The sequence below is a fragment of the Anolis sagrei genome, chromosome 3 (assembly GCF_037176765.1).
Source record: "Anolis sagrei isolate rAnoSag1 chromosome 3, rAnoSag1.mat, whole genome shotgun sequence".
NCBI classification, from domain to species: Eukaryota; Metazoa; Chordata; class Lepidosauria; order Squamata; family Dactyloidae; genus Anolis; species Anolis sagrei.
In genome coordinates this window covers 104,944,292-105,088,470 of record NC_090023.1, presented here as the reverse complement: position 1 = coordinate 105,088,470, position 144,179 = coordinate 104,944,292, and the positions used below count along the sequence as shown (strand labels likewise).

Genomic DNA, 144,179 nt, shown 5'->3' with positions numbered 1-144,179 from the left:
ATGACAGTATGAATACATTGTCAATATTTGCTTGAGATAGTGCTTGCAGTTCTGGACGGACTCTTAATTTTTTGCGTCTCATAGACTTAGCATGGGGATTTGGTTAACCAGTTAAAATTCATGAGTAAACCAGTTTTTTTTAACCTGAAAAATTTCAGGGGGGGGGGTTTGAACCCCTAACCCCCCACCCCCCACCCCTGCTACAGGCCTGACTGGCACCCACCACACTTTAAAGAATATTAAGCTTCTGGTTTGGCAAGAGGCTTTAAGCAAGCTGTGTTGTGCTGGATTCGCACTCAGGGCTTTGAACTCTGAGGTAGATAACACTGAGATTCCTTTAAATAAACGCTGCCACCATTTTTTAAAACTCTTCTTCACTAATCAGTTAGGGAACTATATCACATAGAGGCACTCTATGAGACTCTAGAGACAGTTGTGCTTTAACAAAGAATAAAGTTGTTTATTTGAGAGAACTTTGATAAAACAGGCACTTAATCTTAACAGTTGCAGTAGTGAGTAAAAGCGTGTAGTTACTTCAAAGAACAGTTCAGTCCTTAGTTTCAACAATAACTCTCCACTCCCTCAGAAGCTAGCAGTGTTTCCTCTGACTAGACTTCCTTAAACTCCAGACAGTCCTTTCCTATGGATCAGTCTATTCTCTAGACTAGCTATTCTCCCTAATAGCTATCTATCTATACTAACTGACCAACTCCTGGCTTCACTAACTCTTCTTCTCCTAACACTCCCAAAACCTAACTCTTCAGACACCAGTTCCTGACTGAGCTGGCAGATTTTTAAACGTGCCTACTTCAAGGTTTTTTTCTCTTCCCTCCAGCTAAGCTCCGTCCACTCTCTCCCAGCCAATTACACAACTTCCACATTCCCTCTAGGCTGCTCCTAAGCTCCACCCCCTCTAGGAACTGGGTGCTCTAAGATGGCTGCCTCCTTGCACCATCTCCTTAAAATGGCCGCGGAACTTCCTGGGCCTTCTTCCTGGGCTTTCCCTGGCCTAGAAAGGTAGGGAATTCATCACAGCCCTCAGGCCCCTTCCACACAGCTGAATAAAATCATCTACATGAAGAGAGTGAAGATCAGTTCCCCTTAAGCTGGTGGTTCTCAACCTGTGGGTCTCCAGGCATTTTGGCCTACAACTCCCAGATATCCCAGCCAGTTTACCATCTGTTAGGATTTCTGGGAGTTGAAGGCCAAAACATCTGGGGACCCACAGGTTGAGAACCACTGCCTTAAGCAATCTGAAAAAGCCGAAAACATTATTGGTCATGTTTCATCCTTCTTATGCACAGGGAAGAGTCCTATGTGAGAATTAAACTGTCCCATGGGATCAGGGATCCAAATTGCAAGCGGAATCTATATAGGTAGAGAATGGTCCTTTCTGTAACTTTCCAACTCAACAAGTACAAGCAGATTGTCACTGAGGGGACCGTGCTAAGGCACTCATCCCTTTTCTTCTTTGTGAAATCCTCATTGCAGGGAGGATTTAAACACCAGAACAAGGCTATGGTCTCATTAGATTGTGTCATTTTGTTTATAAAAACAAAAAGGCACAGTTTTGTTTGAAGGAAACAGTACCTTTAAAGCATGATTGCTGGCAACAACAAAAATGACATAGTATCTAGTAGACACAATTCTCCAGCTCTTTTAATTATCTTTTTCAATGCCCCCTTTCACCTGAGAGTTTCTCATTACTGAGGAACATATGGATGTATATGTTTCTTCAGCAATCAGGTCTGAACAAAATAATTATTCACTCATTTTCCAATTACTCCTCAGAATCAAATGAAACAGGGCTATTTGCTAAGACAATTTCTCATAATAAATCCCATGGAACCATATTTAATGTTTCCTCCATTCAAGCAATTTAACTCTAAGATCACAGCATAGGAAGAAAAAGGAAGTGAGTGTGTTTGTACATTTTATATACCAACGATAAAGTGCCTCATGAGTAGGATTAGAGATTAAGTGAACAGCAGATTAAGAAATAAAAATATATATAAAGAATATTAACAACAGGATAAATGATATCCCTTTACACACTTCTCTATGCTGCCTTCCCCATCTCCAAAATGGTAAAAAAAAAAACCCCCAAAAAACAAACAAAAAACAGACATAGCTCAAACAATGCTGAAAGCCTAAGATTGATGGAACAGGAGTGGGGTTGTTGTTGGCTAACAACCCCATTCTTTATCATAGGCTGTGCTGACAGAGTCTAGTTGGAGTTGAAGTTTATCAATGTCTACAACAGTGGTTCTCAACCTGTGGGTCCCCAAATGTTTTGGCCTTCAACTCCCAGAAATCCTAACAGCTGGTAAACTGACTGGGATTTCTGGGAATTGTAGGCCAAAACATCATGGGACCCACAGGTTGAGAACAACTGGTCTAGAAGATTGCATGATTCTCTGAGAGTTGTCTTGCTCCCCTTACCAGAATCACTGACATTGGGCCATGAAAACATGTTGGGAAAGTAAGATATCCACATTGCATTAAACTCCTCCATTTCATCCACTTCTGCTTCTTCTCCTCATAGTTATTCATTTATTGGTTATTTTCTCTCCCCCCACCCCCACTCACAGTTATTTAGCTAGTTGGCTATTATTTAACATCCCACTTGTCTACTTGTATGGGATCCATGTTGCATTACTCATTAGTAATGCATTGCAAATGCTATACTTTTACATATCATTGTTTAAAAACATTTGGAAAATGCAAAGATTGCTCCAAATGGTCAGCTTGACCCTCCATAACATTTTGAAGCTGCTACAAGTAAACATTCCCAAGTTAAATGAGAAAAAATGAGGAAGGATTACTGAAGGAAGTTAAAGAGAATACTAAAAAGGTAAATGGAATATTTGTCCAGTGCTCATTTTGGAAGTTGAGCAACAACACACATTTTCACATTACTGTAAAGGAGGAAGAATAAACTCTTCTGTGTTTCACTTTCTTCCCATTCATTTTTTAAATCCTAGGGTTTTTTTTTTTGTTGAATGGAGAAATTAAAAAAACGAACTATCCAAATTTAGTAGGTATATCCAATCCTAGAACAAAAAAAGGAACATTACATGCATGTCTGATACATTAAAAAGTGCCGAGTTAGTCAGGAAAAAAGAGTGACAGCAATCTTGGTTTAGTGCCATAAATATGGGGTTGCATAAAGATTCAAATATTCTAAGATGTTGAAGGGTTAAGAAACTAAAACTTTCAGTCTGGTAGTCAGTTTCACATTCTCCTATATGTGATTTTTCTTTTGTTTATTTATTTTTAAAAGCAAGTAATTTTCTATTTCTTATTCACCTTTGAGAGCAAATGTATTTGCGATATTAATAGAAACAAAGGTGAATTGAAGCTAGGATAAATGTTTCATGCTTTATTGACAGGTTACATATCTCTTTAGGCTGTTAGATAGTATAAAGTCAACAATTCTTTAAAAACGCAGATATAGATTGTTGATCTTCCAACAAAAGCATTCAATTTTTCACTAAATTGCCCTCTTTACAAAAGGACTAGATGGCAGCTGGCAAACAGCAATTGTACAAAAGGAATCTAGGAAATTGCATGGCAGAATTAACCAGTTTCCAGTCCAGATAAATTATTATAAGAAATCATTGAAGGTATAGTTGAAAACATTTTTTTACAATATCTGCACTGGAAAGCATCAAAATAGAAAGAGAAGCCTTCGATTACCAATCTTAGAACAAACCCAGGGCTAACATCGTAGGCATAGATGTAGCCAGACACAGTTTTTATGGTGTTTGACCCTTCAGTTTGCTCATACCTTAGCTTTCCAAGGCAAAAGAAAGACCAAGGTGCTTTTTTGAGGCCTCCAGCACCAGCAATTCTAATTTTAAATAGGCTGCAGTACATCCTTGTAGTGCTTAAAATTGCCATAAATGGAGTAACATGCCACAATTAACATGGATAATTTACAGTACAAAGTAAGAAGCAACAGTGAGAAGTCAGGGAAACAAACCAAACAGTGAAACACTCTTGAGAAGAGTAAACATCATTAAAAAAAACTCTTGTTCTGCAGTCATTTCAGAAGGGTAAATATGGATAGATTTCAATTTTTCTAAGCTAGAAGTGATGTTTTGGCCACTGCAAGGGGTTTGGGAGGCAGGTTGGGGGGGACAGTTGTGGACATCCATGCAGTCTCTGAAATAAAGGTGGCAAGCAATAGTGTAGAAGGAAAAAATGCAACACAGGAAATGATCATGAAACTTCACATAGACCTGTTCAAAATAGAGTCCATAGTAATAGGAGTCTTTTTATAGTGTCTGTATGTGACAGAAGAAGGTAAAGATTTGGGGCCTTATCCCACCATGTTTTTATACTGTTATGGAAATGCATTAGACCCACTTTTGCCTGAGCACAATGTCATTGCTGTCCAGGTATTGTTGCATTACAAGATAATTGAAAATGTGTTTTTTTTTCCCCACACAGGAATTTTCCTGTTAATGACCTGCTTTTCCTGCAAGCATTCAGTATCCAGTTTAGGTGAAGATGTCTCATAACACTTTCTACTGTGAACAATCAATTACTGAGTAGATGGGGATAGATGGGGAGACTTGGGTGGGTACCCTGCCATGAATTTCATTGGCCAGTCAGTTTTTGAGCTTATCCTCTTAAATAAAGGGATTGCAGCACAGAACAGATCTGTTTCCATTCTAAAAGCTTACAACACTGCCAATTATGCTTCAAAGGATGTCATCATTTTTGTAGCTAAAAAGGGTATCTGAAATGTACACTTTTACCATTTCAGCTGCACTATATATCACTGGCAATCATGGGCTAAGAGAACAAATCCTTCTACCCACTGATCATTGGATAAAAAGAAAGCTGGAATAAGTAGCTTTCTTAATGTAAAAAAGTAGGGAGAGTTCCTTCTCTATTTTGCAATCACTGCCATGTAACTTTCATAAACACTTATGAGCAACCATTTTTTTCCAGGATGCTGAAAAATCAGGCAAAAGGAAAAGAACTCCAGAAGTCTATTTCAAAATTTAATTGCTTGGCAACTAAAATAAAATATGATGTTCAGATGAATTATATGGCTGGAATGGGAAGGAAGAAACACTTGCTCCAAATTTATTAAAACAGGGAACCAAAAAGAAACAACAGCAACACACATCTGCATGCACACGCGCACACACAACCCCATTCTTAACTTATCTATAAATAGGGATGGAGGTAAAAAGAGACCTAATCTGTTTCAAAGAAGATTAAATGTGAGCAGAGAAGGAAGGAGGGAAGGAGATATATAAGAACTGATTTTAAAATAGTTTGTGGAGGAAGAAGAAAGATTTTCATTTCAAACTGGTCTTAAAATAGTATGTGCAGGAAAGGGAAGAAACCCCATTCTAAAATACATTTAAAATGGGGAGAAAAGAGAGAGGAGGGGGAATAGGAATGGAAGGTGAAAAATCTTGATTGAAATGGTATGGACACCTTTTAAAGAGGAGAGGGAGAACCCATTTGAAATAGGTTTATAATAAGATTTTGGGAAACCCTTTGAAATAGGCTAGAAAGAGATTAGATCATGGTCATCAAAGGGTGACTATTGACTTCATCATATGGGCTGACAGAATCACCACACATCATGGAAAATCCAGCAGTGCCCGGTGGTGGGAACCCATCACCTCATGAACTGGATCACCCGGCTTTCCCCCTACCTCATCTCATGCAGGGAGGGAAATATCCACCACCACCCAGCTTCCCCCATTGATTCCAGTTGAACATGGGAGGCTCCTGTGTTGCTGCTATGGTGGCATATGCTAGTTCCTCTATGGTTTTGTGATGGAGCCCCACCAGAAGTAGTTCTATGTTGTGGGATGGGAGCCGGCAGCTGCATTGCAAAACTATAGAGAAACTGGCATATGCCAGCAAAAAGTACCTCGTCTGATGAGGTAGTAAGTGTCGATCATCATGGCCAAATGAGATTTATCTTGATCCAACATCTCAGGCCTAGTTAAACATGTTAACCCTGAATTTGACTTCTTTTTCATGTTGATTTTCTATTAATTGTTTTCTTAATAAACACATGGCTACATATACATTAAATAATTAGCCCAAGTGATTTAATGCAGGACTGAAGCCATGCTGAAGGGTTTGAATATAAAGGTCTGTTCCATAACACTATAGAAAAAGAAAAGGGTAATTATTTTGGCTTCTTTAGTTTGGAAGAGAATATTCTAAAACATAGGCACTTTAGACGTTTATGGAAAATACAATGGCCTAGTTCTAATTTTTAATCCCGATTAGAGTAAACTTATTCAACCAACAATAATTTTCTTAATCAACATTTATGGAAGTTTTTCCTAACTTATGTTGTATTGTTTCAATAGTTTACTGTATTTGAGATTAACAATTTTGATTTAGGTAGAGCCCATTGTTTGTATGCAGAATGACCCAAATTCCATCCAGAGATTCTGTGTAGAAGTCTCCAGATAGAATGTGACCTGGGGTGCATCTATGCTGTAAAATTACTACAGTACAACACCATTTTAACTGCCATTGCTTAATTATGTGGAATCTTGTGAAATGTGGTTTAGTGGGGCACCAGCACTCTTTGGCAGAGAAGGCAAAAGACCTTGCAAAATTGCAACTCCTGCAATTCTACAGTAATGAACCATGCTAGTTAAAGTGGTGTCAAACTACATTAAATCTACAGTGCAGATGCACCCATAGCTACCAGTGAAAACAGGAAATGGGACTTCAGCTTGACTCAAGACGGTATCTTTTTATGTTCCTTTTTTCCCCTTTTACTATAGTGTCCTTGCATCACTGAGATAACGTCACAAGACCCTCATAGATTACTTTTAAAAGGGAGCAATATTTGATTAGAAAAAAATTACATGTTCCACAGGAAAAATTAAATTGTATAATTTTATTTATGTTTAAAAATTCAGGAATGATCAAATTTTAAAATTACTCAAGTAGGAAGATGCTTTTTCATGCAGAATAAGTCTTCAAGAGTATCATCTACTTGGGATGCTTCTTCTCAGCATTTCATGATCACTCAATTTGTGAATATTTTCAATATACTTTCCTGCTCTGGCCAATATCGGCTGTGGATGAACACTGTTTACTCCTCAAACTTCTAGAGCAGCAGTTCTCAAAGTATGCTCCGCAGAGCCCTTTGGGCTCAACAAAGCATACTAAGGGGCAATGCAGTTTCCTCCTCGTTCCTCCTCTTCCTCCCACTCTAAGCGTTCCCTCTTCTTTCCTGCTCACCCCCTCCCTCACCTCCTTGCTGCCAAAAGCCTTTCCCCTTCAGTCCCCAGATCCTTTCCCACTTTCTTTCTTTGCTCCCCAAACTCTATTTCCCTCCCACCGCTCTGGGGGTTGCTTTGATTGTGCTTTTTCTGCATGGCAGAAGGGGGTTGAACTGGATGGCATTTAGGGTCTTCCAGTGAAATCTAAATTTATATTGGTTAAAAATTGTTATTCATTTTAAATATTGTATTGTTCTCTTTTTCCTTTGCACTACAAATGAAATATGTGCACTGTGCATAGGAATTTGTTCATGTTTTTTTCCCCAACTAGTTCACACAAACACTCTCCATCCATCTGCCACTTGCCTGGCCTGTCTGTCAAATTTTAAAATGCAATGTGTCAAAAAGTTTGCCCATGCCTGATATACATACATAAACATAATACATGCACATTTCTTAGGGCTCCATGGCAAACTTTTGCTTCAAAAAGGGCTTTACGGCTGAAAAAGTTTGAAAACCCCTCCTCTAGAGGGTGCCATATTATGGATAGCTATAGGGATGCCTCTGTACATTATTCCATTGTCCAACTTGATAAAGCATACTGGGAGAAATGGGATTTGTATTTCTGGTTAAGAGTGTTACGTTAATAGGTTGGTTTGCTCCAATTTCGATCTTGTCTCCTTGCCTCAAATAGAGAAAATATGTTCTGTGTCCCTAATCTGGCAGGGATGGACAATGGTAGAGGATTGATAATGCTAGCTTTAGCTGGATGGGCTGGCACAAGCAAGGCCACAACAAAATATCTGAATTTTAGTACATTTATGCTCCTTACTGCAGTAAAAACAGCACCTCCAGATGTAGGGTTACTATGGTAATCAAGTAAAAATAATTAAATAATTGATCATTATGGGATGTTCCTATGTGGCCTGCCAAATATGTATGTTCCAAGGAATGTGTTCTACTAATTGGTGATGTAGCTGGGATGTATTAGGGATAACAATTTGGCATTGGCTTCATCTTCAATCTACTTCACATGTGTTCAGAAACGTGTACATTTTTGTTTTTTAAACATTCCCAAACTCATTTGAAAGTGATTTCTGTATTCTAAAACAAGGATGGAAATCAAGGAGCACCTCAGATGTTGGTGGATTGCAACTACCAGCATGTCAGACAAACATGGCCACAGTGACAAATGTTGGAATCTGCCATCTAACAACATCTGGAAGGTTGCATAACTCAAATTTATTTATTTATTGTGTCAGGAGCAATTATTACATTTTTAACAAAACAAACAAACAAACAGACAAAACACAAAGTTTGCAAGCTTGGTAGTTGATTAAATGTCCTTTGACCAGTAGCTGGCCACTTGGAGTGCCTCTGGTGTTGCTGCAAGAAGGTCCTCCATTAACTCAAATTAAAACCTGGTTTAAGATTCAAGTTGGCCACAAAAAGTACACTGTCAACTGAACTGTGGAGTGCATTACAGGTCAGACAGTGCTTCAAAAATGTCACTGGAAAGTTCAGCCAAAAGAAAAATGCACCGCAGCTGATTCCTATGTATTCTAGATCCAGGGCAAAATAGGTTGCACAAAATATGAAACACATTGTAGACACCAGCCCCTGACAGAGCACAGTAAAGAATCTTTAATGGCTGCTGCTGAAAAAATTCTTAAGGTCTATAGAAAGCACCAGGAGGCTAATTGACCACTTGGGAAGGGTAATTAATTACTCTTCTAACTGTCACTGTCCCTTTTTTGTTTTTACCACTTATGCCTCTGGTGCACTGATGCATATCTCTCCTGGAAATGGGAAAAAACCCTACAAAGCAGTTTGAGGCCAAGTTCCATGTTCAATGTAATCACTCACCTATCCTCAAAACAGTTTCAGATCTATCAATTTAATCACCCTACAACAAAACTGGTTCCTTTTGAACTGGTTCAAAACCAGATTATAGCACCAGTGTAGAAGCATCCTTAGCTGAGATTTCTTTGTATTTCAAATTACGAAGTAGAACTTTTGTTCCCCTAATACTGTACAAAATGCTTATACACACAAATCTCCCCCCCACCCCACCCCTAAAACCCAAACTCTTCTTGCTGCATCTGAACCCTGCTGGTTTGAAATATCTTGGTGTTAATAACATTTTGTGGTCTATGGTTTGTAAAACCCTTATGATAGTCACTCCTGGGTGTGAAGGAGGTTTGTTAAAAAAACAAACAGTCATGATGACAGCTGTCAACCCATGACTGAATCGCTTCGAAGAACAGCCTTCCACTTTGGTCCTTGAACTGAGGATCTGGATGCTTTGACAACAGGCTACACTTCTGTGTCTGTAATTTTCTGTCTCCTGGCTCCCAATCAGTGGCTGGCTTTTTCGTGGCATTCAAGCCCAAGGAATTCTTAGACAAAATCAGTAGGAGCAAATCACCCGCACAAAGACCACTCACTTTCTGTATCTCATTTTATTCTCAAGCAATAGCAAAATAATAATTTTGCCGTATACTTTAGAAGTATTTCACACACTTTATTACAGTGTTGTCTGCTGCAGCACAGCCTCCACCATCATTTTTGTGACAAATAAATAACCAGCCTTTAAAAATCCATTCAAGGATGAAACCTTGCATATATATATATTGCCTCAGGATAAAAACTATTTATTTTCAGCTTAAAAAGAATACCTAACAAGTTTGTTTAACACTATTGAACTTTTTTCAAAAACTATAAAAAATTACATTTTAAAATTCGAAACATAGGTATATGTTTTAGTACTCCAAGAAAGGTGCCCCCTCCCCAACAGAGATAAAATTACATCTAACATTACTTGGCTTAGTTGGTATTATTTTGAATGCACAAATTTGCAAAATGATAGAATTTTTTGTGGAGAATAGGGGAATGTTCTGCACGTCTGTTAAGAAATAAGTCCCAGTAAAGTGGGACTTATTCCCTGGTGATTGTGTATATACAATTGCAACTTTATTTATTTATTGGAAAAATTCTAAATAGAAGCCTATAGAACATAAATAAATACATTATGTACTTTGGTTTCAAATATACGTAAGTAATCAAATCTTATGTTTTAATGTTTCAGGAGTTTATGTAACACTAACGTATGTGTCTGTTCTGCTCCAAGTTATGAAGATGTCATGCAAAAATTCTTTATAAACAGTTATGAACACACTATACATTCAGCAGGTCTTACTTCCACATTGATGGGTATAATCATAGGGCTATATCTTAGCCCAACGTCTTTTTATTAGGCCCAAATAGAGTAAGAGTTATTGAAACAATGGAAACTGCATGAAAATATTTACCAAGCTCTCATTTGTTTAATGGGACTATGTCAGTTAGGTCTAGGACTTTGGTCTTAATCTTTTGGTACCATTTGAAACATTTTGTGCATATCAAATTTGCAGATATGAAAACAGTACATGTAAAAGGGATTTAGGAGTAGATCACAAGCTGAACAGTATGATGAGACAACAGTATGATGTGACAGCTAAGAAAGCCAATCAATTTTAGGCTGCAGTATAGTGTCTTGGTAAGGCATGGACAAACTTCGGTCCTCCAGGTGTTATGGACTTCAACTCCCATAATTACTGACGGCTGGTAAGTGTTTTGGAACTCCACTTTCCTAATGCTCCTATGCATGGTGGAACAGCAGAAAGTGACGGTTTCTTTCTGTGCTACCTAACAAAGCGGGGCAAGATGTCCCAGATGCTCTTGATGCTCCATCCCTTCCTGCAGGCAACAGAGGCCATGAGTGCTTCTACAGCCCTGCTGAGTTTGCTGGTTCCTCTTGTGGTGGGGCTGAAAGAGAACTTGAAAGGGCTGGGGGATCGTGCTTTAAAGTCTGAGAGTAGCGGGGCACTTGACACCCCAGGTGTGGGATGTGATGACTCGCTTGACTCGCAGATGCCTTGACCCCTTCTTCTCCAGTACGGAGCATATGTTGGCCGCAATGCGCAATCTGCATCTGAAGAGTGGATTCTGCTCCACAGATGATACAGAGGGGTGGAAGGCTAAGCTGTTGTCAGCTCTGAGGGAAGCTAAATAACAGCAAACCAAAGGGAGGTGCACAACCATCTCATTATCCCTTTCTCTAGCGGGGACCCTGAGCACAAGAGGCAGTAGTACAAGCAGGAAGGCAGGCACTAGTGGCAGTCTTCTGAGAGAAGGCTTCTTTGCCAGCGTGGTTGCCAAAAAGGTTGGGGCAGAGGTGACAACCACTCAGCCACACAGGACAGACATGATTTGTGAAGGCTTTAGCTCATCAGTACCAGGATGAGCCTTTGGCAGATCTGTCCTGTGACCCATTGGCCTACTAGGCTTCTGGGAGCCAGAGATGGCCAGATCTGGTAATGGTGGCCAGAAAATACCTCAGCAGGCCACCTACCAGTGTGGTAAATGAGAGGGTCTTCAGCATGGCTGGAGATGTTGTCAGCCCTCACTACAGCTTGCTGATGATTAGCTTCAGTCCTTATGAGGTGCCTTGCTGATGGCAATTGGTTTTGGGGAGTAGGCCATAGTTGGTTGGGGAATGGAGTCCCAGGGCTTGTCCGATGAGGTTTCCACCTCCTGCAACCTTGCAGTTTTGGGTTCATAGTCTTGAGGAGATCACACAAAGAAGTTGCACAATAATGCTGTTCACAACTCCTGGGAATTTAGCAGCGGGTTAAAATGACTTCAATTTCAATGGAAAACATGAGTTCGGTGGTTTTCCAAGCAAGAGCTTTTGGTTTCTCAGTGGGGGAGTCTTAGGGAATTGTCCATCACTCTAGCAATTGCTCCCAAAAGGAAGTCGTGGGAAGTCATGGGAAAAAAGGCACTTGAAGTCTGGAAGGAACCAGTGACATAGTGCTGCTGCTGCTGCCATGCAGATTGACAGAGAAAAAGAATTAGGCATTATGGCCATATTTCTTTTAGTGGACCAGGAGATTGCTCTCTAGGAAGACAAATGTATTTCTCTACTGTAACAGGGGTTGTGTGCCTTCCAATCCCCACAAACTACAGGCCTTCATACACTCACTGACTGGGTTGGTTCTGACTTTCCATTCCACAGTCCACACACACACACACACACACACACACACTTAACATTTTGAAATGGAAGAGGAAGGTGCCTTTTGACTGACACAGTGTCACCGTTTTCATGGTTTTGAGGTAGAGGTTTAGATGTAACCTCACCTGATTCTCTGGCCACCTTTCCCTTGTTTGGGGAACTGGTTAGCTTAAGGTGTGGGCAAGCGTACTCAAGAAAATCGGGCACCTGGCCCACAGTGACTGGCTACTCTTCCCTTGTTTGGGGAGCTGGTCAATTTCAGATGTGGGTGGGTTGGCTAAAATTAGATTATAGTACAACTACTAGTACTTCATATTTATTTTATCTTTGTATTGTCGAAGGCTTTCATGGCCGGAATCGCTGGGTTGTTGTAGGTTTTTCTGGGCTATATGGCCATGTTCTGGAGGCAATTTTTCTCCTGACGTTTCGCCTGCATCTATGGCAAGCATCCTCAGAGATAGTAAGGTCTGTTGGAAGTAGGAAAAATGGGTTTATATATCTGTGGAATGACCAGGGTGAGACAAAGGACTTTTGTCTGCTGGGGCTGGCGGTGAATGTTTCCGCTGATCACCTTGATTAGCATTCAATGGCTTGGGAGTGCCCGGGGGGAATCTTTTGTTGAGAGTGATTTTATGTGCCTGTTTGTTTCCCCTCTGTTGTTTTGCTGTTGTAATTTTTGAGATTTTTAATACTGGTAGCCAGAATTTGTTCATTTTCATGGTTTCTTCCTTTCTGTTGAAATTGTCCACATGCTTGTGGATTTCAATGGCTTCTCTGTGTAGTCTGACATGGTGGTTGTGAGAGTGGTCCAGCACTTCTGTGTTCTCAAATAATATGCTGTGTCCAGGTTGGTTCATCAGGTGTTCTGCTATGGCTGATTTTATCTTTGTTCCCTCCGAGCTTCTCCTCTCCATCCAGCCTTCTTCCAGAGAGACCTGTCCTAAGCTTCACACAAGGTTTCTGGGGGCCTTTCCTCCTCTGTTGCAGACAGATTACATAATCTGCACAGTGTCCAGTATACCTATTACCCTTCCCTTGTTTTGGGAACTGGTTAACTTAAGGTGTGGGCCAGCGGGCTTAAATTAGATATATGTGTGTATTACTACTAGTACATTAATTTTATCTTTCTTCTCTCCCATGCTTCTTCTCTCCATGCAGCAATCATCCACCATCCATTCCAGTCTGACCCATAGCTGACAGGTGACAGCTCACAGCAAGCCTTTTGGACTTGCAAGCAGCCAGCAGCCAGCTACAGACAGCAGCCCCAGTCCCCATCTTCTCCAGCTGCCAGCCCACCTGCGAGCCAAAACATTGTTGCCGGAAGTCATCCTCCCACTGTCCTTGAACCTATACATGACACGGTGACGTCCCCTCATTACTCTATATGAGGGTGCAACCACCTTGTCTTCTGAACCAGTGAAGCAGACTACCTGCTCTGATGGAACAGAACTGCTCTCTCCCACTGGAAATTTAGAGGCTTAAAAAATAATATTACATATCCAAAAACATTGGATTGCAAACATGGCTGAATTTCCCATCTACAATAATTTTTTAAAAATTGGTTTTCAGTTAGTTAATCATACTATAGTGTTTTTCTTATAAGGGACATGCTGCTTGTGTCTGCCAAATCAGGGAAGCTCCCAAAAATGGATCGGGGGGTGGGGGGGGGGCACCAAATTTGGGACACTGAAAACAAAACAGGGTTTAACCGAATTGCACACCCCTACAACTCACTTCTTAATTGAGGAAACACTGCAAAATTGTTTGTGATTTGATAAGAAGGTATGCTGTTTTAAAAGAGTCAAAATCTCACCAGGCATGTCCTGGTGTTTCTGAAGTAGCTTTCTGGTTCCTGGCCAAAGTCTGATGTAGGTTATTTCTTCATTGGTTCCCAGTGATTAAGATGAACTGAGATCCAAAATTTAGTCATTTACATAATTTGCACATCCACCATTTACATTCTTAGAAGTGTATATTAAGAAAACTTGATTGCAATGATTTAGTGTAGAACTAAGTACACCATGTTAGCAATTAGCTGCTGTCTCCATTTATTTGATACACTATAATGATCTGGGGATGTTCCTTGTTGCATTTGGAAGTCTCATATGCAGGTTGGGTTGGATGCACATGGGACACAGGCCACATGACACAACAAGAGAAACAGTCATACCAAATATTTCCATCTGAGAACATAGCATACATTATATTATTAATAGCAAGGGAAAGTGTTTCTAAAGCAATTTTTAAATTCAGCAGTGAACAGGCTCTTAGGAAAACAAAACATTTCTTATATATCTGATTAGAGAATAATTTATAGATTAACAAAACCAATGGTTTAAGTGCACACCTTAAGGCTTGTTGTCTCTATTGCATATGTAATTCAACTTCTCAAAAAATTTTAGCACTTAAAGGAAAATCAAAGGATAATGGCTCCAATGGGATATTGAATTACAAATTCTTCCCAATAGTAGATTATGACCATTCAGATCTAGGCAGGGAAAGGGTGGTGCTGGCAGTTGGGGGATTGGTCCTGAGGCAGTATTGGTGCTTTCCTCTCTTCATGAAATGACCCTCGACTTATCCACTGGCCATGGTAAAAACCATGATTTTGACTCCAATTTTGCCCTTTACTTATACTTGAGATTCTCTTTTACATGATACTATATGGTAAACTACAAATATTCATTTAGCTAGCCAGCATATCATATTCCTGTTTGATGGATAACCCACAACATGTAAGAGGAACTTCTTGGGGTTAAATGGCTGTGTGGAAGGATTCTCAGTGATTGACATACTTTCTTTTTAGCTTCCTAGTTTGATACTATTATTGCTGGAGAACCCAATATCTAGAAATGTTTAACACTAGAGTCCATTCCATGAGTAGCACTTTTAAAACTTTTTAACAAAACACCTTGTACATGCATAAGTCCAGATCTTCTTTTTGTGGAACACTATATGTGCAAAGGCATGGATCCCCAAGGACCAACGAGAGTTACATGTTTATCAGTTCATGTTCAAATTTATAAATAAACAAATCCCTGTGAGAAAGAAATGTCTCCTCATTCCAATTACAGGCCACAAACAATTCTCTCTTCAGCATAGAATTTAGTTATATCGCCTCTGAACACTTGTGATGAATGAGATCTATCATATATTATTCAAGAGAGATCTGGATAGAAATATGCAGTACTCAGAGATTCCAAAGAAAACAGCAACAAACTTCCTACTCTTACACTGTGGGGTGGGATTTGAGTGATATTTATTCATATTCATTGAGATCCTCAATGGGCATATGGAGAAAGTCTATACTGAAGTTTATACTTCCTGCAGAGAAGAAGAAGCAACTAAAATAAACAGATGGATGATAAGGAAGAAAATTATATTAAGCAATCAAAGGGACAATATATTGTTTAGAAGTAAAAATAAAAAAGACTAAGGTGGAAGAAAGGCTTTGAACAATAACCCACCCTATGTTTCCTTTCTCTTCCCAATCACAGTGCAAGCAGGAACAGTAGCTTCTCAGGGAAACCTAGGAGGAGATGTAAAACAAATAAAAGGCACAGAAACGTGTGCAGGTGCCAAAACCTCCCTTTCTCCTTTATCCTGTACCTTTAATGGCACTCTGCCAGGTTTATATTGACATAACTGATAGCAGAATATCTGATGCCTAGCAAGGATTCCTGAGTTTAGACAAAACAAAGGGAAGCCGTGGGACTCAGTGGAAGCTTGGGTAGGAATCGCTATAAATGCCAGCTGGCTGAATAATGAAAAACAGATTAATGATCTAACTCAAAACGGATTTGTTACTGGAAATGGAGTGCAATATTGTTGTTGTTCTTCCCCTTTTCAACCATAGAGAAAGTGGCTAATCATACAAAAATGGATAAGTTTCTGGTTCTTCTGATCATACTGGAAAGCCTATGAGAACAAAGGAGTCCCTTAAGTTCTAGAATTATGTGTAGAGTTGTATTACATACCAAGACATGGTGTTTCTTTGAAGAACCATTTCTCTTGCCAGTTCTTCAAGCAATCCATCTTTGGCACACATATATATCAAATGGTAGTGTGTTTCAGACCTGCTAAATCAACCATGTGGAGTTGGATCTCCTTAAGAGAAAATTTTCTGGCCTTTTAGATTAATCTCACAACAGTTTTGTGCTAAGTAATATTACTGTATTCTAACATATTGAGTTTCTCAACAGATACATGTGGGGTATATCAATGAGAAAATATATATTTGTACAAGTTCAGTGTGGAGCTAGATTCTAGTCTAAAATCATCCAGATATATGTGGAGATCTGTGAGAGGTGGCATGATAGCCCCCTGAAAGCATTTGGATTATCTTCATATAGTAAATGATGAAGACCTGCTTATCTTGCTTATCTTTCATTATCATGAAAGGGGATTTCAACTAGTCAGGAAGAACATCCTGATGGCAAGAACCATTTTACAGTGGCACAGACTGCTTTAGAAGACTGCTAGTCATCCACAGAGCAGGCCTGGTCCCTAAATCATAGGTTGCTGGTGCCTAGAAATCTTCCAGGAAAGAAAAACAACAACAATAGAGACAAATACAGCCCATTGGGGGCAGGAGAACCACTGGTTGTGCATATCATACCTTAAGAAGTGCTGCCTTAAAAGATGGTAGGCTTTTAAGACAAGTCTTCTAACAGGTATAGATTAGCTGTAGATTTCCAGCATTGGCTGGGCTAAATTTTAATGAGCCTTGAAGTCTTTTTTCAACTATACCATGATTCCATGATGTATCCCTCCATGTACAGTCGAGTTTTGGAAAATAAGAGAAAATAAAGGAGAAGGGACACAGAAGAAAATTGAAGGGCTAAGAGTTAATCTCATTATTAAAACCAAGAGTGAAAAACAGGAAGGGATATGCATTTAGCATTATGTCAAAAAGATGAGCAATCCATTAAGTGGATTTTAAAAGTAGCAACCACATGGTTAATATAACTAAGAACCAGACCTTTTCAAGACAATTATTTTACTCTCCTTCTTTGTCTTCATTCAGCCATGTATGAGTCACAACTCCCACCTGAGGAATCAAAAATATGTAGAAGTCACTGGAGAACATACTTCAAATTCTGCAGAATAGTGTACAATCTATGTAGAATTTATAAAGAAGGTTTTACCAAAAGTTTAATTCAAGTAAGTACAGAACTATTACACTAAAGACACCAGATCCTATCCAGTCTTGGGAGCTAGACCGAGCCATCTGCGGTTAGTATTTAGATGGCACACCTCCAACAAATACCAAGTGCTGTAGGTTATAGTTTAAGAGAAAAAAACTGGCAAAACACTTTTGAATATTCTTTGCCTAGGAGAACTATCTGAAATTCACGAGGTCACCATAAGTCAACAGGTGACTTGAAGGTACATATACAAACATTGTGTTTTTCTTCCACAGATTATTAATATATGTTAGGAGCTTAATAAACAATGCAAAAGATAATGATTTCATTATAATTATATTATCTTTCTTTTCATAGGCTGAGAAAAAAGAATGATTCCAATTCATTTGAGGCTGGATCTATATTACCATATAATGCAGTCCAAATCTGCATTACAGCGACATCGGATCACCCCCGCCCCCTGCCCCCAGCTCCCTATTAGCATTCAGGAGGAAAGTCAAATCCTGTCTCTGGGAGCAGGCTTTCAAAAAATAGGGCAGTGTAGTAATCTTAATGTGGAATTATGTGCAATTGATCACAGAATGGCTTTAGACCTTGAACTCTGGATGGCATGTTTTAACCTTGAATGTATTTTAATCATGCTTATTATCTTGTAATATTAATCCAAACCATTTTAGGTGAATTTTGTATGTTTTGAGGCACTTTGTAAGCCGCCTTGAGTCCGTCCATTCCCTCCCCCCCATGGGTAGAGAAAGGTGGGGTATAAGTATGGTAAATTTATTTATTTATTTATTTACTGTATTTGTATACCACCTTTCTCAGCCCATAGGTAACTCAAGGTGGTTAACAGGGTAAAATTAAACACTTACAATATCATAAATATAATTAAAAATGACATACAATAAAAACTAAACAAATTAATAAAATATAAATTCATAATGTCTCCTTGTTAAAAACGTTGTCCGGTCTCACTGTCGTCATTCTATTTTCCTATGCCAGTTATTCTGCATTTGGAAACACTTGTTCAAAAAGCCACGTCTTGACTTTTTTCCAGAATGTTAAAAGGGAGGTGGCCAATCTAATATCTATAGGGAGAGCATTCCATACCCGACAGGCCACCACCGAGAAGGTTTTGTCTCTCGTCTCTGTCAAATGTATTTGTGACGAAGGCGGTAATGAGAGCAGGGCCTCCCCAGATGATCTTAAGGTCCTAGATGGTTCATAAGGGGAGATGCGTTCAGACATGTATGTTGGGCCAGAACAGAATGGTCAGTTTAGACACATATATTGCAGTTTAACTGCATTGAACTGCATTATATGGGTCTACACTGACCACACAATGCAAATTCAAACTGCATTTTATAACAGTGTAGATCCTAGGACTATTGTCAATAAATATTTTTAAAGATTTAGTGCCATACGAATTATTTTATCAATGTAAATATCATGTCTACCAACTATCCTGATTTGACAGGAACCATTCCAATTAATTATCTGATGTACTTTTTTCACTTGTTTTTTAAATGTTCCTGTTTCTTTCTCCACTGGTCATGTCCCCCGTGTACTCAAGTAACTTCAATTGCTGAAAATTGAGTTCATTTAATGAGCTTGGGATGGTGAAAATGTTGCCCTTCCCTGCAGGCTCAGACACAATTGTAATGTTGAAGCCGCTCCTAGCTGATTTGTTCTCTATCATTAATAACATTTGCCATCTTAGCTACACTTTCATTTTGCTTGGCTTTATGTGTTCTAGTTTATTCAGTTATTTATTCTGTGTCAGGAGCAATTTGATAAACTGTAAGTCGCTTCTGGTGTGAGAGAATTGGCCATCTGTAAGGACATTGCCCAGGGGATGCCAGGATGTTTTACCATCCTGTGAGAGGCTTCTCTCATGTCCCTGTATGGGAAGCTGGCGCTGACAGATAAAAGCTCACACCGTTCACCAGATTTGAACCACTGACCTTTTGGGTGCCCCCAGTGGTGCAATGGGGCAAACCCTTGCCTGCACCACTGGGGGCACCACTGGGGGCACCCAGTTTTTGTCAGTGAAATGTTGAAGGGTATGAGACATATCTCTAAAGTAGCATTATTGTGACTGTAAAGGCTATTTGAGAGACGTGAGGTTTTTAATGTGACCGAGGCCCCTTCCATACAGCTAAATAAAATCCCATATTATCTCTTTGAACTGGAATATATACAGAATGGACTCAGATAACCCAGTTCAAAGCAGATATTGTGGGATTTTCTACCTTGATATTGATATTAAGCCACTACCCCCTCCCCTTGGAAAACTATGAAATGGCGGAATACTGGAAGAGGACTTGCAGCAGAGCCAGCTCTCGGAGACAAATAATTTCAAATCCCCCTTTGTCCCTTGAACTGTGAAACTATCCCCAATAAAAAGTATCTTTTATTAACCTATGCTTGCCTCTCTGTATCCTTCTTGACTTGCTTTTTCTCCGTTCTCTCCACCGTGATCGACTTCTGCACCTACGAAACCCATCATCTCTGAATTAGGGTTACCTGACCCCATATCCCTGACTGAGATTCCCTGCCTTCCCACTCCTGAACAATCCCTCTTTTCCCCTTTCTTTTCCCCTTTCTGTTCCCCTTCCCTATGAAGCCCCTTGCATGCGTCCCCAACCCCATGGTCAATCCCAAACCCACAAAGTCCCGGACAATTGCTGCCCCCAAGATCTGCTGATTAGCGGCTACTGGGACCCTTATGTGTGTGTTTAATATTTTTTGTGTTTTATAATTTTTATATATCATTCTTTGGAGTATGAAGCTACCTTAGTAACCTTTCACTGACAGACCATGACCCAGATTTCCTCTTGTGCCTTGTGGATCATCACTCCAACAATGGACTCAAACAACCAGCATCTCAAGGATCAGTAGAACCAACTGGGCCAGGGATTATCAGAGCCTGAATTGGGCCAACCTTCTTTTGTGCCAGCCACATGGACAAAGGATTCATAATCACCCAGGCATCTTCCCTGGAATTTGGGGAAACTCTGTTACTATTTGCCATACCCCTTTCCCAAGGATGGATCATCTAATCCCATCATCCTGGACAATATACTGAGATGGAAAACAATGGACACTAGCGCCATGGGCACTAGACTCACTCATTAAGGACTCACAGGACCATTTTACAGACAATAAAACCCATGGGACTCGAGGCCCCCTCTTTGTCTTGAGGTTGAGATACAGTAATCCATTCATAAAACTACATATCCTTTTGTTCCACTGGTCACTCAGCCCACTGTCAACCATCGGAGAGTGGAAATTTGCATTGGAAGCAGGGAACCCTCACTGCCCCTCCACATGAGGAAAACTCTCCCACTATCTGCGAACCACTCTAAATTGCTCAATTTCAATATTCTGAGTTATATTGGCCTGTAGGGTTTTCCTGTTTTGTGGTGAATGAATTTATTGTACTTGAAAATTTGGGAGCTCCCACTTTTAAAAGGCTGCCTGGATGCACCCTCTGTGTACATACTTTACTAAATCTGACCTCAAACTACTTAAGAACATGGATTTAAGACCATCTAAATCTGAATTGTATTGCTAGCTGATCTCTATCAGAATCCTTGGGGATAAATTCAAGTTTTGATGTCTGTACATCACCAATGCCTTCCTTACTGCAGTTTAGAAAAACTATGAGGGTAGGGCCTGACTGATTTTTATCATTATTGGAGTAAAGGCATTAGTGTTTCCTTACAGATGGTCACCTATGCTGGAAGCACATGAAAGAATCCTAAATTGTAGAAAGATTATTCTAAATTTAGAGAAGCATTAACTCCCTAATGCTAAAGGTGGAGCCATGCTGCTAAACATATTAGTATTTCTTAATTCAAACACCTGTTCTGCCCAAAAGATACATAAAAAGCTCTTATTTATTGCTTGCATCTCCATTTCAGATTTAATTTCACTATAAATTCATCTCATGTTAATTTATGTACAAACAAAGGCACACACTTTTTAAATATCCAAAAATGCTGGAAATAAACTTATTTTTAATTTTGTGCTTGTTTTCCATTTGTCAACCAGCAAATGAAAGGACTGAATAAATCAAGCACTAATTGCCAGCGGTGCTAAATTTAGTGTGAGATCTGGAATCCTTTTGAACAAAACGGCTGAATATGAAATCGTCCTCAGCTCTCTAGGCAACTTTATCCGCCTTTCTATTCTCCATCTGTCAGTCACCTGGGAATTTGTGAACTATTCCATATGTCAGCCTTGTCAATCACAATGGAATGTGGGAACTATCTGCCTACTGCATAGGAATTCTTGTTAAAAAATTAATCTGCATTAAGCTAGGAGTTCTATATTTTGTGTACCCTACCATTTAGTGTTTCCGTAATATTTTTTTCCCTATAAAGAGAGGCTAAGTAGATGTGACATGACTATTCTGATATCTTCAGAGGCTATATATAGTCATATAGAGAAGCATATCTCTTTCTATATATACACTCAAAGACTGGGAAGCTCTAGTTAAAGTTGGTTTCTATCTTCCATTTCCAGTTGCTAACTTTCTCCATCCATTCCTCAGGGGCAAAATTTTTACATTTCTTATCTCAACCCAAAAGATGACTTTAAAAGACGAAAGAGAAGGAAGAGCGGGAGCTCACTTGGGTTAGCCATTTTTAATAAGTGAGAGGGAAAGAAAAACCTTCCCCTATTATATGAAACTTCTTGCTAAACTTTTATGCAATAATTGCATTTTATTTGGTTTGAAAATATAGAACAAGGAGTTGCAACCGTATTACTTAAAATGAGTCAGTGTGATATAGGGACTATAACATTGGTTATGGCTCTAGACAACCAAGCTGAATTCCCCAGATGGCTGTAACATTAATCATATCTATAAGTCCCCCATAGGCCCCTTGTTCATCCCAAATCAAGGATTTTTGCTGGTATTTTTGCTGGTATTTTTGTTGAGCAATTTTGCACATAGCTTTGTATACTATAATTGCTTTCGCGTGCTCACGAAAGCCGTAAAAAATAACTTTCATATCCCAACTGGCTACAGGTCAAGAAGGTTCTCTTCAAAAGAACTTTGTGAATGCAAATTGAAGAGCATGTAGTTGCCCTCTGAGAAGGTGAGCATATGGCTTGTGCCATCAGCAAGAGTACCTCTACCAGCTAGAAATAACTTTAGAAGAATGGGAATTTAAGAAAATCAATCTAGCTCCATTTTTCCCAGAGACAGAGAAGCTGAAAGAAATTCACTTCTCCAGCCCTGCCAGAAAGCAAATTCAGCTCCTTGAACTGTTAAAGAATCAAACAGTTGCTGAAGAAAGATCCACTAACTGCTCTTTATGCAAGACTACCAGTAAACGAAGGTCAGCTTAACTGAAACTGGATAAACATGTTTTCCAACAGCTTACCTTTTTGGTGCTGGCCTTGAAGAACTGATATTCTTCCATTTTCATCCATATTCCTTGTAAATCTTGTCTTTTTTAGTTTGTGAAGTGGTGGCAGGACCTCTCTGCTTTTATTGATATGAGATATTTGAAATGAATCCAATTATTTGAAAAGTGAGGCAGCAAAGCTATTCTTAAGACCTGAGATTGTTCTAGGACTCGTTGTGCATTTAGCCAATTGTAAGAAAGACAGTGCAATTAAAACTTCATTAATTTCCTATTTGTTGAATCCCCTGACCACAGTGAAGAAAGTGGTAGTGAGGAAATATCTGTTCCCTTCAATTTGAAAGGAAACTTGGAAGTTGCTGATCTTTGGCCTTCCTGGGTGTGTGTGTGTGTGTGTGTGTGTGTGTGTGTTTACTGTAGCACTTATAATCCACCATGACTGGCTTTGACAGAAGGGACTGGATGCATCTGGAGCAGTGTTTCTAAACCTGGGGGCCAGGACCTCAGGGGGTGAGGGTTGCAAGTGAGTGTCAGAGGGTTCACCAAAGACCATCAGAAAACACAATATTTTCTGTTGGTAATGGGGATTCTGAGTGGGAAATTTGGCCCAATTCTGTCATTGGTGGGGTTCAAAATGCTATTTGATTGTAGGTGAACTATAAATCCCAGCTACCACAACTCCCAAATGTCAAGGTCTACTTTCCCCAAAATCCACCAGTGTTCACATTTGGGCATATTGAGCATTCATGCCAAGCTTGGTCCAGATCCATCACTGTTTGAGTTCACAGTGCTCTCTGGATATACGTGAACTACAACTCCAAAACTCAAGGTCAATGCCTGCCAAACACTTCCAGTATTTTCTGTTCATCGTGGGAGTTCTGTGTGCCAAGTTTGGTTCAATTCCATCATTAGTGGAGTTTAGAATGCTCTTTGATTGTAGGTGAACAATAAATCTCATCAACTACAACTCCCAAATGACAAAATCAACCAACCCCACCAGTATTGAAATTTGGGGATATTAGGTATTTGTGCCAAATTTGGTCCAGTGAATGAAAATACATCCTGCATATCAGATATTTACATTATGATTCATAACAGTAGGAAAATTACAGTTAAAAAGTAGCAATGAAAATAATTTGATGGTTGGGGTCACCACAACATGGGGAACCGCATTAAGGGGTCATGGCATTAAGAAGGTTGAGAACCACTGATCCGGAGGAACAGAGTTGCCTATTCCAGCCTTATATACGTAGTTGTTTTTTTGTTACTAGCACTTTTAACTAAATTTATCTTGGATTAAGAAAAATGGTTCTGAGATGTTGCAAAAAGACCATCATTTAAGACAGACTGCCTCCTTGCATTTCCTCTTGGAAAGCAATCCTTTTCAAAACAGTTTAATTGAAATTTCCATCCACATAAATGTATAAAAATAAAGCTGTAGACATGGGTTTCTTTTGGTGCTCATGTTCCAAATTTGTCAAAATGTAGCTGTTTTCTTTTCTTTCTTTCTTTTTTTTTTGGGGGGGGGGGTCAAAACATTGGATGTCAATCTCATTCCTTTGTTGTTCTATGCCATCCACCCAGTTATTCCAAAATGATAGTAAGCTTCCAAGAGATAGAAGTTGCTATTATGTTTAAACTATACTCAATCCTGATGTTGCAAACATCTTTCAGTGGTTGTGGTTATTTAATATGACACTGAGCTCTCCATGAAGGGCTTTGATTTATGTCCTTTATCAGCCACATTATTCTATTCAAACATTTATCACCTTTGAAACTTCATATTTGCCCAGTTGTGCTGCCAGGAGGTTTGTATATTTACCCTGAACACCACAGTTCAAGAGGGATGTTGACAAGCTGGAAAGGATTCAAAGAACTAAGAAGATGATACGGGTAAATCCTACAAAGGAGAGAGCAAGGCCATGTTCAGCCAAGACAAAAGAAGATTTGGATGCTGAAATGGGTCTTGTTTAAAATAATATTTTTAAGAAGATATTACTTAGCAGATTAAGAGGAATACATTTAAGAGGCTCTTCAAAGAAGGAGAATAATTATTCCACTGTCTATCAAAATAGAATGAAAAGTAACAATTTCAAAGCATGGGAAGGAAAACAAACAATGCAATTCTATCAATACCAGCCCAACCGTTAGGCAACGGAGACAGCTGTGTCTAATTGTAGATTCTTTCATGCAGTAGATTGTGGCTGTTCCTTCTGGGTTCCTTATTTGCACCTTTCTGTTGGAAGACAGCACTAGTATGCCACATAACCTGTTCTTGCCTTCCTAAATTAGACTGCTACCTCAGTTATGAAGAGGATATTATTCTAATGCAGGTTGAACATCTCTTAATCAAAATGCTTGAGACCAGAAGTGTTTCATATTTTGATATTTCTTTTTTTTTTTTGGTTTGGAGTACTTACATCCTTTAAGATGGGACCAAACTCTAAATAAAAAAGTCATATATGTGTCATATATAGTTTATATACTCAATATTTGAATAATTTTGTGCATGAAACAAAGTGTGTGTATACTGAACCATCAGAAAGTAAAGGTGTCACTATTTTAGTCACCCATTTGGTAAATTCTGGATTTTTGAGTATTTTGGATTTCAAATTCCAAATAAGAGATGCTCAACCTGTACTTGGAAGTTTTCCAGTTCCATAAACCTCTCTGAAATACTGGAATTTCTTGAATTCCAGATAAGGGATACTCAGTCAGTATTCTATTTTTCATAAGTGGAATAGGGACATGGCATAAGCAGAACATGCATCGTGGTTCAGCCTTATTTAATTTGCCTCTCTAGCAACATAGAACTGTGTTAGGGGGATGGTGCAGAAACTCAGTGGTGGATCTTTCCCACAAGTTGCAGGGGATGAAATAGATAGGAACATCTTTCTACTGAATGTGCTCTAGGAATCACTTTGACCCTTTGAAGCTTCAGTCTGACAAACAGCTATAATTCTTAATAGAATCTTTACATCACGTCTTTTCTTTGGTTGGAGTTGATCTTTCCATGCAAGTGAGACTACTTTTTTAAAAAAACAAAAAAAAACAAACCATTTTATAGTATCTCTGTTTTATTATATAAAATTGCACACTATTTAGAAAAATCTCTTGGTTCTTATTGTTGCTGTGATTGATGAAAATATTATTTACAACATACTGTTTTAATTTCTCATATATTCTGACCTTCCATTTACAGCATGTCCAGGGTTGGGCAGGTCATCCAATGCCTGTGGCTATTTTTGGAGGCAGATGGACAGATTATACATTTATTGCTAAAATACAAATACATGAAATAAACAGTGTACTGACAGTTTTGTATATTCCTAATATAATTACCCAAAATACTTGGAACAAGAAGTGTTTAGGATGTCAGGTTTGTTTATATTCTGGAAGACCTTTATTTGCATATATGCACATAATGAGATATCTTGGAAATGGGGCTCAAGCCTAAAAAATAAAATTCATTTATGTTTCACACACACTTTATAAATAGTCTAAAGATAATATTATATAAGATTTTAAGTCATTTTGATCATGAAATAATCAATGTATACATTGAACACATTGTTCATCTTCCTGTTCAGATTCCAGGTAAATTAAAAACAATGCTGTAATGCAGCCATGATTAGCTTTATTGAAGTCCATGGATCTTTCAGGCCAAATCAGATGGGGAATTACAGGACTCCTCTGGGTACAACAATTTACAGACTTCTCTGCTCTCTTTAGCATCATAAGCCACAAATGCACAGACATGGATTTCTAGTCACTGTGGCAGTTTTTTATTTTATTTTAGTAGTCTATGGTCCTATCTACACTGCCATATAATACAACTAGAAACTGCATTACATGGTCATACAGACTCATATAATACAGTTTAATTGCTTTGAACTGCATTTGATGAGTCTATACTGACCATACAATGCAATGTCAAACTGCACTATATGGCAGTGTGGAATGAGTCTTAGTGATCCCCTGGCATAAAGGTAGCCCTCGACTTATTGAAATTGCCCACCTTTAATTTAAAGAGTGAACTATATACAGTATTACTCTGGATAACTATAAATAGAGGAGAATACATCAATGCCATGAAGGAAAGCATACTGATACTATTGATCATGGTGTCCTTTTAGAGCTCCATGTTTGGAGTAGGACTCAGGAAATCTTTTATTGTGATTCTGCTTGAAAACCTGTATCCTGGCCTGTGGTTTTCCTTATGGCAGTGGTTCCCAACTTTTTTTTTTAAACCAGGGACCACTTTGACCAGGAACCACTTGTCCAGGAACCACTCTCCAACATTAGTACCAAAAGGGTTACAAATCGGTTTTTGGTCAACTTTAGATTCGGTTTGGGGTGCTGATTCAGAAAATTGTATTGGATAGACTACATCAGCTCTAGCTTTTGATACAGAACATATGCCATGGTCAGCGACAGGGAAGGAGTGGTAGGCAGCATGATAGCAGCTGAAATAAAATAAAACAAAGAGGAAGGAAGCTCACAAACTAGATTTTTGTCCTTGCGGCCCACTGGTGGTCCATGGCCCACAGGTTAAAAACCACTACTTTAGGATTTAGTTCTCTCTCACTCTCCTCCCCCCCCCCCCCCCCCCCGTCACGTTACCAGGGCTCTACCTTGTTTAGGTAGAGATGAACCAAACTCCCAGTTTTATCAAATAGTTTAATTAAAACAGCACTTACTTCCTGGCTTTTTTAATAGACCAAAACATAAAACATAAAGATAGCATCCAGCCACAGAATAAACAAAAACTGATTGCAAAACAACTCTGTAGTCAAAAGGGTCCAGTCCAGTGGTCAAATGCCAAGAGTTCAATAAACAAAGTCCAGGGATCCAGAGTCTATACCATAGTCAAAAGCCAGTCCAAAGGTTAAAGGTTCCAGGGTTCCAAGATTACAGGAGATAGGTCAGGATACCGAAAAATCCAACAGACCTGGGGGAAAAACCAGCAGCATCCACCACCAAAATACAACAGGTACACTTCTCCCAAAGATCAGTCTCAAGGTTAGCTCCTTAAATCCAGTAACACCCAACTGCAACCCATCTCCTGCACACCTACACCCCTAATTGCTTTCACCCATGAACTCCCACTTACAGATTACCAAACCCACTAGAACTAATACTCACATTAACCCTTCCATCACTAACCACCATCAACTGCGGAACATATGACACCCCCCCCCCGACACTGCTTGAAGAGGTCACCCAGAGTTTTCTCATTCCACGATGATGCCCAACTCTCCCTCACCTTTCTATCTAATTTCAAGGGAGCTGTTTTCATACTCAGCTACTGTCTGCAATCCGTAATGGATTATCATGAATACCCAATCCAGACAAGACAGAGTTCTCCTGGTCAGACAGAAGGAAGATTAGAAAATAGAGATTCTCTGAAAGTTCAAGTCTGCAACTTGGGTTCACTCCTAGAATTGCCACCCAACCCCAACCCAGGTTTTCTAAAATAAAATGCTCCAGAGGACTAGAAGAAACTATCTTTGCATGCACAAAAAGACCTTCCACGTGGTTTAATATTTTTCACCTGATAGAGGAGTTTTTGCTCTGGCTAAAAGGAAAACTAGGAATTTTCATGTTAACCCATGCATGGGCAAACTTCAGCTCTCCAGGCATTTTGGGTTTCAACTCCCACAATTCCTAACAGCCAGTAGGGCCGAAGTTTTCCCATGCCTCTGTTAACCATTAAACAAAATCTGAAAGCAACATTGGTAATACCTTTATTACCAATGACAAAAACTTTTACAGTGTCTTCTGGTTAAAGGCCAAAGAAGTATCACCAGTTTGGATTTTGTTCTGGCCTAGAATACATAATTCTGTTTTCATAATACAAAAATCAAAATATAACATTAACATCTGACAAGAAAGTGTACTCTAGGAAAAAAGCGTGTTTTTTTCTGATTCTATAGTCTTACCTAGCATGTTTGCTGATTTTTGTATGAAATCACACCATTAAGGAAGAACTATCTTGCAGTTTATTCTAGTTCTTTACTCATTTGGTTCTTCCCCAAATATACTATAGAAGATATATTTTTGTCAGGCATGTGTAAAGGCATATAATTATATTTGGGCCAGCACTGAAATTTGATGTATTTTTTAGATTTGTTGAAAAACAGACAAATAAATATCCCACCTCTGACAAAGTCTATTAGGAGCGTTGTAGGGAATAGCTCCTTGACACCAATTCTACCCAGGCACTGCTATTCAGCTCTTGCCTGTGAGGCTGGAGGTTCATAAGTTATAATGATATAGCTATTGACAGAGACCAACCATTCATGAATACTTCAAATCACCTTTCTATTACCATAACCCTATCTCATTGCTTATTCTGACACACACACACACACAGAACATATGTATTTGAACTGGTGTCATAAAGTGGCAGAGAGTCAGAAATGAATCTGCACAGTGTCCAATATGGCACTGTTACTACACAACAGTTGAGGGGATTCTGATAATTAGCTAAGGGGAATACGTTGTGCAAACTTTCTTTTGCATTTATATCTATATTTCAGTTTTCATCCATACTCAAGCCATTCAATCAATAAATTACAAGTTATTCTTTCACACAAATGGTCTTACTTCAAATTGGTAATGTGAGAATCTGAGCTCTCTACATGATTTGAAGTGGGAATACCACAGGGCTAAATCTAGTTCCAGTTAAATTGAAAATGCAATCACACAATCATCACTGTGCATAGTGCCACATTGTGACTGGTTTGATCTTTAAATATTGGAATTACTAGGACAAAAGCTGCAAGTGAATGCCATTTAGGTGAAAGTAAGATCCAATGAAATCAATGGGGCTTCATTCTAGGTAGATCATGCATTGGATTGTATAATATAGCACTGAATGCACACTTCCTTAGGAGTGCATAACATTGGTAGGAAATGGACAAAAATCTATGAGTAGACATGTACTGGATTGCACAACTTGACTTACATCCAAATTCTGAGTTTTATGAAAACTATTGATGCTTATGATGATGTGGAAATGGATTAAAGGAATTCCTTATGTGAGATATTTATAACATATTTATCTGTCTAGCGATATACTGCTTTGTATGTTCAGGATTTTTAAAACAGCACTTTGAAAAGCATGGCATGTAAACAGCACAACTGAGAGTATAAAATAGGCATTGTTGTATTATATCACACAACAGTTCCAACAAATCAACTATGGATTTCATGCTGTCAACAGATAACAGGCGAGGTGCTGGTGGGGAACAGTCAACAAGAATGTTTCATAGGGAAGCTATCCAATTTACTTGTGAGAGACTCAAGGCCAAACTGTGCTGTCTTTGCACAACAGCAGTTCTGTTGAAAAGCATTGTTTTTTCTCCTTTTTGTGTCATAACAGAACTTGCATTGACAATTCCAGAAAACGACAATAAGCTACTATGATTTTAACTAGAAAGGGGCACTGTAATTTTTCTTCCAGGTTGAGAGGGGGAGGAAAGTTTTTCTCCTTTGACAGTACACAACTATGGGATCTAGAAAAAAACCCCCATAAAAGCAGCCCTGTTGAAATAGCTCTCGAACATGTACTCTAATAATGTGGTTTTACTCCCATAACCATTGTTGTGAGGTTACCAAGATAAAACACCAGAAGAACTCTAATGATAATTACATAATTTCACATCTTATATTGAAAAGTGCTTTTTAAATTATTTCGCCATTATTCGTTTACTTGAGCCACAGCTAAAACTTTGGCTTCATTATACAAGCCCAATTAAAAAAAGGAAGACTGCTGAGGAAACATAATAGCACTTCCTTCAATTTATTACTCACGGTGGATGGTTACCAAAAGAAAAAAAGAAAAAAAGAAAGAATGAAAGAAAGAAAGAAAAGAAAAGAAAAGAAAAGAAAAAGTCTTGTTCTACTTACAGGGCCAGTGCATAGCCCCTTATGCTATAGATAATTAAGTGTTTTGGTGGGAAATTCGTTCATGAGACGGATATATAATTAGATAAATTTGTTCACCTATCTTGGTTCATTGAAGTCTCTATGAGCTTCCTTTGCTTGGCAATGGGTCCTGATCCTAGAAGCTTTTATGCCTGATTAATTGTCAATATTAGTCAGGGGCTTGCTCATTAGCTTCGTGCGGGGCACATTGCCACTTGCAACAAGCCCCATTTGGAAAGGTGATGTGTTAACTGTTAATAAACTGCAGTGTGCAGGGTTTTTTTTTAAAAAAAGCTCTGTCCACTAAAGGCAAGGCACATTCTGAAACATTTTTGAAGGAAGGAACATAACTACATTTTTTGCTTGGAAATAAGCAGCACAGCTATCCAAGGACTCTTATTCTCAGATGCTCAGGGTTGTTTCATATATATCTCACATAAATTTACTGGTCATTATTCAGACAACAAATTATGGGTTTTCAATCTTCAGTGTCACCTCCTTCAAATCCTATGTACCTTGGTGTGCTTGTAAAAGTTCATAGGCTTTTACAATGGCATTCAGATGAGAATGAGATATTCCCTTTCAAGGAGTTGCAACTTTCTTTGGAGTTTGGTAGAAAAGGACATTGACGTCCTCTTGAATTCAGATCTTCCAAATTTGCTTTCTAACTAATTAGCTCCAGTGGCAGGCAATTCATTCCCCCCTCCCCCAACCTTTTCCCCATTTCTACATTTCATGAGTGCCATCTATCTAGAACTACCATTTGCCTTCTTGACAGACAGTTGGGGCTCCTCCAGAATATTTCAAAACATCAAATATTTTTCAGACTAGCAGTTTGGAAACCATGTGAGATATTTATTCAGGTTTATTCTCAAATGTATAGGTGTCATTAATGGTGTGTGGCACAGATAATTCTATCTTCAGTGTTGCATCTGATGATTGAACAACATCGCAGAAGAAAAATTTTCTCTGTAAGACTTTTCTCCCTTTAAATAAAAAAATCAAAAGAAATGAGAAAGGGTATTTTTTGAAAACAAAACAATAAACAAATGCTGTTGGCTTCAAGTCCTGTGTTGTTTTCATTGGGGAAATGCTGCCTCCCCATTCTTCACTATCAAAACATTTCTTGATTGACAGAGGCACAAACTCAGAGGTCTTCTGTGTCCACAAAATCTAAAAAGGGGGTGCCAAAACGCTCCCACCATTAGAGTGGGCTTTTCATGGGCTTATGGCAAAGTATAACATGGCACAAGCAGTAATTCACATAAGTGCAAAGAAGGATAAATGCAGGAAGGGAAGAAAATACTATGAGTATGAAGCAAATCGGATGAAAGTATTTATGAGTTCACAGCTGCAAAAGTCATCCAAAGTGTATGTTAATACATTCATCTTCTAATCACAGAGATTTCAGTTTTTACTGTGAGACTTCATCTACTTTTCTTTCTTTCTTATAAGTATTTATGACTCCTCAGTCATAGTTTTTGGGCAGTTCACAAAAAAATGGCAGGTAGAGCACAACATTATGGAAGCAGCATAAAATAGGATTACACTTGAATTTGAGAAAGTTCAGGGAAATAAAAAAGCACAGGGCCAACCTTTCAGGGAAGACTACTCCACCACTGGACTGATAGCACTGGAGAGAGTTCTCTTTTTAGAGTGTTGGTAGCAATCTGATTGGAGGATTTTTTAAATTTTAATATGGTCGAATGACTTCATGAATGCAACTTTCATAGAATCATAGAATCAAAGAGTTGGAAGAGACCTCATGGGCCATCCAGTCCAACCCCCTGCCAAGAAGCAGGAATATTGCATTCAAATCACCCCTGACAAATGGCCATCCAGCCTCTGCTTAAAAGCTTCCAAAGAAGGAGCCTCCACCACACTCCAGGGCAGAGAGTTCCACTGCTGAATGGCTCTCACAGTCAGGAAGTTCTTCCTCATGTTCAGATGGAATCTCCTCTCTTGTAGTTTGAAGCCATTGTTCCGCATCCTAGTCTCCAAGGAAGCAGAAAACAAGCTTGCTCCCTCCTCCCTGTGGCTTCCTCTCACATATTTATACATGGCTATCATATCTCCTCTCAGCCTTCTCTTCATCAGGCTAAACATGCCCAGTTCCCTAAGCCACTCCTCATAGGGCTTTTTCTCCAGACCCTTGATCATTTTAGTTGCCCTCCTCTGGACACATTCCAGCTTGTCAATATCTCTCTTGAATTGTGGTGCCCAGAATTGGACACAATATTCCAGATGTGGTCTAACCAAAGCAGAATAGAGGGGTAGCATTACTTCCTTAGATCTTCCTTAGAACTTTCTCCCATATTATTTTGTAACTTTAAGTTCTTGTAATTAAATCTATTTTTAAAATATTATAATCTGCAGACTTTTTTGTGTTAAAAATATAGGACCAAAGTTTTCGGTTGTTTGAGTTGTTTCTACTAGCAAAATGCAATTGGTTCAGCCATTCTCAATGTAATGAGACTGATTTTGCACCAAATTGTCACACAGTGAGGAACAAGTAGATGTTTGGGTGTTACTTTTCACCACATTTGAATTTTGTAGGCTCATTCAATAGTATGTCAGAGGCTAAGACTAAGTAAGACCTATTCCACATCATCCACCCATTCCATCACAAGAAAATAGGTTAGATATTCATTGAGAATATGCACATACTGACTTTTCTATCCCTTCCTTTCAGGACTTTTGTTTTTTGGAATATGTCACTACTTGGAAGCTGAGATGCTCAAATGCTCTGCCATCTGCTGTCTCAGGGTCAGACTGGTGAGAAGCCAGGTACATGCAGAACATGGCTAAAAACCCTCCGGAGCCCTGCTAGGGATGTTCCAACTTCACCTTTAACATACTGAGAAACCTATCTAGAATTGACTGAAGAGTGATAGCATATGGTGAGGCTGCTTGGTGGGGTGGGGGTGGCAGAGCTCAACTCATGGGACACTTCCACCAACAGAATGGAAGAGGAGTGGAGAGAGAAGACTTTCACTGTTCCACCTATGGGATTTTCTTGTGGCTCTCAGTTCTTATATTGTTTACTTGGGTGGGAAAATAATGTATTAAGGGGTGCAAGAGCCCCTCGAGGACATCTTGTAAGGCCTTATGTGTACAATGATAAATTGTACTCCTACAAGTCTTTCAAGGTGAGTGTGTCCTTGGACTTTTTAAAGCCCTTCCAACCATTAAAAAACACTTGGTAAAGACCAAGGTGAACTTCATCCACTCAGTGTCCCATCCCATTACTTCTTGAAGATTTTATTTGCCACTTTGGGGCTGAACCAACTCAGAAATCATAAAATATATGGTAAACAAACACTCCAGTAAAGTTAAATTTATGACTAAAATCTTGCATCAGAAGTACACTGAGAAACATTAAGATGATGCAGCTACTTTACTGGCATGGTGCATAAGCATTCTAGTGAACTGGGATGATGCACAAAAGGGCACAGTGCAAGATGTCTCATCGAACAACAGGGGCTTCCACTACATAATGAGGATTGCTATTTTGCAACAAGACACATTGTGAAATGGCTAGGCTGATGTCTCATTTGCCAATGGGCCCAATGGTGTAGCTAGCTAGGTCTGTTACTTATCCGAGAATAAGAACGTTGCACAATGGCACAATTCAACTTCATAGAATCATAAATCAGTTTATGACACACACACACACAAAAAAACCAAAACAAACCCTTTCCAGCCTATTTATATAAAGCTTGAAAAAACTGTCCTTACATTTTATTTTATTTTAAATAAGAACATCAGAATGACAATGAGCTTAGTAGCAAGCAACCCTATTGACACCACTACGGAGAAGCCTCTGTTTCTAGTAACTACTGGCAACACTTGAGATTACAGGATCTAATTACAGGATCTAATTTGTTGTCAGCTGGTCTCAGTTTGACTTCACCTTATGGTGACCTTATGAATAAGAGACCACCAGTCATCCTGACATCAGGAACCCTTCTTATGTCTTGGAGATTCAGGGCTATGACTTTCTTGACTGAATCCATCCATGTATAATGAGTGTTTCCTCTTTTCCTTCTGCCTTCTACCATTTGTTGTTCATTCATTCAGTTGTTTCGAACTCTTCATGACCTCATGGACCAGCCCACGCCAGAGCTCCCTGTTGGCCATCACCACCCCCAGCTCCTTCAAGGTCAATCCAGTCACTTCAAGGATGTCATCCATCCATCTTGCCCTTGGTCAGCCCTTCTTCCTTTTTTCTTCCATTTTCCTTAGCATCATTGTTTTCTCTATGCTTTCCTTTCTTCTCATGGTAAAGACGAAGGTGAGCCAAAGTACTTCATCTTGGCCTCTATTATCCTTCCCTCCAATGAGCAGTCAGGCTTTATTTCCTGAAGTATGGATTGGTTGGATCTTCTCGCAGTCCAAGGCACTCTCAGAACTTTCCTCCAACACCACAGTTCAAAAGCATTTATCTTCCTTCGCTCAGCCTTCCCTATGGTTCAGCTCTCACATCCGTATGACTATGGGGAATACAATTGCTTTAACTATGTGGATCTTTGTTGCAAGTGTGATGTCTCTACTCTTCATTATTTTATCGAGATCGGTCTCTCCTCCCAAGAAGTAAGCATCTCCTGGATGCAGTCTGCATCTACAGTAATCTTTGCACTTAGAAATACAAAGTCTGTCACTGTCTCCACGTTTTCTTCCTCTATTTTCCAGTTATCAATCAGTCCGGTTGCCATAATCTTGGTTTTTTTGGATGTTTAACTGCAACCCAGCACTTTCTTCTTTCACCTCGATTAGAAGGCTCCTCAGCTCCTCCTTGCTTTTGGCCATCAAAGTGGCATCAACTGCATAGCTAAGGTTGTTAATGTTTCTTCCAGTAATTTTTACCCCAGCCTTGCATTTGTCAAGCCCTGCACATTGCATGATGAGTTCTGCATACAAGTTGAATAGGTTGGGTGAGAGTATACAACCCTGCCATACTCCTTTCCCAATTTTGAACCAGTCTGTTGTTCCATGGTCAGTTCTTACTGTTGCTACTTGGTCATTATACAGATTCCTCAGGAGAGAGACAAGGTGATTTGGTATGCCCATACCATCAAGAACTTGCCACAATTTCTTATGATCCACACAGTCAAAGGCTTTAGAATAGTCAGTAAAACAGAAATAGATATTTTTCTGAAACTCCCTGCCTTTCTCCATTATCCAGCAGATATTGGCAATTTGGTCTCTCGTTCCTCTGCCTTTTCTAAACCCAGCTTGTACATCTGGCAGCTCTCGCTCTATGTATTGCTGGAGTCTTCCTTGCAGGATCTTGAGCATTATCTTACTGGCATGAGAAATAAAGGCCACTGTATGAAAGTTTGAGCAGTCTTTAGCATTTCCCTTTTTTGGTATGGGGATATAAGTTGATTTTTTCCAGCCTTCTACCATATCAAGTATTATTGTCTTTACTAGTGAGTCATGTTTTCTCATCATATATCCAAAGTACAACAGTCTCAGTCATCTTGGCTTCAAGTTCAGATCTGATTCATTCTGGGACCCATACATTGAAAATTGAAATACAGTGGCATGGACAATCTCTGCATTACAGAGGGACATACATGGACCAGTCTTTTGCATATTCTAGTGGAAGCCTGCTGTCATACTGAGGCAGCCTTATATTCTATAAGAATATTGAGGGCTCCAGGATGAGTTCTGATTTATAGTTCTTTCATGTAGTATGTTTGCCCTTGACTTTACTTTTCAGTCATGCTTCTCCCCTTTTCACGTAGCTTACATGTGGTCTAAAGATAATGTAATTCTTTGCTGATTTTTGGCAGGGATCCAGCACAAAAGTATAGGTGAACTGGTGCATGCCTCCACGTGTTCAATAGAAGTCAATGGGAGAAGCCAGGTGGCTGACACTTCCCCCCATGGAATGGGACAACAGGTGAGTTGGGCAATGGGGTGACAGGTGATTCTGGAAGCTGATTCCTGTAGCCTGTCTGATGATGTCTGTGTACCTGGGCTTCAAGGTATGCCTTGGACAGGCAGAAAAAGAAGCTTATTAAGCCCTGTGCTTATTAAGCCCTGTGCCCTGAGCAATAAAAGAGAAGTGGGACAAAGAAGGCAGACTTACAATTAAGTAAAGGATTTTTTTCTTGAGAATGGATAATTGGATAGGAAGTCAGAATAGAGAAACTGATAGTGAGCCAGATACTATTATGCTCCCATCGGCCTAAAATATAGTCATGTACTCTTGAATTTAGGTAGGAAGGCCAAATTTTGCTTTATATCCCTCCTCCATACATCTTTCCAAAACTGTAGGGAACAAAATGGATCATCACAAAAGTTGAGGAGGCAACCAAGGAACTTTAATCACTATTGTCAATGCTGAAACTGATTAAATGGTGAGTGTTCTGGTGATGTACTTTGAAGCAGGTGGAGTTGTGGGGAAAGCCAATTCCTCCATGACTGTGAAGCTGTGATACTGCGGATCCTGGAACCAGGTTGGAGCCAAACCGTTCAGTGCATTTAAGCACTGCACTTGATGTGATTGGGTACACATTTGATTTGCTTCCTATTCTTTTGTTTTCATCCCACATTACTTGGTCAGTGTCGATATGTCCAGTGTTGTGATTTGTGACTTCTTAAGTCTGACATTACTATAGATCGGTGTTGTTAGACTTCACTTCCCAGAAATCCCAGCTGTTAGGAATGATGGAAGCTGAAGTCCAAAACATCTGGAGGAGCACAATTTGAGAAACTCTGCTATAGGGTAATACTTTGTTACAAAAAAGCTTTAGAAATAAATACAAAGGCCCAAATTATCAGCATAATGAATAACACCAATTTTACTTTCTTAATATTATGAGTAGCAGAGTTAGATTTTTTACTTAAATGTTTCTGCAAAAGCATTTTGAAAAGAAGCTCCATGTTTTATGTTTTTCTCTTTCAATTACAAGGCTTCTCCTTTCTTTAAAGAAGCCCTCAGCAATTGGAAACCCATGCAACAAATAGAGCCAGTTAATTGTGTATCATTGCAATGGGTAGCAGGGGTGATTTACTTTGTAAACAGTGTAGTAAGTAACTGAAACACAACTTCCAAGCACTTTTTCATTCTTAATGTGACTTCTGTGGCTTCTAACAGCTATAATACAGAAAGGCATCCAGCAGATGAGGCTACACTATGGAAAACTGTGCTTCTTGAATTTCCACCTGTAGTTAACTCTTCAAAGAACAGAAGAAGGTTGAGACACCATATGCAACTTAGGTGTGGCAGAGAGGAAATCATGTCTGCCATTACTTTCTATATACCTATGCACTGAACTCAGTTACTTTACTGAGACTTACTTCTGAATAGACATATTGATAATCTCACTATAAAGAGAACACAAATAGTTCAAATTACATATTTTTTCTTCAAGTGAACATTATATTTAATACTTTTATGGTTTGTATTTTATTTAAATTTCTTTCCAGCAATGAACTATACTCTGAGGCATTTCTTTGGAATGGAGACCAAGATTTTTACTCTTTTCATTTTATACCATAATTACTTTGATATAAATCCTTTTAAGAAAAAAAAGTGTACAGTGACATGTTCTATTGGAATGTTTTTTTCTAAAAGTTCAAAATATGTAGGAAACACTCGTTTGTGGTTGTTCTATAGGATAATTAACATGTCTTTAATTAAACATAATTTCATTGTACACGTGGTCCAACGTGCCTTACCCTGAAATGAACGAGATTCTTTAGGAAAAAAGGGTTTTAAGACAACAAAATAGATCTTCAGATAAAGAATGTCTGAAATAGGCTGTAGCTTTGTGCATTTACTTGTAGTTGCAAACAATAGCAGAGGTAAGATAATTCAGCCTTTACAACCTGTAGAGAAAGCTGAATCTGTCTCACTTTCAGCATTAAGCAATACATGAAACCCACTTGGGGATCCTGGGAAAAACTCACTCAACACTCACTTTATGCTTTGTTTTGTTTTTCTCCTCCCATTGCCAGGCCTACATGAACCCTGATGGACACCCAATCCTTCTGGTTTCCCCAACTGTAATGAAATATACAGGAGCAAGAGCCCCATTAAAGGACCTCAGTTACAACCACTTCCTTAATTCATTATTGTAGTGGAGTCATAAAACCCATACTGTATATTTCAAGAAAACCAATAAGATCTATTTTTTTGGTCTTAAAACCCTTTTTTCCTAAGGACTATTCATCTCAACACTCTAAACACCCATGCAACACTGACTGTTTGCATCTTCCAAAGCACTATCTAGTTGGGGGATAAATAATTTGAGACTGCTATTTCCTGTAATTTTCAGTGGTTTGTGACACAGTGTGTTTCTATGCATGCTCACTGAAATTAACTAAAGGCTGTACCAGAGAGTTTCAATCAATACACTGCACAAAAGACCACTTCCCAATGGGTTCTACCTTTATATCACTTTTAGATATATGCATCTTTATGAACACACTCATTTACATTCACACCTCAATCTATATCGGAAATGATAGAAGACATTTCTTACTTCCTGTTCTGATTTTTTTTTTAAAAAAGAAAGAATGAAAAGAAATAAGCTTCTATGTATTCTTTGTACAAATGAACTTTACTAAAAATACAAAGTTTCATGAGCAGGTCTCTGCGAATCATTAACTTTTCAAAAGGCACCAGTTCCCTTCTGTCACTAATGACATGCGTTACAGTTTAATGTAACACTACTTTTAATTATCAGAGCCCTTTCTTTTAAATATCAAATTCCCCTCTCTAAATTGTCCTGAGTTCTCTTTACAGGCTCATCTGTCACTGTAAATGTCATCATTTTATCCCTCCTTTGGATGCCATGACAGGCCCTCTCTTATCCCTAACTTTATCTCTTTTTCCATCCTTTATTGTACTACAAAGATCCTTTTTTCGTACTTTACAGCTGTATCCGCTTTCCACACGTGGCAAATGATTGCCTCAGTAAAGGTATTTTCTGTTTCAATCTTGCATTTTCCCAAGGGAGAATAAAAAAAGGGGGGGGGGAGCTTTCTGGAGTTGGTTTCACTGAGAAAATTGTTTAGAATTGCCTCATTCCTCAACAGATTAACGAATGCATACAATCCCAGCTTAAGTGCTATTGTACAGCACAATTTATCCATTATACTTTGTCCTTTCCATTTAGAAGCCCCCCCCCCCTCGCCAATTAAAGCAATACAGCCTTCCCATACCTGCTCCCAATTAAATCCAAGCTGCATTACCTGCCTTGATGCAGCTGGTCACACATTCCTACCACTTACCAGCATTCATTAGGGCCTTTTCATTATAAAAGGGCTGGTGGCAGGAATTCAAGCTCCTGGCTTTATTTAGAGCCCACCTAAATGATCGGCTTTCAGCACCAGGTCTCTGTAAGAAAAGGATTAGCCGAATGGAGGGAGATTTCATACAGTAGCAAAATATCATTGTTTCAGCTTTGATCATGTCTTCTTAACCTTGGTTGTATCTAGAAGACAAAAAAAGGGGGCCAGAGGGGGAGGGATGTGGCAGTGATGGTGGAGAAGCACCTTCCATGTGCAAAAGACAGCCGGTCATGATGAAAGATAAGTGCTAATAAGAATAATGTCGTGTGCTTCCAATTTTATTTCTTCATATCCCTAGGCTCTTGAGTCTCTTAGACTGGGAGAAAACAATGGCTGCTACACAAAATGATTTCCCTTTACAGATGTGCTTTGTCATTAGCTACTAAGCCGTCACTGCTGCAGGCTGGCTCAGTGCTGCTTAGGAACTGCTTTCCTTACCAAGCTTAAATAAATTCTCACTGGGAGAGAGGGAAAAGCAGAAACAGAGTTGCTAAAAACAAAAAAAAGTTTAAATAGTACTTAAATTCACAATAAGGATTTAATTCACTTTGTTGTTGTTCATTCGTTTAGTCGTCTCCGACTCTTCGTGACCTCATGGACCAGCCTACGCCAGAGCTCCCTGTCGGCCGTTACCACCCCCAGCTCCTTCAAGGTCAGTCCAGTCACTTCAAGGATGCCATCCATCCATCTTGCCCTTGGTCGGCCCCTCTTCCTTTTGCCTTCCACTTTCCCCAGCATGATTGTCTTCTCTAGGCTTTCCTGTCTCCTCATGATGTGGCCAAAGTACTTCAACTTTGTCTCTAGTATCTTTCCCTCCAGTGAGCAGTCGGGCTTTATTTCCTGGAGGATGGACTGGTTGGATCTTCTCGCAGTCCAAGGCACTCTCAGCACTTTCCTCCAACACCACAGCTCAAAAGCATCCTATCTTCCTTAATTCACTATGCATACTCTTATAGCATGCTAGACTTTGGAGTTGCACATGGTCTCTTATAGTTAATGCTATACCTGGTCTATAGAAGTTTAAAGAAGAGGAGGGGAAAAGGGTGGTCACTACTACCAGTTCTTGTTCAGGCACACAGCTATAATTAATTATAATCTGCACAGTGAGTCTGCATTGAAGCACAGCCTCATTCTGTTTTGTGCTTAGAGTATATTGTGCATCATACTGGTCAAATCTTTTCAGACACCTCATGCATATTGGTTCACTTTCCTCCCTGCATTTATTCAAGAGTTCAGTGGTGATTCGTTATACATTGTCCCTTTCCCTACATTTCATACATTTTATAAATCCATTCCTTTTTTCCAATAAATGAAGATCTGGGCATTACATTTTAACGTTACATGTGGTGATAAATAACCTCACTCATGTTGCAGTGAGTGGTACTTTTATTTTGTTTTTTTATTTGTTGATGGAGAAAATCATCACTTGGTTCACCTATAGTCTTATGCTGTACCTCAAGTTATTGTCCTGTCCACCATAGTGAGTACTGAGCAAGGAGAGCAAGAAGAAAATGTGTTTTGTATCACAGTTCAATAACTGGAACAATTAATAATGAAAACTTAATAAAACTTTATTTATATTCCACTCTAACTCCCCAGAAAGACTCGGGGCGGATTCTAAACATAAAAGGCGAACATTCAATGCCCGAATATAACAATACATCCAACCATACTAGCAAAATTTAAAGGACCCAACATATAAGCACAAATTGAAAGTTTTAAAAAGTATCTAAAATGCGTTTCTTTTGAGAAACAGGAATGCAGGAGTTGCTTTCTAAAAGAAATTAAGTACAAGAGCAACTGACTATTTTGAGTCTCACAATTGTAACTAGTTACAAATTAAAAAGTAACTTTCCTAGATAACAAAATCTGCCACTTTTTATTGTGGTGGGAGACAGCTATTCTGTAAATACAGTCAATACATTTTGATGGCTATAGTATTGTTTGTGTTATTATTATTATTATAGCATGCTGGTCTAAGACTTTAGTTTGGTCATAGACCAATATGCTATAATAAAGTGAATGCAAATCCTTTGTGAACTCATTGAGCCTCTTTTAGACTTTTTGCACTTATCTCCACCTATACTACAATTCAAAAGTGTTTGCCTTGCTGTCTGTCCACTTGCTTCATAAAAGAGTAACCATATGTGTTGAGTTGGGACCAAAATTAAGATTATAATAAAGTTTTGGATCTGTTAATCAGCTACTTCAAGTATCTCCCAAATACTTCTGTGTTTTACTTATCTTTGCTCTAAAATGAACATTGTAAAGTGGATTTTAATCTATGAGACACTGAGGATGGATCTACACTGCCACATAGTGCAATATATGTCAGGATTAATTTAGATATATGTGTGTTTTTAAATGTGCTTCTATGTAATTCCAAGATGGAGTCTACTGTGTATTAGAAATGCTATGCAGAATGTCCATGAGGCTGTGATTAAGTAACCTTGAGAATTTGCAAATAAATGGAGGCTGGCACCTGGGTATTCGGGAAAGAAGACAAAGGTAAACTTGAAGATTGCCATAAAAGGGATTCAGTGAAAGAAGATATTTGGGTAGTTGTTGTTTAGTAATGCGATCCTGTTTTGAGGGGTTTCGGAGGTCAGGGGGTGGGGTTCACGGGTGGGGGATAGAGGGTTATGTAATGTTAAGGTATAAATAATTGTACAACCAAATCTGATTGTACATATGTTTAATGAGCACTGAATATTGACTCTTTTGTAAATTTTTTGCATATGTTTTCTTTGTTTATTTTTTCCTTTTGTTCATTTGTTTTGATTTCTACATACACTATGAAACAATAAAAATTATTTTTAAAAAATTAAGTAACCTTGAGAGAAATGAGATAATGTATGTTCTGGCTGGGAACAGAAGGGAGTCACCCGTTTCAGCCAGAGAGAAGAGAGATAACCAGATGTGCAGAGACTTTCGGTTTTCCACTAAGTTCCTGTTTGTAGCTCGCTGTGTTAAGACGTGTCTTGGTTGTACGTAGTAAAACTTAGTTTCTTTTGTTACTGAAAGACTGCAGAGTCCTTATTTCACATCTCAGTGTCTGCTGATCTAGCAATTCTTTCGCTGGCAAACGTCAACACTCTGACAATAGGGTTATGGAGTTTGAATTGCACTGAACTGTATTATATGGGTCTACATCAGTAGTATCCAACATTTTATTTGACCAGGAACCACTTGACTAGGGACCAGTTTAACCAAGGAACACTTGACCAGGGACCACTCTCCGACATTAGTACCAAAAGGGTTACAAATAAGTTTTTGGTTAACTGTAGATTCTGTTTGGTTTGCTGATTCAGAAAATTGCATTGGATAGAGCACATCAGCTCTAGTTTCTTATACAGGAAAGGAGTAGCAGGTGGCATGAAAGGAGCGGAAATAAAATAAATAAGATGAAATAAAGTGGAAGGAGGCTCATGGACCAGATTTTTGTCCTCACAGCTCACTGGTGGTCTGCGGCCCGCAGGTTAAGAACCACTGGCCTACATTGACCATATAGTTCAGATCAAAATGCATTATATGGCAGTGTGGATTCAACCTCAGACTTTGACTAACAAGCTGGGCAACTTCAAACTTTCTTTAAAATAAATGTTTGTGTTTCACTTTGCATGGAATTTGTCATGAAACAAATACCAAAAAACATAGCTGCTACTGGTCAAGTATTTATTTCATTCAGATCATAACAAAAATACAAAAATATTAATTCAGGCACTGTATAAGGCTTGCAGGGTCAGCCATTTGGTTCACTGGTTTCTAAAATCTCATCGCCACTTTTTCAGTCTCCATCCTTTCAGCTGCTACACTTGTCCCACTGGTCATCCAAGCAGTAAATGGGTGTTGTGGGAAGAAGAAAACTGAGGGAAGATTTGCAGTCTTCCCTCATAATACTTAGCTGTGACCATGACAGGACCTGCCACCACATCTGAAGAGCTTCAGGCTGGAGAAAACTTGCAGAGACAAAATACAAACATCACAAGACAATTTACTCCAGAGTGCTAAACCATGACCACACACAAACAATGTACCCCATAATAGTATGTCTTTACAAAGAGGCTCAAGAAGATAAAGAACCAAATGAATGAGAGAAAAGAAGCAGTGCCTCAGTAATGTGATAAATCTGTACAATGATACTTTTAGTTAAGAATTTAATTCATTCCATAACTTGACTTTTAACTCAAAATGCTCTTATCTCAAAGTGAATTTGCCCTATGGAATGCATTAAAAAGCTATTAATCTGTTCTGCCCCCAAATGCCCCATTTTAATTACATGTTTTTAAATAAGAAAACGGACTTTATAAATAACAAATAATGTATAAATTCACACTCACCTGGAACAAAAAACAGAGGCAACAAAATGTGTGTTGACCAGTGTTACAGCATGCAAAAACCTACATATTCACATGGAACAATGAAAAAGAAGGATCAGCTTTAAAATGGTAGAAGTATAAAGTTGTGGCAAGGAAACACAAAGTGAAGAGGCAGAAGCATTATTTTCTTCATACTATACTCATTCCAGCTTCCCTCCCTCTCTTGCTTTCTCTCCCTCTCTTCTTTCATGAAGCCAAACATATAATAATAATAATAATAATAATAATAATAATAATAATCTAAATAATAATAATAATAATAATAATAATAATAATCTAAATAATAATAATAATATTTATTATTATACACCGCCATCATTTCCCCAAGGGGACTTGGGGCAACTTACAAGGGGACAAGCCCAAAAATTACAGATAAAACAACCACATTAAAATAAAAATATAACACAATCACAACAACAACGTCATAAAAACAAAATCATAGCTAAAAACAAAATCGGAGCTGGATCCTGGCTCAAGTAAGTGCAGTAAAGCAGAGCCAGGGAAAGTGCAAAAATTCAAATGTGCTAAGCTAGAGGGAATACCTTTGGACATAAAGTGTCAAGATTAATGGGAGGTGGGATGAACTAAAGTGCAGGAGCTTAGATAGGGCAACCATCTCCCCTAAGGGACCCAGGGCAACTTACATATGGGACAGAATGTCCATAAGACATAAAAACAAAACAATCAGTTATTTAAAAAAATAATTATCAATTTTATTTGATACATCCCAATAATTAACAAACTTTTGCCATACAGGACTTATTTCAGTATACATTATTCCAAAAATAAATATTCCTTAAATTACATTTTATACATTCCTTAGTTGTGTATCACCATCACCCTTGCTCTCCCCCCATTCCCCCCCACCCCACTGGAACAGCAATTCTAAATGATGTCATTGCATCAGTTTAACCATGCGGAAAGCCTGGTTCAAAATGCTGTATCTGTCATCTCCGTCTATTTTGTCAATTAGCACAGACCATTCCCAGAACCAGTTTAAAACAAAACAATTAATTAAAACAAAAACACAATAAATTTAAAACATAGTAAAATATAACAATCCAGATAAAATCACAATTAAATAAAAAATAAGAAAATAAAAGAGCAACAATGAAACTCCCTCAAAAGAATGCTCGACAAACACCACTAAGCAGAAATCCTAAAATGGGCATGAACAGGCTATAAAAAGGGCTGGTCATGGGATAGTGCAAAATAGCATATTATAGAGAGTAAAGAGAAAAGAGTACTATCTGGCAAACTAGGGACTGGGCATGTATAACTAGGGATTAATCATTTGCAAACATACCAGGAATAAAAACCATACGAAATCAACTAACCCAAAGTTTCTCAAAGCAGATAAGAGACAGCAAAGTAGACAGCAATCTCCCTAAGTAGACAAGAACACAAGTCATGGAGCCTGCTCCCTTGAAGTCCTAAGGCCCTGTACTTTTGCCCTAGCGCTCCCTCTGGCACCAGCTTTAACTCAAAATGCTGCTCATTTCTCAAAGTGAAATCTGGGCTGAGTGTAGGCTCTTAACTTGAAATGCTCTTATGTCAGGATGATCTTAAGTCAAAGCTCCACTGTTTATGCTTTTGGGTTGTGGCTCTACTAGATTTCAGTCAATACAAACACATGGACTCCATCTGGAAGGATGTCCTCATTTTTTGTCCCCAACTGAGCTAAGTCCTGCTGTTTCTCCATTGCTTCCCCTATCACTGTCTTCCTCATTGGCAAGCAGCAGAGTAGCAGCAGCAAGAGTATTGCCTGGGAAGATGCATGTAGAGCTATACACATATGTGGAATCTCAACCATTGAAAACTAAATAGGAGTATCTCATCCAAGCTATGTATGCACCTTCTTTTCCATTTAGACAAAATAGGTTTTGCCTGTCAGGATACCCTTGCAATGGCTGAGAGGATATTTCAAGAGAATGATGGTACTGGAGGCTAGATAAGTGAATAATAATGTGAAGACCTCCAATTCTGCAGGTTTTTAACCTATGTTTATTCACATTTGTGATCCACTGCTTGATAATTTTTGATGGTGTGCCTGTGTTCTCATCAAGGACCCACAACATAGGCATATCCATAATGTTTCCCCTTCCCTCCTCCACTTTCTGTTGGGGGAGGATGTATATTAGTGTTTTCCTCTCAATTAACTCCTAGGCAATTTTCCCAGCTAAATACATAACATCTCTGGCAAAGTGCCAAACAAAACCTTAAGAACCCATGCTAAAGTCTGTACTTATACAAGCAGCTTAGATTTTCATGTGGGGAACTGGATGTGTGCCAGTAACTCCCACTTTAAGGCCAACAGTAGAAATATTATATATCTCAATATATATATATATATATATTCAGAAGCTTTACCTTAGACCCCCCCCCCCTCCAAGGCCACTTGTAACCTGCAAAAATCTCAAAATTCTATAGCCCTGACAGAAATAAAGATATTATCCTGCTATTAAATTAACCAGATTAGACATTTATTTGATATAAACATACACTTCTGAGGGCAGTAAATCGAAAAGGCCAACAAAGGAATCTTATACTTCAATTACACAGTGTGAGGTGAGGTGGTGTGGGGACAACACGGTCTATTATGCCAGCAAAATATCCACTGTATTAAACACATGCTCAGCCCAGGAGGAGAAATAAAATATACTACTAGACCCATCATCCAGGAAAAACTCTGCCCCAACAGCACTGTACGCTGTACAGTAATTTATATAGTAAACTATGTAGTACTCTGTAGCATTGTATATCTCTTTGGCAGTTAATTCCTTCAGTTAAAAATCCCAGATCTACACAGTATGGAATTATAACACTATAATTATGTAGTGTGCATATGACCAGGAAGAAAACACCCACATCTTGCCTACACTTGGGTGATGGGAGGGTAACACACTGTTGTATGCCAACCTTTTCAGCCTGTGATTGTGTCTAATGATCAGATTACTTTGGATGATGGGAATGACAATGTTGTGTGTAATGATCAAGTTGCTTTGGATGATGGGAATGACAATGTTGTTCATATTCAAGTTGATTCCTCTGATGGGAATGGGAATACTGTCCATAAGATGTTACTGAAGGGAATGGGGATAATGGACTATTTCCTGGGTCTAGTTTTAGGGATGTGGGGCCTGAGTGCAGTTCAGTTGACGGCTTAGAGAGGCCTGTATTGCTGCAAAGGGAATCTCAAGGTTTTGAGTCTGGGAGAAATTCTGAGCTGAAGTCCCAGGGTCAGTTATCGCCAGCTGCAGATTTTAATGAAGCCTTGAACAGAAGAAGAGCTTTTAGCCTGCAGAGAAAAACAAATCAGAAACTAAGGCACTCAGCCAGATTAGAGCAGAATCTAGTAGAGAAACCAAAACTTAGGAAAATTCAGATCCTAGCTGTTTGGGAAACAAAGTCGATATATACGGCCAAGCAGGGAGTCTAGCTTCAGTCGAAGCAACGTTGGATTCACTTTAAGTTCTTCATGCCAAGTTCCTGGACCTTTGTCTTTGTTTGGTTCCTGTTTTAAGTGCCTTTGCTGTTCTATGCCTTTGAAATAAAGTATCTTATTTCATGTACTTCTTTGGACTATCTCTCTTTGAATTGCTTTTTACTTCCTAATCAATTGGACTTACCTTTTACTGTGGATTACTCTTTATTTCTTTGGTTGCTATTATCCTCAATAAACTGCTTGCTATTTTAACTCAACTGTGTGATGTTTAAAGTCAGAGGGAATCCTGCTCTGGAGTGCAACACACACCTCCAGTCCCTCTATAGTACAACAATGCCACTGTGCCTCTGCTTCATGCACTCAATTGGTACCTCAAGCTGTGACTTTACTGCTGCCTTCAACAATCTTAATATAATTATTAACTCCCTTAAAATATTTCAACAACTGTACCCAAATCCCATCACTGCTTTCATGGATTATAAAAAAACATTGGTACTAATGGGAACCAAATTTGGAGAAAATTGAAATTTTCCCAAAATTTAAGGGAGTTTTTTTTAAATGTTAGAAAATTAAACATAATGTCTTTGAAAAAAATCAGCTAAGTATTATCATTTTGATGTTCTTTTTTTTAAAGAAAAATAAGCACAATTTTAAAAGAAAATTATTCATGAAAGTCACATCTCATTAATATTTCAAAGTAATAACCAATTATCTTTTTATTCCCTTTTAGAGTAATATATTTATTTGGGCCAAAATTAATATGTTTGTGTTTTTTAATCTCAATTCCACTGATTTCACAAAGTCATAACAAAATGCTCTAGAGTTTCACAATTATTTGTAAAACTTTCATTAAATACTATATTCAAAGCTCTCATTGTTCAGAGCAGACTTTCATACAGTTCTGGGTTTTTGACATTTGCTTTAGACTCAAAAGATAAGGGAAGAGAAAATTATGCCAAGAAATGGCAAGAAGGTGAAAAGTATAGTTTAAAGAATAATTGTCTGTGTGCAGTATCTCTAATCACCCTATTTATGTGGCGGTTGTCTCACATTTGGATACACAGTTTGGCATTGGGAGAAATATGTTCTTGATGCAAATTTACCTAATTCACACTTACTGAAACTCATAAAGGAATTGAAATACAGTTCTCCAGGACTGACTTAGGGGCAACTTTGGTATTACAACTGTTGGTTGTTGTTTTTTTAAAAAAAATGTGCAAAGATACATTCTATGATTTAAAAAACTATGTATTATATACACAGGCATATTTGTATATTCATCAAAGATGCAGGATTATTATTAGGAAAATTAATTTGCAAATGTGTAAGTTTGTAGAAGTGATCTATGCACAGAAATGCTTGAGATTTTCTGCAAAACTTAAAATATTTGCCACATGGGATCAGATTCAAGCACTCAGGGTTTTTTTTTTTTTTGCAGGCTTCATAGGGTTTCAACCTGAACGAAACAAAAATTATCACAGAAAATATGAGGAAACAGGATACCAGAAACTTGTGATCTGAAAAAGCTGAAATTGAAATGAGCTGCTTTGGGCATTGCCTTTTGACAGAAGTAACTTCAGTATTTCAACTCTGACAGGTCACTGAAATATGCATTGGGGATTAGCCTTTAATTATATATGCATCTAAATGACTTTGGCAGTGCCATTTTACTTGCCTTGACATGGCAATTTTTGTATGTACCTATGTATGAGATGTATGGCAAGCAATACAAAGTAAAGATCTCACAACCTCTGAGGATGCCAGCCATAGTTGTGGGGAAAACGTCAGGAAACGTCTTTTGGAACATGGCCATACATCCCAGAAAATTCACAGCAACCCAATACTAAGTAAAAAAATAAATGGTGAATAGTTTTTTTTGTTTAACAGGTTTTAAGTTACATATAGACAACAACAGTATGAATGATTAAATACTAGTTCAGGGGTTAATGTGCTGTCTAAATGTGTTTCAATAAACTTTTACTTATGTATTCCTTTTACAACTGTGTCTGGTTTTTCCTATTAGGTATTCTAGAGAGTGTGGTCATGCTTATGACAGTGAACCTACAGAATAACTGATTTGGATTATGTTTTGAACCAGGAAACTGTTTTTAATTGAATGCTTATAATTGTTTTAATTGTGTTAATTGTAACTGTGTGCTTTACTGTATTGTTTTTTGGCATCTATTGACTGCCTGCTGTAAGCTATCCTGAGTCCCTCTTTAGAGGTGAGAAGGACAGCATAGAAATGCCCTAAATAAATAAATAAATAAATAAATAAATAATACATTAACTGGTCCACATAGGACAAATAGCTTAATCCAGGGAGGGTTCCTGTGAGACCAGACTGGAGAGGGAATCTATTTAAAAAATCACATTGAAGACATTAATAAACCCCCCCAAAAATCACATTTAAAAAATCACATTGAGGACATTAATACACCCAAAGAATATCTTCCCCAATTCTTATCTTTATCTTGAATCATAAAACTGTCTTGTCAGTAGAATCTTCCTTAAAGCCTTATTGTTTTACACTTTTGTGTCTTTTTAGATTTTATTTAGGAGCCCCCGGTGGCACAGTGGGTTAAAGCACTGAGCTGCTGAGCTTGTTGATCGAAAGGTCGCAGGTTCGATTCCGGGGAGCGGCGTGAGCTTCCGCTGTCAGCCCTAGCTTCTGCCAACCTAGCAGTTCGAAAACATGCAAATGTGAGTAGATCAATATGTACCGCTCCGGCGGGAAGGTAACGGCGCTCCATGCAGTCATGCCGACCACATGACCTTGGAGGTGTCTACGGACAATGCTGGCTCTCCGGCTTTGACCTCATGTGGGAAAAATACTGAGAGAGATGAATTTCCCACAATGCAAAAACTGAGTAAATGTTGCTTTTTTAAAATACAAAGATGGTATAATAGATTGTATGTTTTGCCTTTAGGTTATTGAACAACATAAAAGCCATAGGTGTAAAGCATTTGGACTCTATTCAAAAGATGGAGCCCATTGTTTTTCCCCAGAAACTAAAAATGCTAGGGGCAGAGGGCATTAATAGATTCCAGAACACCTGAGACAGCATGGGAGTTGTAGCCCAAACAAGGTAACTTTTCAAGCTCTTTTAAAGCTATTTAATTAATATGTAGAGATGCATAGTAGCCCATACTTTATAATATTACTTGTTAATAGCATCAAAGCTTTATCATTTGACTTCACAGAAACTTTACCATTACAAAAAAAGTAATGACAATTGAGACCACTTATCTTCCAATTTGCTGTGTCCTTCATATACCCCTATAGAAATGTAATTCATTTGAACACAATTATCTGCACATTTTTAAATGTCCCCTAACCCATTCAAATAGGGTACACTTGTCTCTGCATGTTAAATAAATACTGAGTCTATGACCAAATAGTACTCTATTCAGTTGAAAGGACAGCTCCCAGTGGAAGGAATTTTGACATTCAGATAACCCATAAAATGGCCTTTTCAGGGTGATCTTTTTTTTTAAAAAAAAAGCCTGAAGAGTTAGAACTATGAATGCAGAGAGAAAGGCAATAAAAAATGAACATTAAGAGGATATCATCCATAGTTTAAGACATACAAAATTTCCCACCATGACACTACTGAAGATCTGAATAAAGACCTCTGCTTTCAGGACTTAACATGGGCAAGTCAGAAGGATTTTTAATCTCAGTGGGATACTCAGATCTCATCTTTTCATTCTTTGCTGTCTAAGGTGAATGTAAGTATCACCTTTAAGTAGAAGACTCTGCATGTGGTAGCATGTTGAACAAGATAAGATGTATTCAAAAGACCCAAATATTTCTCTCAATCGTAGGCAGTATGCAGGGGTAATGATTCTTTTTTGCTTTCTATGAGAATGAGACAGGGTCTTGGAGTGCCTAGCTAAGTACCAATGTTCAGGACGAAGCTGCAAAAAATAAATAAGGCAAATAAAGTACACATGCAGCATTAAGAAACAGGAGACTGCAAGGCCCCTTCCTTAAGCTTTTGCTATAAATCCTCTTGCTTATATTTTATTTGGCATGAGCCCTTCTCAGTTTATAACAGTTCCATTTTTCAAAGCAGTCAACTGCAATTATGAACCCAGGAATCTTGAGAAGGTTGATGGTGTCTTCACCTTCCTTCTTCATTTGCAGTTCATCCAGCTAACAAGGGTAGTTTTATTTTCATATCATTTTGAAAATTCCTGGAGCACAGTTGAGGTTGCTTCATATTAAGAACTAGAAATACTAAACCCACCCACCCCCTGATGTTGATGGAGGTTACTGTTGACACGAACCAGTTTAAGGGTTGCTTGCATAATGATGTGGGTGATAGCAATGACTGCAATGTGGCACTTGTGTTTTATGAAATCAATATCCAGTAGGGGTGTGCAATGTTTTGTTAGTCATCGTAAGTCATATCAAATTTGTGAAATTCGTATTTACAACATATCTGACACATGGGGGTGGCTTGCGCCAAAAAAGAATTGAAACCTACCCACTACTTTTTTGTTTTAATTTTGTAAATCTCAGAAGGCTTCCAAAATCACTTTTATTTTCAGAGTAAGGAAGCAAAGCAAAGCCATAAAGGCAGGGCCATAGCCAGAAAAAAAATTCGGGGAGGGTTGAAAATTTCGGGGGGGGGGGGAAAGGTTGAAACCTGCCTCCTAGCTCACGCTGAAGCAAAGAGCACAGCAGGGGGAAGAGCAACCTTCAATAGCCTGCAGCTCCGCCACTGTCAACCACCTCCACCAAGTCTGGCCTCCTTAATGAGAGCATTCAACACACACACCCAACTTGGTTGCTTCACTACATCGGCTATTGCTGCAAGTAATGACAGTGTGAATAAATTGTCAATATTTGCTTGAGATAGTGCTTACAGTTCTGGAGGGACTCTTAATTTTTTGCATCTCATAGACTTAGCAGCATGGGGATTTGGTTAGCCAGTTAAAATCCATGAGGTTTTTTTAAAAAATCTGAAACATTTCGAGGGGGGGGGGGTTGAACCCCTAAAACCACCCCCTCACTACAGGCCTGGGGAGAAAGCAAAGTTCATTGGGAAAGAGACTGAGAAAGCACAGAATTCTGGGAGATGTAGTTTGGGAAGATAAGGAGCCTATGCCAGAGAATTCAAAAGGTCCTATGCTAAGAAAGCCCCAACCAGGATAGAGGGGAGATTTGTCCCTCCATAGCAGCAGCCAGCCAGAGTTGAATCTGCAAAGAGGAGGACTGACTGATACATCTAGTAAGTAAAACTCTGTGCTGGGTGGGAAAGAAATTACTAAATGGAAGTTCTATTGGTTAATATGAGAGACATTCAATGAGATAGCTGTTGTTGTTCTTGTTGTTGTTGTTTAAAAACATTTTTGTCAAAATTTTAAATATTTACTATAATTAGTAGATGTATGAATATTTCTGAAAGATGGGGGGAATGATCACCTGTCGTCTTGTGTCACTGTATACAAGGATATAGCTCTTGTAGTTTTATAAAATGTTGTTTATAAAACTGAAAATTCTCCAGAAATCCCTGGATAAGTAAAACTTGATGGGCTAACAGTGGTAAATGTAGCCAGTTTCATCTCAATAGCTGTAAAAATGAGGGAGAAAAGAGCCCCTGAAATTTCTCCACTTGAGCAATTACTGTAACAAAAAAGTAACAAAATTTCATTACTGTCGTTATAGTAATGAAATTTTCACCGACTCTTTAGAATCACTAGAAATGAAATGCCATCACCTTCTAATTTTGTAATGACTTTTTTTATTGATCACACAGCCCTACAGCCAAATATCCAAACACTGCGTAGGTAAATTGTCTTCCAGCATTTATCTGAAGCAGAACCGATTTCTTAAAAGTTGGCAATTTCCACTACTCTTGCACTTGGAAGTGATTTGTCTTTCTTGGACAATGGTATGTATGTTTAGCATTGTATTTGAATGAAAAGAGATGAAATTCAAAGATCAGTACAGATGTCACTATTTCCTTAACTAAAAAAATGCAATGAAAGGAGTGTACCATACATCAAAAACTCACAACACTAATAGAAATTGCCATTGGGAGCATGTACCAATCACCTGATTCAGTTTGAACTTTGATATGGTGCCTTAGAGAATGTCTTGATTATTCTCAGACTGAAAAAATGCCTGTATTTATTCAGATCTGAAACCTAAGATTCAGAAATTAAATTGTTGTGCTTCTCATTGACTATCACTGGAAAACAAAGAAATGGTGATCACATTTTATCCCTCAGAACTGGATAAAATTTACAGGCATGGCATTCCTCAAGGAGAAAATTAAGCTGCCAAATTGCAGACAAATAGACAGTAGGGTTTTTTTTTTTTGCTTTGCACCTTTAAAATCTATTTATTAAAAATATAGTATTGCCAAGAACTTCTTTATATTTTTGACAGAATTGGAAGAAATTTCAGTTACTTCTTCGACAAACCCAAGGCTGTCAAACTTCATATTAATAAGCTCAGATATTTTTGCACAAAGCATCTTTAACATTTTGAGAGATTTCAAAAAAAAAAAAAAAAAAGGACACACTTTGCCTAAGGTTCCTTGTGGACCATTATTCCAACAGAAAACATAGAAGAATCCCCGAATAACAACTTGAAGAAAAAAATATGTGCAGCATTTTATGGGAAATGAAAGTACAACCTCAGTTTTAGTGGGGGTGGGAGGTGAGAATTATTCACTTTTCCTCCTCTATTTTGGGGGGAAATTTACATGAAAATGACATACATCTCCTAGTTGTCCTTAGGCAAAAAACCCACAAAGTTTCCAAAGAGACTTATAGTTATGATGTCTGAAAAACAGCTTAAGATTTATTTTTGAAACGTTGAAGCATTGTAGCAATAGAAGAATAGCCACCTCATTTTTGTCCTTCTACATTTCATCTAACATGACCATAATAATTGTTTAATAACATTAATCTCTAATGTTCTACGGTATCACAGCATTAAAAGAAATACTGAATACAGCATTACTTGTACAATTTGAATCAACACACAAAAAAGGCAGTGTCTAGCCTTGATTTTTGCACTGACACATGAAAAATGACACATCTGAGGTAGAGAAATTCACAAAGAGAGTCTTCATGTCAGAAGAATCCTCATTTGCCAGTGTTTTTGCTCACAAGGAAGGTCTCCAAGTAAATAGCAACTTCACTTAAGACTTCTCACTTTTTGTTAAAGAAGTCAATATAGATAGGTTACATGTGAACAGAGCTTGTGCAAACAGCTTTTATATCTTTCTTCAAATCTATACCTCCCATGTAATTAACTAAAATCTACCAGAAGTGACTTAGTAGGTTTTTAAAAATAAATAACACGGTTATTGCTCACCAAGATATATAGATAAAATGGAAGTTCAATATGACATTAGGCCAAGGGATGTGCCTACCTACAATGGAACTGGTCTTGGTCACACTTAGTTCAACTTTCTGTAAATGCCTTAAACCAGCATCTCTATATCTATCATTTCTCTCATAGCAGAAGGAACTATTCAATAGGTTCTTGTGGGATTTTTCGGGCTATAGGGCCATGTTCTAGAGGCATTTCTCCTGACGTTTTGCCTGCATCTATGGCAAGCATCCTCAGAGGTAGTGAGGTCTGTTGGAATTGGGACAATGGGTTTATATATCTGTGGAATGGCTGGGGTGGGGCAAAGAGCTCTTCTCTGCTGGAGCTATGTGTGAATGTTTCAACTGACCACCTTCATTAGCATTTGAAGGCCTGGCTGAGCCTGGGAAAATCTTTTGTTGAGAGGTGTTAAGATGTGCCTGGTTGTTTCCTCTCTGCTGTTTTGCTGTTGCAATTTTAGAGTTTTTTAATACTGGTAGCCAGATTTTGTTTATTTTCATGGTCTCTTCCTTTCTGTTGAAATTGTCCACATGCTTGTGGAGTTCAATGGCTTCTCTGTGTAGTCTGACATGGTGATTGTTGGTGTGGTCCAGCATTTCTGTGTTCTCAAATAATATGCTGTGTCCAGGCTGGTTCATCAGGTGCTCTGCTATGGCTGACTTCTCTGGTTGAAGTAGTCTGCAGTGCCTTTCATGTTCCTTGATTCATGTCTGGGCGCTGCGTTTGGTGGTCCCTATGTAGACTTGTCCACAGCTGCATGGTGTACGGTAGACTCCTGCAGAGGTGAGAGGATCCCTTTTGTCCTTTGCTGAACGTAGCATTTGTTGCATCTATGGCAAGCATCTGAGGATGCTTGCCATAGATGCAGGCGAAACGTCAGGAGAAATGCCTCTAGAACATGGCCCTATAGCCCGAAAAAACCCACAAGAACCTAGTGATTCCAGCCATGAAAGCTTTCGACAATACATTGAACTATTCAATACTTCCCTGTAAGCCCTGTTCAAGTTAAATTATGCACTTGCCGAAGGTCCAAGGAGAAAACAACTCGCTCTTTTCTTTAGCTACAAAATTGTAGCTGGGTGGTGCTTAGTACCTCCAACCAGACTAAAGATAGACTGTGGGGTTATCCCACTAATGATGACCACACAGCATGGTTACTGAAAGATATTCTCCCCCTGAATCTCACAAAACCTTGGTTCATGAAATGTAGGACCATTTGGCTTATCTCAGGCCTGTAGCCAGGATTTCGATTCGGGGGGGGGGGGGGGCTGAGTTTTTCTCAGGTTTTTTTTGGGGGGGGGGGGTGAGTTTGGGGGGGGGGCTGAGTCTGAGTGAAAGAGGGTCTACCCTAGCAAATCTTTTGTATCATTACCCCAATACCCCCATGCATATGGGATATATTGAGTATAGTGATCAGATCATGATATGAATAAATATAACAGTTTAAATAATGCACCAGTAAGGCCTTTTTGTGAACCACCATGAGAATTTCGAGGGGGGGGGGGCTGAAGCCCCTCAAGCTCCCCCCCCCCCCCCGGCTACATGCCTGGCTTATCTGTTTCATATTGGTGTTCGAAACAGCAAGGGGCCAGCTGTCACAGATTCCCATCTGAAAAGGAACCACGTGGCAGCCAATCATGGCTTGTCCTCCCCTATTTGGCATCACAGCTTAATCTTTTTGATTTTCCTTTTTTCCCTGATTCTTTTTATTTAGTGGAACTGTCTGGGAGTTGGGGACCTGAGGGACGGTGGGTGGGGTTCATGCACATGCATTTGGGGGCTTGGAGAGTCACAATTTTAGCTTCTTTTTCTCCTTCCCTTACTCTCCTTCAGAAAATACTTCTAAAAGATAATAATAAATATTAATAATAGTAATCCTAGCAAACAAAAAGAGAATCCTACCTCTCCTCTAGAGTAGAAAGTAGAAACAGTTAGCTTTAAGGAAGCAAAACCCCAAGGAGATTGCAGGGAGGCAGTAGAAAAGGTTATTTTTAAAGTAGCCCAGGGAGCTCCAGGTCATCGCTTTTCCTTTTCTGGGCCTCCTTAAAATGCTGGAAAGCTGCATGTGGCATGCTGCTGGTGCTGTTGAGATAAAGTGTGTGCATGCTTGCCTCTCCTCTAGAGTAGAAACAGCTTTAAGAAGGATTAAACCTAAACCCAGTCTCCTCTACAAACAGAAGGTAAAGGATCCAGAAAGACTATCTTAACTCTGATGCTTTTTAAAATCTAGGTCCTAATTAAGATTATGGAAGGAGAGCCTGTAGGAAGTCCCCCCACCTCCATAATGGGCTGGATAGGGTGCTTTCTTCATCCCATTGCTTACATCCAGGCTCCCTTGAAGGGAAGAAAGGAAAGACTTCCAGGGGAAAGGGGAGTCTCGTAATTCCCTATTGCCGTCAATGGGTCAAAGACACCTATTTGGCAGCACACCCATTTTCAGGAGGTGCAAAAAATGGCTATGGGGCTTCCAGTATCTGGCAAGCAAAAACAGATAGTGATTCACCCAAGTTATAACTGGTTGAAAATTATGCATTCTAGATCTATAGCTGATATACAATTAACTAAAAGCACAATACATTTTACGGCCTAGGATCAATGCCAGAAGAAGGTAAGTCTGTGGTTTTACCTCCCCTCATGTCATAGTGTGAAACAAACAGACTGTTGTTAAATTCTATAAGTGCATGCAGTGTAGTGTAATTAAAGCAGCACATGATAATTGAAGAGATCATTGCATATTACGTATCTTTTCAAGGTTGCTGGTGCTCAGTCATGTATGTTTGTGTTAAGAGCTTTCACAGCTGAAATCAGAACCACAGAAATCAGATACAAGAGGCAATGAACCCATATCACTGTCACCAAGCATTTGAAGAAGGTGGAACAATCAACTTTGGACTGGAGTGAATTCATCCATAAGCCTTTCCTTCCTCAGAGCCAGTGTATATGGATGGAATTTCTTCATTAAATCTAGCAATCTTATTCTGCATTTTAAAAGGGGATGGGAAAGTCTGTTTGTTCCACTTTCTTCCATATTTGAACATTTTAAACCCCAAAAGTGGAAAATTTTGGAAGGTCTGTGTAGAAGATCTCCTTGCAGTGTGCCCATCTATAGGAAAATAGCTGGTTTCATTCCCACTCATCCTTCCACTTTGACAACATCAAAATGTTGTAATATAGAGGGGGTGAGGGGCTGAACTGCTTGCAAGGTGTGTTGGGGGAATTTGGGTTATTATGTGGTCAGAACAGAACTCTTACCACCACAATGACCAAAAATGTGATTTATGATTATGTAAGGCCAACTTAAACCATAGCTGGAACTTACTCAGACAGTTATGATTGTGTAACCTAGAATTACACATTTGTGATTGTTTGTATTCCTGAATGGTACATGTTCCCTAGCTTAAGGAATATGTATGGACCTTGAAAGTCTGCCAATCTGTACTTACCAGGCAGGAGTCATTATGGGTTCTCATCCACCTTCCTTGTATGAGTGATCTCTGGTGTAGTTGTAAATGGGATCCCACCTCTGCCTGTTGCACTGGAGATCATGCATCAGGGGGGATAAGAGTGACAGCTTGAATGTCAACAGGGAAACAGACTCCTGTTGCTTAGAGCAGCTTCTGCCTGATAAATTGGGATTGCGGCAGATCAAGCTGGGAGACAATGCTTAGATATGTAACTACAGTGGTTATGTAGCTAAGCAGGTCATATCAAATTCTTAATGTGTTTGCTCAAAGCCAATGATTTTTGAACAAACAAAATGTTGTGGTGGTTAACCTTTCTCTCTCTCTTGAGGACACACAAATGTAAAGGATAACTATGATCTCATGTGCTTTAGAAGTATGTCAAGAGTTGGATTTAAAATATAAAATGATTTACATTGAAACAAATGTTGTTACTTTCCTAAGCAATGTAGCAAGTTGTAACTTTTCCTCCACTCTGAATTTTTGGGGAGAAAAAGAAATCAAATTCTCATTTCATATTAATATTCAGTATTCATATTGTATGTGGACACTATGCAAACATGAATGTTCACATTGTCATATTGTTATGACATTAAAGATCACTGTTAAAAACTTTCATAAATTATCTATGAAGCTGTAAACTGGTTTTATCACTAGCATCATACTTTTCAGAAGTGTATTAAATATTTTTGTATAGAATGTATCAACATAAAGGAACAAAGGGAATATATAATAGCATTTGATTACTTTATGTTATATTTATGTGCATAAATTTAGTAAACGGCATGGTTTAGGTTCATGTAGTGAGATATTTCTAGGATACATAGAAAAATAAGTCTATTTTGAGTTTTAGTGAATTAATTAGGCAGGAAAAATGTTCACTAAGGGGAATCACATGATCAAATTCGATGTCATCAGGTAGGAGCTGTTCCTTGGGGACTTGCTCACTGAATATAGCTAGAAGCTGAAAACAGGAATAGGAATTTTAGTACTGCATATGGCTCCGTTTGTCCAATACTCAGAGAAGAAGTCTACCTGGGCACATACCATTGCTCTGGATAAGAGATAGATAATGCTATTTCAGGTCTGATACTCATTTTCATGTTTACTCTTCTGTTCCATTCCTGCATGAATTCACAAATTCTAAAAAATAATCATCTCAAGAAATGTATGTCATGATATTTATTTATATTTATTTATTTCAAAGTTTTATATACCGAGCTTCTCACCTCATAAGAGGGACTCAGCCCGGTTTCCAACCATAAAAACACATACAATCAGTAAAATATCAAAATACACATTACAATAAAACATTAAAAAAGCACATATATTTAAAACTACAGTGGTCAGTCGTCATACTAAAATCGAATATACACTGTCTTCCATCCATATCATTGTCTCATTCTTCGAAAGCCTGTCTCCATAACCACGACTTCACCTGTTTCCTGAATGTCAAGATTGTTGGGGCGGTTCTAACCTCTGGCGGGAGAGAGTTCCAGAGTCGCGGGGCCACTACCGAAAAGGCCCTGTCCCTCGTCCCCACCAGCCGTGCTTGTGAGGCCGGCAGGACCGAGAGCAGGGCCCCTCCAGACGATCTTAGTAATCTTTATGGTTCGTAGGGGAGAATACGTTCGGAGAGGTAAACCGGGCCGGAGTCGTTTAGGGCTTTATAGGTTAACACCAGCACTTTGAATTGTGCTCGGAAGCTAATTGGCAGCCAGTGGAGCTGGTGTAACAGCAGAGTGGTGTGCTCCCTGTACCCAGCACCCGTTAGTAATCTGGCTGCCGCACGTTGTACTTGCTGCAGCTTCCGGGCAGTCTTCAGAGGCAACCCGACGTAGAGAGCATTGCAGTAGTCTAAACGGGATGTAACCAAAGCGTGGACTACCGTGGCCAAGTCAGCCTTCCCAAGGTACAGGCACAGCTGGCGCACAAGTTTTAGTTGTGCAAAAGCTCCCCTGACCACCGCCGAGACCTGGGGTTCCAGGCTCAGCGATGAGTCTAGGAGAACTCCCAGACTGTGACCCTGCGCCTTTAGTGGGAGTGTGACCCCGTCCAGCACAGGCTGTAACCCCGTACCTTATATTATATTTTTTTAAACTCCATTTTATTATAATTCATCATAATATGTGGTCAAAAATATATTGCTTAAGCAATGGATGGAGTGAACAGAGTCCCAGTGCTGACATGAAAGCAGGATATAAATGAATGTGACACTACTACCACATGTAGCAATAGTTTCCCAGCCATTTCTCTCACCATAGTATTGACTGGCTATATATCATAGGTGAAGCAACTTTCTTTTGAGGGAAACTGGATTAGATTAGCAACCTCTTGCTTTGTTTTCCCCACATGAAGTTCCATTCTAAGGTGCTTTTGGATTTAAGAAAAAATTGCAGTGGTTGCCTAAAACCTGACAGCCTTTGCATACTCTGGATGCACCATTATAGCAGTTGAGTGTCTACAGAAAGACACCTTTTTTTTTTTTACAAAGTGAGCAGAACATATTTTTGGAATCACACTTTATTTGAGAAGGGGAGATATAAATGACCCACCAAAGAAAGGATAGTGATTGAAACAGCCTTGTTAAAATATAACATCCCAGTGTGATATTCCTTGCAACTCTACTTCTAAAACATGCATGACTATAAAATCACCTCTTTACCATTAGATTGATTCACTTTCTTAAAGAAAACAACAACAATGAAATGTCTTGCATGTCATCAAGAAAGTCTTCATTGAAAAATGATCTAAATATTTAAAAGATGTTCCATAGTGATTTGTGTGTATGTGCTGTGTGTGAGAGAGAGAGAAAGGAAGAAGGGGATAGATGAGAGACCAACGGTATAATCCTAGGCATGCCTAATAATAAAATTAATTGAAATGAAAGCTGGCAGAGGACAATATCTTTCATCAAATCATTAAACATTTTTTCCAGATCATTATTTTCCCCCAAAATTAATCAAAATGTGTGTTTTCTCTGAAAAAACATGCATGCAAAGTATATTGTGGTATATTTGACCATTGAAAAGGACATAATCCAGTTGAGAGCTAAATTTCAGATTGGGTTGTTGTAGGTTTTTTTGGGCTATATAGCCATGTTCTAGATGCATTTTCTCCTGACATTTCAGAGGATGCTTGCCATAGATGCAGGCGAAACTTCGGGAGAAAATGCCTCTAGAACATGGCCATATAGCCTGAAAAAACCTACAACAACCCAATGATTCCAGCCATGAAAGCCTTCGACAATACATTTCAGATTGTCAACCAGAGAAGAATAGATGAGGCATTTCATGTCAGAATTCACATAGGCTGAATTGCTCAAACATACCTAAAGAACATTTGTCTCTTTTCTATCAATTTCTCAGTGAGTATTAACAATTCTGGTACATGTCTAAATTTGGTGCATTTGGGTCACTGGATCAGCAGGAGTCATTCTCAAAGAAGATGTCCCACTGTACTTCTGCGTGTGATCGCTCTGGCCTTTCATCCTTCCAGTAAAGAGGCACACCCAGATCTGTCACTCATTCAGAAATAAATGTGGGTGGGAAGAGTTCAGGATCTCTTGAGCATCCCAAAGTAAACATTCTTAGATATATCCAGAAGGGGAACCTTCCTTTCTTCTTTCAAAATCTGCTTCTGGGAGAACCTGTTTCAGAAAATATGGAAAGACTCTTCTATCAAGACGGTTCTATCAAAAATGCTCCAAATAGGTAGAACTATTCCAACGGACAGAAGATCTAGCTCCCTGTCATCAGGTGTCATAGGTAAGCATCCTGTCACAAGAAACAAAGAGTTAAAATTTTAATTCAGCTCCTCAAATATGGCTGATTATGCAGACATTAAAGCAGAATTGTCAATGCTTTGAATGAGGAAAAAAGGTTGGCAGCTAAATTAAATGGGATGGACACATAAGCAATGAAACAAGGAGGCAAAGGAAGAGTAAATAGGCAAAAAGTTAAAAAATGGTAGTGGTGGTAATAAGGGCTATAACACAATAAGCTTAGGTCTGCAAGAGACCTAAATAAATAAATTTAAAAAGTTGCACCCCCCTTAAAAAAATCCACAGGAATCTCCATATAATCAGAGTTTCTTCCTATAGTATTTCAGAATCCTTAGAGAACATCTAAGGACCTTCCAAACTTATGGAAGCAAGTATTTATTTATTTATTTATTTCATTTCTCTCCCTTCTTTCTCGATCTGAGAGGGGACTCAAAGCAGCTTACAAATCCAGCAAAAATTGATTTCAGCTACAAGAAGAAAAAGAGAGACTGGAATGTTTTGATAATTATACAAGGAAAAATTCTAAAAAAGATATAAATGTTCTGTGAGAAATTAGAAAAGAATATTATGCAAAGAATAGCAATTATATAACACCTCTGAATATTCCTGCCAGGATGGTATAATGATTTCAGCACTGGACTACATTTCTGAAGACCACAGAAAGGCAACCCACAGGGTGACACTCACTCAGCCTCAGAGAAAGGCAAAGGCAAAGGCAATCTCCCTTGGAAAAAATCTTGCCTTTACAAGTCTATGGCAGGTTCACCTTAGAGTCTTCATAGGTTGGTTTGAGGTTTTTTTGTGGATAGAAAAAACAGGGTGTTAATAATAATGATGATGATGATAATAATAATAATCATCATCATCAAATTGAAAGCAGACAACAACAAGAACAAGGGGTGCCTATGAAGTTCAACGGTTTCTTGAAGTCACATATACAAATAGAAGTCAACATGTTGTTGTTTTTTTAAAGTAATTCCAGATTTCTCCAAGTATACATTAATATGCCTCGAAGATCAGGGTCCTGTTGTAGATGTAGTATATCTCAACTACAGTTACACCTTCAGCAAAGACTCTCATAATTTTCTTGCATACACCTGGAAAGTACTGGGCACAACTGTTAGATAAATCTGTTATCTGACTGATGTTCTGAACAGACAACTGCTTACCAAAGGATCTTTATCATCCCAAAGAAAAGACACTGGAAAGACAGTGCAATGTTCTGTCCTGGCCTTGGAATTGTTTAATATTACTATAAATGAATGAAGGGATAGAGAGGAGGCTTAATAAATTTCCAGAGGACATCAATGCTTCAGAAAACTGAATTAGCATTCAAGATGGCCTTAAGGGATTGGCAAGCAGGGCCAAAACTAACAAAATGAATTCCAAGAGACATAAATGAAAGATACTGCATTTCTGCAGGAAAAAAATCAGATGCACAAACATAGGATAGGTGACTTTGAGCTTGAAGGCAAGATATGTAGAAAGGACCCTGGGGTTCTAGTACATCACAAAATAAACACAAATAACAACGTGGCAGCAAAAATTAAACAATTCTTATAATTCCTAAGCAAAGGCTATCCTGGTGAGGACTGATGGGAATTGTAGTTAAAGAGGATCACTTGAGTCCCTCAGTGATGTGACTTTGCAACACAGTTGAATGAGTATAGTCAGATGGGTAATATTAACCCTAGTGTGAAATGAAAATTATTTGATGTTATTTCAAGTACTGGAAATGAAAATTATTTGACATTATTTCAAGAATATAACTGCTATTTGACTTAGCAGTTACGACGAGTTTTTATTTTTCCTTCTCTCATTTTGTCTTCAAAACACTAGGCTTGTAAACAGATTCATTATGGACATTTGCCTTCAGCTGGTTCGGAAGCCCATAACTGTATGGGCTCCACCATCATTCTTTTTCCCTGCCACAATAGAACAGTGCTGTCGAAAACCAGTTGTTTTTAGTTAAAGTGGAGTGTGGGGAGGGAGGCAGCCACTAGAAGTAAAAGTGTAAGAGGGGAAAAGTCACCAACTTTTCCCCTCTTACAAATCAAGAGAGGAGAGGGCTTTTTCAAGGAAGCCCAAGGTAGCATACTTCAAGGTTGATCCCTCTTCCTTCTCTGGGAAATGGGAAGCCTCCTTAAAATGCCCTGGCAAACTGCCTGTTGCAGGGAGAGAGGATGCGAGCCCACAGCTCCTGTCTCCTCTAGAGTAGAAACAGCTTTAACAAAGCATTAAACCATCTCCTCTACAGAAGGAAAAGAAGCACAGAAAGAATTGTATCTTATCTTTGATGCTTTTAATCCAGGTCTTAATTAATTAATTGATTAATTTCCAACATTTCTATCCTGCCCTTCTCAACCCCTGAGGGAGGACTCAGAGCGGCTTACACTGGCAACAATTCGATGCCACAATGTACAAAACAATTATAACAGATAAAACAACAATTTAAAACAGTAAATAAAACAGTAAGTTAAAAACAATTTAAAAGATTATTATCAGCCATATAACCAGTTCCAGTCCAGTTCAACCTTCAAAGTGCTGTCATGCCTGCTGTCCAAAGGCCTGGTCCCAAAATCATGATTTTGGTTTTTTCCTAAAAGAAAGGCAGAATGAAGCCGACCTAATCTCCCTGGGGAGTGAGTTCCACAGACGGGGGTCACGATCGAGAAGGCGCTGTCCCTTGTCCCCGCCAAACACGTTTGCGAAGCTGGCGGGACCGAGAGCAGGGCCTCTCTGGGCAATCTTAGGTTGCGTGGTGGAACGTAGAGGGAGATACATTCGGACAAGTAAGCTGGGCTGGAACTTTATAGGGCTTTATAGGCCAGGACCAGCACTTTGAATTGTGCTCGGAAATGACCGGCAGCCAGTGGAGCTTACACAACAGGGGGGTAGTATGCTCCCTGTATGTTGCTCCAGTGAGTAGTCTGGCTGCCGCCCTTTGGATTATTTGAAGTTTCCAAACAGTCTTCAAAGGCAACCCCACATAGAGTGCATTGCAGTAATCTATTCGGGAGGTAACCAGAGCATGAATCACCGTGGCCAGATCAGACTTCCCAAGGTACGGATGCAGCTGGCGCACAAGCCTTAACTGTGGAAAAGCTCCCCTGGCCACTGCCTAAACCTGGGGCTCCAGGCTCAACGATGAATCCAGGATCACTTCCAAGCTGCGAACCTGCTTCTTCAGGGGGTGCGTAACGCCATCCAACACAGGCTGTAACCCTATGCCCTGTTCGGCCTTACGACTGACCAGGAGGACCTCTGTCTTGTCTGGATTCAATTTCAGTTTGTTAGCCCTCATCCAGTATGACACAGCTGCCAAGCCTCCTTAGTAACAGGTGGAAAGGAGTGACGGATTTGGACGTCCTCTGCGTACAGATAGCATTGTACTCCGAAACTCTGGATGATCTCCCCCAGCTGCTTCATGTAGATGTTGAACAACATCGGGGACAGAACTGAACCCTGAGGGACTCCACAAGACAATGGATGTGGGACCAAACAAGTGTCACCCAATAACACCTTCTGGGACCGTCCCTCCAGGAAGGACAGGATACTAGTTGGGACAGGCCCATGGTTGCCATGGTGGCCATGAAGTCCTTAGCTGCACCTAACAGAGAGGACTTGGCATGAACATTGAAGTCCACCAGCACTATGAGCTGTTGAGACTCCAACACCAGGCTCGAGATCACTCCAGCTAGCTCAAGTAGGGAGACTGCAGTGCAGCGAGGTAGTCAGTACACTAGCAGAATCCCTATACTGTCCTGGTCTTCAGGTTGACACATTCAAACATGGTTGACTGTGGGATGTGGCACCTTGGCAGGGGAATGGAATCCTTATAGACTATTGCGACTCCACCTTCCCCCCCCCCCAGTCTCAACTGGTGCTATATGGAGGATATATGAAGGATATAAGGGCAAACAATGCCTAAAATGATGGGAAGGAGAGCTTGGGAAGTCCTCCCCATAATGGGCTGAATATATTTTGGCTTCCTGGATCAAAAACTGATTTCTGTCCTCTCAAATTCGGGAGACTTTCAAAAAATGGACCAGGACCCCTATTGAAATCTGGGAAACTGATTGTTGTTTACCCAGATTGCACAAGCCTACAAAACACTATTGACTCTCTCAACTGTGATTTTTATGTCCCACACACAGTCTTTTCCAGTAATTGTGAAACTTGGTTTTTACTTCCCACATGAAAATCTGTATATATTTTTTGTATAATTTTTCCCCAATATTGGCAGTGTTTTAGACTAAAATTCGGGAAATTCGGGAAACCATGAAAATTTTCATTCATTGATTTTGTGTACATGTTTTTTCCCAACTGGAGTGGATTCATCAAATAAGATTCATATATATGAAAATTTCTGAGGAAAAGTGCATTTTGTCTCACAATGAGTTCACAAAAAGAAAACTACTATCAAGAAGCAGAATTTTGAAAATTTCAACAGATTTTGATGCCATTAATCATGATATCCTACTGAGTTGCCTTGCTAGGCTTGGGCTTGGGGGTACTGTTCTTCCTTTTTGGAAGGATGTTCTCAAAAGCTGGTGCTGGGGGATTCCTGTTTGACTCCTTGGCCACTAGCCTATGGAGTCCCTCAGGGTTCAGTTCTGGTTCCACATGTTGTTCAACACCTACATAAAATCACTGGGAGAATTCATCTAGAGTTTTTGAGGTTGGTGCCATCTAGACACAGATGTATCAGTTCTACTATTCCTTTGCATTTAATTCCAAGGAAGCTGTCCTGACCCTAAACCAGTGCCTATCAGTAGAATGGACTGGGCAACAGCAAACAAATTTAAGTTTAATCCAGACAAGACAGACCTGCTCCTGTTTGCTGGAAACGCAGATCTAGAAATAGGTATCCAGTGTGTATTAGAGTTCATATTGTTCCTGAAAACACAGGTTACATTTTTAGAGTACTCCTGGATTTAGCTCTGAAACTGGAGGCTCAGGTATCAGCAGTGACCAGAAGTGTTTTTGCACTCAAACTGTCTCAGTTCTTGGAGAAGCCAGATCTGATCAAGGTGCCTTGATTGCGTTCTGGTCGAACTACTGTAATGAACTGTATGTGGGGCTGCCTTTGAATAGTTCTCAGAAACTTTAGTTGTCCCAAAGAGTGACAGCCAGTGACAGATGGCTACAGGGAGTGTACAACTCCTCTGTTGCAACAGCTCCATTGTTTCCAGAAACAATTAAAAGAACTGCTTTTGACCTATAAAGTCATATATGGTTTAGTTCCAAGTTATTTGAAGAACCGTATCTCTCTTTATGAGGACACTTCCTGACTTAACAGAAATATGGACTAAAGCACACATTTCTGTCCCCACCCCACCCCCAAAACCCGGGCTTCCCTGGGGGAGGTGTCTAGATGCCATCCCAGACACTCCAACCCCCCTGAAAAAATGCCTTAAAGGTTAAAAAAAAAACCTTACTAAGCCACCATTATGTTGTTCCAGCAGGCCTCCTGTTGCATAGAAATGATGTGCCAGGAGGTCAGGTACCCAGTAAGTTTTGGTGGCTGCTCCAAGACTCTAGAAATTTCTCTCAAGACAGACCACAACCCTTGCTCTCCTTTGGCAGCCAAATGAAGACATATCTCTGCCAACAGGTATTTGAGGAATGGTGAGGGACAAAATGTTGGGGATGTTGTGGGTGGGATATATATATATATATATATATATATATATATATATATATATATTCATATGTTTATGTATTGTCTTGCTTTCAAATTTTATTTTGTTGTATCATGTCATTATTTGCCACCTTTTATGGTTGTTAAAGACTTGCTCCAAGTTTCAAATTGATTTTAAAAACTATTGTAGACTCTGATGTTTTAATAGTTTAGTTAGTGATGAGAAACATTTAGGTTAGCAAAATGTTTCTCATCATTCACAGGTATTTATCCTTATGCCTAGAAATAGATCCTGAATATCTCTGTAGGGGAAAAAATCCACTAGCAATATGTAAACCCTCTCTAAATGCTTGAAAAATATGAGTATGAATATTAGTGGACTATGTGTCAAATAACGAAAGAAAGAATAATAAAGTGGACTGCTGAGGATAAAAAAACCCCCAACAAACAGAAAATGTATCAACCTAAAACTAATTTGGGCTCCTTGATTTCAGACACAAATTTCCTTTACTGCTTCTTATCACGAAGTGCTCAGTTATGGTGACAAGGATTAAATTTTTGGAGGAGACTTTTAAATAAAAAAAAATCTTGATAATTCTGAGACCTGTTTCAAACGAAAATGGTTATCCTTTTATCATGTTTAACTTACTTTGAAATGAATGCTCACTGAAGTTTTGTGTTCACAGCTGGAAAAATTAACACAAATAATATACAGTTTAAAGCTAGGGCCGTATTATGACACTAAACTGGGATCACCTAACAATATTATACAGAGAGTCAAAATAGGAAGTTAAGCATAAACATATTTCGTTTCATACCTTAAATAGGTTAGCTTACCTTTTAAAAAAAATACTTGCTGCAATGAGGTTTGAAATATGTTTCCTTACATCTTGTCTCCCCCTGCTGGTTGTGCAAGAAGCCTTTTCTCCAGCATAAGTTAAAACATCCACATCAATGGACACCTATGTTCATTTAGTTAAGCAGCCCTACTCAATATCACTCCAGATAGACCAAAGGAGGGAATTGTTCAACTCTCCATAGCTAGTCATCAAAATGCAAATCCCAGCAATCCTCACAATTGACTATACTGACTAACACTAATAGGAGTTACAGTTCAATGACACATGGGCAACTGAATGATTCTTATTCCGGACTAGATATGTTTGATTGCCAAATTACTGGTTAGGGCTAATGGGAGTTGGACTCCCAAAAGTATGTAGGATGACATAGTTTTGGGAAATAAGACTAGGTCTCTTTAAAGTTCATCTTGAAAATAGCCTTCTCATGCACATGCTTCTATTATTGCTTTGTATTGAGCATGAAAATACAACACTCTGAAACCAGGTTACATCTCGACTATGGAATTAATGTAGTTCAACATCACTTTAACTGCTATGTCGTAATGCTATGAATAATGGGAGTTGTAATTTTACATGTTCTTTAGCCTTCTCCTCCAAAGAATGCTGGCGTCTCTCCAAACTTGAACTCTCATGATTCCATGCATTGAACCATGGCAATTAAAACAGTTTTACATTGCATTAATTCTACAATGTAGATGCACCCTAGGAAACAACTGTTCAGAGCATATGCGTTAAAGCATTCTGAAACTAGGAGATGGATGCTTTCAGACTGAGTTGTTCCAGATAACTAGCAAGGGTTGTAAAGAATTCTACAAACAAATCTAAGCTAGTTTGCTATGAGGCATTTCTTTTTTCTACTTGGTATATTACATTGTGTATATTCAAGTAGTAACTATTTTGAATGACTGTTTCAAAAGTAGCAATAATCCACCCTGATTTCACAAACTCATACAAAATACAACAACTAGTATGGGGTGTGCAATTTTTCGTTAGTCATCGTAAGTCATATCAAATTTGTTGAATTTGTAATTAAGACACATTATTTGATGTGTGGGCATGGTCCACACCAAAAATTAACAATCAAAATTTACCCAATATTTTTCCGTTTGTGTTTTGTAAATCTTGGGAGCCTCCCAAAGTCAGTTTAATTTTCAGCGCAAGGAAGCAAAGCAAATCCAAAAAGTTTGCCTTTCCTCTAAATTAATGACCTCTTGCCATTAGGAGAGGGAAGCAGCACGGAGAAAGCAGAGCTCACTGGGGAAAAGACAGAGAAAGCAGAGAATTCTGGGAAATGTATTTTGGGAAGGCAAGGAGCTCTATGCCAGAGAATTCAAAAGGCCCTGCCCTAAAGTACATTTCCCAGAATTCTGCTCAGCATTAGAAAGGCCTGATCAAGATAGGGGAGAGATTTGTCCCTCCATAGCAGCAGCCAGTCAGAGTTCCAAGAAATAGTTGAATCTGCAGAGAGGAGGACTGACCAATACTTCTAGTAAGTAAGTTACTTTAATTATAATAACTAATTTTTCACTAACAATACTTTAGAAACATGTTAGAAATTAAACACCAGCTCCTAATTTTGTAATGAGTTTTGAAACTTTTTCCATCGATCGCACAGGCCTAATAACTATTACATTAATTGGAAGGGAAATTCTGCATCTAAGGAACATAACAGAAAGTAGTCTTCAACATACTCTGAATATGTAGTAGAATAGATGCACATGCAGTTCTTTTTCCGTCATCAACTTACGATTTTCTTGTGAAATTGAGATTCATATAATGTAAACAATAGGCATTATTCACTTCACAGTCTTCAGCTCACAAATAGGTTATCACCTGTTGATTATCACTGGTTTCTTGCTGTCCATATGTTGAAAACAGAGGTCCCTGTTGTAGTGGAAGCCTTCCAAGTCAGTATAAACATAGGAAAATCAGGAGTATTTTCTCATGATAATCCTCCAAGCAAACAAAGATATTTATGTTTTAGATGTGGCATATTGCATAAGAGGAAAGAAATAAGGTATGTTGATCCACAACTCATCTGCACAAGTGTGAAATGTGAATAGCATTTGACTGGTTTAATGCATTTAATCTATATATATATATATAATTGCTCCTGTCATCGTGAGTGCCTTCAAAACAAAAGAACCACTGGGCCAATACCCACCAAATTTGGCAACAAAACTCCTCACCATACAAGGTGTAACCAACAATAATAAAAAATAAAAAATACCAAAAAGAACTTACACATCCTCAATAAAAGGAGAAGCCATCACAGCGCATGCTGTGGGGTGTGTGTACATGCATGTAAGAGAGCTCCTCCATCGTTTTGTGGCGGTAACGGCTGCTAGACCTCCTGGAGCCAGCCACAGCTCCTCATCATCCTCCACAATTCAAAATCTGAAACACCAGCCTGACCAACAGCGACGGAGGCAGAGGGGCCTCTTCCTACTCACTTTCTCAAGGCCTGGCAGAGCTGCCAGGGAGCAGAAGCAGGAAGAGGCTTCTCTACTCTGTTGCTGTGCTGCTGAGGCTGCCATAGGGGAGACCTGGGAGAGACGAGGTCCGCCTTTCCCAGGAGCAGTTGCTGGCAGGGAGGGCTCCTCCCTCTCCTCCCTCGCTTAAGAGTGCCGAAAATGGTGCTAAAAGGCACCAAAAAGGCAGCACATGGGGTGGAAGAGCGAAGGGCCTGTCCCCCCCCCCCCGCCTGAGATTGATTACAGATGAATTATAAATAAATGCAACCAACTCCCAAATGTCAAGGTCTTTCCCAAACTCCACTGTGTTCAAATTTTGGCATATTGAGTTTTCTTCCCAAGTTTGGTCCAGATTCATCTTTGTTTTGGTTCACAGTGCTCTCCAGATGTAAGTGGACTTTGTTGTTGTTGTTGTTGTTGTTACTATTATTATTATGATTAAGTTGAGGCTGGCTATCTGTCAGGACTGATTAGATTGTGCTTCTCCTATTTGCCAAAAGGGACTGGACTGGATTACCCTTGGAGGTCTCTTCCTATCCTAGAATTCTATTATTATTATTATTATTATTATTATTATTATTATTATTATTATTATGCTGAGGCTGAATGGCCATCTCTCAGGAGTGGTTTGATTGTCCTTTTCCCTTATGCCAGAAGGGGCTGCACTAGATGGCTCTTGGAGGTCTCTTCCTACCCTACTATTCCATCATCATCATCATCATCATCATCATCATCATCATCATTATCAAGTTAAGGCTGGCCATCTGTTAGGAGTGGTTAGATTGTGCTTCTCCCATTTACCAAAAGGGGCTGGATTGGATGACCCTTGGATGACCCATCATCATCACCATCATTATCATTAAGTTGAGGCTGGCCATCTGTCAGGAGTGGTTACATTGTGCTTTTCCCATTTCCCAGAAGGGGCTGGACTACATGGCCCTTGGAGGTCTCTTCCTATCCTAGGATTCTTTTATTATTATTATTATTATTATTATTATTATTATTATTAAGCTGAGGATGGCCATCAATCAGGAGTGGTTAGATTGTGCTTCTCCCATTTTCCAAAAGGGGCTGGACTGGATGGCCCCTGGAGGTCTCTTCTTATCCTAGGATTCTTTTATTATTATTATTATTATTATTATTATTATTATTATTATTATTATTATACTGAGGTTGAATGGCCATTTCTCAGGAGTGGTGTGATTGTGCTTTTCTCTTATGCCAGAAGGGTCCTTGGAGGTCTCTTCCTACCCTAGAATTCCATCATCATCATCATCATCATCATCATCATCTACATCAAGTTGAGGCTGGCCATCTGTTAGGAGTGCTTGGATTGTGCTTTTCCCATTTGTCAGAAGGGGCTGGACTGGATGGCCCTTGGAGGTAATTTCCTATCCTAGGATTCCATTATTATTATTATTATTATTATTATTATTATTATTATTATTATTATTATTATTAGGCTGAGGCTGGCCATCTGTCAGGATTGGTTAGATTGTGCTTCTCCCATTTCCCAAAAGGGGCTGGACTGGATGGCCCCTGGAGGTCTCTTCTTATCCTAGGATTCTTCTTCTTCTTCTATTATTATTATTATTATTATTATTATTATTATTATTATTATTATTCTGAGGCTGAATGGCGATCTCTCAGGAGTGGTTTGATTGTGCTTTCCCCTTATGCCAGAAGGGGCGGGACTGGATGGCCCTTGGAGGTCTCTTCCTACCTTACCATTCGAGTATTGTTATCAACCAGAGGCTGCATGGCCATCTGTCAAGAGTGCTTTGATTGTGCTTTTCCACCATGAGGGTAGAAGGGGGTTGCCACAGACTATGCCACAGTAACGCGTGGCCAGGTACAGCTAGTAACACATAAAACTGTACTTGCAGATATTAATTCACAGCCATAGAAAGAGAAACTTTGGAGCTTCCATAGAAATCTATATCTTCTTGGATAAGGTATCATTTCAGTATTAAACACAGAACTGAAAAAAAAATGATTATGGAAGACAATACCAGTTTACTGCAGAATATATAGTTCTTTTATAGTCATGTTCACATACAAAATAAAATGTTGTGTAGGTCCTGCTCTCCTGTCCAGGATAGTTGTGCACTAGTATTGGTGGTGGTGGTGGTGTTGGGGGGGGGGGGTGTCAGGCAGGAGAGGAAGTAATCAATTACCCCTTCCAGGAGGACAATAAATTTTTGCTGCCCTGCCATATCCTTGGGGTGCTTGTTCTGGAATCTATAATGCACTATAATACACAATTGTGCAGAGTCAATTTTGCCCTGAGTATGGGATATACTGGCATCTCCTGTAGCACATTTTTTGGCTGAACTCAGACTTTACTATAATGTTTTAATATGCTATATAGCATTAAATGAGTGCTGCAGCGTGTATTGGCAGCATGTGTTTCACCATGATTTCAAATATCTCTAAGCCGCATTATAATGTCAGTGTAGATGGGATCATAACACTTACATTACAATCTCAGACTATATGTATTCATGATTATGCCCAACCATAATATAAGTGAGTGAGGGTCTTTGTGGTTGCAGTCCACAGGCAATGTAAAACCTAGGGCACGTCTGCTCCAGTTCAGCTATGGAGCCCCACGCTTGCTCTGTGGGTCAAACTGGGGCAGCAGTAGTGCCAACACGTGATCTCCCAAATGTTCCATTAGAAACAACAGGGCTTCAGCAGAGTGGCAACACTCTTCCCACATGGGATGGGAAAGCGTCAGCTCATGACCAGGGTGCTGGGATTGCCCCAATGCCACCCCAATGCCACCAAGATTCACCATAGACGCTGGCAGTTCATGATGTTGGACCTCAATGTTCTGTGGTGCTTAGTGTGTTTCCATCAACAGGTTGACATTTTCTGTTCCCAAAAACTTTTGAGAAATAACTCCAAAGGTTTTAATATTGTTCTCTTTTACAATCTTGTTTGTAATTATTTGTATATGACCTTTTAATGACTTCCACTTATATTTAATGTGTAACATTTTAACTTATATTTTTACATTCATTAATGACTTTATAGATTTTTCATCTGTATTGCTGAAAAATCACCTTGAATCCTATTATTGGGAGAAAGATAGGAAATAATGGATTTTAACTGTGAATTTGATAGTGCTATTTGTGTTTAATTTTGTTTTAATGCTTGTACAATTGTATATTTTAAATTGTACACTAATGCTTTTATGTCAAGTCCCCTTTGGAGAGATAAAACGGAGTATACATATAAATATAATAATATAAATGACCAAAATAAATAAATATAAAATAGTAACTTGTATATTTTCCTCTTTTCATCTTAAAGGAGAAACAATGGGATATAATGATAATAAAGATGATAACTATTATTATTATTTGAAACACAACAAGATGAGTCCACAGCAGACACTCTGCTGGCTGTTGTATTAGATCACACGCCAGACACTTCCCAAGTGTCTAGGACTGTGTCCCCCTTGATGTACTGTCACCTTGTTGATGACTGCTGGACAGACCACAGCCTAATCCAATCCACGATGGCTATCAAGATCGCCCCCAAGCGCAGACTCCAAGGAAGAAAGACAAGGTGCAAAATGAACACCCAAGCTCTTCAGGAGCCCTCCAGATGAGCCCTTCTCCAAACAGCACTCAAGGACCATCTACCCACAGAACACCCCAAAAATGTTGAGAAACATTGGAACAAACTGAAGACCTCCATCATCACAGCCTGCGAAGAAACTATTGGATATCAAACCAAGAAACATCAAGATTGGTTTGACGAAAATGATGAAATTCAAGAGCTAATTGACAAGAAAAGGAAGACCTTCCACACATGGCAGAGACACATCAACTGTGCTGCTAAGAAAAAGATCTACGCCAGTGCAAAACCTGAGGTCCAAAGAAGGAAAAGAGAGCTCAAGAACAACTGGTGGACAAAGAAGGCTGAAGAAATCCAACACCTATGGACCAAGAAAGCATGGCATACAGCCTCTACGCTCATCAGATGGAACCAAACTCCTGAAGGACCAAAACTCAATTGCACTACGTTGGAAGGAATACTACCAAAGCCTCCTGAACCACAGCTCCAATGTGGCCGAAGAGGTTCTCTCACAAATCCCGCAATAACAAACCAAAGATGAGCTTGTCAAAGCCAGCGGACCTGATGGGATTCCTGCTGAAATCTTTAAAGAGGGAGGACCTGAGCTGACACAAAAACTCCACCAGCTCATAGAAAAAGTTTGGGTGACAAAGAAAATCCCAGCAGATTTCTAGGATGCCACCATCATCACCCTCTTCAAAAAAAGGGGAAAGAACAGATTGCGGAAACTATCGAGGTATCTCCCTTCTAATCTCAGCTGGGAAAATCCTCCCAAGAATCCTTGCGAACCGCCTTCTACCTCTCTCAGAAGACACCCTCCCAGAATCCCAGAATGGCTTCCGCCCCTCCAGAGGAACCGTGGACATCATCTTAATTGCACGAAAGCTGCAAGAAAAATGCAGGGAACAAAATAAACCTCTGTACATGGCATTCATTGACCTTGCAAAGGCATTCGACAAAAGTGAATCACAGAGCCCCCTGGACCATCCTCCAAAAAATCGGGTGCCCTAACAAATTTGTGAACATCCTGTGGCTCCTTCATGATGACATGATGGCAACAGTCTTGGACAGCAATGGCTCCCAAAGTGACCCATTTAAGGTGGAATCAGGCATCAAAGAGGGATGTGTTACTGCCCCAACTTTATTCTCTATCTTCATCGCTATGATACTTCACCTTGTTGATGGGAAGCTTCCCACCGGAGTTGAAATCATCTATCGGACAGATGGCAAGCTGTTTAACCTCAGCAGACTGAAACGTAGTGCAAGGGTACAACAACATCTGTTATAGAAGCAAAGACCACCAGCATTGAAGCGATGGTCCTCTGCCATCAACTCCGCTGGACTGGCCATGTTGTCTGGGTGCCCGACCACCGTCTCCCAAAGCAGTTGCTCTACTCCGAACTCAAGAATGGAAAACGGAATGTTGGTGGACGGGAAAAGAGATTTAAAGATGGGTTCAAAGTCAACCTTAAAATCTCTGGCATAGACACTGAGAACTGGGAAGCCCTGCCCTTGAGCACTCCAGCTGGAGGTCAGCTGTGACCAGCAGTACTGCAGAATTTGAGAGGCACGAATGGAGGGTGAAAGAGAGAAATGTGCCAGGAGGAAGGAGCATCAAGCCAACCCCGACCGAGCCCGCCTTCCACCTGGAAACCAATGCCCTCACTGTGGGAGAAGATGCAAGTCAAGAATAGGGCTCCACAGCCACCTATGGATTCACAAGAATACTGATCATGGAAGACTATCCTACTCGTCCAACGAGGGATCGCCTAAGTAAGTAAGTAATGACTGTGTGATGTATTGGTGAATAATGTGTGCAGATCCCAGTAATGTGTGCAAATCTGCCAGCATTTTGCAGCTGGCAGATGGTAATTTTGTCAGCGCCGATTGTGTTTAAGTGCAGGCCGAGGTCTTTAGGCACTGCACCCAGTGTGCTGATCACCACTGGGACCACCTTGACTGGCTTGTGCCAGAGTCTTTGCAGTGCGATCATTAAATCCTCATATCGTGTCAGCTTTTCTAGTTTTTTCTCTTCAATCCTGTGGTCACCTGGGATTGCAACACTGACAATCCACACTTTGTTTTTTAACACGATCGTGAGGTCAGGAGTATTGTGCTCCAAAACTCTGTCTGAATTTGGAAGTCTCAGAGTGGCTTGATATGTTCATTTCTGTAACTTTTTCCGGCTTTTGATCCCACCAGTTCTTTGTCGCAGGCAGATGATATTTGTGTCACAAGTTCCAATGAATCATCTGAGCAATGGAGTTATGCCTCTGCTTGTAGTCTGCTTGCACAATCTTATTGCTGCTGCTGAGGATGTGATCTATTGTTTCATCTGCTTCCATGCAGAGTCTATATTTGGGATCTGTCATCGACTTTTCAATTCTGGCTTTGATGGCGTTTGTTCTAATGGCTTATTGTTATTGTTGTTATTATTATTATTATTTCTATAAGGTATAACTGCATGAATCAGCGTAAAATAAAAAGTGTATATAGCTTATAGTACTATATTTAAATGACTACCCATGCATTAGTAAATCTTCAGTAAATCACATATTGCATGTGCATATGCATGTGAGAATATATAGGAAATCCTTTTTCATATTTACATCGCAGCTTATAAGGACTTGCATTGGCAACTGAAAATCTTTGCATAAAGCAAACATATATGAATCCAAGGATATATAATTTCCTGTACGACATCAGCATGTGTGGGCCTAAATTAAATTTCTGTTTTTGTTAAATGGTGCCTTAGCTATCAAGTAATTCTTTGGATACATTTTTCTTTAATTATTATTTAATTTTGTAGTTATGACTGGCTTTCAGTTAAAGAGGGTACTACTGACAAATTCAATTAAATGAAAATAGAGGACTTAATGGTCCATGCTAATGATTCATTTCATACATAATATTTTATCATTTTTCCATGAAAATCTGTAATGGGTGCTTAGCATGTATTAATAAATGCTTACATTGAAACTACATTTAGGGCAATGATTAAAATGGCCTGCTGATTATATTTATTTATGCTTTTTTAAAACTATGTAAGATTTCTGTCTAATGTGATTACAACACAAGGTTGTACAAGTACAGACTTTTCTGAAAGAGGAAGGTCAGAGAACACAATTTACAAAATAATTATGTAGCAATGGAAGAGAGATTGACCAGTGTCTTCTCCTGTGCATTTGATTTTGTCAGATCTTCCTCACCTAAAACAACATATCCAACAGTGTTTGAGAGACTTTGTCCAACTATTGTAACATTATGTGCTTTTAAGAGAGGGAGGGAAGGCTAACTTGGTAAGGGGCTCTTATAACATGAGCTCTTCTCCTGTATTAATTGCAGGTAAAAATGCTATGCAATCAGATTCGCTGCCCTTTCTTGCACATATTTGGAACCATTCCAAGAAGGTAGGAAGGATAACAAGCAAGTACCAATCAAAAGCTAGATGAGGGTGCTCCTTGGAGGAGTCTCCCCCACCTCTCCCCTCACCATGTTTTTGAAGTTGTGGTATGTGAAAGGAAGCTTGGGCATTATTCTTTCAGGAAAGGGGATAAGAAGGAAGTCAGAACTAAGGACCTGTCCTTTCTCTTGTGTTTGTCTTCTACTAGAATCCTACACACCCTGATCCTACAGTAACAGTGGGTCCTTCCCCACAGCCATATAATCCAGAATATCAAGGCAGATAATCCACATTATCTGCGTTGAACTGGATTATCTAAGGCCACACTGCCATATAATCCAGTTCAAAGCAGATAATGTGGATTTTATACAGTTGTGTGGAAGGGGCCAGAGTCTGAGAGAGGAGGGCCTTACACCATTATAGTATTGAACCTTTGTTCAATACAGACACTTTGGGCTAGATCTCCCACCCAAAGTACTTGCCAGCTGACCACCCAAGATCAGCATAACAGATCAATTTAAAGATTGCACAGGAACTCATAGAGTGACAAAATTGGAAAGAATATCAGTAACAGTTTTTGTGATAGTAAAGAGAAAAATTGGACAACTACAAAAGAATGACTATGTTTTCTGGTATTATCTCATTCTCAAAGGACACTTCCACACAGGACTTAAACATGCACTGAAACGGGTTTTAAAGACCCACTTTGGTATGGGTTTAAATCCACACAACCCACCCAAAACCCAGGCTTTCCTGGGGAGGGTGGCTACATGCCATCCCGATAACAATCAAAATGACATGCAGCCACCCGAAGTTCCCTAAAATAATCCCTTAAAAGTTTTTAAAAACCTTACCCGGCTACCATTATTTTCCTTATCACAGCCTCCTGGCACAAGGAAATGATGTGACAGGAGATGGCGGGAGGCTCCTCATCCCGCCCCCTTCAGTCTCCTGACACATCATTTCCTCATGCCAGGAGGATGTGAGGAGGAAGATAATGGTGGCCAGGTATGTTTTTTTAACTTTTAAGGGGTTATTTTGGGATTTGGGGGAAGGTGGTGGGTGTCTTCTTGGTTTTTCGGGCTCCTGGAGCCCAAAAAAACTGAGATGGCTATGTGTATTGGGCCCAGAGAGCTTGTGATGCAGTCCCCAGGCCCAATTCACACATGGTAAAATCCAGATCTTACCTAATATCCAGATTTTATTAGGTATTTAATTAATTCAGAACAAAGCAGGTAAACCCTGCTTTGTTTGGAATTAATTCAGTTTTACCTAAGATGTTGTTTGGACACCTCCAGTAAAAACCGCAACAAGTTTTGCTTTTAAGGCCTGTCTGGATGGGCCCTAAGAGTTAGTAGTCATTCTGGGTTGATTAGAAAGGGGAAGGCAATGGGTCTCCTATTACCTCTGTGTGTGCATTCCCTGTGCATATATATTCTTGAGAAGGTACTCTTCTTTAAAACTGATATAGCAGATATATAAAATATGCTTCTTTCCACACCTGTATCTTTTGAAATACATCCGTTCAAATGCATTGACTTTTCATTTCATTTATGAAGACTTTACCAACATTTCTCAATCACATATTTATTTATTTCCTGTATTTTTACCCCACACTTTTCACTCTGAAGGAGCCTAAGGGGGGCTTACAGTTTGGCCACTTCAGTTTGTGGTGAAAGAACATTAGATTGATATCCATTTCTCAAAATTTGATTAGGCATATGAATATGAATTCCCTTTAGGGGAGATAAAGTGGGGTATATAACAACAACAACAGCAGCAGCAGCAGCAGCAGCAGCAACAACAACAACAGACCAAAAGATTTACAGGAATAGGAAAAATGACCTTTGTAATGAGGCAGTGGAGAAGGACCAGGAAGACCTGAATTGAGGTTAATGATCAGCCATAAAACGGATGGTTGCTGTGGGAATAATTCGCAACACTACCATGAGTGCCTAGGAGAAAGTTTGAGATATAATGCTAATCAATGTATTTCTCTGGAACTTAACCAAAAATTATCTATTGGGTCAAGGAAGAGATTTGTATGATTGTGTGCATTGGTGATAGAAAAGAGGATACTAGGGTAAGGTTCAAAGGACAAGGCTATGTGTACATACCTTCTTACCCAAGCACACAGCTGGGGCTTTGCATTCATCTTTCTCTGCAGTAGTCCCCACTCCTGAACAGGGAAGCTGCATTTTTAACTGAACAGTAGCATGTCTGTTTGGCTAGAGGAAATGCTGCTACAAGGAAGAGTGAAAGTCAAATTCCAGCTGTGCATAAGAGAGAGAAGCATGTCTACACACATCCATTCATCAGATCCTGCCCAAGGCAAATACTGCAGAGTCCTTAGTCCCTGTCAAAGGCAGTCTTCCCATAGTCATTTTAAGTCAGATAATATTTGATTTATTTTAAATATTAACTTAATAGGAAAGTTCTTGCCAGACCTGACATGGAGTGGTATTTAGATTGCAATATCAATACAAAATGTTAAACTTGGACCTGCAACATTCATAAATGCAAAACTTTCTGAAACTCATCCCAAATCTAAACTCCTCCTCCTCCGCTCCCCCCCCCCCCCCCCCGTCTTTGGCAAAATCCATATTTCAAATGTGTGGTAGAGAATATAGCTGGTTTGCAAGGCACCTATCAAGTTTGTATGATGTACCAGATTCACTGGAGTCAGCCATGTGGGTACCATACTACTGTAGCACATATTGAATTGTGTGTTCTTATCAAAATTAAACTGAACAGAACGCTTAGTCACTTTCCTTGGAAAAGCTCAATAGGTAAAGCTGTTCCCATAAATTGGAGAATCATGTTGTATTTGCCTGTCATTTATAGTTAAAGGTAAAAAAAAATGTGTGCATTGCGGGATGGGGGTGGGGATGACCATCCTACAAACCTGGTTGAAAAACAAGAATTCAAAATCAGACTTCTCAAAGCATCCTGTCTAGATTGGCAAATTCCTATTTTATTTTCTTCCACATTCATTAAATAAACCAATTTATTTATTTTGAATTTATGAAGGTATGTTTGAATTTTGGCAACTTCTCCACAAAGACTTATTGCATGATTGTGATTGTTTGGAGAACAGGGGTTAATCTATGGCACATAGTAAACTCAGCATTATATGCTTCTTCCTACAGCTACTCAGAAATTATGGGAAGCAATGGGAGCAGGAGTGAATCCTAACGCCAGAGTTTTACCACATTGCCACAGGCTACAGCTGTAATGTCAACTGAACATTTAATGGCATTGATGTGGCTGATGAAATCTAAGGTGGGATACAGTGGCTCAGCAAAATGAGGTGATCAGATATACCACTTCAGACTACAGATGTGGAGATAGTATTTCTGAATGCAGAAATATGTGTTTAAAACACATAAACACAGTGGCTTTTCTATGAAAGGTAGGCCCTCAAGGAGAGAGGTTCTGCTGCTACTCTAGTCTCTTAGTTTTCCCTACTCTTATTTAGTTCCCCCCAGATTGCAAATCTAGATTCCCCAAATATATGTCTGGTGAAGGGCAAAACTCCATCTCTTATTCCTACTTCATCCTGCAAGACTTGTTTTTTCTTCCTCCACAGAAAAGGTGCATCTTTCCCCTAAAGTATGCCCTTTTCATAAATCTTCTATTGACATAAGTGTATGTATGATTTTCAGATGTTTAGACTTCCACATTTTTCCTCACGTACTGTTATGTCCTTTCCTCCCTCTCCATTGCCAAAACACTTAAAATGAATTGGAAATATTAAGATTTCTGAGACAGTGAATTGTGCCCTTTCCAAGAAGGGTATTTTTTGTTGGAAAAGGAGAACCAAATCCATTTTCTGAAGACAGATCAGATCGAGCAGATCTTGTGCCATCCCCCATCCCTGCCTCACCCCAGCTTTACAGACTGCATTTCTACTCCAGTGAATCTGTCGCCAGATAACAAACACAATAACGTTTGTCAGGAATTGTGCCCCTTGGAGCTGCTGACCACCTATAAAGGAGGCTTGTGTCTTCCTGGAGCATTGGCACTCTGCATTTGGAGCCGGAGTGTTTCTGCATCGTTTGTGCCGGACAATGTTGTACAATCAGGTTCAAAACGTGGGGCCGCTCAGCACTGTCGCACATGTGCAGCCTCAAAGAGCAGAAAGAAAATGGGACAAGGCAGGGGTCAGTGACAAGTGGCCATGCACGGATAGTGTATGGGTGAAGTGGGGTGGAACAAGGGCAATAGAAACGATGAGATTTTTGTTTTCCCAGGCTCCAACAGGAGTATCAAGAACCATCTCTTTTTCTGTTACCCACAGATTGCTATGTGCCCTGCCTTTTGGTGAAAGAGAAGAACAACAGCAGCCATAAAAGGCTGAGGGCAGCTCAGTTACAGAACAGAGGGCAACATGTGCACAGCAAAAAAGGATATAAGAAACTCTAAACCTATTCGTTAATGCTCCAGACTCAGCATTGGTTGTGGGTGGATGTTTTAGAAATCACTGCAGCGGAATTGTTTCTCCTTGTTTTTTTTAAAGATAATTCTAGCACAAACCTGTCCTTGTTTACTTGTATAAAAGTCCAATGGGCCTCGCTACCTGTTAAGTGTGTTTGGGATTGTAGCCTAAAATAGAAATTTAGGAGGAATACTCTTCAACCTTGATGGCTGAAAAACCAACCTAAACCTGTTTGGTCATCTAGCCCTGGAATAATGACTATAATCCAGTGCACACTTTGGGAGTCCCTTTGAACTTAGACTCCATTTACAAATTGCATTATATGGCCAGTGTAGACCCATGTAATGCAGTTCTCAGTTAAACTGCATTATATTGCTATGTAGATCCATCCTTGCAAATTCAGCATGGAGAGAGAGATGGGTTACATTAATTGAGAAATATATTTCTGAAGGTCTTTGATTAATCAGCACATGTGGAATGAAAGTCACAAGGAAACAAGTATCTGAAATATCTAATCTACACAAATGAAATGGATTTTAAAAAATTCTTTGAAACTGCCACATCTTTGAATCTATTTCTCTCTCCTTTGTTACAACTTGAATTTGTATCTTAGGGGGCTTTTTTTAAGAAAAAAATTGAACAAAGACCACAGAGCAGATTGTAAACCAGGTGAATTATATATCTGTTTTCCACAAACTATGTATCATTTGCTAAACTATTCCCCAAAGAAATATGCAGCATTTTTTAAAAGTCAAAAACAACAAATAGATCTGATGACAATCTGTTGGCTTTTTTTAAATAAAAAAATCTTTTAGAAGTTGAAGGGTATTTCATCTGCTTTATCTCCCAAGATTCATTTTTTTAAACTTCAGCTATAGCTTTCACATCACAATCCAATTCCTTCCTTTTGTACTATATTGCTTTAATGCTCATCAATGATAATATTTGATTTGATGATATCACAGCAATTAAGAAGACCACAATCCCAATATATTTGTATGGATTTAAACCATTATTTGAGGTGGGGGTGGAGGGGTATAATTTGCTTTGAAAGCACTATCTGAGAGAACGATTTTGAAAGTTTAAAAATATATTCACAGTATAGTTAAAAATCTGGCTCTGTTGCATGTTCTTGAGTATGGCTGTATAAAAGATACATAAATTGTAGTAATTTCAGTAACCAAAATGGAAGTTTCATTGGAATACATTAAAAACCAATCAGCATTACTTTTTGGTGTGCTATATATGTATGCATGTGAAGATATTTTGTCTCTTTAAGTAATTCCAATGGTGTGATAGTAATGTGCCAGATTGCTTTAAAGATTTAAAGCAGATATCACAGATATATGACTTATTGTCTATGTTCACAGGTAAAAGAAGATTGAGGGATTTCATTACTGTTTTTTCAAAGTATATTTTGTTATTTGAGTAGTAGTTTCAATTACCACATAGCAAATCATTATTGAAACAAAGGAATTTTTTTAATTTTGTGATATAAACTGGTGTGTGCTTCTCTGTGTCTGTCTGTCTGCTATTAAAGGAAACTAAATCCCCATTACCTATGCTCAAAATAGTTCACTGGATCTTAGCCCAGGGGAGTATAGTCTACAGTAGCAAAAGGTCAAGATATGTGATGCCATCTCAGAGCAGATGTGAAACATGTGTACTCTTCCAGATGTTGAGCTATTACTACTATCAACCTTAGCCATTGGCCATTCTAGCAGGAACTGATGGGAGCCATAAACATCTGGAAGCTAGAAATTTTCCATCCATTCCTTAAAGTTTTTCACTATTAAAGAGTTTAATATCCCCATCAACAAAAGGCCCTTGCATTAGAATTTTCATACCCAATAACTAAATACTGGTAAAAATGTCTTAGGTATGAATATATTTGCATTGGATGGCACAGTTTTATCTTTCTAGTAAGTAAAGCCAATCTTTTATAAAACTATTCAAGTCCCAGCAGTCAATTATGAGCAAACGTAACTACTTATTTAACAGTGTTTTAGAAAACTTGTTTTAAAAATAAGCATAGACCTTGATGCTCAAGACCCACAGAGTAGAAATAAAAATGAAGACCATCAGTGATAAAATGAGAAGCAATGATTGTTACCACATTCTTTAATAACTTGATGGAGAACTCATGAATTAACAATGCGAGTGTTTAGAAACGTAGTGTACTAGACTATTTCGGGATGACAAGAACTATAGTAAAAATTGTTCTCCACTTAAAAAAAACTTTTACTTTTGTGAGTTGTACAATGGCAATAATGATGTGTTTGATGTATCTTGTTTATTTTGCAGTTGCTCTTATTATATTTACATTTACTGATTTACATTGTACATCTCTTTTAGCATTGTGATATGCACACAAGTAATGTAGACATATTTTAGCTATAAAATATTAGATATATTTATTTGTCATGGCTCTGTCAAGGGCAACCGAAACCATGTAAACAAATAAAAGCATTAAGTACAAACAAGGAAAAAAAACCAATTAAAATATACAGATGTACTTCAAACAAATTATGGCAGTTGTTATTGTTTTTGTGTGCTTTTTAGTTGTTTCTGACTTATGGTTAGCCTAAAGTGAACCTGTCATTACATGTTTCGTTCAGAGAAGAGTTGCTTTTGCCTTCTTCTGAGGCTGATTGATTGTGTTTTGCCCAAGGTTGCCCATGACTGAGCAGGGGTTTGAACTCTGGTATTCAAAGTTGTAGTCCAACGCCCAAATGACAACACCTCATTTGGGTCTGTATTCAAACAAATGCAAAAGTAATTCTGCTCTTAAGCCTTCATTATATAGTAGTGTAGGTCAAGCCTTGTAGATTCAGCATGGAAGAGGGATGGGTTAAATTAAATGTGCCACATGAAATAATACAGTTTGCTTTGCCTGCTGGGATCCCAAAAAGGATGCAGACAGCTGGACATTTGGAAATAATGTTTTTGCTATTGAGGTGCCACTACAGAGAAATCCCTGTCATATGTCCTTCCCAGCTTACCTTTTTGATATGATGAGATAATGGCAAAAATTCAGTGCCTTACAACTACAATAGTAAACCCACACATTAGACATAAATCATATTAAAAACAGTATATCACCAAACATCAAACCAGTTATTAAAACCATAAAACAATCTCATCAGTCGAGTCGCCATTCCAGTCCTTGTCCCACTAAAAGCTGCATACATCTATTGTCCGAAGGCCTGGTCCCAGAACCATGATTTTAATTTTTTTCTAAAGGTCAGGAGCGAGGGAGCAGATCTTACCACGAGCAATGGAAAAAACAGCAATAGGATCAGGCATACCTTAAGGACTAATTAAGTAAGTATGGCATGAACTCTCCATTTCTATAATTCTCGTAGTCATCTTTTTGTTCAACTCAGTGGAGATTAGGCCCTTGTGGCACTACCTGTGCATGTGAGAAGGCTGAAACATTAATCCTTTTGAAACAACAAGTTTTCAAGTATATCCAAAACTACAAACAATACTGTACAGAAGTGTTTATAATAATATGCTTATAACTGTATTTATGTTTGCATTGGTTGCCCTAAGGCTGGAGCGGCCTAGCTGTGAGAAATGTGTTACCATGGAAACGAGGCAGAAGAGGAGGTGGGAGGAGCTTAGAGAGTGAAGGTTTTAAAAAAGTGACAGTTAGAGTCAGTCAGGGGGGAGACTCTGAGAGAGCAGCAGAGTCAGGTTTTAGACTGAGGAGTGAAGAAGTGAAGAGTCAGTTTTTAGTGTTCGTGAATAGTAGAGATTTCTTCAGCTAGGAAGCTGAAGGGGAAAACCTTGTTAGTTGCTTTAGTTAGAAAGAACTAACAGAGGCTTGTTAAGATCGCTAGTCGGGAGAAGACTAGAGATCTGTAGTTTGATTAAGGATAGATCAAACAGAGAGACTATTCACTGCAGGGAACACTGGTTAATAAAGCGCTTCACCACAGCAAGAGTTCATAAGTTGTAACATCGAAAGTCTGAATTGTATCACAACCAAGTTACATGTAACCATCAAGTATTGGCCAAGCTTAACATCTTCATACTGCAACCATACGCTTTGTTTAAAAATAAACTTGTTCTTTTTGGTTTTTAAAGCTGCCTCATCTCCATTAATTCTACGTTCGGTGCACCCACTCTACCAAAATTACCTCACAACACAAAGAGAGCCTTTAATACCAGAGCCTTTTACAAATCAGTGGCTCCTCTCTCCTAAACCTAGTCGCTTCCTCACTAATTGGTAGTGTCCCTTTGCAAATACCAACTATAGAAACGCTGTGAGTATCAAGGCTCATGAAAAGAAATTATATTTCTGCATTATTACCTATACAAATAAGAGTGGCATTCCACTGGCAGGGCTTTAGCCAAAAGAAATACGCCTGTAATGTTATGTGACATGAGCTGGCTGTAGCCACATGTAATACCCCCTTGTGCAGCTAATTAATCATCATGATTAATTGTGTCCCAAACAGGAACAGAATACCTGAGTGAACCAAAATTGCTTGGTCACAGGATAAAGATGTGTGTATATGTGTGTATGATAAGGATCACTGCTCAGGCAGGTTGCAAAGCTTGAGAAAAGTAGCAGTTATCCAGCAGAAATGCTTTTGGCAACTATTGACCTTTGAGTTCCTAACCTAAAGGATATATAAACACCACAGTGTTTTCTGGCAGGTTTTCTCTGATAACCTGCTGGAAGAGGCACAGAATATCCTGAAGCCATTTTACATGCGCAATTTAACAATTATGCGGTCAGGGCAGGGACGATTCTGTTAATCTGCTGGGCTGTAGCTGCAGATGTTTGGAGCCTTTGCACATGAACAAAAGGAATATAAATTTTTGCCCTATATTACACATTTTACAACTAATCAAACCTGATTCCAGCCTTACAAATTCGAGACTCAATTGGAAAAGACCAGAAAGATATGAAGTCCTGGAAAAAAAACCACCTAGATATGGTGGATGCCAATGGAATAAGATTAAAAGAACTCTTCAGCTGTAAAGATAAAATTGTGTGCATTTTCATTCGCAAGTATACTTCTGTGCTATGCACTAGTTGCTCCTGAGGCCCCTTTCTCACAGCTTTATACAATCCAAATTGAACTGGATTATATGGCAGTGTGGACTCAGATAATCCAGTTCAAAGTAGATATTGTAGATTATCTGCCTTGATATTCTTGGTTCTATGGCTGTGTGGAAGGACACTGAGTCTCCAGTGCATTCATGGATGCCACTAACATAGTGGGAAATGCATTATTGTACATTATTATGATCTTCCCAGTTTATGTGAAGATCAATATTTGAAAATAATCATAATAATTTGTTACCCACCTCTCCTTGAGACTCAAGGTGGGGTACAATACAGATAAAACAGAGAGATAAAACACAACATTACAGTATGAAAATGCCTATATCAAAATACACACAAGACAGACACCAATACCAATAAACAGCAGGTATAATAGCAACAACAACAATAAGCAGGGGATCTGCACAGCGTAGAGCAGGGCTCCTCAAAATAAGGCATGAGGGCCAAATACGGCCCTCCAAGGTCATTTACCCGGCCCTCGCTCAGGGTCAACCTAAGTCTGAAATGACTTGAAAGCACACAACAACGTTTTCATGCATGAAAAGAAGAGCATGAAAACCTGAGAGGAACAATTAGTAAAATTTATAAGATACTAATTGAAATGAAGGAGGGAAAACCAAAAAATAACATCCTCAAGGAGGTCTGGGAAGAAGACTTAGGGATTAAAATAAGTGAAAAAGAGTGGCAACAATTATGGGGACAAAGACATTTAAAAAACTTATCAATAAGGGTTAAAGAAAATTATTACAAGTTAGTATGGAAGTGGTATTTGACACCAGTAAGAATAGCATATATGAATAAAGATAAATCAAAAAATTGTTGGAGAGGGTGTAATGAACCAGGAACATATATACATATGTAAATAATTTTTGGGAGAAAGTATTTAGAGAAATAGAAGATATAATGAATATGAAAATTGATAAAAGTCCTAGTATAGCCTTATTATCAATATATAATAATAAGCAATTGGAAAAGGAGGATAAAGAAGCGATAACAAATTTATTAACAATAGCAAGACTGCTTATAGCAAGGAATTGGAAAAAAGAAATGAATATACAAATAGAGGAGTGGTATAAGGAAGCATGGAAATTAGCAATAAATGATAAATTGACATGTATATTAAGGGTTAAAAAAGGTACTTGGAAACAAAGTGACTTTGATGCTCTATGGGGAAAATTTGTTGTACATGGTTTAAAAAATAAGGAAGGGAAGTTACCGTCACAAGAAGAAAGGAGATTTTGGGCAGATGATATGTAAAAATTGGGGCTTGAGATGGGGGGAGGGGAGCACAGTGGTGGGGGAAAAATGTTTAAGCAAAATAAGAAAATAAAATGTTAAAGAATGGTTGAACAATGTCAGGATATTTGCAGTTATTTTATATATGTTTTTCAATGTGTTAGTATTGTACAGGGTTAGTCAAAATGCATAGGCCAATAAGCCATTCAATTGAATGGCTTATTGGCCTATGCATTTTGACTAACCCTGTATTTCAAGATGGATTCAGTTATGTTCAGCTGTGTGCTAGAATTGTAGTCACTAGAGGCAGTGAGGGTAAAATCTTTGTGTTTAGTCTTATCAACTTGTAGTCGCCATCTTTCATTACCAACATGTAGTCGCCTGTAGATAGACGCTTCTAGTAAAGTTATTTTGGAACCGAAGAAGAATGCTGTGTGGTAATTGAGTCTGTGTGTTTTGGAAACCTCACGTTCGCTGTGCCAGACCGGAATAACAAATGTATAACAAATGTAGTAATGGTGATAAATTAATAAAAATTATTTCAAAAAAAAAAGAAAAGAAAAGAAAGCACACAACAACAACAACAACAATCCTATCTCATCAGCCAATAGCAGTCCCACGCTTCCCATTGAAATACTAATAAGTTTATATTTGTTAAAATTGTTCTTCATTTTAATTATTGTATTGTTTTTAAGTGGGTATTTTTGCACTACAAATAAGATATGTGCAGTGTGTATAGGAATTAATTCATTCTTTCTTCAAATTATAATCCAGCCCTCCAACAGTTTGAGGGACTGTGACTTGGCCCTCTGTTTAAAAAGTTTGAGGACCCCTGGCGTAGAGAATGACACTAGTGTGAATTTCATTAAATGCTCGTGAGAGAAAGCCAGAGAGCCATTGAAATAAAAAAGGAACCTGAGTTAGGCAGCAATGACTTCATTCGTATTTAATCGTATTTTAATATAAAACACAGGTGTTTGTCCTGCTGAGTTCTGCAATGAGAGTCTCTCAAAATGTCACTCAGGAGGCTACTGTATCAGCAGACTATCTACAAAGTCACATCGGTGACGGTAGATATAACAACAGATACAATGTTGATATTTCATACTTGGCAAATCTGAAGAGACTGGGAAGTTCAACAGGATTCATTATAACAAACAAAAACATAGAGTAACAGAATCCAACACTATGGTCAACATAGATGCCATGACCTTCTGAACATCTAAAGCAGGGGTCCTCAAACTTTTTAAACGGGGGGCCGGATTACTGTCCCCCCGTCCGTTGGAGGGCCGGACTATAGTTTTTTTAAAAAACGATGACCAAATTCCTATGCACACTGCACATGTCCTATTTTGCTACTGTTATGAATCGTAATGTAAATATCTGATATGCATCATGTATATTTATTGTTACAATCTGAACATAAAGCATGGTTTTAGCATTTCTGAAGATAAAATAGTTCCAATTAAAATGAGGAAAACATTCTATTTTCTGTCTTTTTGAAAGTGTTTTTTGGAATATGTAAGCATGAATCCCCTTGTGGAGGGGGGGGGGAGAAGGGCAGGGTATAAATATAGGAAATAAATCTATATTAAAAAATGTAATGTTCAAAAAGCACTGGACACCTAACAACCCAATGTATGTCCTTCACTAAAAAAAATTTGATTTTGTCATTTGGGAGTTGTAGTTGCTGGGATTTATAGTTTACCTATAATAAAAGAACATTCTGAACCCCATCAACGATGGAATTGTACCAAACTTGACACAGAGTTCTCCCATGACCAACAGAAAATACTGGAAGGGTTTGGTGCGCAGTGTCCTTTGGTTTTAGAGTTGTAGTTCACCTACATTCAGATATCACTGTGGAATCAAACAATGATGGATCTGGACCAAACTTGGCACTGATACTCAGTATGCCCAAATGTGAACACTGGTGGCATTTGGGGGTTGTATTTGCTGGGATTTATAGTTCACCTGCAATCAAAGAGCATTCTAAACTCCACCAATGATGGAATTGAACCAGTCTTGGTACACAGAACTCCCATGAACAAGAGAAAATATTGGAAGGGTTTGGTGGGCAATGACCTTGAGTTTTGGAGTTGTAGTTCACCTGCCTCCATAAATCGTTGTGGACTCAATGATAGATCTGGACCAAACTTGGCACTGACATTCAATATGTCCAAATGTGAACACTGGTGGCATTTGGGGGTTCTATTTGCTGGGATTTATAGTTCACCTGCAAGCTTGGCAGATATTCCAAACCTTTTCACAGTGGCACTGCAGGGGCTTGTTTTCCTGGCACGGCTGGTAGTGTTGCTGCAAGGAGGTCCTCCATCGTGCATGTGGCAGGGCTCAGGATGAGTCCACAACAAGATGAGTCCACAGCAGACACTCTGCTGGCTGTGGTGTTGGATCACATGTGGGACCCTTCCCAAGTGTCTAGGACGGTGTGATGTATTATTGTTGTTGTTGTCACTGGCTACGAGGAATTGTGGGAGCTGGCAGGGCCTGGGCTGGCCAGCTGGGACCACGTGAGTGCGGAGGCCCTGCCCCCTCTCCCCTCCCCTCGCACAGGCACGCCTCCCACGTGCGCCTCTGCCGACGTGTCCTTCGGGCAGGCTGCCCCTGAAGTCCCTCCCCCTCCGCGGTTTGAACGCGCTGGCCTTCCCTCCCTGGCCGGCGCTTGCCGCGCAGATTGACTAAATGGTGAGAACCGAAGAACGGCTGAAGCAGAGGGTGTCTGCAATGGGCGGAGCGGCGCCGGGTGGGCGTGGCCAGGCCGGGCCAGGCCACGCGGGCCAGAGAAAGGCCCTCGGCGGGCCGCATACAGCCCACGGGCTGTAGTTTGGGGACCCCTGATCTAAAGAATACAGGGTGGGCCCTCACAATAAAGAAGGATTTTGCATACAGTATGGCAGGAAGTTTAATTTATATTCATGATAACATATGTGAAGCAAAGGCAGGAAGCAGAAGTGATTTACTAGGTTCTTGTGGGTTTTTTCGGGCTATAGAGCCATGTTCTAGAGGCATTTCTCCTGACGTTTCGCCTGCATCTATGGCAAGCATCCTCAGAGGTACCTCCTGCATGGGGGGGGGGGGAGCTCAACAGTAGAGAGAGGCAGCTTGAGAGAGGGAGGGGAAAGGGAAAAGTGGCCAATATATCCCTCTTGCTAATCCTTGCCTCTCTCTTCCCAAAGGATTCAGAGAGAGATGGAGGGAATGAGGGAGGGAGTGAGTGAGAGAGAGAGAGAACACCCTCCTCCAGATCTCCCCCCTCCCTTTCCTTCTTTTCCTTTCCTTTCCTTTCCTTTTTTTTCTTTCCCTCTTGGGTTTTGGCTGTTCACAGCATGGAGGTACCTGCTGGGAACTCACACAGGAGGGAATCTGTGTGTGTGTGTGTCGAGAATGCGAATTCATATTGAGTTATAGGAAGGAATTCTGGGAAATGAAGTCCAGTATTCAAAGAAAGGACAAAAAGGCATGCTCTGTGAGTTACCAAAGGCTGCCCAGGAAGGCACAATCAAAACACTCCCGAAAGATGGCCATCCATTTTTAGTTTATAGCAACCCTGGGCTATCATATATCTACAATAATAACATCTATATATCTATCATAATAATATCTAAAAGTCTATATATATGATATATATATATTGTTACAGACATATAGATATATATATGATATCTATATGTCTGTAACAATAATATCTACATGTCTATAATAATATTTATTTATTTATTTATTTACGACATTTATATGCCGCCCTTCTCACCCCGAAGGGGACTCAGAGCAGCTTACAAGTCATAAGTACATACAACATACTACATAATACATAACTAGTATAGTACTATTACATCATTCATAACACTAGTACTACATAATATTACATTATTGCTAGGGGAGGGGCGCTGATGTCACAGGGGACAAGATGGCAATGTCCTCCTGGCTCCCCTTCTTTATTCTGGACCCAGAGTGGCCGTTGGTCTATAATAGCTCTATAATAATATCCATATCCATATGTCTATAATTATAATATCTGTCTGTCAATAATATCTATAAATCTATAATAATAATACCTATATGCCTATAATATCTATGTTTATAATAATGTCTATATACATGTATAATATCTATAATATCTATATGCCTACAATAATATCTATAGGTCTGTAATAATATCCATACATCTGTTGCCGGATTTTGCTCGAAAGATATTTAGCCCTGTGCTCCTTCTATTTTTAATCAGTTTTATACTAATTCATGCAATGCTTTTGATACGAAATAAATAAATAATATCTATAATCTATATCTATAGAGACAAAGTTGAAGTACTTTGGCCACATCATGAGGAGACAGGAAAGCCTAGAGAAGACAATTATGCTGGGGAAAGTGGAAGGCAAAAGGAAGAGGGGCCGACCAAGGGCAAGATGGATGGATGGCATCCTTGAAGTGACTGGACTGACCTTGAGGGAGCTGGGGGTGGTAACGGCCGACAGGGAGCTCTGGCGTGGGCTGGTCCATGAGGTCACGAAGAGTCGGAGACGACTGAACGAATGAACAACAACAATAATAATAATGATACCTACATGCCTTTAATAATATTTGTGTCTATAATAATATCTATATGCCTATAATAATATCTATACATTTGTAATAACAACAACAATAATAATACCTATATAATAACTTTGAACTGGGTTATATGGCAGTGTGGACTCAGGTAACCCAGGGCCCTTCCACACATCCATATAACTCTTTGGCCTCGAGGAGACTGAAATGGGCCTATATTAGGTTGACACTTTCTCACTTCAGTTGTGTATTGATAACTTAGAAACCAACTCTTCCTCTTTTCTTTCTTTCCCATTTCTCCACAATATACGGTTCCGGTCCAGCATATCTGTCCGAACACATCTCCCTCTACGTCCCACCTCGGAGTTTGAGATCATCTGGGGAGGCCCTGCTCTCGACCCCACTGCTATCACAAGTGAGGTTGGTGGGGACGAGGAGCAGGGCCTTCTCAGTGGTGGCCCCTCACCTATGGAACTCACTCCCGGGGGAAATTAGGTCATCAACATCCCTCCTCTCCTTCAGGAGGAAATTAAAAACGTAGTTGTGGGACCAGGCCTTCGAGCAATCTGACAACTAGATAAAGACAATTGGACGACTAGGACTGACAGGACTGACAAAGTGGAATTGGAATTTGGACTATGAGATGGCGAACGCTGAGCGTTAATTAGGTGAAATCGGTTTTATTGGTTTTATTGGTTTTATTGGTTTTATTGTTGCAGTGCAGAAACTGATTGTTAATTGTTTAATTGCTGCTATATTGTTTTTATTCTACTGTTATGTTGATCAAATTATGCCTTTGTAAGCCGCCCTGAGTCCCCTTCTGGGGTGAGAAGGGCAGGGTAGAAGTAACCAAAATAAATAAATAAAAATGGGCCACAGCAATGCATGGCCAGGTACAGCTAGTAATAATATAAAAATAAAACTTTGTTTGTATATCACTCTATCTCTCCAAAAGGACTCGGGGAAGTTTCCAACATGTAAGGCAAACATTCAATTGCCAGAAAGAAACTATACAGACAGTTACATCAAGATTAACACATTCAACAGTATAACTTAACAGACAAAATAAACTAAAACATCATAAAAAACCGTAAAAGATAAAAATATTAAAAACCCATTTCATTGTAGATCCAATAGTAGAGGTTCAACAAAATCAATGGCCAGGGTTACAAATGGACGTGGCCAACTATAAAAGGGCTGGGCATGGGATAGTGCAAACAGCAAATCATAGGGCCGTGGAAGTGGATGAAGTGCAGGATAGAGTGCTATTTGGCTACTTGGGAATTGGGCCTGGAAATGAATCATTCTGGAAACCTTGCTGGCACATTCAGGTTTTCAAAACTCTGCGAAAAGAGAACAGCGTAGGGGCCTGCCTAATCTCCTTGGGGAGGGAGTTCCAAAGTTGGGGAGCCACCACCGAGAAGTCCCTCTAACTCATCCTCACCAGCTGTTCTTATGATGGTGGAGGAAGTGAGAGGAGGGCCTCCCTGACAGATGCAATCTTGAAGATAAGTAGGTCCTGAACAATTTAGGGCTTTGTAGGTCATAACCTGCACCTTGTATTGGGACTGGAAACCTATCAGCAGCAAGTGGGGCTGCTTTAATAGGGGATTCATATGTTCCCTATAATTACAAGCCTGGCTGCAGACCTTTGTACCAATTGCAGTTTTCGCACCATCTTCAAAGGCAGCCCAGCGTAGAGTGCATTGTAATAATCCAATTTGGATGTGACCAATACACACATGAAAGGTCTGTTTTGTGTAGTCTGGCTTCCGTTTCTCTTTTGACTTTTGAATTTATAACATAATATTGAGGTGGCACTGTATAGATTGAATGAGCAAAAGTCCTGCAGTTTCTGCACAACCCCATCTGTGCATGCAGTCACTGGACTGAGAGCATTGCTCTTTAGATACAAGACTAAATTAAGTACCTAGTATAGAATTCTAGGCATAGCAATGTAGAAAAAAGCCCCACTAAGTACAATGGGATTTACTCTCAGGTAAGTGGATTGCAGCCTACATCCTGTGACTTTGAAACAATTTCTACAATTGTGGAAGTCAGTTTTAAAATCCATTCCAGATACTGTTGGCAACATCAAGACACTGTTGACAAGCTAAGAGGGCCCATACTTCATACAAATAAACTAAAATAAAATGCATACACCTGGGATCCCTCTGTATTTACTTTTACCCTGAGTATAATAGACAAGTGCTTTCTTCCTCTCCAAAATACGTGCATAAATATATGATATAAGTGGTTATATTAACGTTCTTATCTGTGAGGCTGGAGAGCACTTTTTTCTGCACGTGTAAATATTTCTCTAAATGGAAATACAATAGCAAAACCCTGTAAGTGTTCCCTGCAGACTGAAAAGTAATGCAGTAATACCTTAAAAGGCACTTTCCCATTCTCTCCCTTGTTGACTTGAAACCACCTTTGTGGGAAGGCTCTAAGGAGAAATATGACAGAATTAATTTAGCTGTGTTAGGGAAAATTATGTATTTACTGTATGCATTGTGTATATGTATCTCTAGTTATAGTCATATCTACACACACACATGTAAATATGGGTATCTATATCTAGACCCTTTCACACATGTATCTAGCAAATGTTCCATATTTATACCCACATTAATTTTTAATGATACTTACATTATTTGTCTCATTTTCCCATAAGTCTTCCTAAGAACTTCAGCAGAACTGCTGATATTTCAGTGCATGCAGATGGCACAACTGTTTTTCAAAAAATCTCAAGATCATTTCCTGGTATCTGCAGAGCCTTGTTCCAGCTTTTGCTTGAACACATAAGGGACACCCCCCCCCCCCCATCACCTTTCTTCTATTCTGCTCTACTCCTGTTTACATGAGGGTTGGTAGAACTAGCCAGACTACTCAAACGGGGATCATCCCACTATAGACTGACCACTTCACATTCACGTTTTAATAACTTTTTTTCAAATTTTCTTTCACATTTGGAGCATATCTTTAGGACTGCGGAATCATCTAAAGAATGGTATTAGTAGAAAGATCAGGGTATCTGAATGGGTTGAGAGAAGTCTGTTTATTGTTATGGGGCTGCAGTCTGTCTGAATCTGCATGTATGCGAGCTTTGGGCATACAAGATAGCAAGACAGAAATATGTTAATTAATTTATGACATTTTTATTCTTTTATCTCCAATGACTGGATGATAATATACATGGATTTCCTTCACCCTACCACCTTCACAACAATCTATGATGTACATAGGATGTGTGAGAGAGGGAATGGCTCAAATCAGCTGGTTAGTGCTCACAGCCCAGTGGGAACTTAAACTTGAATCTTCTATGACTCAGACCAACACCTTTAACCTAGAGAGAGAGAAATGTGGATTTGAAATAGTGGTTTGAACCTTATCTCTTTTTGTTTCTCAGTCTTAATTTTTTTATGATTGGCTGTGCCCATCATAGGTGACATTTTGTGTATGCGCACCTCACTGTACAATTGCCAGTTTTTGATGGTATGCATGGCAATTGTGTTCAATCCACCCCAAAATATCTACTAGTAAAGATTTAATTCATTTTTCTGAAAAATCAATGGGTGATTTTAGCCATTTTTTCATGCTCTCTCAGTTATTCACAGTTTTGAATTTATTCTACAAAAATTGCATGTGCAAAAAACAGCATTTTCTGCACAGACCCACCCAAGCATTAAATACTTTTATCAATCCATACATCAAGAAATACAATGTTATTATTTTATAGTATTATAAGAAGACCAGCTATATTTCCTAGTGCTTAGAATATTACTGAGAAGAAGATACAAGCAAGACGTAGTTTAGCAAAACTTTCCTACATCCACATCTTTTTGAGTCCCGTACAATCCCCATTCTCTCCAGTTCTATTGGGTATCTAATAAGATAGGGTTCCTAAATAGAGTTGCAGTTTTATCTGCATCTCAGGTTACAAAAAGCACATATTTTTGTTCTGTATTGAATTAAGGAAGCTAGCTGGTCTTGCAGATTCAGGGTTTGCAGATTCAGTTATAACTTCATTGATTGCAGTTATCTATCTATAATGTGGTCTTTCTCTTCTCCCGCTGTCTTCTTTTACACTAAGCATTAACAGCTTTTACAATGAGTCATGTCATCCCATGATATGTCCAACACACAAGAGCCATTTTAGGAAGATTTCAGGGCTTATTTATTATTAGACCTATTTATTTGTCTTTTAGCAGTCCATGGTACCCACAGAATGCTTTTCCCTCTCCATAGTTCAAATGAGCTAAACATGCCAGCTTTATTTATTGTCCAGCTTTCACAATCACACATAGAAACTGGAATTACTGTGGCATGGATGATTCTGACTTTGGTATCTAATGAGATATGTTCTCAGTCCCTCTGGCTACCATTAAGAAAAAGATTCCAAATAGTTTTGCTGCTCATGTAATAGTAGCACTGTCTGACTACACAATAAGTCCTTCACAGGAGCCAGAGTTTCCTTTTCAGAGTTATATGTTTCTGGGCCATGAATCTATTTGCTGATCCATATTTACAGTAGCTTTATTTGTCATTCAACAGATGTTTGGACAGTTGAAGTTCCCTCTGGGAAAGTGCTGCATTGTTTTAAGCATCTCAGTAGTTGCTCAGTGATTATTTTTTTTCTTACTGTCCTGGGGTGCGAGTGTCTGTAACAGCTGCTGGTTTCATTTTTATCCTCATTTTTGTGGCAATCTAGAGTTACCCACATTATTGTGCAGCTACTCTCAGCCTTGTCATATAATATCCATTGGTTTGAGAATCTTTTCAAAGAAGCTCATCTTCTCCCATCCCTTGTTTTATCTTTTAATCCAAATGGTGAACTCAAATAAGATAGCGCCCAAACACGAATCAAGGAACATGAAAGGCACTGCAGACTACTTCAACCAGAGAAATCAGCCATTGCAGAGCACCTGATGAACCAACCTGGACACAGCATTTTATTTGAGAACACAGAAATGCTGGTCCACTCTCACAACCACATGTCCGACTACACAGAAAAGCCATTGAAATACACAAGCATGTGGACAATTTCAACAGAAAGAGGGAAACCATAAAAATGAACAAAATCTGGCTACCAGTATTAAAAAACTCTAAAATTACAACAGCACAACAACAGAGAGGAAACAAAAAAGGACATCTAATCACCTCTCAACAAAAGTTTGCTCCAGGCACTGTCAGGCCATTATGTGCTAATCAAGGTGGTTAGTTGAAACATTCACACCTAGCTCCAGCAGACAAGAGTCCTTTGTCCCACCCTGGTCATTTCACAGATATATAAACCCATTTTCCTAGTTCCAACAGACCTCACTACCTCTGAGGATGCTTGCCATAGATGCAGTTGAAACGTCAGGAGAGAATGCCTCTAGACCATGGCCATATAGCCCAAAAAAACCTACAACAACCCAGTGATTCCGGCCATGAAAGCCTTCGACATGAAAGCCTACCTCAAATAAGATAATAATTTTAAATAGTTAACACATCAGCAGTCCAGTTTCTCTCTACTTAAGATTTTCATCTGCAAAAGAACTTAAACGCACAGAGACAATTCTGAGTAAAAGGTGGACATTTTCAAAATTTGGGGATGAACCATGCCATGTTTCTTCTTTCAGTACTTGGTAAAGCTTGAATGAGGAATGAGCCCAATTTAATATCTGCCACTTTTCCTCACATCTCTCTTATGAATAAAGGAGATTCTCATTGTGCAGAACATAGCCATTGTTTTTATATTTATTTTGTTTTTCAGTAATGAAACAATTTGACAAGGTGATTCAGAATCTCGAATACTTGAACAGAACTTAGTGACTTCTAAATTGACCTAATGAAGATACTATCAGGGGTGCAGTTTTGGAATATTGCCTGCTTGTTTTCTTGGGATATTTAAACCAAAAAAAGTTCCTGCAATACTAGAAATTTGAAGACTGAAGGAAATTTCATGGAAGGGGTGGTGATGGTGGATCATCTTTATTTCCTCTGCCCCAGCAGCAGCAACCCTGGCTAGCATCCTGATATGCACTTTAGAATGCCATTTTGTCTTCATGAACATTTCTTGCCCTTTCACAATTGGATGAGCTGCCTAGTCCTCAACAATTCATATAAGATATGGTCTTATAATAATTATCAGTAATCCGTAATGGTTTAAAACAGGAGTGCTATATCTGGCCACCCCCAAGTTTGTTTTTGGGTTTTCAAGCCCTCTAGGCCCCTAGCCTTTATTTTCATGGCAAAAGGGAGAAAAAGAGCAGACCAGCAAGAGAGAGAGAAAGTTTAATAGCTTCTTGTGAAAACCTGTCAGCTGTTTTCCAAAATAATTAAAAGACTTTTGCCTAGCCAAACCACTCAACTTACACACCCCACTTTCATTCTTCATAAGGATTTATCACCATTTTTGGTTGTTGTAGGTTTTTTGGGGGCTATATGGCCATGTTCTAGAGGCATTCTCTCCTGACGTTTCGCCTGCATCTATGGTAAGCATCCTCTGAGGTTGCTTGCCATAGATGCAGGCCAAACACCAGGAGAGAATGCTTTTAGAACATGGCCATATAGCCCAAAAAAACCCTACAACAACCCAGTGATTCCGGCCATGAAAGCCTTCGACAATATATCGCCGTTTTATTTAAAAAGTCAAAATAGCACCTGAATGTTCCTCTTTCCTCCTCTAGTGTCTGTAGAGTACTTTTAGAAAGGCCATAAGTAACAATGCCCTTAAGCAAAGTAAACACATTCCATAATCATGCCCATAAACAGAGTATGGAACTAACTATCATTGAGGGACTGAAATATCATGTTTGCTTGCACATTCCTACATGTGGATATGTAATGAAACTTATTACATGAAGCCTCAGGTAGCTTTTTAGAATAATTTATTTATAAATAACTACAATGGACCATTGGTATATGCTGGTATTTGGTTTTAGGACCCTTTGTGCATAACAAAATCTATGGATGCTCAAGTCCCATTATATACCATGGTGTAGTAAAGCAATGACCCTTATATAAAATAAGCACTCAAATGAGTGCAGGAGTTTACTATTGTTTTCAAGTCATGTTTGTTTGAATCTGTGGATACATACCCATGAATAAGGATGAGTAGCTGTATTAATATTGAGATATCTGAAAATGTCTCACCCAAACACTATTCAATCATTTATTTAAAAATATTGTTTATTAAATGCATTAATGATATACAGAATTTAAAAGAAAATAACAAAAAGTGAATCAAATATACATAATACAGATATGCCATTCCACCAAACACCCCTCCCCTGCCCCCTACCCATGAATCACCACCCAACCAGGAAAACCCAAGCTGGGCTTTTCTGGTTGGGTAAGTACCATGATGACATGGGGCTACCCCTACTCCCAAAAGCCCTTAAAATAAGTAATAACTTACCAGGCCATCATGACGTTTCTCCAGAGGCCTACTGGTGCATAGAAATGATATGGAAGGAGGTGTGGGGGGAGGAGTGATTCCCCTCTTGTCTCCTGGTGCATCATTTCTATGTGCCAGGAGGTCTCCAGAGAGATGTTGTGGCGGCCCGGTAAGTTATTACTTACTTTAAGGGCTTTTGGGGGATGGCTTGGTGAGGAGAAGTGCCCTCTTAGGTTCTCTGGACTTTTGGAAGCTCAAAACACTAAAATGTACTATGGGGATTGACCCCGATACCGCATAAGAATTCTCATGGGTGAGTCCTGAATTAATTCTCTTTTACCTAAGGCGTCATTTGGAATGACTCTCAGTGTGAAACTAATCTCTAAAAAAACCCTTACCTTTATTTTTACATTAATAAATTCCCCTTGCGGCTGTTGTGGTTCAACAACGACAGCATGATGGGGATGAGAGGGAGAGTGCAGCTAATGTTGGCCTTCAGTTTTCTCAGTCACAGCCTGTATCTGTAGAGAGGCCGTTCTCACAGGAAAGGAATGCAGATGATAAGACAGATGCTGAGAACCAGGGTCGAGGTGCCCAGGTGTTGAGACGGAGCCCACAGATTGCGGCCAAGTGTTGAGATCATCAGTTTGGTGGGAAAGTTGCTTGTTTTGATGTTTAGTGAATATATGCTCGGCTCTGGAGATTTCTAGTTGTCAGTTCCAACGTTGCTTTAAGGCTAGCTCCGGCTCCGGGCCTTGGGAAAGGCTGCTTCATGCTATTTCATGCTATTTCATGCTATTTCAAGGACTTTACACTGAACCTGTGCTTCAAGTCTCCTGCTTTGGCAATATGGATTATATTGGATTATAACCTGTACTATTGATCTTTTCACTGCTTATGAACTACCTTTTGTTTGAAAACCTCACAATAAACTATATACCTCACAACTGTGGCTGGTTTGTGGTAGAGAGCAAGGTGAATCTTATTCTGAGACACAACAGTGGCTACTTAAAAGTCTATTTTTTCTTCCTTTCTAAATATCCAAATGCAAGCTTCCAATTCCTACCAAAATCTTCATTACTTCCTTCCCAAATACAATTGGAGTGCTTAACCATTTGGATACACTCAAATATTTTTTCTCTCTTGTCTTTCAGGAGTAACTATTTTTCCCCTTTCCAAGATTTTGCTTATTGTTATTCTTGCAGAAACAAAACTGTGTCAACAGATTTTTGCATCTTCTTTACAACTTCTTTTACAAAATAAGCAAAAGAGACACATTTCTGGATTTTTCTTAATCTTTTTAGTGATCATGTTATTTGTTTCTTTATTCACGTTTTTCTAAAAAAATTGTACCAACTTATAAGTCCATCAAGCATGGAAGAAGGTACCTTTCTATAATAAATTTCCTCTCCCCGTGAAATGGGGAGAGAAAAATGGTTTGTCTGCCTCCCACAAGGCAGGGATGGTTCCAATGGAACCTTCCAGAGGACTAGGGGGCGTGGCCTGTTAGTACAGGCCAGCCCCCACCGAGGCTCATTCGGAGCCTGGAAGCTGGAGAGTGAGGACGCAGCGACGACCAGGGAGAAGACAAGATTGAAGAAAAGGAAAGAAAGAAGAAAAGAGAAGACAGAGTGAAGGCAGACTAAAGAGGACTGAAGATTGGGAGAAGATCTGAGTGAAGAGGAGAGTGGAGTGAAGAACTCAAGAAAGAAGACCAGACGAAGCAGAAAGGAAAAAGAATACCTACAGGTCTGTGTCGGGACCCTGTGGGGGTGGGTGGCACCCCCTCCTCCAGGAAGGCTAGTGGGTCGCTTCATCGGGGGTCTGGTTTTGCGCACCCCCCCCTCCCGCTTCCTGCCTCTTCTTTCCTCGTCCTTTGGCCAGGCCCGCTCGTGGAGGCTTAGGCCGAGCTCGGCCTTGGGTCGCCATGTGGGCCTGGTGTGAGGTCATTACTACAGCAGGTTTTTGTTTCATATGCCGGCTGGGCCCTCCTGATACTGGTTTCGGTTTCGGTTTGGTTGCACTTGATGGCGGCCATTTTAGGAGAAGAGGCAGCCGCCATTTTGGGCTAACCTCGAGCTGGGCCAGGTCGGGCATTTTGTCAGTGCAAGCAGCTGGCTGGTTGATGATTTAAACCAGCTTTGCAAATGAATTGGAGCTCCTGCTATTAGATCCAGCTTCTAATAAAATAAAATAAAATAAAATAAAATAAAATAAAAAATTTAAATTACGCCAGGAGGGGAGCTCCTGCTGTTAGATCCAGCTTCTGACAGCAAAATAAATAAATAAATAAATTACGCCAGGAGGGGAGCTCCTGCGGTTAGATCCAGCTTCTGATAACAACAACAAAAAAAATTACGCCAGGAGGGGAGCTCCTGCTGTTAGATCCAGCTTCGGATAGCAACAAAAAATTACGCCAGGAGGTGTGCTCCTGCTGTTAGATCTAGCTTCGGATAGCAACGAAAAAAATTACGCCAGGAGGGGAGCTCCTGCTGTTAGATCCAGCTTCTGATAGCAAAAAAATAAAATAAAAAATAATAAATAAATAAATAAATAAATTACGCCGGGAGGGGAGCTCCTGCTGTTAGATCCAGCTTTGGATAGCAAAAAAAAATTACGTCAGGAGGGGAGCTCCTGCTGTTAGATCCAGCTTCTGATAGGGATATCTTTGCGATATGCAAATGTGAGTAGATCAATAGGCCCCATCAGTCAGCGACAGTTCATCAGGCAGACCACATGAGCATAGGGCTTGCTTAAGCCGAGTCAGGTTCATAGTCTGTTTACCATTGATAGGAGATCACAGGTGGGAAGTGAGCTGCTGAGGTTAGCTCCAGCTTGAACTGATGACATTTTAGAGGAAACCAGCATTCTTTGCTATATTTGATGGAGCAGCATCAATTTTTCCTTCAGGATGGCGCCAAAGAAGAACATGGGCTGCCCTAAGGGACAGGGGCCGGCCAAGAAGACGCCGGCGAAATGCCCCCCCTCCTCACGAGTCATCATCAGAGGATGAGGGCATTTCGGCCAAGGACATCGAGGCCTTAATGGCCAGAATGGATAAGTTTGAGAGGGAGACGGGTTTGCCGGTGAGGGAGGCCGGGCCGCGCCCGGCTTGACGGGCTAGTACTAAGCTAATCTTTAAGAGTTTGCTTTCTCGCATGTCTCCACTAGAGTCTGCTCGAAAAGCTGGGACTCAAGAAGGAGAGCGGGGCCACCCAGCCGGAGTCCAACCAGCCAGACATGATCCTGGGGCTTGGGCTTTATCTCAGCCCCAGGCAATGGCTGTCCAAGCTCCAGTGGCGAGTTCAACAATAACAACTGGGCCCATGGTGGCCCAAGCAGAACCGCAGAGCACTGCAACAGCTGGTCAAGTGCCGACAGCGAGGCCAGCCGCAACATCTACGCCCAAGCCGGCTGACCCAGTGCTGCCAGCACGTCAGAGTTAACCTTCCGCGCCTGAAATCATGGTGTCGACCAACCCCCTTCGCAACCTGCTGTCCCGGAGGGACCCTCCACGTATACAGGTAACAGCACCACACTGGTTTGGCCCTGGGGCCAAAATCAGACACAAACTACATCACTTACTCACACAGATTCAGCGCCGGCTGCATCGGGGGTTTCGGTCATTAAGGCCGTTTCCCATGACACTGCTGTGGCCCCAATATCCCTAGAAGTGGCTAGAACGGGGGAGGCCAACCAATTTTGGGGAACTGACAAACGGGTTCTGCCGATAATTTCTACGGCGGCCTCGGCCTCTCTAGGGGCCCATCTGTCTCAAAAACCATTGATAAGATCCTCAGGAATGAATATATAGATATTTTTTCCGTATACTTTAGAGAATTAGAGAAGAAGGAAAAAGAGGATCTGGATGAGGAACGCAAAGGAAAAATTAAAGAAGAGGAGGGTGGAGCAAAATTGGAAAAACTGGATAGCTTGCTACACCATTTATGCATCCTTGATAGTTGAGGCTCATCCATATAGGGCTAAGTCCCTGTTTAACTATCAAAATATAATTTAAGGGGCATATGTTAATTACTCCAGTCAGGCGTGGCTGGTTTATGATAGCCGCTTTCGTGCCGAGGCTGCCACGATGCCTAATAAGTGATTGGACCTCATTGATAGTCAGCTGTGGATGGAGGTAATGAATACAACCAGATCAGTCTCTGGTGAGAAGGCCGGTAGTGGCCACACCATCCAAAACACTAGGGGAGGTCAGCCCTTTCGGCAAGGAGGCCCAGCACAACAGCCACAAAGACAAAAGCATATGTGTCGGGAATATGCGGCGCAGGGAGCTTCCTCCCGCAAGAACTGCAGATTTCAACACGCCTGTACAATATGCCAGGGTAATCACGCAGCTAAGACCTGTTATAAAGGAAAGCCCGCAAGATTTAATCCAAGGGACGCCCAGTTTCATATAAAGAACCCTGCCCAGGCTAATGTTCAGAAAGGGCCCCAGCCCAGTCAAGGTGGGTCCTCTTAGTGGTTGGCTGGAAATATACCCTGACAGAGCTGAGGCAATTTATTTGCTTTGTGGCTTTACGGATGGTTTCCGGATTCCGGCCCTTGGGCCGCGTTCCCCCTGTTTATCTCCTAATTTGAAATCTGTTTTAGGCTTGGAGGCAGTGGTCAAACAAAAAACAGATAAAGAGGTAAAGGAGGGCAGGGTTCTGGGACCATTTTCTGCACCCCCCACGCCTCAGTTTAGGTTTTCCCCGTTGGGAATAGTGCCCAAAAAAGCCATCGGTGAATATCGCCTCATTCATCATTTGTCTTACCCCAGAGGGGGCTCTGTGAATGACGCCATCTTTTGATTCAGCAGTGCGGTTGCTGCGGCGTTGTGCCTCTGGCTGAGGAAAAACGGAAGGTCCCCATACGGTTTTGACCTTTTTGGGATAGAATTAGATACAGTTAATCAATTTTCCAGGCTGCCGGCGGCAAAGGTTGAGGGTTTGATAGATAAGTTAGAACACTTTTTGTCACGGCAGAAGGCTACCTTACGGGAGTTTCAACAGATAATTGGCCATTTAAATTTTGCTCGTAAGGTAATAGCACCTGGCCGGGCATTTCTTCGCAGACTTTGTGATGCTATCTCAGGTGTAGCCATGCCCCACCATCACATTAGGATAACGCTAGCCATAAAGTCTGATTTGTTCATTTGGCTACAATTCCTTCGCCAATTTAATGGAGTTTTGTTTTGGCGACAGGAGTTGATGGTTAAGAATGCTTTACAAGTCTCATCGGACGCTTCAGGTGCCATAGGGTTTGGAGTTTACTTTGAGAGACACTTTAGGCAGCATTATAAATTACCCGAGTCCATGCTGGTGCCTTATGAGCACTTGGCCCAGTTTTGTGTTTACCACAAAAGGAGAGGTTTGGCCCCACAATCCATCAAATCAAAGTTGTCAGCGCTCGCATATTGGTTTAAGGCCCAGGGCCTTAGCGATCCCACTGACGACTTTCGCATCCACAAAATTATAGCCGGATGGTCTAGGCAGTGCGGGCATTCCAAGGATGACCGCCAGCCCTTGACACCTACAATTCTTAAGGGACTTAGGCAAATATGGCCCCGTTTGTTCGCATCACTATATGAGCAGGCTTTGTTTCATGCAGCAGCGTTGACGGCATTTTGTGCAGCCCTTCGTGTGAGTGAATTGGTGTCATTATCCAAGTCTGATACCTCTGCTCGTTTCTGATGTTAAGGTTTTCCAAGATAAAATTGAAATCAAAATCAGAACCTCAAAAACAGATCAGGGGGCTAAGGGTCAGACGATCAGCCTGCTAAGATGTGGGGAAGAAGATTTGTGCCCAGTTTCAGCTATGGTGCAATTTACGGCACTCAGGGGCACGGAGGGAAGTTACCTGTTCCATCATCAGGACGGAACACCGCTGACCAATTATCAGTTTTGGACAGTTACAACCAAAGCACTGGACCTTCTGGGGATGGGACACCTTAAATTCGACACACACTCATTTAGGATTGGCGCGGCCTCATCAGCATCAGCAATGGGATATGAAGAAGAAAAAATTAAGGCCTTAGGCAGATGGAGGTCCAGCACGTTTAAGAGTTACGTACGTCCAGTTTCATTACAGTTATTGTTATCATTGGTCACATGGGGCTGGCGCATAGGAGAAGGGTCCTGGTGTGCGGACACAGTTTTGTCTTCTGGGCGGAAAGAGAGGCCCTTAAGACTGCCTATGGCCAGCATTTGGGTCTCGCTTCCATTGCGACGGTCGAATGGAGAGGCGTGAGAGGCCTGCGTTGGGATTGTTTGTGCCCCTTGTTTAGTGCCAGGAGCGGGCCACCTCCTGATGTGTTAGTTATCCACCTCGGTGGTAACGATTTGGGCTTGAATGGGGCTGGCGCATAGGAGAAGGGTCCTGGTGTGCGGACACAGTTTTGTTTTCTGGGGGGAAAGAGAGGCCCTTAAGACTGCCTATGGCCAGCATTTGGGTCTCGCTTCCATCGCGACGGTCGAATGGAGAGTCGTGAGAGGCCTGCGTTGGGACGGTTTGTGCCCCTTGTTTAGTGCCAGGAGTGGGCCACCTCCTGATGTGTTAGTTATCCACCTCGGTGGTAACGATTTGGGCTTGTTGACTGGGAAAGCACTCTTCCTACAAGCACGCGCAGATATCCAAAAGATTTGGTGGGCATGGCCCCGTGTGCACATTGCATGGTCGGCTATTATTCCACGTCGCAGGTGGTTGGGAGGAGGTGATGTGCGGAGGCTCGAGAGAGCCAGAAAGAGAGTAAACAGGGCCATGCGAATGTTTATGATATGACAGAGGGGTTACTACATTGAGCACGTAGCCATCACTCGAGACGATGAGAGATTGTATCGGGTGGATGGAGTGCATCTTTCCGAGTTGGGCAACCAACAGTTTTTATCAGACTTACAACAAGGTATCCAGGGGGTGTTAGGTGAATTGGTGGGAGATGGGGGCGAAATAGACATTTGCCCCCAATCCGTGGCATAAAATAGTTAGGGAAATCCTTTAGTCGGTGTGCACCTAAGGCACCCCCTTAAGGGGTGATAGGCCATTAAGTTAAACACTCACCTACATTTTAGTTAAAAGGTGAAGTGAAGTCAAATGGCTGTGAAATGAGAGGAGTCAGGGTGCAAGATCTTTGGAAGAGACTCCTCACTCATTTCCCTTGCTTGGTGGTCCGGGTTTATTACCAGGAAACCCAGGTGCTTCGCCCGAAAATTGTTGTTTTAAGATCTGGTAGTGAATCTACCTGGGTTTGGTTATACCAGTTCCCGACACCCCTTTGAGTTAGGTTAAGCACTTAAATAGGTAACGTTAAATAAAAGTTGCCCAATTTGAACCCATTGACTTGGTTGTTGTGTCTTTATTCGTGAGTCTTTACTTCGGGGGTTGGCAGACAATTTACATCTCCAACATTCCCATCGGTGAGATTTATCTATTTTGGCTATTACCCCAGTGGGTATATAACTTCTATAAAACATTTTATACATATTCTCTCTAATGGATCCAGCTGTTAACATTTAAATTGGCTTCTCCATAAATATTCCCAATTTTCTAAATTAATATTTTTCCCAAAATTCTTAGTCCACAAAATCACCACTGTTTTTATTCGATTATCTTTTTGATGATACTCTAATATGTATAATCTAATAATAGACCTTTCTGGATAGTATATGTAGCTATGTATCACTCTAAAGTCAATAGACTTTTCTTGATAGTGATTAAGTTGAATATGCATTGGGTTTTTTCTTGAAAAACCAGCATTAGAATCCCCTCCATGTGGATGACTTTATCAAAACTCTTATCTGTAATTACGTTTTTTTTAAATGATATATCAGTGAGATCAGTAGATGCTGCAAGTTCAAAGACCAATGGATAACGATTGTTCTGTTCCATTCAAAACTGCATGGATGGGACGTCATTATAGGAATGTCTAGAAGTGGTGGTTCAAGTTGTGAACTCTATCCAATTACAATTCTTGTGCTAAATCAGGCATTAGACAAACTTCTGCCTCCAGGTGTTTTGGACTTCAACTTCCAGAAATCTCAGCCAGTTCACCAGTTGTTAGGAATTGTGCAAGTTGAAGCCTAAAACAACTGGAGGGTCAAGGTTTGCCCATGTCTGGGCTAAATACAACTAAAGTATAGCCCATTGAAGAATAAACTTGTCAAATCCAATGGAAATCCCATTTATTTCAGTAGGTCTATTATAATATAATTTAAAATTAGTTTTAGCCCTTTGAGGATGCTAACAGTAGGAATAAGGTAGCCACATAAACCACCTCATCACATTGACAGGGGAAAGCATGGGTGACCATCCCTTTAAGAGTAGAGAATTGCCATTCTTATATGGTCAGCAGTCATGTTTTGTGTTCTGCTTCCCCATCACACTCACACATGGAAACTTAAGAGCTGGCAATACATTCATCTTACATTCATCACAAGATCAGTATTACTTTTTTGTTTTTAATCAGGAGAAGCAATATCCAAAAACCAAGAAATCCCTTTCCCTGCCCAAAGCCTCTCAATAATAATAATAATAACAATAATAATAATAACAACAACAACAACAACAACAACAACAACAACAACAACAACAACAATAATATGAGATATTTATAAACCGCCCCGAGTCCCTTTGGGGAGATAGGGCAGAAAACAAACAAACAAACAAACAAACAAACAAACAAATAATACATTGAAAGAGACTGACACCAGATTAAATCCACTTCATTCCATGGGATCCTATGGTTCTTCATCAAAGCCCATAGGATACAAGAGACAGTGATCCAGGTTAAAACCATTTCTTTCCACAGGATCCTATGGTTCTGCACCAAAGCCCATAAGATACAGAGACAATGATCCAGGTTAAAATCATTGTTTCCATGGGATCATATGGTTTTGCATCAAAGCCCATAGGATACAAGAGACAATGATCCAGGTTAAAACCATTTATTTCCATGGGGACCTATGGTTCTGCATCAAAGCTAATAGGATACAATAGGCAGTGATCCAGGTTAAAAACAATTCTTTCCTATGGGATCCTATGGTTCTGCATCAAGGCACATAGGATGTTAGAAACAATAATCCAGGTTAAAACCAATTCTTTCCATGGGATCCTCTGGTTCTGCATGAAACCCCATAGATACAGGAGACAGTGATCCCAGTTGAAACATTTTTTCCATGGGATCCTACAGTTCTGCATCAAACCACATAGGATACAACTGACAGTTGGGCAATGAAACAGGATAGAAACTTTTAATGGTTTCCATCACATCTGTTTTTCAGTTGTAAACATAGGAGTAAAGTGCGGTAAGAGGTAGGAGCTCTGAACATGATTGCTGGCCCATGTTCAGAGTGCCTTCCTTTCAGGACATTTTTGCCTCTTTTCAACCCTGGAACGTGTGATGAGCTTCATGCCTTTTCATGCTTGAAAAGAGGCTGAAGTGTCCTACAAGTGGGAAATTTCTCAATGTGATAAGGTGATAAGCCACGTGTCATCATGCTTCCTACTTCCAGGCCTTTTTCATACAAAAAAAATAGTGAAAAGGTTTAGGAGGGCTTTGTTTCAGTGTGTGTGAAGGAGAAAAATGTGTGTGTATTTTTTTTTCAAAAGCAGAATTGAACTTCTCTTTGCTTCTGTTTTTTTTAAAGCAAACATGTTTTTAAAGTGGTTGGACTCGCAGCAGACCTCCAAGAATTGAGAGGTTGTACACTACAGTATACTACCTCTTCAAGCAACATTAAAGGGTCTACACTAACCATCTAATGCAGCTTGAAGCTGACTTCAAACTGTGATGCCTACACAGTGCATTCCGCCAAAGTGTGCTGCAGTGCAAATTAAACATTTTTAAAGCAGATCAAGCAAAATTGGGGGAAGTTCAAGTCAAACACCTTGATGCATTTCAGTGAGTCCCCAATGGAAATCACATCACATGGCATAATTGGCTCCATAGAATGCAAAGCAGTTCTGTAGTTCATGTAATCATCACCATCCTGCCCTCATACCTGTTGTTGCTATGCCATCTAATCATCAGCACAGTAGAACCAGTTTCTCCCTAATTGTTATCAAGACACTCCAAATGGTCAGTGTATATGTGCCCAGGGTTTCATTAGTGTGTTTGGGCTTAGTCTTTCTCTCTTTCCTCCTTTGGCTCTCTGTACTACCTGTAAATCTACTCTAAACATTTCCTAGCCATTCAGAGCACATTTTGAGAATTGAGGGAATGTGGACGTGCAGAAGGAATCTCCCAGTTCTGTTGCTGATGATTCCTGATCAATGCACACAATTTCTTGTGCATTTGCACGTTTTTTTTAAGGATTAACATATTAGTGTGTTTAACAATAGCTAAAGCAACATCTTAGTGAGCCAAGGACAAGATTTCAGATGACACAAACTTGAAATCCCAGCCTGACTATAATGATCTGAAAATTTAAGATTCTTTCATTTTTTGGTACCATCTGTACTGTAAAATAGATGAATTATCACATTGAAATAATTATCTTATGTCTATAGGAATCAGTCCATAAATCTGAATAGAGACTTACTTTCATATACATATGCCATTGTGGATTTTAATAGTAATACCCATCTATATTCAGAAGAAAAGCTCACTGGGTTCACTAGGAGTTATTGTCGAATCAACCCTGGCGATCAATGGGATGACAGATGTTGCAGCCAGATCGCCCTCACATCTGAGTTATTGCTGGTTAGGTGAGTATAGGATTTGGATACAAAAGAATGATAAATATCATTTATAAAAAGTTATTACTTTTTCAAAGAGATGTTACAGGATGGATTTATTTCCCACATATACAGTAAAATGCATTTTATTTCAAAGCTATTATTTTTGTTTTCAACATTTTTGTGATCATGCTTTGTACATACCTTATACCTTGCAAAATCATAAAAGAATTATATTAAAATGTATATGGAAATAATCCAATCATGTAATGAAGGACTCTTATTTTTTATCTAAATCTTTACTATCATGCTGCCAATTTGGCAGTTATCATACACTGGTATAATATGGAAAATGGGGTTTTATTGGAACGATTGTGTATTTTTTAAATGTTGTTTAGTAGTGACAAAGCAGATTGCAAAAGGAGAGAAGAAAAAACTACACCAATTAGCCATTTTTAAAAAGGTGAGAAATAATTTGATCTCTTAGAATCTTCTGCCACCATAGTTTAGTATATTATCACATGGCTAAAGGAAATGAAATGAGCTATACACGACATGGAGAAATCTACTAACCATTTTCCATTTTATTGAAACAAAATATAATTATCCCATTATCAGCAATTATTAGTTATCCACTTAAATTGTTGCTATTCTCCACTCTATCAATATTTCCAGTACATTTAAAATGCACTAAATTAAGTAAACATGAAAATTCAAGAAAAAAAATCTTTATTAAAAATTAAGCAGTAATCACAAGAGTAAGAAAACATTTTAGAATATCTATATAGGATCATAAGAAATATGAGAACATAGAAAACTATCTACTTCGGGGTTAGAACTTTGGCCCGCCCATATCAATATTCTTAGTTCTGAGGTGTTGCTTACCTTCCAGAATCAGGTGGGGCTGACAGGTTTAGTTTCAGCAGCATGCACCAGATCTTCTATAGTTTTATGACAGAGCCCATCGGCTCCCTTCAGACAATGTTGAATGACATCTAGCAGGGCTCTGTAATAAAACTATAGAAGATCTGGTGCATGCCACCATGGTGGCAACATGGGAGGCTTCCTGTGTTGCCTTTGAGACAATGGGGGAGACTGGACGTCTGACGCTTCCTCCCATAGGTTGTGGCGACTGTCGAGTGGGGTGATACACGGCATGGCGCAATGGGTTTCCTCTGTCCCCCACCAGGCACTGCTGGGTTTCCCATGATGCATGGTGATTCCAGCAGTCTGTGTGAAGAGGTCCTGAGTGTATTTAAGGAAGTGTAGTATATATTACTAGATCTCAAAATACCATGGCCAAAACAAACAAGCAAAAAAAAAATCAGGTGGAATATATACGCATACATGATTACATCACAATACTGAATGACTATAGATTTACAATACATTTAGAATGTATGTAATGTGTACATTTGGCTATGGGCTGGATTCAGATTTTATCTGCAGAAGCAGCAGGAATGTAGCAGTTCTGTCTGATTCTTCCTTTCCCTTTGACTGGTAGGAAAAACTTTAGGCAGACAGAGGAAATGAGAGAAAACTGTTACTTAAACTGCTTCTGCTTGGAGGTGACCACTGGAATAAACCGAGTTTTCAATAGGAATGGAAGAAAGTCTTTCATTTAAGGAATTTGGAATTTGGATACAGCCCGGGATCAGTTTAAAGGGGAGTTGCAACAATAACGGACACACATAGGTACATGACTCTCTGTTAGGCTTGTGCATTTTGGCTAAAGTTCGAGACATTTCTGCTATCCAGATTTGGGGGGGGGGGATGTCCATTTTCACACCCCTCCTGAAAACAGAAAATATGGCTATATCCAGCCCATTGGCAGCAATGGGGGAGAGGGCTTTATGGGGCCCCCTTCCCATCATTTTCAGGGCTACAGGGATGAAAATAGCCATACTTGGAGAATACATCTACTACTGCTGGTCACCAAGTTTCATAACATTTGGGTCATCCCCTGATTTTTAGTATATTTTTTCTTTCTACAAATAAAATCTCATTTAAAAATTCTCAAATAAGTATCCTCTGCTGGCCCCACTCTGTAACTTCTCCAGGAGTAGCAGCAGAGCACCATTCCTTCCTGCCAAATGTCAAAGATGCATTTCCACATCACACAGGCACCCTTTATTATACTTCCTTTACTAATAAAAAAACAAGAGCAACTTCTTCCAAAGCTTTTGTAATTTGCATTTCTTGTCCTCACAACATACTGGAAGAGGCCAGCAGCCCACCATCCACAAGCAAGCAAGCAAGAAAGCAAGCAGCATTTCTGGATCATACAGATTTTGTTCATTTTCATGGTCTCTTCCTTTCTGTTGAACTTGTCCACGTGCTTGTGGATTTCAATGGCTTCTCTGTGTAGTCTGACATGGTGGTTGTTGGTGTGGTCCAGCATTTCTGTGTTCTCAAATAATATGCTGTGCCCAGGCTGGTTCATCAGGTGCTCTGCTATGGCTGACTTCTCTGGTTGAAGTAGTCTGCAGTGCCTGGACACAGCATATTATTTGAGACCATGAAAATGAACAAAATCTGGCTACCAGTATTAAAAAACTCTAAAATTACAACAGCAAAACAACAGAGAGGAAACAACCAGGCACATCTTAACACCTCTCAGCAAGAGATTTTCCCAGGCTCAGCCAGGCCTTCAAATGCTAATGAAGGTGGTCAGCTGAAACATTCACACCTAGCTCCAGCAGAGAAAAGCTCTTTGCCCCACCCCAGCCACTCCACAGATACATAAACCTATTGTCCTAATTCCAACAGACCTCACTACCTCTGAGGATGCTTGCCATAGATGCAGGCGAAACGTCAGGAGAAATGCCTCTAGAACATGGCTCTATAGCCCGAAAAAACCCACAAGAACCTAGTGATTCCAGCCATGAAAGCTTTCGACAATATATTTGTGGTAGGTTTAGGTAGGTAGGGTAGGTAGGTCATTTTCCTAATAATGAGGCTTTGCTGTTTGCTGGAATTCCTATAATTATTAAAAATAATAATCTTTTACAAGTATGACTTTGATGAAAGATAAGAGGGAGGAGAGATAAGAGAAGAAGCTAAAGGCTTTAGCAGAGGCTAACGGGTGACTTTAGCTGAGTGCCAGCCTAAAAGGAAAGCACATCCACCCACAAGTCCCCAAATGCCATGCATCCACCTATACTTTCCAACTCCCAGTCCCACTAAATAAATAATCAAGAAAATCAAGGAAAAACAAGGAAAATAAAAAAGATTCAGTATTAGAAGCCAAGGCCAAAGCTAAAGCTGAGAGCGAGTGGCAAATCAATTGGACTGAAACACCTCTCTCTAGAGCCAGGACACAACAGAGAAATGGAGGCACTCACCCCATTAAATAGACACAGCTTGTGTAAGGCATATCATGGTTTCCTTCTATTCTGACTGGCCCAACAGGCAGGGCACATAGGGAAACCCCATACGAGCATGCAGCTGCCTCTCCGTGTGGCACGGGCTCCCAAATAGAGCAGAAGGAGCCACGACCAACAACCAAATGGTTGGGCTCTGTTGAAAAAAAGAAATATGGCAATGAACCCCTTGCAGTTACGGGCATCCGAAGAAGCCAAACAAACCAAACAAGCCAAAGGAAAACAGCTTAAATGAATCTGTGCACAAGACTACTTTCTATCTCTATTATCTCTATCTCTATCTGAAATATTGTGAAGGAATGACTGAATTTCTTATAATATGACTATTATTTGGAGCAGGGTCTGGGGAAACATATGTCTCTCCAGATGTTTTGAACTTTAACACTCAGAAGCTCTATCCAGCATGGTTAATATTAAGTTGTTTTAGGAGTTAAATACCACACATCTGGAGGGCAAAAGTTTATTAAGTACATTTAAATGAGAAATATTAATGCAAAGTGAAATAAATTCAACCCCAGTATAGTGACAAAAAAATGCTGAAGATATTTTCAAGATTTGTTTGGGAGGGCCTTGTAGTTTTCAGTCTAGCTCTTGATCAAATGATTAGATTTTTAGGAAGGGGATAAAAGGTCAGTATCTCAGAATACACAGATATCATCACAATCTCTCTCTCTCTCTCTCTCTCTTTCTGTGTGTGAAACATTACTTTTTATAAACAGCTACAAATGGAGATGGGGGTGATGAGTGGAGACCCTTGCCTTACAGACACTTAAGAGTCATGCAGAGAGTGTACATTCCGGTACCACTGGCAATAGGAAAGTAACTGCAGTCTTTGACATGGCATCAACTATCAAAGTTCAATTAATAGCACTGTACTGCATTTATAAAAATGTGCATGAACACCTGAAATGTGATGTACAGTTTTAAAAAATTATAGAGTTTGAATGGATGTGGAAACTGGCAGCCAAATAATTAGAGGTCTTTAACCACTATAACAACATCCTGGGTTTGTGGTTTGGTGAGGCACTAGAGCCCTCTGTCATAACACACCAGCCATAGTTTTATGTCACTGTGAGAAGTTGAGAATATGATTTTTTTAAAATGCAAGTGAAAAAGCATCATTTCAGGTCATTAAAAGCTAGAGAAAACCAGGAAGAAGAAGATCTCAGATTGTTTATTTTTGGGGAAGAACAAAATTGAGTTGTTTCTCTATATCCACAGATTCTGAATCTGTAGATTCAAATATCTATGGCTAGAAAAATATTAACAATAGAAAAATCCAAAAGCAAATACTGATCTGGCAATTTTATATGCATTAACGTTATATAGTATATAATGGGGCTTGAGTCCGCAGAAGTTGTTATCCTGCCCGGGGCAGGGTGGGGCAGGGGTTGAAACCAAACTCCAGTGGATGCCAAGGATGCATTTTAATGAATGCCTGGATGGGAAAGAAAAGAACATCCAATCCTTTGGTGTGCACTATTAACAATATGTGGGATTTATGCCTATGTTTTTAGTTAAAATCACAACAGGTAGAGGCAGCTGCATGTCTCTTAGGATAGAATTATATAGGATGGGAACCACCAAAGTGGAAGCCCTACATCTAGTGCCTCTCAATCAAACAAATTATGTCAGAAAAAATTCCTAAGGATTTGGCTCCTTCAAATAAATATTTTAAATAAGGATGTCTTGTCAGCATTTGATGCCACTGATGAAAAAAAATGATACTGCCATCACAGTTTCTTGAAAATAGCTCTGTGATGATTGCAAGCCATGGCTTCAATTTTTTTTCTGTCTTTCACCAAAGGACAAAAGGCAAACTTGCCTATTAATTAGAGGCTTGTGGTTGCCTGATTGTAAAGCACATTCAAGGACAAATCCATTTCCAGATTGAGGAGAACACTTGAACTTTGTCAGTGAAGCTTCTGTTTTTGATGTGGCTGCTTTTTTAAAAAGCCAATTATGTGTACTGTGTGTACTTGCTATTTGAAGATACTGACGAATGACCATATTCTTGTTTTAGAGAGAACACACATGTTCTGATTAATTGGTCACAGAACAATAGCAACAACATTGGTTTGGTTCGAATTTCAATTTTCGTGATGCTGAGCAAGGAAGAGGTACAAACCGCTTTGACACTGTAGTACATTTTCTGTTGCCAAAATTTAGGACTCTAGTGGAAAATGAGGAGGCAGACAATGCCATCTATTTATAGTGCATATTTGCCTGAATCCCCTCTTTTGTACTCAACAACCATGGTCTTTCATGCAGAACCACTGTAGATGGACAGCTGTGTTTCTAAACATCTGTGATGAACAGAACTCAGATGGGAGCTTTTTTAAAAAGGGGGAGAGAGAGATAGAGAGAAAGGCATCAACATATTCATAAGTTGGTATGGGAACAATGAAAGCACATATTGTAGGTCTGAAGGAAAAAGGCAGTGTCAGCTTGCAAAAAAATGCTCTATGAAATTCTTTTTGCAGATGTCAGCATAAGCTTGCTGCATGAGTAAGTCCTGCTATAAAGTCAAGGAAAGACAATAATGAAAGCCTTGACTAACCAGATTTTGTGAGGACCTATAGTATAAAACAGAAACAGAATGCACTGAGGTTCAAAAACATGTTGGGGGCAGAATTACATGTTAGAATATGTATCACACTCACTGCGGAAGATCTTATCAGGGAAAAAAGTAACTTCAGACAGATTTTCTGACTTTCACTAAACAATGATAGGCTTTTTAAGAAATCACTGTAATGATCAAGTGTGTGATACTACAAACCCACTATTTGTATATGAAGTTGAAACTCCATTATCTGGAAATCTTAAATCCAAAATACCCCCAAACTTGATACTTTTTGTCACTAGCTGCTTGTTTCCACTTTTGGGGAAAGGGGACGAGTCAACATGACTCATTACCACCAGTGGCTGCACATGTCAGAGTGGGTACCCTAGAAATGTGTTGCAGGTATGGAATGACCGCATTGGCCACCATCTGCATTTAGATCACAGAGAATGAAAACTATCATTCCGGGGAAGGGAGTCCTCTCTCTTCCCAGCTACTTTGCTAAAGAAGAAAAAAAAGCATGCTGACAATCAGGTAAAAGTCTGGGATGTCTGCTTTTTACAGGGGCCTTATGCAAGTGGAGTCCTTCCCTCACATCCCCCCTCTTCTCTTTCCCAATTAGAACTCATTGGGGGACACTCACCAGGAACTGAACATGTAATTAACCTCCTTCTCTCCTCTGCCTCATTCAAATATAGGTATTCTGAAATTCCTGTCCACCCATCCTCAAAAAAAAACCCCCCAAAAAACACCCTCACATGGCCCCACACATTTCAGATAAGGAGGACTCAACTTATTTCTGAAAGCAGAGATCATTCAAACCTTTTGATTGTTTTCACCCCATCCATTCATACAAACCATGGCATTTCAGACAAATTAAAATTGCCAGGATAGGAGAGAATCCTGAATGTGTGATTACTTTATGTAAAGTGGTTGCCTAATGAATAAAAGTTAAAAAGCAACATGCTGCATGCATTACAAAGGCTATCTATAATGTTGATATATTAAAGAAATAGTCTGGAATATAACAAATGAACATTCCATTACTCATGTGCTAGAGTCTGAATTAACAAATGATGCTATTGACATCCAAAACCAAGGCAGAAACTAGTTTTAGAGGTGATTTCAAAGGCTACACACCACCCATGGCAGTACATAGATATATGTTTATAGGCTTTTTAAAAATCAGATTCACATTAAAGAATAGTTTAGCAGTCAGATAAATCTCTTGAAAATCTTTTGCATGTTTATAAAGTGGCAAAATATCGCCTCTCCCTTTTGATTAAAACACAGTTTTTATATGTTCGTATTGCACAAAGTCCATCAGGAATTTCTGCAGTCCATTCACTTCAAAGGAACCCTGAATACAGGTGCATTGTGCTTAATAGCTTTTGTACCAGTGGGCTATAAGCAATTCACAAATGGTGTCAACTTTGGGACTCCTCTCAATAGAATTTATTATTTCATTTAGGAAACAATTATTTCAAATGTTTAGGAATAAAGAAACCAAAAAATCAGTGACTACCCACACTTATGTTATCATCACATTAAGGCAGAGAAGCATCTTCTCTCTACCTCTCTGTGCTGTTGCCATAGAGTTCCCCGGATCCCATCACATGACACAGGGCTACTTCCAGCAGTGCTCCTTGGGGCTTCCAGCAGCATGATAGCAGCTTAGCCTTGGACTTGGGTGTACACGTGGCTCCTGATCTAAAAAAGGCACCCAAACCAAAGAGGAGGTGAGGGGCAGCAGGGAAATGTTGTTGGAGGCAGAGGATGGGCACCAATAGTATAGAACGCAGCAAGACAGGTTTCCTACACTGCCCCACAAAGTAGACCAATTGAAATAAATGGTATGAGTTAATCATAACTAACCCAATTGTCACTGATGTTAGCATCTCTATTCTAAGCAGAGCTCAGTCTAGTTTTATGCAAGGTAGAAACTGAGGAATTCTATTGTTATAGGAGTTAAATGCAATTAATAATTATCCTTAGGCAAAATATACTAAAACAGTTTTGAACAGTTTAGTGACCTCCCCATTCATATCTGCAAAATAGACTGCACAATACCTCAGAAAGCTGTTGTGAGGGCAAAATTTGAGAAGAGGAGAGCCATAGGATATAAATGTTACAAATAAATTATTCAGGTTGATTTTGGATACATTACATGTGGCTTTAAGCTCTCACAGATTGTAGAAAATGAGATAACTAGAGGAAAGCATTAAAGTTAAATCTAAATTTTGCTGTCAGTATGTGTAGTGATCTGAGTTTTGGACTACAATTTTGAAGACCAGAGTTTGAATTCCTTCTTGGTCATGGAAACCCACTGGGTGCCAAGTAACTCTCCCTCAGAGGAAGGCAATGACAAAACCCCTAGGAACTGATCTTGCCAAGAAAACCCCATTATAGATTCACCTTAGGTTACCTAAGCAGGAAACTACTTGAAGGTACACAACAGCCAGAAAACAATTCAAATTCTTTTCATTCTTTTTCAGATAGATGCATAAATAGTGATCTTAAGCGTGAAAAATATTTATATTGTTTTCTGGTTGTTGTGACATTAGAAATGACTTTAGAAATAGGAAATGTAGGAGTCAGTGCAATGAAAAATGCAGGAAGGCCAAACTGGAGTCCCAAAACAGTCACAAACTCACTATAAAATGTGGACAGTTTCCAATTTTATGATTAGTTTGCCTCATGTAAAAAGTAAATTGTAGGGCTGGTCAATTCGTTTCGTTAATTCGTAATTCGTTAAAAAATTCGTTAATTTTTGAATTACGAAACGATTACAAAACTTTTTTTTAACCTGGAAGTGTTTTTAAATATTGAAACGGCAGGCGCCAAAATTTTTGTATTTCCATCCATTTCGGAAATACGTAAGATGGCCGCCTGCCGATGCTTGCTGGGAGCTCTCCTCTCTCAGCGCCGGCTGAGCAAGCGAGCGAGAGGGCGAGCGAGAGGGGCGAGCGAGCGGCGAGCGAGCGGCGAGCGAGAGGGCCCGCCAGAGTGACTGCCTGCCTTCCCTCCTTAATAATAATTTTAATTTCTCCTCCCTATTCTACTAAATTAATAATTAAATTTTAAAAATATTTAAAAATATATTGAAAAAAAAAGGGCGCCATCTTTACAAAATGTTTTGTAAATATTTACGAAATTTCGTAAATACCGAACTTTTTTTTTGGAAAATTTTGTAATTATTTTAAATATCGAAACAAAAAAAAAACCCCAATTACAAATCGATTTTAGAAACAAATTTTTGCGTTGTTACCCAGGCCTAGTAAATTGATATATTTAAAACTACCTCATACAATAAGTAGCCCCAAAGTCAACAAAAAACAAACAACCCTCCCCCCAAAAAAAAACCTACAGGTGAAGTATCCCTTACCTGTAATTTCAGAATCTAAAATATTCTAAAATCCAAAATTGTCCATGTCAGCAGCTGAGATTGTGACACATTAGCTTTCTGATATTTTAATGGACACAAAACGCACAAACCTATAAAAAATAACATGTATAAAATTACCTTCAGGCCATGCCTATATGAAACATACATGAATTTTGTGTTTAGACTTCTGTCCCATCTCCAAGATGTCTCATGATACACATGCACATTTTCCAAAATCGGCATGTACATCATGCATCATGGGGGGGGGAGGGGGGCTCTCACAATACGGAACTCTCCTGGCCCTAAGTATTTTGGATAAGGGATAATCAACCTATAATTTTTAAAAACTTTTTCTAAAAAAATCCTGGTCTCCTAACACAAGTTACTAAGACCTTGAACTGAACAACTGGAGATAACTTCTCAACCACTTCCTCATCCTCATATTCCTTAATATAGTAATGAGGACATCTGTCTAGTACCATTCAGCTACCCCATGGATGCCCCCACCAAGAAGCAAATTCTTTCACCCTTAACTGTACCAAAATCACTTCTAGGAGAAGCTTGTCAACCCTTCTTCTCTTTCCTTCAAAGTCCACACTGCCCTTGCTGACCATATCAAAAATTAAATGAATTCCAACTGTCAATTATAGTGTTTGCTCACCTCCCCCTTCCTCCCAAGTCCTGATCTTCATCTTGAGATGGTGACAAATAAAGGAAACAGAGGGAAGGAAGTGTGGGTCACTCTGGTTAATCAGGAAGGGTACAAGAAAAGTACAGAGGTTTCTTTAATACCGTGAAAAGAAAGAAACAAGAGGTGGCAGACATGTGGACCTCAGCAGGATTCCTACCCCAACCCGGACTAAAGCACAACACCTTAGCACATGCTCAGAAACTGATTAATTAGCTGTCACTTTTATTTGTTGACTAGTGAATTATTTATCCTCATAAAATGGTTTAATAATTTAGAGCTGATATCTTAACAAATGACAGCAGAAAGTGACAAGGGGAAGGTGGCACAAAACAACTCTCAAGTTAAGTTGAGATCGATGCTATTGTGCTTGGGGCATTTGGGAAGATGATTTTTTTTTGCTGACTGTTTGCAGTGGGAAAAAAGCAGGAGGAAGTACGTTGATTTTGTATTACGTGTTAAACAGAGAGAACTGCATATCGCAGTAATCAAAGGAGAAAAGTTCCTTTAAACCAAAAAGAACATGAAATTACTCTGAAGAAATCTGCATTTCCATATGAAATGAAAATCATTGTCTTTCTTTTAAAAAGACTAAATAAAAGCTAATTGCAGTGTTTGTTTTAATTTTTTTTCATCTCAAAGCACTTTCCCCATCTTTTGTTGTCACAAAGGCTTTGGATACATATTGATTTTGACCTGTGTGTCACTTAAAAAAAAACCTTTTAAAAAAAGAGACAAAGCCATCTTCATGTGAGGAGTTACTTTGTATGGTATCAGGATAGAAGCAAAAAAAAAATCATTCTCTGCTTCTGTACAATCTAAATGCAGAGGGAAGGAAGTATAATTTGATCCTTAGCTAAATCCAAATTCTCACCAAGGGAAATGCTGGAGGAAGTGAAATAATTGAATACAAAATCCCTGCAAAGTCTTCTGTGGAAGCAGAGAGCACCTTGCTCATGCATTTTCCATCCCTGAAGTCCCTAAGTGGATGTGCAAGCAAACAATAACTTGATTTACAACTTCAAATAATGAAAGAAAACTACTTTTCAAGGTACTTCCTCAACATGACCCTTTCCAGCTTTCCACTACATGCACTAAGAATATGGTTGCAAACAGGTCCAAAGACAATCTTATTCAACCACAGGATCAATGGACTGCGTACTGTGATGGCAATTATAGAATCAGGATTGAAATTTGAATTTGGTCTACCTCTATTCCAAAATTGTTTTATGCACATATCTAGTGTGGGGTTTTTTTTGGGGGGGGGGGAGGGATATCACCAACTCAGGTATGTCTTTTCAAGATTTCACCCCATTTTCTGTTCCTGTAATAGTTGGATTTTGAAAACTTTGGCTTGTTGTGGAAACAAGGATTGGTGATAAAGCTTCAGTGGAGACATCTTTTCCCCATGATAACTTTTTCAGGAGTGAATTTCCCTTCCGGGGAGTAGATTTCACTCACTTACAGTTTTCTCAGCTCTGCTTTTAAGTGTGAGTCATTTGTAAGGCAGATGTTTGTAACTCGAGGATTGTCTGTATTGTGGATTTCTGATAAGAGTTGCTCAATCTATTTTAGGATAGATGGATCATGTGACCTGGTATAAAATAGCCTCCTGTATTTTTTTCTTTGTAAATCACTGGAAAGCCTGTTTTACCAGGTCACAGTAGGACAGGATATTAAATTATGAAGTATTCCAAAGACAGCAACTGATGGCTGATAAATTAATAGCTATATCAAACACTATTTCAAACCATGGTGTAAAGTAGAGCTCTAGTATGTATGGCACTTCCAATGTTGTTGCACTGCAAGATTCATCAGCATGATCAATGGTGAGAGGTGATGCACCTTTTTCTAAAAATAAATCTAGTAACTTCCTATGATTAAGAGGTTGTACTTTCCTCCTATCTCCTCTCATCTCACACAATTTAATGATCAAACTGTAGTTTCCCCACAAACAAGGATTGCAAGCCAATGAAAAGGAAGGGTAAAAGCATAGACATACACTTGATTCTCCAAAAGTTGGTTTGGTTTGGAGGCTCACCTGAATTGCCTGTACACTAATTTATACATTAGCCGAAGCTTGGACTTTCCTTTATATTTCACATCATTCATTACCTATGTCATGGTGGAGAATGGCACAGCCTATTTTTAGAAAAATGCATACTGGTACCAGAAGTAAAAACAGAAGCACAACACAATTTATTACATGCAAGGGATTCTCTCTCAGCTAATCAGAAGCTGAAAATTAGTCAAGGGGGAAATCTGCTACGCTAGACAGTGATCAGAACATTTTATACCATTTTGTCTGACGCAAGCCTCAAATACATTTTTATAAGAAGATTGGGATATAGTTTCTTTTTTTTTACATATTAAAATGTTCTTTATCACCAATTTCATAGTTTCCCTTATTGTTTTTAATTTCAACATTTAGAACACATATATACCATCATGATGTTATTATTGTTAGTGTTCCCTTTAAAAATGAAGATGTTTCCCCAAAGAAGCCAATAACACCACCCAAAGCTGAAAAATAATTTATATGTCTCAATTCCAATGTCTGTTACTTAATAGTGGCTAGAAACTCTAGCATAAGGAAATGATTTGAATGTGGTGAAATGATCATCAATACCAGTGAATCTGTCTATCATTTATCCATGGTAAAATATATCCATGTTGTTTCTAGTCAATGCTCATTGTCTAATCTAAAATTTAAATACCAGTCTGGATAATAGTTGCATAGTTTAGGACACAGTGCATATTACAAACGATATCTGAACTTCAAAAGTGTACTCTATCACTACTTCTAATGATAATACAACTTTGACTTTTTCTTCCTAAGAAGTTAGATTGCATTAACATTGTATCTTTTAAAAAGAAATTCTTTGTAGAACTAGACACACAAATCTTTTGGCTTGTCATTTCTAACTCTGGTCCAATTTCTAGAAACGGATAATGGGAGTTTAGAAAAATTACATCATGTACACATATATGAAATGTGACAGTAAAAATTAGGAAACCATGCCAAAATGACTCTTTTTGAGACATGTCTCTAGCATGCTTTCTTTTCCAACCACAGCACTATCCAACATGCAAATTTACTTTTGTCTTCTCTACAAAAATTAGACACAGATGTCAAAATGAAATAGTTTATGAAATATCCTGAAACAGATGTTTAGGACATATTATTTTCTCATTTGCTGTCAAAGATATGAAACTTCTCTCCAACAACTGGAACATATATCTATATGCAGTCCTGAAGGTGTAAGAGTGAGTCTATGCTCACATCATTTTGACAGTTTAACAAAGTTGGTCATGAGTCACAGGGGTATGCCTCAAATAAGGGAATTATCAGTCAAAGCCACAGTTCTGGTTGTGGATAACCTTTCATTGCTTGAGATTCACTGACTAACAATTGCATGTTTGCCTCCTAATTATTCAGCTGTGATTTTCTACTAGTTTGATGCCTAATTGCTTTTTGTTTGGTGAGAGGTTGCTTAACATGTGATATCAATGTATCAGTAATAATAAAGAAGGGAATTTTTGTGACAAAGCTTATCAGTGACTTCTAAATGTGGTAGGAGCTCTGATGAAGACCATACATGAATGTGGATAGTTGAGCTTTTATGGATTATTACCTAAAAAGAATAAAAAATAATTACTATAGAATATTACATAGGATATTGGAAAATTGTACCTTGCTTGTCTCTACTAAACAAACCATATGTAAAGGTACAAACAGACATTGCAGATAGGTGTTTTAAGGTTTTGAGGTTTTTTTCATGTCAGAAGCAATTTGAGAAACTGCAAGTCCCTTCTGGTGTGAGAGAGTTGTCCAGGGGATGCCCGGATGTGTTACCATCCTAGGGGAGACTTCTCTCATGTCCCCACATGGGAATCTGGAGCTAACAGATGGGAGCTCACCCCATCTTGCTGATTCGAACCACAGGTCAGCAGTTTAGCTGGCACAAGACTTGAAGATTGGCGATTCAAATCCATAAAATGGGGTGAGCTCCCACATGCTCATAGTACACAATTATAGCAGATGGATATTATTTTAACTTCCATGGTTTCATCCTATGGAAAACTAGGATTTGTAGAAATTTAGAGTGCCTATTACCATTCTAGGAATTACAATAGTAAAGCTCTCTTACACAGAATTTCAAGCATTTCATAAAAATACAATTCTCAAGGTTTTGTAGGATGTGGAATGAAATTGGGCAGTATTACTCTATCTATAGTCATAGCAAAGAAGAATATATTTTTCCACTAGTGTATTCATGTTAAAGTCCATTATGGATTATTTTTCTAGTTCTGATATTGTGAGTATGGGAGCACATACAACACTTGTCCTCTTAATTTCTAGATACAAATTGCACACAGACTTGTGCCATCACTCATGCCTTACCAAAAGTGCTTGTGTGTGTGTGTGTGTGTGTGTGCGTGCACACACACATATACACAACCTTTCTCCCAGGGGGTCCCAGACTGCCTTGAACCTCTCTAGAGCTAAAAGAGCCCCTTGAACTGTTGAAGGCAAATCTAGAGAAGCCATTGTGTGCAATTTCAAGGCAAGAGTTACATTGTGGTGCTATAGAAAAAAATGTCATACATGCACAAAATGCAGCAGCCACATACTTCAGGTTGATATTGGATAATATATCACTAAATACTTGGGTAATGACTCTATATAGAAGTAAAAGCCCTTTGGGTTCAGTGTGCTTATACCCTTTAGGGGTACAGGATTACAGACTTGATGACACATTTTAATGTGTGCATGTATATTCTTTACTAATAATTTTGAAAACTAAAACATCAAGCTCTATTTACTGCTATTATAGTAATGGAAACTGCAGGGCTTCTTTGTTCATCATAATGCCTGATAGAAATTTTGAAGTTGGTTGTATTATTTTCATGGTTTACATATCAACTTTGCAAGAAATCCAACCATTTTTTCTTAATTTGGTCATTCACTAGGTAGGGACATGAACCCTGTGACCAACTGACCAGTCATTCAAATCAATCAATGTTTATCTATTGATTGATTTGAACTGAAAAAGACTTTCGGCAGAGTAGATAGAGTCAGTCTTGTATACCAGGCTGATAATTCCAACTGCCAGAAGTGTCAGAAGTAAGGATTTTGTTGGGCCACAATTCAGGTCTCCTTATCTGCATTTGTCCTGTTGCATTTGAAGTAATTCAGGCATGCATTTTGACATGTTGTAGTTATTTCTGACTTATGTCATGAGAGTTTCTTGGTAAGACTTGTTCAGACAGAGCTTGCCTTTGTCTTCCTCTGAGGCTGAAAATGTGTATCTTGCCCAAGGTCACCCAGTGGGTTTCCATAGCCAAGAAGAGGGTTTGGAACCGGCTGTCTAAAATTGTAGTTCCTCATAATACTTTGTTCTGTTGACATTTCCAATTAATATTATACTCCTTAATTAAAATTAGATTGTTTCATCCATATTCCTAAATTCTATGTACAAACATCTTACATGTTCACCAATACAAGAAATGGTACACAAATAATGGCACTTGGGGCTCTCTTTCACTAAGGTCCCTGTTGATGCAGTCACAAAGGTCACTGGATTCCATGAAACTGTATTATCTTCTTCTTTACATTATGTAGTTAGCATAGAATAGTAATGTATTTCCTTCAGACTCAGAAAAGCAAATATAGCATACACAAATACATTGGGTTGGATCCGAGTGTGTAAATCCAAAGAAGACTTGGCACATAACAATCAAGTGACTCATTTGCAATCAGTTTCACCCTTCAAAATCCTACTATCGGGTTTTATATAATGTGCCTGTAGTGTATACCATGCATAAACCGCATTGAGTTGCCGAATTAGGCTGAAAAATGCGGTATAAAAATAAAGCAAATAAAAATAAATAAATAATACTGTTTACAACAAAAGCCCATACACAAATTGAAATATCTTCTCCTGTTTGTTTGATAGAAATAAATATTCAGAAGTTCTCAAGTTCTCTGTTTTATGTCATAGAAAGTCAGGTCAGATATCATTCATGGCTTGGAACCTATTTAAATCCCACCATCCTTTGATCATAGTAAAAACTTCACCTTTTCATTAAAAGGGTCATCAATTTTACTATGTGTTGTACTGTTGGCTCATCCATTGATTGTTTAATTTTTCAATTTTGTAACAACAAGGTAAAAAATCAGGTGTTACTATTTTATGAAAAATAGAATGAAAGTTAAAAACTCGACAAATTTCTTATCTCCATTTTGCTTGAAACCGGAGTTTTAAAAGGCTCTAAACTCTAAAGAGTTAGTGTCTTCTTGATTGCCATAGTAAATCAGTTAATAAGATTTTAAAATAAAATCATAAGCAGTACTGAAAAAGAGGCTCTTTCCTCTGTCACTAAATGACAAGAGATTTTTCACTATGCTGTAACTCATTTGTTTTGTTCACATATTACATTAAATTCAAAAACTAATTCCTGCATTAATGAATATGGTTTGGGTCTTTACTAATGTTTAAAAATTGCAAAAGAAATGTGATTTTTAATGTAACCATTCCTTAAAATATTTTAGCAAATGCTATTGATGATAACAGAAAAAAATATTTTTCAAGTGTATAACCCGAGTCTTTAAAAGTAATTCCTGTTTCATGCTTAACTTTCTTTATAACAGTCAAGAAGAATAATACCAATAGAAAAGATTAAAATATGTTACTTTAAAAATTCCAAAACTTTAATTGTGAATGGCTATGAGTAATCCCTTTCAGACAGTCCCTTCTAATTTTGTAAGGTATTTCCACATTTAATTTTTTAAAAGAAAGCTGTTCAAGCACAATAGTAGTACTCCTTTAAAATGTACAGCTCACCCCGTGTGGAAGACTCACAGTGGGTAACAGTAGATTAAAAACAATTACAGCATCCCATTAAAATTCAAGTTAAGATCCAATTAAACAGTTAAGAACATAATAAATATTAAACCTCAGCCCTCTAGCAGCTTAGCCACAGCCTCTCCACACTAGTCCAAAATATTATTTGAAACTGTATTATTATTAACAAAACTTGATTTCCCCTTAAATTTCACTACATGCACTTTAAAATACACTGAAATAGTTCCATTTTGATACTTTACATGATAAAGTAAGTTTAGCTATTAAATATTTTGCATTTTCAAGTGTTTTTAAATTGAGGAAACCAGGGCATAGAGTTTATATGGTTTGTTAATGCACCATTTCAGGTTTTTGCTGTCATCAGATCCAGAGAACAAGTTCCACTAGTATATTTGTACTTAATTTCTATTCCAAACAATCCCTTGAGTTAATTCTGATACCCAGCGCTCTCTCTGAAGTGGTAACTTCCATGTGAGGGTGGCCTACGGTTTCTCCACAAAAGAAATTCTCCAATCTCATGCGAAAATAATGTGGTAAATCACCAAGTGAGAAGTTTCAGGCTTAAAAAATAAACACAGTAATGAGAAGAGAGCAATGTTAACACTTGCGAGAATTCGTTTTAGCAACATTAAGAGATTGATGCCTGAGAATATAATATTGTATGTTCATTTTCTCTCCTGATATTTACTATTTCACCCTTATTTTTACATTCACACTACTTTTCTTTTGGCAGTAGTATCTAGAAGAAAGAGGATGGGTCCACTGTCACAGACTCAGTACCATATTTCATACAGTATGGGCATGGGTGACCATTTCACACATTTGCAATAACAAATCTTCCCTACTACTTGATGAGGACATAGAGAAAACCTACTTGTCACCATGTTCCATGAAGATAACATTACTTTACCTCTCCTATTAGGATGCCTTATTAGACTGATCAATTATGTATTACCAAAAATGAGAAAGTACATCATACCACCACCACCCACCCCAAAATCCTAACATGAGAAAAAAAGAAACAGAGTTTCACAATGGATTTGGTTTCACAAGTTCTTAACATAGAAATCTAGATAGTAAACTTAAAAGAATCACTTGAATACAAATTGTAGAAGATGGTAATCTACTTGTCATTTCAGTATGCTTGCGAAGTAGTATGGCATGACCCCCATTATCCACAGATTTGATATCCATGGTCTCATTCAGTTACCCATGCTCTAAAAAACTATTCTCCCTTCTGAAAGTGTTTGTGAGCCTAATAAATCCTCTATTATCTTCTGGATACTGAGGGCCAATTGTATTTTGAATGGTAATTATTTTTCACATCACCATTAAAGTCCTCACTGTATGAGAAAGGATCAGCCTGCTGGTGGAAAAGGTGTTGTACATCAACTAGAGCAGTGGTTCTCACTTCTGGGTCCCCAGGTGTTTTGGCCTACAACTCCTAGAAATCCCAGCTGGTTTGCCAGCTGTTAAGATTTCTGGGAATTGAAGGCCAAAACATCTGGGGACCCAGAGGTTGAGAACCACTGCTCTAAGTTATATAGTATACTTCCAGCCAAAGTATAGTCAAAATATAGGGTTTGCTAACATGCACATTTGGGGGTTCTTGTAATGTTTCTCTCATAGATAGTGCAGTCAAACTGTAATTACTGGTGGGTAGCCTCCAGAAGGCTTAATCTCTATATTGAATTTAGACTGAAAGGTCCTCCATTTAGAAAAACTGTCCTCTTAGGAAAATACCTAATGGTCATACTAAGCCAAATTCTGAGAATAGTGGAGCCCAAAGTGTACAGAATACTTTATTTTGAAATTGCCAGCAATATTCTCCATGACATAGGGCCTAGAATTCTGTCAATAGGAAACTTTGTTTCTAAATATATCATTTATTGAAAAAAATGCATCATTGATTGGTTCTTTTCTACTGATATGCTCAGAGAAAAACACAGTGTTTAACCCAGGGATTTCCAGGAAAAAGGGAAATCTAAAGAATAGAATGGAAACTGTTGCAACATCATGCCTCCACAAACCAGGAGGCTAATATGAGATATTATGAATCATAAAATTGTGGTACATGTACCCCTTTTTCACACCAGTACTACCTGCATATGGAAGGTCCCTGCTGGCAAGAGATCTATTGTTCCTTGTATCATTGAGTTATCTTGAGTGATATGTAAAAGTCTGTGAGGAGTCCATAAGAATCCCTTCTCCAAATATCCACCTGGCAAAAGCTCTCCATATTGAGCAAGACATGAATATTACCTAAGCCACAATCTAGCGTAAGATATACTACAACCTGACAAAACTCACACTAAATTTCATATGTAATGTGGATTGACTCACTGAAATTGAGTGGCTTCAATATCAGTGAGGCAACAAATTCACTTTTGGTTTTCGTTTGAATTTTAAATCAGCCAAACTCTATCCCTAAGTACATCCAAAAAGTACAACTGAATGATCCAGGAAAAGGGCTTTGAATCATTAGCTCTTCTAAGTCTGGGCTGAGATTCTTTATATCCAGTTATGGCTGTGATAATGTCTTACGCTTCATATCTCTTCATTTTTTCCTGATAGCTCCCTCATCTATCATAGGACAAGATAGGCAGACATAAAATACACTGACCAATTACATTTGGTCAGTGCTTGTGGTTGAACATTTTATCTGAAAAAAACTTACAAAGTGAAGGAACCTAGATTTAAAGATTTCCTATTGGTGAAAAAGTGAAATAGGCCTATTTGTCCATGATTAATTATAGAAATAAGTCACAATGAATCCATATTTACATTTGTTATAGAATTTTATGAGCACAGTGCTAGGGACCTTCTACAAAGATATGCTGTTGAGGAATTTGTGAAGAAACCATTGATCAATGACAAAGCTCAGTGTTAAAAACAAAGATGTTATGGGTTGTGTTCCTCATGCTAAACTCAGGAGCACATGGGAACCACACAATACATGATGAATTTCTTTTTATACCTTGAAACCACAGACGTAACAACTACTACAATCTATCAGTAGGGTGTGATGAAGAAAATCTACATCAACAGAAAATTCAATGTGGACACAGCAGAACACATCTGGTAACACTTCTGCAGTGATAGACTGGGTTTGCAACAACACACACACACACAGAGCATGCTAATAACTTAATGTCTGAATCAAGAAACAGACAGACACTTAAAGGAAGAACAAATGTGATGCTTCAGAGAAAGCAGTGAAATTGTTTAGGCAGACATGTAGAAATATTAAGCAATGAGGAATGCAAAGTTGGTTACTTATGGGAAGATTGCCATAGAGCAAACAAGGAAAACAGACCCATACTTTATTTATTACTTAAATAAATAGTTTGTACAGCTTGCATTTTTGTGCTCAGTTTTCTGACAATATAAATTCTGTTCCACATCACTCCCTAATATCTATATTGTTTAGGGCTTTATGTACTGTATGATTAGTTGGCAATGGTACTGTTCAATCTGTACTAATCTGTATGCATTTATATTGTCTGAGCAGTTCCCTAATTGGTTTCCATCCAAGTAATCCCACAGAGAATAAGGTTACATGCTGAAAAGGGTTGAGGTGAGAGAGTGGTTAAAAGGGGAGAGCAAACTCTTTTCCTGTTCTTGTTAAGAATGCAATGCACATCTGCATTTTTTTTAAAAAAATGCTAAAACAGCCTCTCTGAATAAGTGGGAATTGTATACTTGCATGAGGGGTGGAGAGAGGATCATTTGGAATAGCTCCACCCATTCCAGTTTTCATTCATAGCTTGATACTGTACATACAGATTCTCCCCAGGCTGAGAAATGCATTGAAAATGAGCAATTTTCACACAAGGCACTGAATTTTATCTAAAAATGTATGAAAATGGATTGGGAGGGAAAGCTCTTTTTGGCTGTAGTGTTACAGAGAAAAAAAGAGAAAGGAAAAGAAAGACAAGAAGGGGGGAAAGGCCCATTTTGCTTTCCAAGCCAGATTTTTTAGACATCAGCAAATGACACTAAAAATTGGAATAGACAAACTATTTAAGGCTATGCTGTCAGTTACGATTTCACCCTGACAGAGAGGAGAAAAAGATGATCTAATAGCCCTTCTTGGACACAGCATCTGTCTATGGTCTTCCGAGATCTTTAGATTCCTTAAATGATACCTAGTGTCCTCTGTCACTAAAGAGCTGTAACAGAGATACTCACTTCTTGGAAATCAATATGAATTTTGCTACAGATACCACTGAATCAAGCTTATGCCTGCTGAAATACAAAATGAACTCAAAGTTTTATTAGGACTGTACTACAGCAGCACTCAAAACTGGCTATCGGTAAAATCAATATATGACTCAGATAAACAGATGAATGACAGGTTTTCGGTACCGCTACCTGCAGCTCGGACAGAATTTAAGAGGATGATAGAGCATTGAGAATTTCACTGCCTTTGTGGATGATTGCCACTACAATGTGATGATAATCAGGACTATAGCCCCAGTACACTGGATATTTTTTATTGTTTCCAGTGTGTATTGTAAATGCATATACTCTACAGGCATACTCACAGATAAGAGGAAACGTGCATACATTCATATGTACATGTGAATAAATGACATGTCCATTTCTTTCTTCCTCTTCAGTGTCTCCTGCATATCACAGTGCTTGCAAATTAGAAAAAATGAATGTAAGTTCATTTGGAGCAAAAGAATTCAGAGGCAAAAGTATTTAGGATGAAAGGGGAAGTACTGGTGACAAGGGAGTGTGCATATGTGTGTGTCTCTGTATCTTTCCTTCTGGTTAAAAATGTAAATGGAAAGCCAACGTCACTGACAGAAGTACTGCCATGCTTTTCTGAAGACACATATAGAAGCTTATTTAAAAACTAGAAAGAATGCATTTTCCCCCTATGAATGCAGCTGTGATTATTTTTACAAAATTAGACAATATTGTGAAAATTACACTTAAGAGGGGGAGGGGGGAAGCAACCTTCATTTACGCAATATCACAGGATGTGAGCCTGGATAATATTTTAAAAACTCAAGTGTACTAATCTCAGCACTTCTGATGATGGGATGTTTTTGGGGTTTTTTTTTCCTTCATGAAAGTCTGTCTTGAAAGCCAGGCATATGGGGGTTCCATTCTGTCAGGGAGGGAATATACCCAGAATGCATCTCCAGTTACCCAAATGTGGAATCATTTAAAAAGAAATGTCTGCATTAAATATTAATGATCATATGGAGTATCCAGTTTTGGATTCATTTTAGAGCCTAGTGACATTCTGATCTCTTTTTTAAAAAATACATGTACATATCCCACTGCTTCCAACGCCATTTATTTTCTTCCAAGCCTAATCAGACTGTAAGCCTAAGATGATTCCTTTCCTCTTTCTTTTGTCTTATCAGAAAGAGCTTTACAAAAATACATTGTAAAATCACCAGTTTTCAATGTATTTTAAAAGTAAATCTTCCCTCGCATTTTTTTACTTCAGAAACTCTATGAGGAAATGAACATTTCTAAGAAAAGCTAAACTTGGTTGTGATGGAGTTTGCATTATACGCTATTAACTTGTAAACTTTTAGAAAGCAAGTAAAGACTTTGAATAATTCAAAGCATAGTTTATTTGAATAGTTCACAAATACATGAAAAACTGATGACTAAAGTTATTGAAGTATAATTAACCCCATTTAATACTTAAGTTGCCGTCAGTTTAGCTTCCTGTTGATAAATCTGTTATTTCATATATGTAATTTGTTGGTTGTTACACACAACACTCCTAGGAAACCATCTCCTTTTATTTGTTATGATTAAAAATTATATTCCATCACACAAAATCAGGCCACTTTTAGGTCCAACACCCTCCATCCCCAACTCAACAAATTACAAATATAATTACAGCTATTTAAGATCTTTAGAAAAGTACAAAATCAACTCTGCAGACCTTATAAAATAAATCCTTTAGGTTTTGTAAAAATTCACAGAATGACAAACCTTGAATGACTCCACTATCTGAAAGCATTTTGCCAGTAGTTCTTATTTAAAGTCACAATTCCTAAAACATTTACAGACAATAAAAAGTTTCTATACCGCTGCAGCATTACACAAACTTTTAAAAAAACACATTTTTGTGTCTTTTTATTTGATGTTAGTTAGCTACCAATGTTAATAAATTTAAATGAATAATGGCATAGGTGCTGAAATGTTGACAGTGTATTTTTCAATCACAGAATGTAGGATTGTGTTTTTAGAAATTTCACAGAGTTAGAAAAATGTATAACTTGATGGTGTGGATCCTGGCTCTTGCTATTACTGTGATCATAATCAATTTGAATATTGACATTAATACAAGTAAATTCCTCCTCTATTTTTAAAAAATAAATAAATGTAATCATGAGATTGCTCAAGAGGACAATCCATATGTTGCTTTTATCATTATATAATTCATGTGTGATATATCATTAAGATGGACACCCTTGAACTATAAAAGTGTTGTTACATATCCCTGTAATGGCTACACAGACACACATGTGATCTTTTGATTTTCAGTTCAGTGCTATACATTTCTACTCAGATTTAACATAGGCATTATAGTTGTCCATTTTATATATACTTCCCTGAGATAGCCCTATTGAATACTATGGAATGTCCTTTTGAATAGGCAAGCATAGGATTGTGCTGTCCTCTACAATATACATTAGAAACAAATGATATTCCACTCACTCTAAATCATACTGGAAAATTAGAATTCCATACTGTTTTAAACTTTACAATAACTACAGAATTGTCCTTGTGGTTCTCTGGACTATTCTTTGAACATTTTCATTGGTAGGATGCATTCCTCCTAACACAGACCAAGTGTTTATTCCATCCATCATTGAAATTGCCATTTTGTATATGTTAGTGTGGGGCTGTACCATTTTCTCATCAATGATGGAAGCTTTGTGTTTTCACATATACAAAGGCACACACACATAGAAGTAGGAATATAAGCATGTACAAGGTAGCACAAAAACACAACACGGAACACTATGTGTCTCTACCTACACTTTTGGGATCTCCCTTGGCTTTGCCAGATGTCAAAGATACCTTTAGCAGATGAGGAGAGAGGCACATAAAGATGAGGATTTTGTTTTAAATTGAAAAACCTTCTCAAGCTGAAGGGCTGTTTAAGTTACTTAGTTTATCTTGCATGAGAGGGAACTCCTCATTTAATTTACCAGCCTATAATAGGCTACTTTTTTCCTGCCTCAATATAGACTGAAAGGTCACTATTATGTGTAAGGAAAATTAAGCCGATGTTCTTGGTTGCCTTACAGTTCTCCTAGTTCAACTACTCCAATAAATGAACATGTACAACAAGCCGAAGGGCTTTTTATTACAAATTTAATTCATTTCTCTAGACAACTGTGAAATTTGCCATTGACATTAGTCATTACCCCAAGGCGAACTAAAAGATGATCTCAGTTAATAAATGATCCTTAACAAGGAACACTCCCTATCTTCTCTGATATTGGCACAGCACATTTTATGAATGCAGGGCTCGCTTCCTGTCAGAACACCAGCATTCGCGACTATTGGTATACCCATTTCCTCTACCTACTCCTGATATTAAGAATTATGCAATGGGATAATTAACAACACAAAGAGACAGTACTCCGAGCTTGCAGCTAGATTTTCAGCATGTTAACCTTCTGGGAAATAAAGAACAGAAGCAAAGAGTCTAGCCAAATAAACCAATACAGGTTGATTTCACAGTGTGTAAAAGGCTAATTATCTGTGAAAAGTCTGACCTCCAGTAACAAAATCACACAAATGTGCAGGAATCTTATTTTAAATAAAGCTCGGAGCCTGGAGTCTTGTAGTTGGTTCACTTGTAGCACTAGTTACATATACACATGTCTGTTGTGTACATATTCACACCTTTAGGGCGCTTGCATATTATATTAAATATTATGCACAAATGGATATGTACATGTATACAATATAGTATCGTATAATAAATGTTAACTAGGTAATCATAACACCTGTGAAAGTGCAGCAAATAAACTTTTGTCTCTACACTGTTGCTATGTATAAACAAAATAAACCTTGCAGATGACAGAAGTGGGTTAAGTGCATATTGTTTACTGGAGACAGGGTGAAATAAAATACAGGAGATATTATCACTTCTTTACAGATTCTATGTGTAATTCATTCTGATATAAGAATATTTATCCACTAGCTATAATAACAAAGCCAGATTTTTTCCTGTTGCAGGAGGGGGAAAAATAAATTGTATTTGCAAAAAGCAAACACATTACGGAGTGTGTAAAAATGCAATATTCCCATTTTCTAGTCGGAGTTCCAATTTATTGAAGTAACAGAGCAGAAAATGCACTGACAGCTGTTACATTTTATTGCGAATTAGTATATACGTTTTATATCCAGTGAGCAAATGCATGATACATTGTATTCCAGTAATTGCCACTGGCTTTCCAAATGGAAACGGAATGATCTTAGTGCAATTACACTCAGGAGAGTAAATGTAACAAGCCACAGTTCTATCTTATAGCTCTTTAACAATTCAACAACAACAGAAATTTCTTCTTCCCTCCCCTGCAAATAAACATATAAATTGTCAAACCACAGATCAATTATCTATCCAGGTGTGAGGAAGGAATATCTTTGGGCTGTTTTAGGATAAGGTCTTGTATATTGCAGGTCAGAAGATTAATCAGGTTCCTGAGGAAAGACACTGAAGTTTTAACCAGCCTCGAGTTATTACTTTCACGCAGCTTCAAAACTCTCCCTCCCTGCACTGCTTTGGGTGAGGGACATGAGGATATAAATGAACAGTTGGGAAAGAGTTCTCATTTCACATTAAAATGCAAACATTGCAGCCTGTTACGCAAATACTCATCAATTTAATGTTTTATGTGTACATAGAAACAAACATGCATTCATTTATATATATGTGCACATGCATATATATAACAAACACACACACATACACTTTTCTTACAAAGAGCTTTTCCCCAAAAAATATGTTTATAGGCTGTAGGTATACGGCAAGTATTGTGTTAGGATTTATTTAAAAGAGGCAATGTTAAAAGAGAAAGAAATAGATTGATGCATTAAGGAAAAACACTTTGTTCTGTACTAACCTTCATACCACATTTTAAACCTTTTCCTTGGGCAACCAGTGCGGTGACAGCTTCTTCACCTTCATGCTCTACCATGAGGCACTCGGGGAAAGTCGGCGGTCTCCTCCCCTCTAGTGGTTACCAGCTCTATTTGCAGCAACACGGAAAGCAAAGGGCCTAGAGCAGACCACCTCAGGGGCATTTGTGTAATTTCTAAGCTTACAAGGGAGAAAGAGAGAGGGAGCGAGGGGGGGGGAGTGAAGAATAGGCCAGCAGCCTATTGCAGCAGCAAATAAAAATTATCAGTCATTTAAAACAATATGTTAGTGAGGACTACAACTTAATCAACACCAACCTGCTGACATAGATTTGCAATTTGAGCAGGTTATTAGTGATCGAATTAGCAACATGTCACAACTTGTATCTGATTTATTAGAACAGCTGACTAATGCAAGAGGATTATAAACAACGGGAAAGACATTCTTCAAAGCTCGATGACTGTAATAACATACAGCTTTGGGAAAAGTAGAGGAGAAGGCTGGGCAACACATGGATCATTTGTAGAGGCATTTCAGATACTAGCTGCACTGTTATTATTTAGAGGAATAAAATATAGAACAAAGCTTTAGAAAATTAGAATGGTGTACTTAGAAGTTCACAGTTAATACAGCTCATGTCTCCAAAACTGACTGCATAAAATTGTATTGTTCTTGTCTTCCTTTCCTACTCTTTATTGAACTACAAACTTCCTTCTGATGCCTTCAGACTGTGATCCTAGATATATATGTTGTTATAGATAATATAAAAGGCTAATATTAAAATAAAGTTATGCCAAACAGCAGTAAATTAAAACTAAGCTCACGCTAAGGGAAAGAAACACTGGATCGGGATACACAGTTGGCATTACATAACCACAGATTCTGGAATCTTAGATCCAATCATCCACAGGTTGAAAATATTCAATAACAAATTCCAAAGGGCATGCCTTGATTTTGCCATTTTATATAAGGAAAGAAATTTAACCACACATTATATTCTAGATCACTGTAGCACAACTGCTTTGATAGTTCAGTAATTAAATAGTTCTAACCACAAAGTAACTAAGCATTTCAGTATTCTCGATCTAGATTTCAGAGGTCTATAACTGAAATCTGAGATGTGTAAAGTTTGTTCAACTGGAAAATTGCTCAAGATGGCTACAGAGGGCAACTTTCCATTTTGTACAATCACTCTATTTGAAGGTCTATCTGATTCAGGTTTCTTTTCAAGACAGAGAACTATGGAAAAATAGCAATGGCCCTGCATTTTCCCACCAAAATTAGTGCAAGAAGAGCCGACAGAGCATACAGCTAGGTTATTGGGACATCACTGACCGCACTGTGGTAAAATGCACTCTTTGTCTACTTGAATTATAGTAATTACTTCTAAGTTTATTTCTAGGAATATGAATTAACATATAACATTATTATGTTATTCTATAACTTCTGTTGACTGCTCTTCTTCTTTTTTTTAAAGCTTAAGCAGCCAACCTATAATTGGTGAACACACATTGTGGCTTAAAGAATCCTGGTACCTCATCAACAAACAAGACTTATTTGGCTCTGTGTTTTGTGAACTGCACCAAAGGGATGTCTACACTAGTTTTTTAAAAAGCAACCCATACTCAGCCTGAATCCAGTGCTGGCAGTATCCATGACCCATGGTGAGTTCTGTAAGTATGCAGGCCTTCATATTAAGATTGGATGTTCTCCATGATTTGAATTACATTCCCTTTTCTTCATTCCTCCCCTCCCTGTCTGTGGAACAGCAGCAGGAACTCCTGAGACTTCTCTACATTTACCACTTCTCAACATTGACCAGTGTGAGGTAGGATCAGCCCATAGGCAGCTACACACCTCATGGGGCTGATCTGGCTCAATCCAGGAAAAACCACTTAACTCAACTTTCATACCAGGTTAAACAAACCAGATGGGCAATCTGACTCTTGAAGCAAAAATTGGATCCTTCCCCATGTTAGGGCCTGCCCATACCACTACAGCATGTTCCAAACAGAACCAGTTGCTGGAATCTTGGCAACCATTCCATGTTCCCTGCATTTAGGTGGTTGCCCCCCAACCACCCTTCTTTCCATGAGGCAGCCACCAACCTGATCCAGGGGCATTTGCTTCCTATTACCAGGTCAAGTAACCCAGGAAGTAGGATGGGAGAAGGGAACACTCTGTAGGATCAGGTAAGTGGCCATGTTGATGTAGCCAACAGCAACACAGAAGGGGGAATACTGGCAGTTGGACCCTTACCCAGTGGTGCTGAAATTTTTTTGACATAGCTGATCAGTGGAAATTCCCTGTTGTCACTGAGGCAGCTCAGGGAGTCACTGTTGGGCTGCAAAAGTCTGTTTGATTCTGCTTTATGAGTCAGTGTAGAAGTGCCCTAAGTCTGCTCAAGCCTGCTTTATGGGTCAGTGTAGTAGGGCCCTAAGTAGAATTGGAGGTATTCTAGAGTTTATAGGAAACTCTAGATTATCTTTGGGTTTTTCAGCCATCTGGACAGTTGGATCAGGTTCATTTCAGACTGATCCATTGACCATGCACACACCACTGCCATCACCCTTTCTTTACCCTGATTAGCACAGGGAGAGGAATGAATAATCTTAGTGTTACTACTACCACCACTCTTCATTGATCACTGAGCTTCCTAGTAGCACCAGGGCATTGCAGCACCATCTGTTGAGGTTGGAATGGGTCACTCTCCCTCTATTTGATGATGAGGTGCTTGCAGGGAGCTCTATGGTAAGCAAAGACTGGTAGGGGTGACATGCAGACAAAGGGGCAGGCCAGTAAAGGGATAGACTGGACTGTCTGGACACATTGCCCCAGATTCAACAAATATGTACTGGAACTTGGGCAGCCCTGCCCACAAATGCCCCAGATTAACATGCACTATCTATATGCACTCTCATTTCATAAAATAAATTATTATATTGCCAGAGTTATATTTTAACTCTTCTAATTTGGTTCTTCCCATGTCCCCCAATTTTAGGTTCTTAGTATTATCTTTTCTATTTAACTTGTTGTAGGGTTGTCCGATACCATATGCTCTGTAAGCAAGTTTGAGGATCTTAACTATATGAAATAAAATGTAGTATAGACAGGGAATGACACCACACCTCTTTACAGTTTTAGATTTGTGGTTCATCCTGCTTTGGGCAGTAGAAAAGCACAATTTCAGGGCTACAAGCATATTTGTTTTTATTTTATTTCCTTTGATTTGGAATACTCAGGGTCATTATAAAAATTGGAACCATTGATCCAGAAGTGTTCAAAATGCAATGTCCCTTGCAAAACTGAACACTACTTTTCCATTTTGGAAAAGCGACAACAATATACCAGCGTTCCAAAAGAAGGGCTGAGAACTCTTGTCCATGTCGCTGATAAATATCCATTTGATATTAAACTTGTCACATGCTTTCAAATGATGTGGTACAATTCTATCATAACTCAGTTCATATAAATTGTGGAATAGCCTAGTCTTTGCACAAGAGACTTAAACTGATCTTTCACACAAAAGTCTCAAAATTACAATAGTCACTATTAATTGCTATGGCTATTGTGACATTATGGCTTTCAAGAGCTGAGAGATAAGACAAGACGTTCAAACCAGAATTACACATACAAATATAAGAATCTGAAAAACCAGGCTAAAATGATTTGGATTGTCTGTGATACATATATGGTGTAAATGTAGTACATATTTCCCATGCTTTGTTCTAAGATACATGTGATATATGTTTCCTCCTGTACTTTGCCAGAAATGTCTCCTTGTAATGTAGAAGAAAAGAAAAGGTCAAAATTCTTTATGAACTTTAGTTCTAGAAATGCATCACCTTGCAGTTCTCATTTGAAGGCATTCACTTCCTTTTGCCACTTCCATTTGCATTACAGAAGAAGGAAAAAACAAAATAGGAAATAACTGAAGATCTTTGAGAAGCTATAGGGTTTTTAACCAGCTTTTAGCATACAAAGATGTGTTATTCTCTGAGAGCTGGCTGAAAAACCAAAGGCACTTTCATTTTCTATCTGTAAAACCCAATTGCAGTAAAACATGTTTGCAACACTCCCCTCCCACACTCACACACTCACAATCCATCTCTATTTCCATACATGTTTCTGGTACTTATATACTGTATTTTGGACTTGCTTTTAAAACTCTGTGGTAAGAGGGAGGAAGTCTTAATATTTAAAAGAAAAAATGACATTTGGAAAAAGAAAAAGAAAATTGTATACATTTTGCTGGACTCTGGCACTAGCTTTGATATTTTATAGCTTTCATTGAAAAGGAATAGTCTCCCCAACTAATGATTGAAATGCTTGGGTTTATTGTAGGGGGCACTAAAAACTACTACTACTAGAAGGAGATGCTCACCATTGCCAGAATAACTTTATAGTACTAAAAAGCCCAAAGCATCAGCTGTTGGTGTCCAGTCAGATCTCCATATCCATGCATTCTTCATCTATAAATTCCAAAATCCAGAGCTTAAAAATAATATTTATTATTATTATTTTATTTAAAGCATTTATATTCTGCCTTTCTCACCGCAAAGGGGACTCAGGGAACACAACATAAAAATGGCAAACATTCCATGCCGGGACATAAATAAATCATACACATACATAAGCATTAAAATAATTAATAAAAAGAAAATTACGAACATTAAGCCGTGATTTTGCCATTTTCTAAGCAGTATAACGCTATTTTATGACTTTTGATATTCATTTAGGGAACTGGAACTGCACCTGAGCAAATACCAAGAGAGAGACCACTGGGCCTCTGTTAATATTTAGTTTGCCGTATTCTACTATAACTGTTTTTGCTGTATCCTATGCATTTATAGGATTTGTAGTTTGTTGTGGTACTAGAACTGTCAGAGAAATCTAAGTAATCCTCCAGGGCCCTTCCACACAGCCATATAACACAGAATATCAAGGCAGATAATCCGCAATATCTGCTTTGATCTGAGTTATCTGAGTCCACATTGCCATATAATCCAGTTAAATGTGGATTTTATACAGCTGTTTAGAAGGGGCCTAAGACTACTTCAAGGAAATGATATATGCATAGGCTGACATCCAACATCTGTATGTGCTCCACACACATGGTTTCATGTCTTCCCATTGCCTGGTAGCAGTCAACCCCCAGGAGGAGTCCCTCCTGCTGTTCCATAGGCAGAGAGGGGAGGAGTGAAGAAAGGAGGATGTGATTCAGATCATGGAAAAGTTTGATTGATGCGATGCACTCTCATTGTTTCTTCCTCCTCAATGAATTATCTTTTCCCCAGGAGCCCAGATCAACCAGATTATCATAGTCTAAATCTCACCTCCTCCTTCCCCTCTCCACTGGTGAATGATTCTTGCAGAGACTCCTTCCAGGGCTGGACAGCAAGCAGGTGGTGGACAATTTTGGTCTGAGTGTAAAGAGGTACCATCCAAAAAGGGATTTGCATTTAATATTAGATGCACTTACACACTCACAAATCCTTAACTAGATGTGGGTCATGATCTGTAACTTTTTTAGAGGGAATATTAGTAATACTCTTAGAATAATAGATAATCTAACCAATTTTTTATAGTATTGAGAAACCTTGATGAGAAGAATCCTGGACTTATAGGAACCTTTGCAGCTCAGGACTTATTCTGTGCAAAAGTCACGAATGATTGAGTTGCATTTAAAACTTTTTGAAGCAAAAGTTTCTTGTGGGGCCCCAAGAAATGCTCATATAATATATATTATATATAATGTATATCTATCTGGCATGTGCAAACTTTTTGATGCATTGCAATTTAAAATTTGACAGACTGGCCAGGCCGGTGGCAGATGGATGGAGAATGTTTGTGTAAACTAATTGAAAATGAACAAATTTCTATCTGCTCTGCACATATATCATTTTAATGCAGAAAATAAAGGAAAAAGAAAGAAAGAACAATATTTAAAATGAAGAGCAATTTAACCAACAAACAGAAATGAAAGTGGAAGATCCCAGGGGCCATCCCGTCCAACCCCCTTTTGCCATGCAGTAAAAGCACAATCAAAGGTCATCCAGCCTTTGTAATAGTAGTAGAAGTAGTAGTAGTAGTAGTAATAATAATAATAATAATAATAATAACAACAACAACAATAATAATAACAACAATGACAATAGAAACTCCAGAGGCCATCCTGTTCAACTCTGCACATATATCATTTTTAATGCAGAAAATAAAGGAAAAAGAAAGAAAGAACAATATTTAAAATGAAGAGCAATTTAACCAACAAACAGAAATGAAAGTGGAAGATCCCAGGGGCCATCCCGTCCAACCCCCTTTTGCC

General features: G+C 39.0%; 2 long non-coding RNA genes across 2 annotated transcripts; both read right to left on the bottom strand.

Annotated features, from left to right (window-relative positions):
- Window positions 1-43,717: 43,717 nt before the first annotated feature.
- LOC137096638 (uncharacterized) lies at window positions 43,718-138,025 on the bottom strand. The gene is made up of 3 exons (XR_010909568.1): window positions 137,838-138,025; window positions 44,389-44,448; window positions 43,718-44,007 (listed from the first exon to the last, which is right to left on the bottom strand). It is a non-coding gene; the product is annotated as an uncharacterized lncRNA (long non-coding RNA).
- LOC137096637 (uncharacterized) lies at window positions 112,540-115,342 on the bottom strand. The gene is made up of 2 exons (XR_010909567.1): window positions 115,172-115,342; window positions 112,540-113,072 (listed from the first exon to the last, which is right to left on the bottom strand). It is a non-coding gene; the product is annotated as an uncharacterized lncRNA (long non-coding RNA).
- Window positions 138,026-144,179: the final 6,154 nt, after the last annotated feature.